Source organism: Heptranchias perlo, chromosome 5 (genome assembly GCF_035084215.1).
Source record: "Heptranchias perlo isolate sHepPer1 chromosome 5, sHepPer1.hap1, whole genome shotgun sequence".
NCBI classification, from domain to species: Eukaryota; Metazoa; Chordata; class Chondrichthyes; order Hexanchiformes; family Hexanchidae; genus Heptranchias; species Heptranchias perlo.
This window is the reverse complement of record NC_090329.1, coordinates 102,646,049-102,767,944: the sequence shown is the minus strand read 5'-3', so window position 1 is coordinate 102,767,944 and position 121,896 is coordinate 102,646,049. Positions and strand designations below refer to the sequence as shown.

The 121,896-nt window shown below is 44.9% G+C and overlaps 1 protein-coding gene across 1 annotated transcript; it reads right to left on the bottom strand.

The window, feature by feature from the left end:
- Positions 1-1,252: 1,252 nt before the first annotated feature.
- LOC137321983 (hormonally up-regulated neu tumor-associated kinase homolog A) lies at positions 1,253-54,994 on the bottom strand. Its single transcript, XM_067984941.1, has 10 exons — positions 54,689-54,994; positions 40,361-40,653; positions 36,520-36,575; positions 35,520-35,652; positions 23,867-23,994; positions 22,168-22,303; positions 13,991-14,168; positions 13,766-13,858; positions 10,557-10,791; positions 1,253-6,582 (listed from the first exon to the last, which is right to left on the bottom strand). Exons 1-10 carry the CDS (start codon positions 54,938-54,940, stop codon positions 5,828-5,830), a joined length of 2,259 nt encoding a protein of 752 aa, XP_067841042.1. The 5' UTR covers positions 54,941-54,994; the 3' UTR covers positions 1,253-5,827.
- Between the last annotated feature and the right edge of the window lie 66,902 nt (positions 54,995-121,896).

The following is a 121,896-nucleotide window of genomic DNA, read 5'->3' as shown; positions in this document are numbered from 1 at the left end:
GATTTTATTTTGAGTTACTAAATGTCCTGCTACTACTTCCTTAATAATCGATTCTAGCACTTTCCCAATGACAGATGTTAAGCTAATTGGTCTATAGTTACCTGTTTTCTGTCTCCCTCCTTTCTTGAATAGGGGTGTTACATTTGCAGTTTTCCAATCCACTGGGACCTTTCCAGAATCTAGTGAATTTTGGAAGATTACAACCAATGCATCCACTATCTCTGTAGCCACTTTTTCTAAGACCCTCGGATGCAACCCATCGGGTCCAGGGGACTTGTCAGCCTACAGACCCATTAGTTTGCCTCGTACATTTTCTCTAGTGATAGTGATTGTTTTTAGATCCTCCCTCCCCTTTGCCCCTTGATTACAATTATTGGTGTGCTTTTAGCATCTTCTACTGTGAAGACAGATACTAAATATCTGTTCAATGCCTTTGCCATTTCCTCATTTTCCATTATTATTTCCCCAGTCTTATCCTCTAAGGGACCTATACTTACTTTAGCTACTTTTCTTCCTTTTTATATACTTGTAAAAGCTCTTACTGTCAGTTTTTATATTTCTTGCTAGTTTACTCTCAATTTATTTTCTCCCTCTTTATTTTTTTTTCCTTTGCTGGTTTCTAAAGTTTTCCCAATCTTCGGGCTTACCACTAATCTTTGCCACATTGTATGCCTTTTCTTTTAACTTGATACCATCTTTAACATCCTTAGTGAGCCATGGTTGCTACAATCTTCTCGTGGAGTCTTTCCTCCTTACTGGGATATATTTTTGTTGAAAGTCATAAAATATTTTTTTGAATGTCTGCCACTGCTTATCCACTGTCATACCTTCTAATCTGTTTTCTCAGTCCACTTTATCAAACTCTGTCCTCATGCCATTGTAATTGCCCTTATTTAGGTTTAATACATTAGTTTCAGATCCAAGATCCTCACTCTCAAACTGGATGTGAAATTCTATCATTTTATGATCACTCTTTCCTAAGGGATCCTTTACTTTGAGGTCATTAATTAATTCTGTCTCATTACCCATTACCAGATGTAAAATGGTCTGTTCCCTGGTTAGTTCCACAACGTATTGTTCTAAGAAACAGTACCGAATACACTCTATGAACTCATCCTCAGGGTTACTTTTGCCAATTTGATTTGTCCAATCTATATGAAAGTTAAAATCGCCCATGATTATTGCATTACCTTCAAAAATGTATTACTAGGATCAGAAAATGGAACATAAATTGGGACAGGAAGGCTCAGCATTTTCTTTCTATATTTATTATAAAATGAATAAAGATATATAGTAGAGGCATGTAAGCAATAGAATAGCAGTAAATACATAAATACTGTATGTATATATATCTACTACAATGCACATAATGTAGCAAGTATACTTTCTTAAATAGCTTTTTTTTAACCTGTGAGTAACACCACAGGAGACCGGCCATTTTAAATTACAAAATTCTGAATCATGCCACAGGAACAGGAAATGTGCAGATTTGTACCAAATATTCCATTATTCAGTTTGTCATTAAAGAAAAGATGGAATCTAACATGGAATCATATCCTCAATTCTGAGCAAACTGGAAAGGAACTACATTAAGAACATGGAAAATTCCACTCGCAGGTGTAAAGTACTTTAACACTGTTTACAGATTACAAATTGTTCTTTTAGCTAAAATATATACAGTTAGATTTATTAAAAAAATGATATTGATTTTACTTGTAAAAGGCCTGAAATAGGCCCAAACTGCCTTGGCACTCTCATTGAGTGATTAAATCAAAGTAGAATATAGACTACAATAAATATTCAAGACTATAAAAAGTGCTTAAGTATTATAACTGTCATGTCACAGTGAAAAGGTAATCTAAAAGTTCAACAGAATGACCTTGTCAACAAGGTGATTCTTTTTGTGTGGTTGTTGTGAGCCTTTCACGTGCAAACATTTTAGTAATCTTTGGTAATCTCCGTCACTTTATGCAAGCTCTTGTTCTAGTAATGGTACCACTGCCATTTAGTTAAATGTATTTTGTAAACTATCTGAGTACTCAACATTCGAAATGTACTCCCAGAACACTTTTCAGCCTGATTACTACTACAGCTTCCTGCATGGCTCGGTGGGTAAATACACCCTGTGGGGTGGTACTGAGCGACACAGACCAAGAAGGCCCCTGTCTGTACTGAATTCAGTTGTGATGGCCCCTATGATTGAAAAGCCCTCAAATATTCACTGACCAGGCTTGCATATGAAGAATGCCCATTTGGGTGATGTACTGGAAGGCCAATGGTACCTGCAGGACTGTCACTAGTGAATGTTTTGAACACAGCTGGGGAAGGGGGGAGAAATAGTGCTTTATATCTGTGGATTATTTTGTATGTAGTAAGCTAATGTTTGCCCTGCAGCTGTCTTTTTATAAATATCTCAACAACAACAACTTGTATTTATGTAGTGCCTTTAACGTAGTAAATCATCCCAAGGCACTTCACAGGAGTGTTATCAAACAAAATTTGGCACTGAGCCACATAGGGAGATATTAGGACCGGTGACCAAAAGCTTGGTCAAAGAGGTAGGTTTTAAAGAGCATCTTAAAGAAGGAGGGAGAGGTAGAGAGGTGGAGAGGTTTAGGGAGGGAATTCCAGAGCTTAGGACCTAGGCAGCTGAAGGCTGAAGGCTGAAGGCTACCTAGGTCAATGGTGAAGCGATGAAAATTGGTGATGCTCAAGAGGCCAGAATCGGATCTCAAATCATTTTTCTTCACAGTGCTAAGTACTGATAAAGTTTCTGGGGCAACTGACTGAACCCAATGTAAAACAGCAAAAGAGCAGTAGAGGCTATAAGTTATTGTTGGTGACAAGAGTGGACAAACACTTAAACATTTGGATGACAGTCCTTAGTCTGTTATTTTAAAACACATAGAATCATAGAATCATAGAAGTTTTACAACATGGAAACAGGCCCTTCGGCCCAACATGTCCATGTTGCCCAGTTTATACCACTAAGCTAGTCCCAGTTGCCTGCACTTGGCCCATATCCCTCTATACCCATCTTACCCATGTAACTGTCCAAATGCTTTTTAAAAGACAAAGTTGTACCCGCCTCTACTACTGCCTCTGGCAGCTCGTTCCAGACACTCACCATCCTTTGAGTGAAAAAATTTCCCCTCTGGACTCTTTTGTATCTCTCCCCTCTCACCTTAAATCTATGCCCCCTCGTTATAGACTCCCCTACCTTTGGGAAAAGATTTTGACTATCGACCTTATCTATGCCCCTCATTATTTTATAGACTTCTATAAGATCACCCCTAAACCTCCTACTCTCCAGGGGAAAAAGTCTCAGTCTATCCAACCTCTCCCTATAAGTCAAACCATCAAGTCCCGGTAGCATCCTAGTAAATCTTTTCTGCACTCTTTCTAGTTTAATAATATCCTTTCTATAATAGGGTGACCAGAACTGTACACAGTATTCCAAGTGTGGCCTTACTAATGTCTTGTACAACTTCAACAAGACATCCCAACTCCTGTATTCAATGTTCTGACCAATGAAACCAAGCATGCTGAATGCCTTCTTCACCACCCTATCCACCTGTGACTCCACTTTCAAGGAGCTATGAGCCTGTACTCCGAGATCTCTTTGTTCTATAACTCTCCCCAACGCCCTACCATTAACGGAGTAGGTCCTGGCCCGATTCGATCTACCAAAATGCATCACCTCACATTTATCTAAATTAAACTCCATCTGCCATTCATCGGCCCACTGGCCCAATTTATCAAGATCCTGTTGCAATCCTAGATAACCTTCTTCACTGTCCACAATGCCACCAATCTTGGTGTCATCTGCAAACTTACTAACCGTGCCTCCTAAATTCTCATCCAAATCATTAATATAAATAACAAATAACAGCGGACCCAGCACCGATCCCTGAGGCACACCGCTGGTCACAGGCCTCCAGTTTGAAAAACAACCCTCTACAACCACCCTCTGTCTTCTGTCGTCAAGCCAATTTTGTATCCAATTGGCTACCTCACCTTGGATCCCGTGAGATTTAACCTTATGTAACAACCTACCATGCGGTACCTTGTCAATGGCTTTGCTAAAGTCCATGTAGACCACGTCTACTGCACAGCCCTCATCTATCTTCTTGGTTACCCCTTCAAAAAACTCAATCAAATTTGTGAGACATGATTTTCCTCTCACAAAACCATGCTGACTGTTCCTAATCAGTCTCTGCCTCTCCAAATGCCTGTAGATCCTGTCTTTCAGAATTCCCTCTAACAACTTACCCACTACAGATGTCAGGCTCACCGGTCTGTAGTTCCCAGGCTTTTCCCTGCCACCCTTCTTAAACAACAGAGGACTGTCATATAAATATGTTATTTGTTCCCCAACTATTATCGCCAACAATCATTAAAAGCTACATCTAACTCTTGTCCAATTAATTTATGGGGATTCTGTCTTCTGTGTATACTAATGATTTGGATATAGGCCTAGAGGGAGTGGTGTTGAAATTTGTAGATATCAAAATGAAAGGTATAGTTAATTCTTTAGAAGACTAAAGGAAGCTGCAAATGGATATTTCTAAGATGGAGAAATTGGCTAAATGGTGGCAGATGGAATTTAAATTCAGTAAGTGTGAGGTGATACATTTTGGTAAAAAAGTAACAGCAGTAACTATACTCTGAATGGAAATAGATGTGATGCTGTTGTAGGGAAGAGGGTTTGAGGGGATTGGTTCAAAGAACATTAAAGGCAGCATCTCAAGTTAATAAAAAACAACTAATGGCATTCTAGCATTTATCACAAATGGTAGAGAATATTAAAGCCAGGAGATAATGATAAGCCTATGTAAAACCTTAATAAGACCTCAGTAATGGACTGTAAACAGTATTGGGCTCTATATTCTAGGAAGGATATAGAAGCTTTAGCGAGGATGCAATACAGATTCACAGGATACTGCCTGGTATGAAGAAATACAAATATGAAGAAAGATTTGAAAAACTGGGTCTTTTTTCATCAGAACTACACAGATTCAAGGGCAATATTAACTGTTTAAATTATGAATGGTTGGGACAGGGTAGATAGAAGCAGACTGTGTTCCAGTAGTTGAGGAGTCTAGAATGAGGGGCCATAGATGCAGGATCAAATGTAAATGATTTATAGCAAAGAGTATGAGAAACTTCTTTCCATAGATAATTGTTAGGCTGTGGAATTCATTTCCAGGGTTAATGTTTGTGGCAGAAACTATGCTGACAATGGCAGCACGTGCATGGGAACACCATCCTGACTTGAAAATATATCACCATTTCTTCACTGTCACTGGATCAAAATCTTGGAACTCCCTACCTAACAGCATTGTGGAAGCACCTTCACCACATGAACTGCAGCAGTTCAAGAAGGAGGCCCACTGCCACCTTCTCAAGGGCAAGAAAGGATGGCCAATAAATGCTGGCCTTGCCAGAGATGCATACATCCAAAGAATGAATAAAAAAAACATCCAGATTAGATTGTGTAGGTGGATGAAGGGAAGGAGAACAGTGCAAGTAAAGGTGATTAGGACTATTTGCTCAAGTGGAGTGTAAACGCTGAGATGGACTTTTTGGGCCGAATGACCTATTTGCATGTTGTAACATTTTTGTATTTCTCTGTATTATGTTTAGTGATTCATTAGTCAGGTCACTTTTTTTGTGGATCTTCTTCAAGAAACTGGGGAAGAATTGCCCTATTTGATATTTATAGTGAAATAGTAAACTTATGTACATTTATGATTTCACGGCAAAGAGCCAACAATGGAAATCTTCCCCCACATATCTACCCATTGATCCTTATGTGTCACATTACTTAAACAAAGTCTAGCCTTAATATTTCACCTTTTTTGTCTGACTTTGACTGAAATGCTGGTGACAAAACTGGTAGATTTAAATCTGTTGGTTTCTGAGCTGCCTTAAGCTGAATGCAATTCTTTCTGAATATGTTGCTGGTGAGAGAAGTTTGCGTTTTCTCCTTGGACTGACGCAAGCTCTTGACTATCAGAGTTTGCTGGCGAGAAGGTGGAAAAAGTGGATGTCTCGCACCATTGACCAAAAAAGGCGATGACCCATTCGTTCCATGGCGAGGTGTTCCAACCCACGTGATTTTCTTACTGAGGTTGTCTTTGAAAATACTTTGCTTGAGTTTTGGCAATGGGGAAAGCTGAGGTGTGTCAATTACCACAAAATTGCGTCCGTCTTTCTCCTGATACCTCCAATTTGCTGTAGCTGATTGGTCTTCCATAGCTTGGAGAAGATCTTTAAACTTGGTCTCATGATGGGCTGTTGGGTTTTTGCAGTGTCCTTTGCTCTCCAGCAAAGATCTAGGTGTTCCTTTACCAGGACTGCCTGTTGTTGATTTGAGATTCCATTCAGTCCCTCGTTGACTCATTGGATGCATACGAGCATCTTGTTTTTGTTCTTGATAGTCTTGTTTTTTAGCACCAACAGTCCCATGGGTGACCTCTGATTTACCTTGAAATTCTGAACTAGCCTGGTCAGATATCCCTCTGGATGAAGACTTGGGAGGTCCCAGGTGCACCAGTTCCCTATTTGCAAATTTAGAAACTGCAAATGATACAAAATTATGTTTATACTTTGTCAGTAATTAACTAAGTCAATTTGGAGCTTTTAAATTTCATCTCAATAACATGGTTTGTCGTACATACAGAATTTAGCAGTTTAATTCAAGATCTAAAATAATGACTGAACTATTTCTGGGAATGGATCAGGAATAGATTATCCTTAGGATCAGAGAATGTTTCTTGTTCTATGCCCTGACTGATTGATAATTGCAGGCGCTATAAAGTGAAGTTAATATTGTCTTACAGAAGCAAAATAACTAATCATAATTTAATAAAGTAAATTCTTTAGATCCTTAGTAACAGCCTTTAAAAGTACTAAAAACAATTAACTAAAATTTGTTTGAATACAATTTGGTTTGTGATACGATTAAAAAAGTAATCATGATTAATCTATTGATTAAACATTTTTAAATCTCAGTTCATCTTGGTTTTAATCGGATATTTAACTGATACAATTACTGCATCCATCTCATTCAAGTTTGTTTTATTACTGTTAATATTATTACTATTAGACCTCATAAACTGAGCTATTTATTGTGAGGAGTACTTCTGTGATACTGGAACTCAGTTTGACAGTAGACACAAGTAACTGTTTTCTATCCAATGAACCGTTAGTTTTTTTAAAATAAACTTCCCAGTCACATGTCCTTCACTTTTACTGCTTTGCTCCATAATGCTTTAGTTTACCTTTACCTTTTTTTCTTTCAATTGCTTTCTGTTGAATATTGGTTCACATTAACCATCATTACATTTTTTCACTTGACAGCCCTATTTTCTACTTTTGCCTCATTTGTCCATCAATCAGGCACAAAACAAGAGAAAAACTTACCAAAATCGGGCCGGGATCTCCCACGCCCGATCTGCACCCAAAGTTCGCCGGCTGCCATATTGGATTGTGCGACTGGTAGTTTCCCAGGGCGCCTGCCTGAAACAGACGTTGGGCTGATTGTTTATGCACCAGTTGTAAGACCCTGATTGCAAAATCGGAGTACAAATGGGCAGAACTTGTGCCACACAAGCTCTGCCCATTTTTTGCCGGGTCTCAAGTGGCCTTACAAGTGGTCCTTAATGGGGTTGCTGAAGGCTGATGGGAAAAGGCTCAAAAACATTGAAAATGTTTGTATTTTGTGGAGTCAGAATGAACAAGAGTGCCCCTCCTGACTCCACAGAAGAACTGCAGTCCGCTGTTGGCCCAAGCTCACCTCTTCTTGTGATTGCCTCCCCTCCCCCCACCAAGACCTACCCGAGGGTCACTGTGGGCATCGCAACAGTCCCAAATTGATGCACTTGGTACCCGCAAGCTGGTTCCCGATGCCCGATTGGCGTCCATTGCTTGCTGGTTCTATGAGATGGGGCCAATTTCTAACCCATACATTTATGATGTCATATTTAATATGTCTGTCTGCACCATTACTTCATGTCAATACAAGTTCTGTGTATCACATAATGCAAACAGTTCTACACTGTAACTACATACTATAAAATTCAGTATAGTTACTGGCTGTTAATTGTGACATCCTTGTGGAAATGTAATTATCCAGTTCATTAGATCAGTCTCACTTAGCAAGACTCATTGCACTAATTTTAAACACACTGAGAGATAATTCATACCTAAGAAAATATCCACTCTGAAGATATGCTCCCACTAATTATATACTCCTAACTTGCATCATCAGTAATTAATTGAAATAATGCAGACAGTCAATACCTGTGTACCTGTGTATCTAATGCCTCTCCTGACAGGAGATTGATGGAGGACAGAAACAAGATCGCAAGATAGGTTTGACTGAAGAAAACCCTCAATCCAATGGTCGCATCCTTCAAAGAGTACCAACCTACTATTTTCCAATTACAGCATCGAGCTGTTTCTCAATCTAGTGAAGTGTCCTAACTTAAACAATGTTAACCCTTTGCCCCTAACAGTTCCAGTGTGCATTATTCTGCAGCAATGAACTCTTTACTATGTAACATTGGTTGTTGCAAACAACCTGCACTTAATTGCAGCAATGAACATCCAGTTAAAACTTTCTAGAATTGCCTTTGTCCATTTAATTGGGCCCAACCTTCCGTTTCTGCCAGTGTGCAATATTTGGTTATACTGTGCCAGTGTGCAATATTTGGTTATACTGTGCCAGTATGCAATATTTAGTTATACAATGCCAGTATGCAATATTTAGTTATACAATGCCAGTATGCAATATTTAGTTATACTGTGCCAGTATGCAATATTTAGTTATACCATGCCAGTATACAATATTTACTTATAATGTTCAAGTGTGCAATATTTAGTTATACTGTGTCAGCGTGCAATATTTAGTTATACTGTGCCAGTATGCAATATTTAGTTATAATGTTCAAGTGTGCAATATTTAGTTATACTGTGCCAGTGTGCAATATTTAGTTATACTGTGCCAGTGTGCAATATTTAGTTATATTGTGCCAGTGTGCAATATTTAGTTATACTGTGTCAGCGTGCAATATTTAGTTATACTGAGCCAGTATGCAATATTTAGTTATACTGTGCCAGCATGCAATATTTAGTTATACTGTGCCAGCGTGCAATATTTAGTTATATTGTGCCAGCGTGCAATATTTAGTTATACTGTGCCAGCGTGCAATATTTAGTTATACTGTGCCAGCGTGCAATATTTAGTTATACTGTGCCAGCGTGCAATATTTAGTTATACTGTGCCAGCATGCAATATTTAGTTATACTGTGCCAGCATGCAATATTTAGTTATACTGAGCCAGTGTGTAATATTTAGTTATGAAAATGTATTACAACAATTAAAAATATGCAGAAGCAGAAGAAAACAGTAAGAAAGTGGTAGCACTAAGATTTATAAAAACAACAAAATATTAGATCACTGCCCAAGAATTTGAATGCCTCTTTTCCAGAATATTTCTTACATTGTCTAATAAACTACAAGACTTCCCGATATGATGTTTGTATGTAGGAGAAGCGGTATATCTACTTTCTGCACAGAGCTCTATTTAGCCTTCGGCACAATCTGAAACTGAACTGAAGAAATGGTCAACAGCCTTCAGAATATACGCCAAGAAGCCTTTGACCAGAGAGCTATCAATCAAACCAGACTTTCAACAGTTGACCTGTCCTTTGAAAAATCTCTGGTTCTTTCTCAACAGGCTTCTAATTATACAACATCTTTTCTATCACCCGAAGGGATAGGGATATGGCTAGCAAGCCTCAGCTCAGGAGACGTTTACTGAGTCTGGCCTGAAAAAATCTTTTGGAATTTCCATCTGGCATGTCAACCCCCTTAAATGGTTGTCACAATCACAGACAACACAGTTCCATTTCACCACACAGTGGCAAACTTGCATACATTGTCTTTCCACAGACATGAGCTGGTAGCCTGAAAACCATAACCTGACTAGTTTTTTTTAGGTAATATTATGAATTGAGGTGGGTTGCCTACCCTTGAAACAAATTGCTAACTCCAGGCAATATTGTGCTTTTCTTGAGCTCAGGACCTTCAGTGGCAGAAGGGTCAGTAACCAGAGGACACAGGTTTAAGGTGATAGGCAAAAGAGCCAGAGGCGACATGAGGAAACATTTCCTTCGCAGCGAGTTGTAATGATCTGGAATGCACTGCCTGAAAGGGTGGTGGAAGCAGATTCAATAGTAACTTTCAAAAGGGAATTAGATAAATACTTGAAGGGAAAGAATTTACAGGGTTATAGGGAAAAAGCGGGGGAGTGGGACTAATTGGATAGCTCTTTCGAAGAGCCAGCACAGGCACAATGGGCCGAATGGCCTCCACCTGTGCTGTACCTAGTATGATACTATGAATATTTAGTTATACTGTGCCAGTGTGCAATACTCAACTCTACTGTCTTTGGTTAAGTAGAACACCTCAAACTCTAACGTTATTAATATTTCTATTCCCTTTGGTAACAAACCAATGCTCATTGTAAAAAAAATTGCAGGTGTACCTTCTGGGAAGCAGTTGTCCTGATTTTCTAGAGAAATTGCAATCTCTTCTTCTTTAATAACCTCTTTCATTGTAGGGGTGTACATGTACTGCTGTTCCCTTGCCTCTGAATTCCTCCGATTCTCCTGATGTGCCTGTTCAGCAGTTTGATTACTGACATGTAATTCGGATGGGAGATTTTGGTCTGGAGTTCTTGCTTCTGCCTGTTTGCTTTGCTTTGCTATTGCATTTTCTCTCTATGAATGTTTAAAAATTCATATGACATTTGTATGAAACAATCTGCGGATTCTTACTGGAAAGAACTTTTAAATAACTAAAAGTTCAAAAGCATTAGTTCGACTAAGACCATGACTATGCTCTTTGGTACTGCCTGGGTGCCTTCACCTGTTCCGTAAGCACCCCTCGCTGTGTCTGAAAATTGAGGTGCTCTTGTCTGTGGCATGTTGTTCTACAGGAACCGTCCAGTAGCAGCACAGATTTACACAGAGTTCAATGACACCTCACTTTAAGAGGTGCCTCCATTCCTTAAATCGGCAGAAGGGCCCGCCAGAAGTCTCACCCTCCAATTGGGTGGACACCAGTCACCGTTGGAAACACGTGGACAGTCCGCCAACTAAATGTAAATGAGGCCCGACCACGGGATTTAGACTGATGACAACGGGCAGGCAGCGCAATTGCCCCGCCCACCCGCCCACTTGAAAATTGACCCTCATATCTCAGCCACCTCCTTTCTAGGCTAAAAAGCCAAAATTTCTCCAGTCTTTCCTCATAAGTCGGATCTCTGTAACTTGGGGATCAACCTTGTAGCTCTTCTCTGCACTGCCTCCAGCGCTCGAATGTCTTTCTTGTTTCTTGGCGACCAGAACTGGATGCAATATTCAAGATGTGGTCCGACCAGAGCACAGTACAGTTTGGTCATTACCTCCACTGACATAGTCTACTGTTTTGGCTATGTGGTTCAACATCCCATTAGCTTTGATGATTGCTGCACTGAGTTGGTTGGACATATTTAGTGTTGAGTCTGCTAAGATTCCTAGGTCTCTTTCAGTTTCATCTTTAGCTATGTATACCATTCATGGAGTATATGAGTCATCTATTTTTCTTTCCTATGTGTAGCAATTTACCCTTTTCTGCCTTTGCCATTGTTCTGTCCACTTGAATATTTTGTCCAACTCAAATTATGTTATTTCTGTTCTGCCTCCTCCAATTCCACCACCCCTCCTAGTTTGGGATTATCTGCAAATTTGACCACTTTGCATCGAGTATTTGAATTTCATGTAATTTATGTAAATTAGGATCATTATTGGTCTCAATACTGAGCTCTGAGGTACTCCACTCTGTACTTCGCCCTACTCCATCAAAACACCTAGAACAGTCACTCTGTTTCTTCACCTTCAACCATTTTCTAATTCATTCCCGGATTTAGTCTGAATCACTACAGCTTTGAGTTTAATTAATAGCCTTTCATGTGGAACTTTATCAAAAGCCTTTTGATAGTTGAGTACACCAAGTCATAGAGCTTACCGCAGTCCACTTGGGTTGTCAACACCTCAAAGAAGTCAATGAGGTTGGTCAGGCAGGATCTTACCCTTCTGAATCCATGCTGGCTACTGTTAACTAGGTTATTGTTGTACAAATAATGCTGAAGTTTATTGGTAATTATTGATTCCATTATTTTACATGGAATGGAAGCCAGATTGATGGGTCTGAAGTTGTATGTTTCTGTTTGTCACCTTTTTTGAATATGGGCACCATATTAGCCTGTTTCCAATCGACAGCTGCTTCCTCAATGTCCATTAACTCAGAATGATTGTCAGTGCCTCACAAACCTCCTCCCTAGTCTCTCTCGGCACTCTGGGGTAAATACCATCTTTCCCTGGGGATTTATTTATTTTGGGCCTATTTAACACGTCTAGGACTTTGCTCTCATTTATAGTGAAGTTATTGATTATACCTGGAGGATGGGGAGAATTTCCATGGGGGTTCTCTTACTTGTCTGCCGTAACTTCTGAGGAAGAGCAGTGAAAACCCCAGAAAAACAGCATAAGCTAAAGGATGTGCAGTTTCAGTTTAAGGAGTCTCAGACAAGAAGCAGAAAAAGTAGACAGAAAGGATAAGTATACATCCACATTATTAGGCCTGTTAGGGTTATCGTTATTATATTCTTTGGGTATCTTAATTGATAAATTTACCTTTTAGCCATTTACTCAGGTCTTACTGGATATCATAGCCTAAAGATTATAGTTATCTCAATGAGTCAACAAATAGTAGTGCCAACTTTCATAGCATGTGACATATCATTGACTTTATAGACAATAACATTAGAGAGTCTTGACTGTAAAGGATCCAAATTGAGCTCAAGCACCATCTTCGTAATTCTTAGTTGACATCCATCCACAGCACAAAACAGCTCATAATTCAACTTTAGTTGGCTGGCTTATTCTGAAAGGACACAAGGACAGTTGTCTTGGGAATTGGAAGATCTGTGCTGCATCAGTAGGGGTGCTTTTCAGAGGTCAAGATTAAGGAAGATTCAGAGAATTTTACTTCAGGGGGCGATTTTAAACTTTACTGCCTGGTTCCGCCAGGCAGGTGGGCAGTTAAAATCGCTGAGATTACTTACCCATCCTGGAAATGCCAGGAGATGATAGCTCCCAATTTTAACCTGCTGAACTGAGCAGGTGACAAGGACACCCGCCCAAAGCTGCGGGGGGGGTACTTTTATCATATGCATGTTGGGCACCAATGACGTCATTGGGACGTGACTGCAGCTTTAACTCGGCAGCCTGATTGGGAAGCTGCAGTGAGTGTCTGCCAGGCCCACCCAGCGGCAAAAAGATTGGGGCCAGAAGAGACCCAAAAAAGTGTTTTTTTTAACCATTTTAAAACTTTCCTTGTTGTGCCAGGAGGTGCTCCCTGCCCCGCTTCCTGATCCTGCCACCTACCTGGTCTCGGCAGGCGGCCTTCGGGTCGTCCAATTTTCCGCCACCTCCCATCGACTTCCCAAGCCTCGTTTCTGGAGCAGCGGCTGAGTTTCTAGCTCACTCCACTACTCACCCATCCCAAAACAGGCCCAGAGTTAAAATTGGGCTGTATGTGTTTGGTGCTAACACCGAGTGGGACAGCATTCATTCGCCAGCACTGGCTTTCCTCTACCATAATAAGCACAAAAACCCCAGTAAATTTAAAAGGTGGCTAATATCAATGTACCTGTTGAGTTGGCCTTTTGTTAGGGGTGTTGTTTTCTGCTTGATCAATCCACAGAGTCCTAGATGATAAATTCCACTCACTTGACTCAATTTTCTATGCAATAAAGCAAAGCATGAAGCAATATGTTTAATAAATTACAACCAGATTGGAAAAAACAAATACTTTAAAGGTCCAACAGATCAAAAGAACCCTAAAATATTTTATAGATGAACCAATATTTTGTACCTTCTTGTTTTTTGTTCCTTTTTGGTAACGAGCCAGTTTTTTCAGTAACAAATAGTAAGTTGCCATGCTGGAGGATGGCTTGTTATTGATCAATGTGTTAATAATCTCTGTAAGCCCAAAGCCCGTTTTTTCAGTCATAAAGTTTAAAACCACTGAGTTCAGCTCATCAGGACGAAGTCTACAAAATAAAGAAGTTATTACACAGGTTATTAACACAATTTCATGGGCCTATAAATTGCTCCGAACATGAAAGCAACAGTGCTCGCCGCTCATGAGATTTAAATTCACCCGCTATGTCACTGTGTTCTTTTTGGGGGCAACTTCCTTGAAATCCGAGTTCAAAAAACAGGAGCGTTCTTTCCAGGGCTGTGGGAGCAGGGAAAGGACCTCTATGTCCCCTCAACCAATCGGCTTGAAGCAAGCCACCCTGCGAGAACCAGGAAGTGAAACTTAATTGACAAATTAAAATCCAGGAAGTGGCCGATAAGATTAGTAAATGTAAAAATAAATGAGATAGAGAAAGCAAAATAAAGAGAGGGTAAGATTTAAAGACTAAGATAAAAGAGACAGAAAGAAAAAGTAAAAAAAGAATTTTTAAACATTTTTTAATTAAAAAAATTGTATTTTTTAAAATCAGGAGTAATGAGACTCCACATGTTTAAAAGTTAATTTTCAATGCCAGAGTTTGTTTGGCAGTTATTAATACTTAACCACGCTGTTAAAAGTTAGGTTAGACCTAAAAAACTCAGCGTACCTTTTTCGTGGCGAGATTAGTCAGTTTCCAGCTGGACAGGAGATCAAGTTGGCACTGGTCCATTGATTGCAGCTGGCGAGGTCCCTTTAACGCGAAGCTTTCACATCACCAGTGAATCAGGCAGAGCAAGTTCCGGATTTCCGCGTTTGACTGCGCATGTGCGGTTGCTGGAACTTGCTCTTCAATTTGCCTATTAATAACGGTGAGCGCTGTCAGACTCATCGTTACCTTACGAGCAATTTCCGGCTCATTAAATTTTGCTTTTATATATCAAAGGCAGCATTATAAGGAACAGAAAACCATATACATATTTGCACTACTGCAGGCTGAATAAAATGAAATCCTGAAAGTACTTCCTTTGCTTTTTAACAGTTTTGATCTATTTGCCTATGATTAAACTGCTGTATTCACGATTAGAAAAAATGCATTTAAAATTTTAATTCCTTAGAAAGGACTACGATACAGAAGTTGGATACTTATAACAGGTGCTTTGTTGGGCCAATATAAGTTCAGAGGTCAAAGAACAACGTCTTAGGGAAAGAAGTATTGGGGTCTGCTTGTGATGGGCCAAAGGCACAAGGATTTAAAGATTTTAAAAGGTATTTTAAGAGGTTTTTTTTGAGTTTCCTTGTTTTTAAAATATCTTAAGATATTTAAGATTTTGTTTAAAGTAAAAGTATTCTTGAAGTTTTACTTACAGTTTTTTAAAAGTTTATTTTTGTAGACTGGGCCTTGGGTTTCCCTTAGCCCTTCTCCTGTTTCCTTGCTTTGAGGAAGAAGAAGAGTGGATCAGGAGAACCACCACAGAAATTTTAGGCTGAATAGGCAACATTGGTGGCCTCCAGCAACTAGCTATTCGTATTCTGTCACCCTGTTTGCAGATCCAGGAGGTGCTACTTCACCATGATCCCACAGCAATGCTTGAAAGGGCTGCACTTCCCAAATGAAGCAATAACTGAATTGTGTCAGCTGCCCGACATCTGTAGGCACAGCTCATAAGGGAGACCTTCAGTTGACTAAGATCCAAGTACACTGCCAAAAGAGTACCCCATTGACAAAAATTGCAACGCATTTGCATGCAAGCATGTGACTCTATTCCAAGCAACTAAAGCTCCCACTTGTAAATCATTCTGCCACTCCTTTCTGCACACTTTTAGCTTCCCTAAATCATTCTGCACATATTCTATCAGTGACTAAAAGATCTCACTCAATGCAAATTTGACAACCTTCCTATTGTTTAAAACCACTGTGCCTCCCCTTGCTGCCTATTATTGTGTGCCCTTTCAGCCTTGGCTCCTTATTTCTTCTAAGGTGGCAGGAGGTTCTGAGATGGATGGCTGATTGGCAGCGGTAGACTTGGTGTATTGAGGTGTTACTTATTTGTCTTTGGTTGTGGGCTGTTTTCCCTTTAAGAAAAGTGAAGGTAACCTGGAGGAGAAATTGAACCTTTTTTGCCCGTTTTTCGAGTGTAAAATAGGTGTGAAACATACCAATATCGCGTGGCAATCACACCGTTTGATATGTTCCAGAAGTGCGTCAACCTTCATTTTGGTTCGGACGCCCTTGGTCGTCCTGGGTGCCTGCCTGAAATATTTATATTAGGGTCCTTTGCCTGTTTCAGAGCTCTATTATGAAACTGATCTGTTCGAACAACTTATTCGCTAATTCTAAAGCCCACCCAGCAATACAGGAACAGTTGGGAAACAAGCTGCAGAAGTGCATTTAAAGGGATCTACACCTCCTTTAAGGTAAGTCTCTGGTTAATTGCTTTAGGCTGCTAGGTTGGTTGAAGCGTTGGCAGGGGAGCAAGTGTGCTGTCATCCCGAGAGAGGACAGCATGTGCCACTTCCACTTCCATTTGCATAGGGCTGCGCCTGAGTGTTTGCACTGATCGATGGGATAGCAGACCACAGGAGGGCTGCGACAGCACTGAAGACCCTATCCATGATTTCATGTGGAAATGGTGGAACCCGGAAACTGAATGGCAGCAATCTGAGCTTCCATAAGAACGACCAAAGCAGTCACCATTGCCCTATTACCAAGGGCCCCGCTGCAGTGTGCACAGAGCAGATAATATGCTTCATGGTTGATTGCATTACATTGGTGCCATTTTTTTTATTCGTTAATGGGATGTGGGCGTCGCTGGCGAGGCCAGCATTTATTGCCCATCCCTAATTGCCCTTGAGAAGGTGGTGGTGAGCCGCCTTCTTGAACCGCTGCAGTCCGTGTGGTGAAGGTTCTCCCACAGTGCTGTTAGGAAGGGAGTTCCAGGATTTTGACCCAGTGACGATGAAGGAACGGCGATATATTTCCAAGTCGGGATGGTGTGTGACTTGGAGGGGAACGTGCAGGTGGTGTTGTTCCCATGTGCCTGTTGCCCTTGTCCTTCTAGGTGGTAGAGGTCGTGACTTTGGGAGGTACTGTCGAAGAAGCCTTGGCGAGTTGCTGCAGTGCATCCTGTGGATGGTACACACTGCAGCCACTGTGTGCCGGTGGTGAAGGGAGTGAATGTTTAGGGTGCCAATCAAGCGGGCTGCTTTGTCCTGGATGGTGTCAAGCTTCTTGAGTGTTGTTGGAGCTGCACTCATCCAGGCAAGTGGAGACTATTCCATCACACTGCTGACTTGTGCCTTGTAGATGGTGGAAAGGCTTTGGGGAGTCAGAAGGTGAGTCACTCACTGCAGAATACCCAGCCTCTGACCTGCTCTTGTAGCCACAGTATTTATATGGCTGGTCCAGTTAAGTTTCTGGTCAATGGTGACCCCCCAGGATGTTGATGGTGGAGGATTCAGCGATGGTAATGCTGTTGAATGTCAAGTGGAGGTGGTTAGACTCTCTCTTGTTGGAGATGGTCATTGCCTGGCACTTGTCTGGCGCGAATGTTACTTGCCACTTATCAGCCCAAGCCTGGATGTTGTCCAGGTCTTGCTGCATGCGGGCACGGACTGCTTCATAATTTGAGGGGTTGCAAATGGAACTGAACACTGTGCAATCATCAGCGAACATCCCCATTTCTGGCCTTATGATGGAGGGAAGGTCATTGACGAAGCAGCTGAAGATGGTTGGGCCTAGGACACTGCCCTGAGGAACTCCTGCAACAATATCCTGGGGCTGAGATGATTGGCCTCCAACAACCACTACCATCTTCCTTTGTGCTAGGTATGACTCCAGCCACTGGAGAGTTTTCCCCCTGATTCCCATTGACTTCAATTTTACTAGGGCTCTTTGGTGCCACACTCGGTCAAATTCTGCCTTGATGTCAAGGGCAGTCACTTTCACCTCACCTCTGGAATTCAGCTCTTTTGTCCATGTTTGGACCAAGGCTGTAATGAGGTCTGGAGCCAAGTGGTCCTGGCGGAACCCAAACTGAGCATCGGTGAGCAGGTTATTGATGAGTAAGTGCCGCTTGATAACACTGTCGACAACATCTTCCATCACTTTGCTGATGATTGAGAGTAGACTGATGGGGCAGCAATTGGCCGGATTGGATTTGTCCTGTTTTTTGTGGACAGGACATACCTGGGCAATTTTCCACATTGTTGGGTAGATGCCAGTGTTGTAGCTGTACTGGAACAGCTTGGCTAGAGGCGCGGCTAGTTCTGGAGCACAAGTCTTCAGCACTACAGCCGGGATGTTGTCGGGGCCCATAGCCTTTGCTGTATCCAGTGCACTCAGCCGTTTCTTGATATCACGTGGAGTGAATCGAATTGGCTGAAGACTGGCTTCTGTGATGATGGGAATATTGGGAGGAGGCCGAGATGGATTATCCACTCAGCACTGCTGGCTGAAAATGGTTGCAAATGCTTCAGCCTTGTCCTTTGCACTCACGTGCTGGACTCCGCCATCATTGAGGATGTGGATGTTTACAGAGCCTCCTCCTCCCATTAGTTGTTTAATTGTCCACCACCATTCACTACTGGATGTGGCAGGACTGCAGAGCTTTGATCTGATCCGTTGGTTGTGGAATCGCTTAGCTCTGTCTATAGCATGTTGCTTCCGCTGTTCAGCATTCATGTAGTCCTGAGTTGTAGCTTCACCAGGTTGGCACCTCATTTTTAGGTACGCCTGGTGCTGCTCCTGGCATGCTCTTCTACACTCCTCTTTGAACCAGGGTTGATCGCCTGGCTTGTTGGTAATGGTGGAGTGAGGAATATGCCAGGCCATGAGGTTACAGATTGTGCTGGAATACAATTCTGCTGCTGATGGCCCACGGCGCCTCATGAATGCCCAGTTTTGAGCTGCTAGATCTGTTCTGAATCTATCCTATTTAGCACGATGGTGGTGCCACACAACACGTTGGATGGTGTCCTCGGTGCAAAGATGGGACTTTGTCTTCACAAGGACTGTGTGGTGGTCACTCCTACCAATGCTGTCATGGACAGATGCATCTGTGACAGGTAGATTGGTGAGGATGAAGTCAAGTAGGTTTTTCCCTCGTGTCGGTTCGCTCACCACCTGCCTCAGGCTTGGTCTGGCAGCTATGTCCTTCAGGACTCGGCCAGCTCGGTCAGTAGTTGTGCTACCGAGCCACTCGTGGTGTTGGACATTGAAGTCCCCCACCCAGAGTACATTCTGTGCCCTTGCTACCCTCAGTGCTTCCTCCAAGTGGTGCTCAACATGGAGGAGGACTGATTCATCAGCTGAGGGAGGGCGGTAGGTGGTAATCAGCAGGAGGTTTCCTTGCTCATGTTTGACCTGATGCCATGAGATTTCATGGGGTCCGGAGTCAATGTTGAGGCCTCCCCGGACTGCTCACTCCTGACTGTATATTACTGTACCGCCACTTCTGGTGGGTCTGCCCTGCCAGTGGGACAGGATATACCCAGGGATGGTGATGGAAGAGTCTGCGATGTTGGCTGACAGGTATGATTCTGTGAGTATGGCTATGTCAGGCTGTTGCTCGACTAGCCTTTGGGAGAGCTCTCCCAATTTTGGCACAACTCCCCAGAAGTTAGTGAGGATGACTTTGCAGGGTCGATTGGGCTTGGTTTGCCTTCGTCGTTTCCGGTGCCTAGTGGTCCAATGCCGGGTGGTCCATCCGGTTTTATTCTCATTATGACTTTTTGTAGCGAGATTGTATAACTGAGTTGGTTGCTAGGCCATTTCCGAGGGCAATTAAGAATCAACCACATTGCTGTGGGTCTGGAGTCACATATAGCCCAGAGCGGGTAAGGACGGCAGGTTTCCTTCCCTAAAGCACGATGACCCCACACAAATTGGAAATGGACTCTTGCACACTGTCCAACATGGTGTGGAAGCACCGAGCAATTGCTGGTGCACATCTATCAGTCATCTTTTATAGGCTGCGACTTGGAAATTCTCATCTGTGCCCTCAATAGATGAGCTTCCGACCACATAGCCACTCTCTCACCAAGACCACCTACTTCCACATCCATAACATCGCCCGTCTCTGCCCCAGCCTCAGTTCATCTGCTGCTGAAACCCTCATCCATGCCTTTGTTACCTCTAGACTTGACTATTCCAATGCTCTCCTGGCCGGCCTCCCATCTTCCACCCTCAATAAATTTTAGCTCATTCAAAATTCTGCTGCCCTTATCCTAACTCGCACCAAGTCCCGTTCACCCATCACCCCTGTGCTCACTGAACTGCATTGGCTCCCATCCTCATTTTCAAATCCCTCCATGGCTTCGCCCCTCCCTATCTCTGTAACCTCCTCCCGCCCTACAACACTCTGAGATTTCTGCGCTCCTCAAAATCTGGCCTCTTGCGCATCCCCGATTTTAATTGCTCCACCATTGGCGGCTGTGCCTTCAGCTGCCTTGGCTCTAAACCCTGGAATTCCCTCCCTAAACTTTTCCGCTTCTCTACCTCTCTCTTGTCCTTTAAGTCGCTCCTTAAAACCTACCTCCTTGACCAAGCTTTTGGTCACCTGTCTTAATTCCTGATGTGGCTCGGTGTCAAACTTTCTTTGATAATGCTCCTGTGAAACGCCTTGGAACGTTTTACTCCATTAAAGGCACTATATAAATGCAAGTTGTTGTTGTCGTCGTCGTCGTCTTTTATAGGCTGGGACTTGGAAGTTCTCGTCTGTGCTCTCTTTAACAGAGCCAGGTTGCATGTTTGCCCTCCAGAGAGCTATGTCATCTGCTATCCTTTCCCCTGCCCTTGCTCCTGCTCATTTGTGCTCGATGAATCAGTTAGTGCAAATCGCTCATGTCCTGCAGTATGCGGGCTATCAATTTCTGAGCTGGTGCTTGCAAAGGTTAGAGAGAGTGACGGTACATCTTCTAGATGGCTGATCTTTGCCACTTCTGGTGCAGCTGGTCCTGGGACTTGTGAAGGACCTAGAAAGAGGGGAGATAGGTAAGAGTTAGCACTTACTGGCAATGGAAAGCAGTAGCAGATGAATGGCAGCTCTATGCACCACCAGGTTGTCATGCAAAGTGTGTAAGGGAGAGAATTAAGTCTCAAGAGAAAAGGAAAGTGGGGGAGGGAAGGCTTGTTAATGCTGGGGCTACAAATAGAGTGGTGCAGGGCTGTGCAGATTATAAGAAAGCTGTGACTGGAAGTCTTACCGCAGCAGCTCAGCTCAAGTCATTGAATTTCTTCTGGCATTGCTGCCACGTCCTTGATGTGATGCTTCTGGCATTCATGTGCTCAGCAACCTCTGCCACTATTTCCAGGCTAATTAGTGTGCCACTCTGTGCCCGTCCCTGAGGAAGAGTACCTCCTCCCTCCTGGTTATGTTCTCCATCATGACCTCCATGCTACCATCTGGGGGACACTGGCAATAATTATTTTAATAACAGCAACAGGTACAGAAGGCATCATTATCCAAAGATGCCTCCCCTTTAAATTGCAGGAGCCCGGCCAAATTTCATGCAGTCCCAATGGGCGAGCTGCTAATCATAAGCACAGTTCGTGCTGACTGCTCACCTTCCTATGGAATTGGGGCACGCATCTCAAAACGGAGTATGTCTCATGTCATCGGCTTCGGGCGGACGCAGCGCATAGCCCCGCCCCTTTTCGCACCCATTTTATGGGGAAGTTGAAGATTCTCCCCCAATGTCTTTAAACAGGTCAAGAAACACCCCATGTTTGGATAAGTTAAAGGTTCCTACAATTGATCATATTTATCATGCTGCTTTCCTTCAATATAGAAACTGGTACGAAACTAAATAACACATAGAACTTGCATTAAAGTGTATGAAAAGGCTCGCCAGGAGTTTGGGAAGTTCAGTTCGGCAGTTGGTTCAGTTAACTAGCGTTCGATGCCCCACTGTATCTCAATGCACATTCCATGCTTAGTGCAATAATCCGTGGAATTTGGGAACAAAATCCGATTTGCAGCAAAATGACTTCTTCCAAATTTATTTTTAACACATTTCTTTCACAAAAATGATTGCAGTGTTTCATGTAACAGTCAGAAAAAAAATTCCACAGTTCACTTTTAATAAAATACCTGTTCTTGTAAACAACTGAATGCAACGGTCTTCGAACAAACCCTTCATTTAACCATTTCTCTTCCATTGCTTCTCTCACAGTGGGCCGTTTGCTTGGATCGGGCTCAAGCAAGGAAAGCATGAAGTGTACAGCTCCTGAGAGAAAAGCACAGCTGTGTGAGTTACATTAACCGGGTGATTCACAAGCTATTTAAGTGGACATTACGCATCACATATGTGGGGTAAAGTGTGATGAGTTTAGCCAGGTCTCAGCTAAGTCACTGATAGAGGCGTCTCCACCAAAAAACGATTAGAATTCCACTTGCCGCCAGGCTGCATTTATACTCCAGGCCCACGTTGGAAAAGAAATCCTGTTTATTTGTAGTTTTGTTGGTAAAATTACCCTGCTTGTAACATTAGCTCAAAAACAAGAAAGCAAAAGCCCTGAAGCCCACTTGCTCCTCCCCAGAGCATAACTGAAGCTGTTTGGAACCAGTAAATTGTGCTATGCATCCTCTCTAGAACTGTTTAAATCTGTGGCAAAATAATATTTAAATGTCAGCTTGGCTCAGTAGTAGCACTCTTGCTTCTGACTGGGAAGGCTGTGGGCTCGAGCTTCATGATGGGGTTGAGCACATAGTCTCGGCTGACACTACAGTGTTATATTGTTGGAGGAGGCCTCTTTCAGATAAGATGTTAAATTGCCTACCTGTTCATATTAAAAGGTACAGGGAGTGAGCAGGAGAGTTGGATTAGACTAGGTGGCTCATGTGGAGAAAAGCCCCAGCATGAACTTCATGGGCCAAGTGGCCTGTTTCTATGCTGTACCATTCCAGGGGGTGAATTTCCTGTGTTTACAACACTATTCCGGGGTTTCTGTAGCTCTTCCGCTGAAGTTACGAGGGATGAGGTGAAGAAAACCCTCACGGAAATTCACCCCCAGTGATTTCCGCCAACTCGGTCTGTTGATTCGAGTTCATGCAATCGTGGAGCGAACCTGGAACTGGGAGCACCTCATATGGAAGCGAGCAGATGGGATAAAATGTAGCAGTGTGGCTTCTTTCAACACTGACTGCATTCCGACCTGATTGGAACATTATTTATGGATGCTCTTTATACAATTTACGCTCTTTCTTTATAGTGGACCTTGAGGGGATGGCCAAGAATTCTGTACTACTCAGGCTCAGCTTAAACAGATGGAGCAAACAGCTCACAGAGCACTCAGCCCCCACGGTACTGATCAATCAGTGAGATAGAATCATAGAATCATAGAAAGGTTACAACATGGAAGGAGGCCATTCGGCCCATCAAGTCCATGCCAGCTCTATGCAAGAGCAATCCAGCTAGTCTCACTCCCCCGCCCTATCACTGTAGCCCTGCAAATTTTTTCCTTTCAAATACTTATCCAGTTCCCTTTTGAAGGCCATGATTGAATCTGCCTCCACCACCCGCTCTGATAAAGAAAACTATCACAGCAAAATATTTCACTATGAAATTTTCTTATTAACAAAATGTCCTAAGGCCTTCAGAGATGATGCTCAATGAGAATCAGGAGCACACACGAGGGAGATGGCACAAAAGAGAAAAAAATGGAACTCACACTCCACGAAAGTAGGTCAAACCATGTTAGAAACCATAATCCACCATTTATGCACCTCCGCTATAACATCCAAGTACCATGTGTCATTATTTCTGTTAGGTGTTCAATATGTCTGATACCTGAGGAGATTTCTGATGGGATGGAACTAATGTCTCCGTTTACCATCTTCTGATGCAGCTGCTTAATGTTAAATGGTTCCACGGTAAACGGTAATGTGCCGGTGAGCATCGCAAACATACTGACCCCACTGTGAAGACAAGACCATACGGACTGTGAGGAGCATTGTCCATTCAATCACCACAGACATAGCTGTGACATATTTCTTACTTCGAACATAAAGAACGGTCAACAAAATATTCTTTATCAAACACCACCAAAGAAATAGCCTATATAAACTGCCAATGGCTAGAAAGGAATAAAGCAGCAGACTTTACTGACAATGTTTACAGTTCAAATGGAACCCTAGGAGATTAGGTACAAGAAATTTATTGTACTATGAAATAAATGCTAAAACCTGAAACAGAAACAGAAAATCTCAGAATGTCAGGCAGTGTGTGTGAAGCAAACAGACTAGTTAATGTTTCAGATGTGGTCCCTTCATCAGAACTAGAAAATATTACAGCTCAACAGCATTTAAAAAAATAACAGAATAAGAAGAAAGGGGAAACATATATATATATAGAATGATCTGTAAAGTGCTTAAGTGGAAAACAGGATGGCTAAATGGTGGAAATGATACTAACATGAGATGACGGGAGGCATTATGAGAAAAATAAAAGACATAGCGAGTGTGTGAATAGGAGTGGGGGATAGGCAGGCAGAAGGGGAAGATTAAAAAAGTGCCAAAACAGAAGGGAAAAGAACAGGTCGAAACTGAAGGTGCATACCACCCTGGCAGTATGGTGTTCCGATGGTCTCATCCCAAGCACCAATCCACTCCTCCCCCGCCACCCCACTCCCCATCACAAGCTGATGTGAGCACCATCAGTATGAAGCTTTCTTTATATTGGATATCTGGTTGTTGTTATTTTTGGATTGTCACAATCTTTTCTTGGAGAATGATAACTTGGAGTGTGAAGTAATGGAAAGATTCACAGACTACCTTTTTATACCAGCCAATAGGGTGGTTAGTCCTATACGGCAAAAGGGTTTTATGGGCTCCCACAACCCACATAATGGGGAGAGGGGGGGTGATGGGGGAGGACTTTCACTCACCAAACATGAGTATCCTGCTGAATATCAACCTGGAATTCAGATGTAAGGAATCTTACAACACCAGGTTATAGTCCAACAGTTTTATTTGAAAATCACAAGCTTCCGAAAGCTTGTGATTTTCAAATAAAACTGTTGGACAATAACCTGGTGTTGTAAGATTCCTTACATTTGTCCACCCCAGTCCATCACCGGCATCTCCACATCATGGAATTCAGAGCCAGAGCTCTCTGGTCTCTGCTCATTGGGACTGTCTGGAGCGGGGTTCGAACTTTCTAACTCAGAGACGGCAATGTTGCCGTCATTGGATATCTGGTGTGATACTTGTCCAAACTCGCAAGACACACATTACGGAGAAGGGAGGGAGTTAAGGAGGGAACATGCAAAATAACAGTAAATTTAAACCTTTGAATGAATTAAAGACTTTTTAGATAAAAGTTGAAGAAACTTGAGGCTTTTTGCACTGCCCAACATCTCAGGCCAACTATTTTCATCAGTCCTCCCTTTCTTTCCCTGTAAGGCTTTCAGGAGGACAAACAGGTTAACTGACTGCTAATTATTAATATCTTACCATATCATTCTTGCTCCATGATTATCTAGCAGAAAGTTAACAAGTGCTTCTACATAGTAAACATACAAAGACATCAAACATGGCAAAATGCTAAGCTGTACTGGGTTAGGCCCATGCCACACTATCAGTTTTACCCAATACACCGTTGCTTCCTAATTTGCTCCATTCTTAGACAATTGTTGTCCACCTACATTTGTCTTCCACAGAACTCATTACAAAGTAGATATTACTTCTGCAATGTAATTACCCTCAGAAGATTTGACAAAAATATTTTGTCGAACCCATAATCAAAATCAGTCTTTTCAGTTAAAGGTGCACAGGAAAGTATTCTCTAGTTTTCATTGGTTGTATTATGCTTCTGATTACATAGAATTACATAGAACGTACAGCACAGAAACAGGCCATTCGGCCCAACGGGTCTATGCCGGTGTTTATGCTCCACACGAGACTCTTCCCTCCCTATGTCATCTAACCCTATCAGCATATCCTTCTATTCTTTTCTCCCTCATATGTTTATCTAACTTCCCCTTAAATGTATCTAAGTTAGTCGCCTCAACTACTCCTTGTGGTAGCGAGTTCCACATTCTCACCACTCGCTGGGTAAAGAAGTTTCTCCTGAATTCCCTATTGGATTTATTAGTGGCCGTCTTATATTTATGGCCCCTAGTTCTGGTCTCCCCCACAAGTGGAAACATCTTCTCTTCATCTACTCTATCAAACCCTTTCATAATCTTAAAGACCTGGTGACTCAATTTACAGAAGAGCTTCACAAGCAGTTTTACGACCATATTACTTTGCAAGTATAGAAACAATAAGATGTTTCTCTCTGACACTTACAAGAGTTTATTTCTTTTTCATGTCATTTGCTGAAACTTTTGTCACATTTTTGTTTATAGCTGGCACCAATGACTTTAAAAAAGTACCATAGAGCCCTCACAGCTCCAGACGATTTTTCCAACCTCCACACCAGAGTATTACAATAAAACTTCATACGTACTCACATGGACTGGCAAAGCAGCTCATCACGCCACATTTTAAGCTCCTCATTAAACAAAATGGAATTTCTGTTAGGGAAAAGTATAAACATAGAAACATCGAAACATAGAAAATAGGAGCAAGAGTAGGCCATTCGGCCCTTCTCCGCCATTCAAAATGATCATGGTTGATCATCTAACTCAGTACTCTGTTCCCACTTTTTCCCCATATCCCTTGATCCCTTTAGCATTAAGAAACATATCTATCTCCTTCTTGAATACATAAGAACATAAGAAATAGGAGCAGGAGTAGGCCTTATGGCCCCTCGAGCCTGCTTCGCCATTCAATAAGATCATGGCTGATCTTCGACCTCAACTCCACTTTCCTGCCCAATTCCCATATCCTTTGATTCCCTTAGAGTCCAAAAATCTATCGCTCTCAGTCTTGAATATACTCAATGACTCAGCATCCACAGCCCTCTGGGGTGGAGAATTCCAAAGATTCACAACCCTCTGAATGAAGAAATTTCCCCTCATCTCAGTCCTAAATGACTAGCCCCTTATCCTGAGACTATTACCCCCAGTTCTAGACTCTCCAGCCAGAGGAAACAGTCTCTCAGTATCTACCCTTTCAAGCCCCCTCAGAATCTTATATGTTTCAATGAGATCACTTCTCATTCTTCTAAACTCCAGAGAATATAGGCCCATTCTACTCAATCTCTCCTCATAAGACAACCCTCTCATCCCAGGAATCAATCTAATGAACCTTTGTTGCACCGCCTCTAAGGCAAGTATATCCTTCCTTAGGTAAGGAGACCAAAACTGTACTCAGTACTCTAGGTGCACTCTCACCAGAGCCCTGTACAATTGCAGCAAGACTTCTTTACTCTTGAACTCCAACCCCCTTGTAATAAAGGCCAACATACCATTTGCCTTCCTAATTGCTTTCTGTACCTGCATGTTGACTATCTGTGTTTCGTGTACAAGGACACTCAAATCCCTCTGAACACCAATATTTAATAGTTTCTCAACATTTAAAAAATATTCTGTTTTTCTATTCTTCCTACCAAAGTGAATAACCTCTCATTTCTCCACATTATACTCTCTCTGCCACCTTCGGTATTTCGGTAGGAAGAATGAGGAAAGGAAATATAAACTAAAGGGCACAATTCTAAAAGGGGTACAGGAACAGAGAGATCTGGGGTATATGTACACAAATCGTTGAAGGTGGCAGGGCAGGTTGAGAAAGCAGTTTAAAAAGCGTACGGGATCCTGGGCTTTATAAATAGAGGCATTGAGTGCAAAAGCAAGGAAGTCATGATTAACCTTTATAAAACACTGGTTCGGCCACAGCTGGAGTTTGTATCCAGTATAAGGTGTGAAGGCCTTATAGAGGGTGCAGAAGAGATTTACTAGAATGATTCCAGGGATGAGGGACTTTAGTTACGTGGATAGACTGGAGAAGATGGGGTTGTTCTTCTTGGAACAGAACTGGTTGGGAGGAGATTTGATAGAGGTATTCAAAATCATGAAGGGTCTAGACAGAGTAGATAGAGAGAAACTATTCCCACTGGCGGAAGGGTCAAGAAACAAAGGACATAGATTTAAGGTGATTGACAAAAGAACCAAAGGTGACATGAGGAAAAACTTTTTCACACAGCGAATGGTTAGGATCTGGAATGCACTGCCTGAGGGGGTGGTGGAGGCAGATTCAATCATGGCCTTCAAAAGTGAACTGGATAAGTACATGAAAGGAAAATATTTGCAGGGCTACAGGGAAAGGGCGGGGGAATGGAACTAACTGGATTGCTGTTGCATGGAACTGGCAAAGACTCGATGGGCGAAGTGGCCTCCTTCCGTGTTGTAGCCTTTCTATGATTCTATGATTCTTGCCCACTCACTTAACCTGTCTATATCCCTTTGCAGACTCTTTTTTGTGTCCTCCTCACAGCTTACTTTCCCACCTAGCTTTGTATCGTCAGTAAACTTGGATACATTACACTCGGTCCGTTCATCTAAATCATCAATATAGATTGTAAATAGCTGAGGCCCCAGCACCGAATCCTTGCAGCACCCCTCTAATTACAATGTGCCAACCTGAAAATGACACGTTTATTCCTACTCTCTGTTTTCTGTCCGATAACCAATCCTAACAATCTATGATAATATATTACCCCCAACCCCATGAGCCCTTACCTTGTGTGGCACCTTATCGAATACCTTTTGAAAATCCAAATATACTACATCCACTGGTTCTCCTTTATCTACTCTGCTAGTTACATCTTCAAAAACTCTAATAGGTTTGTCAAACACGCTTTCCCTTTCATAAAACCATGTTGACTCTGCCGAATCATACTATGATTTTCTAAGTGCCCTGCGACCACTTCCTTAATAATGGATTCCAGCATTTTCCCGACGACTGATGTCAGGCTAACTGACCTGTAGTTCCCTGTTTTCTCTCTCCCTCTTTTCTTGAATAGAGCAGAATCTTAAAGCAGAAGGGTTATTATCGTGAACTTTGTTATAATAGCATGTTTTATTTTCTGAGAACGGGTTTGTCACTTAAAGTTCAACTAACAGATAGGTATTGAATAATGTATATATATATATATACTAGTATGTATTGATTTATAAATACAGGCATTCAACTTTTCCAACAGATTAGGAAACACTGCGAAACTGTTAACAGATGCTAGGCGACATTAATGATTTACTAGATTTAGGGAAATATTGGTCACTGTGACCTCCACTAATCCATCACTGTGATCCTCAACAATTACAAAATGTAGCTTCGACATTTTTATTAAAGGGGCAGTGTTGTCATATTAGGGAGTTTTTTAACGCATTCAATTAGGGACAGCGTATGCAGAACTCTCTAGGACTCGCAGAACCTCAATAGTTTGTCCTACCATGGGGTAAAGTTTATGAGTTTGCACTCTCAGTGGGAAACCTTGCTGAAAGCGAGGTCAGATCACAGAATTGAGCTTGGATGTCAATGTATATGATTCATGTTTCTCGTCATTTTCCGGTTGTTAATTTTAATGAAAATTGTGAGAGCTGTGAAATGGACACAGTGACTTTCATGGCTGATTCTGTGCTCTGCCCTCCTGTTGAGCTAGGCTCCTCGCTGGGAGTGCAAACTCATAAATTTTATCTGTACATCTGTTGCAAACTTTTTCAATGCTGTTATTTTAGTTTCAGGTCGGGCAGTGGTGTACCAGCACACTCTATGCCAAGCAGCGGTGTGAGTTTGCAACAACAATCCTGCACATACCGAGCTCCTGTACTCGGATATGCCACTGAAGGGAAGCACCAGGTGAAAGGAAAGAAAATTGGAGGGACTTTTCACTCTAGCCACCCCCCTGATCCTCACCTCCTAGTGGCCATTTTTTTTACATAGAATGTACAGTACAGAAACAGGCCATTCAGCCCAACAGGTCTATGCTGGTGTTTATGCTCCATACGAGCCTCCTCCTACCCCTCTTCATCTAACCATATCAGTATAACCTTCAGAACGGAATTGCCAGAGTGGGTTATCTATCAGCTATCTCAATTGTGATAGCACAGGGAGATCCAGGAAGGGGAAGGAAAAAAATACATATTCCAACAAAGGTTAAACGGGAAGCGCCTCTGCTAAAATAGCGAAAGGAGGAATTTCATACGAATGTGTTAAGCATTTGTACACCAGTATCCCAGGGTGTAATTTTAACGATCAAGATAATTTTAACGTAAGGCTCTCTTTGTAAAATATTAACGAGTGTTAAGCGTTTATACGCTTGTATCTCCGAGCATAAGGATTGAATTTCTGTATGGGTTGTCTTTCTCATCTGCCGTAACTTCGGTGGAAGAGCTGCGGAAACCACGGAAAAACAGCGTAAACGTTTTTGCCGCTTTCCAGTGTTTCCCGTGGCTTTTCTGCCAAAGTTACGGCAGATGAGAGAGAAAACCCCTCGGAAATTCAACCGCGTTGTCTCTCTTAAAACTAAAGTTAAAAATAATATATTTGTAATACGAAATGCAGTGCTGTTATTGTGTTGCAGATTGCACCACCGAGCTCACTGTGTTTAAACACGTTAAGACACTTTGCCATTCTAACACAACCCTTCAATATAATCTCACCTCCTCCCAGCATAATATCCCATAGCAAACAAACCTTAAATGCGCTTTCCTACATTTTATCTTATCAATCCTGTGGAGATTTGTTTTGTTTATTTTTAAAGTAAGCGTCAGTACAATGATTCTTGTTAAAATGCATATTAATAATCCAAAATGTAATGTTGCAGTTGGTGGGCAGAATTTAAGATATCAGTAGGAAAAGAAATATAGCATTATTCACACTGGGGATATGATGACACATGAGGGTTGACGCCTCAGCTGTGTATCCCGGTGAGGGGCATTATTCACAGGAAGTGGTGATCAGGAGGTTAGAACCATAGCATCATAGAAAATTACGCACAGAAGGAGGCCATTCGACCCATTGTGTCCCTGCCAGCTGAAAAAGAGCTATCCATCTTAATCCCAATTTCCAGACTTGGTCCATAGCCCCGTAAGTTACGGCACTTCAAGTGCACATCCAAGTACTTTTTAAATGAATTGAGGGTTTCTGCTTCTACCGCCCTCTCAGGCAGTGAGTTCCAGACCCCCACCACCCTCTGGTTGCTGGCCCGCAGCATCTAATTTTCATCCATTTACTGATGGAAAATCAGGGGCTTCAGTGCTGTAATTTCTCGACCATCATTTACCACAAGCACCAGTCATCGCCGGGAATGCCAGATCAGGCAGTTAACCCTATGAAGTGGCTGGTGAAGGAGAGAAGGGCAGACCCCTTGACAGACGTGTGAGAATAGAAATTAATGTCAACGGTAATAGTGGATGAAAATGTAACGTAACATTCCTCTGTGTTATTTTAATTATTCCATTCGAATAGGAGTGTCATGGGAACACATTCAGGCAGATTTTCACCGTGACCCTTTGGGTGGTAATCAGGCAGAGTGGATCACCCACCCGTTATAGGATACACCTGATTGCTATTCCATTAGATGGATTTTATAATGGACGGACGATCTGCTCTGCCAGGTTACCGCCCAGGTAGTGAAGATGATAATCTACAGCCTTTCATCCACTATTATCTCCACTATTATCTTGCCTCCGTTGTTTAGAGTTGGAACAAAGCAAGATTGTTAGGAAAAATTGCTGCTGAGTAGGGAAAGAAAATAAAAGTGATTTTCTCAAAGCAAGATGACATTCCACAGAATTATAAAACTGTATAATGTTATTCTACCATCCATCTTTACTTTTGCTGTACCCTTCGTAATTGCTAGTAACAGACAACCTAGTAGGGACATGCATTTTTGTTCAACTTCTGCCTAATGTGAGATCATAAGGGGTAATTATCTGACTTTGTGCTCCTGGCAGGGAGCTTCACCTGGCGGCAGTGAACGTTGGAAATTTGGGGGCACATTATGGTTGGAAAATCACGTGCAACTCACGCCTGTATTTTCAGTATATATTACTGGCAGATAAGACTCCCTGCCGGGAATGCAGGTCAAAAGATTATCCTGGTGGGTTTTCTGACCAATGATTATGAATGAGTGGTAAATGTAGCCCATGGAGCTGTGTTTATTTTTAAGCGTGGCAAACATCAAGATATTTTACATTTTAAAAGGAGTCTCGATCCGAATGACAGGCCTAGCTGCTGAAGCAGAACTGTACAATATCAGAAGAGGAGTTCTGCAGGAAAATGTCTACTCCCAGCCTGACTCTAACTAGCTTTAAAATGGGGAGCAACTGGTAAATATAACAAATTTCACAGTATAATGTCTAGGATTCTGAGATACTGTAGAGGGCACTTTTCCTTTCAGGCAGCAGCAAGTTTGCAGTCACTGTGCTTTTACAAATAAAATACATGAGTCATTTTTGTTTCTTTGTAGGGGGGCAAAGCAGTTGAGTGATCAGGAAAAGCAAATGAACTTCAAAGTCTCATCTTACCCTACAGCATTCACATGTTTATCATCCTTTAAATCTCCAATAATATGATTCATTGCCATAAATTATAACTGAAAATTTGAGAAAAATGTAAATATTATCAGCATATTTTGTATAAACTCAAGAATGCCGTTTATTCTTGGGTTTAAAAACAAGGCACGTCAGCCTGCGATAGACGTAGCTTGCTAGGGTAGGTTTGTTCGGAGGTTGTCCCAGGGAAGGCTGTCAATCCTATCCTTTCTCGGGTAAGTTTGGCCATTTCTCGTTTCACTCTGGAAGTGAAATACTTTTCCACTTTGCTCACCCATGTAAGATTCTCAAAATTCACAGATTCCCCCAAAAACTGAGAGAAAAACCCTAAAGAAATTCACCTTTACCCTGAGTATGGGAAAACTTTGGCCATTGACTATAATCCTAAAATGGAAGGATAGTTGAGAGGTCACCAGACAAAATCTACAACCCACACGTGGAAGGTGGGAGAATTACTGCTTCAGACATGTCTCTGTTTTAATGCAAAACGGACAGCAGGGGGTCGATAAGCACTCCCATTGAAAGAGATAACTGTTTCCAGACTGGTGGGGTCATGCTTTTGTTTTAATGCAAAACCTATCAACACCTAGGACGTTGGATACAAAAGGAAGCCTTATGTGACAAGCTCTAAATCAGAATTAAAAACAATGACACATTGGGAGAAGCAATTTGCAATATGATTGGGACCATCAAAAGGCCATCAAAGAACTTTGTAAGAACTGTTTAAACAGACCATTGTAGAAGAGACAGCCACAAGGCGAAAGCTCTCTCTCTCTCTCTCTGGCTTGCTGGCTCTGGTGGGCTGCTTGTGTTGGTTCTGCCTGTGTCTGGAAAGAAGAGCAGTTTGTAGTTTCCAGCAAACAACAAGGCGAGGGGAAGGCAGTTTGACAAGGAAGATCAGCAGCTCTAGAAGCAGGCCGACACACAAGAAGAAACTGTCTTGGTTCTGCCTGTGTCTGGAAAGAAAAGCAGTTTCCAGCAGACAACAAGGAAAGCAGTTCGGCAGGGAAGGTCAGCAGCTCTAGAAGCAGGCCGACACACAAGAAGAAACCAGAGCAACAGTCCCAGTGACCATCAGACACCTCGCGGCAACAAGGGCCTTACGAAACAACCAACCGAATATTACCACCAACCAACCGGGTAATATTGAGCCACCGCGACCAAAGAAAACCAACTCGGGAGAAAACCGAAGATCCGCAAAGTTTCCACTCTACAATCTATTTCTGACCTACCTCTGGGTGAATTACTGTCAAGGTTTCGTTTGGTGAGCATTATCCCTGGTCCCTTAGAGTCCAACCTAACTCATACAGTGGGATTTGGGAGGGGTGAGGTATCCTTCTACTGTATTTTCCCTCGCGTGTACTGTAGTGTTCCCCATTTTATTAGAGTGTTAAGATTGTTGTGTTGTATTTCCTCTCTTGAATAAAGGTCAAAGTTTCTTGCACCAAAACCAGTTGTCTGCTGCACTTTGTCACAACCCCCAAATAAGTCCAAGGTCTAGAACCCAGGGAGTGGGAGCGATTCGAACCGCTCAGTAGTCAGAGGTGAAGCTGACACACACCACCACCCCCTACACCCATGCAATGTATTTCTCAGAGACAATTGGTAAAAATTTGATGTACAGTGTCAGCTGTGACATGAAGGAGCTGTGAAATCAGCAGAGATTTCACAGCAACTGTTCCAGGCTGTCTGAATCCTCTAAAACATCGACAATACCCCTCTAATAAAAATACCAGAGCTGCATTTCTAACAGTAACCAGGCTTGTAATTTTGTGATGGAACAAAAGCAAAATACTGCGGATATTGAAAATCTGAAATAAAAACAGAAAATGCGAGAAACACTCAGCAGGTCAGGCAGCATCTGTGGAGATAGAAACAGAGTTAACAGGAGCAATTTTAACCTAACCCACCCTTCAGGAAACTGACGGGATTGGGTGGAACGCTGGTTTTACACCCGGCCCGATTTTACACCCCGCCCGATTTTAAACCCCGCTCGATTTTACACACCGCCCGATTTTACACCCCGCCCGATTTTACACCCCGCTCGATTTTACACCCCGCCCGATTTTACACCCCGCCCGATTTTACACACCGCCCGATTTTACACCCTGCCCGATTTTACACCCCGCTCGATTTTACACACCGCCCGATTTTACACCCGGCCCGATTTTACACCCCGCCCGATTTTACACCCCGCCCGATTTTACACCCAGCCCGATTTTACACCCTGCTCGATTTTACACCCCGCTCGATTTTACACCCAGCCCGATTTTACACCCCGCCCAATTTTACACCCCGCTAGATTTTACACACCGCCCGATTTTACACACCGCCCGATTTTACACCCCGCCCGATTTTACACCCCGCTCGATTATACACCCTGCTTGATTTTACTCTCCAATGAAGTCAGTGGAGAGTAATATTGAGCTGGGAGGAAAACCTGCATTCCAACCGATCCCGTGGGTTTCCCACCTGGTGAGTTAGGTTAAAATTACCCCCAACATTGCAGGTCGATGTCCTTTCATCAGATGATTGTCTGATGAAAGGTCATCAGGCCATTCCTCTAATGAAAGCTCTGTTTCTCTGTTTCTCTCTCCACAGATGCTGCCTGACCCGCTGAGTGTTTCCGGCATTTTCTGTTTTTATTTGTAATTTTGCGCGCCATTTTTTTAATGCGGGATTAGTCCATTCGTGTTAAATTTCTTGGTGCATAATTTTAACACACATTGTTTATTTTAAGTGAGTTAGAAAATGTGTTAGAATAGTGCCTGCAGGAGCTTAAAGCAAAGACAAGATTTTGCAAAAGCAAAACCTGCAAATTCTGGAAATACACACCTGTAAAGATAAGAAATCTGACATCCGAACAAGATTTATAGTATTTGGACAGCGAGATATGTTAAATTGCATCAGTTTGCATCAGTGGGGATATATATATATATAGACATCAAAATCCAAGAGGTAGATTTAATTCTCATCTGTTGTTCCTAAACCAGTACCTACATTGACCAGACATCCACCTTGGGACCGTATTTCTTATGGGCCAGGAGCTCTGGAGCAGCATAGGCCGGACTCCCACACTGTGTATTCAACAACTCCTGGCTGTCATTCTTCAGGGTGTTACTCAATCCAAAATCTACATCGAGGAGAAAGCACAACAGGGAATGAATACAAAATAAATGACCAAAGAGTTCAAAAGATGCACACGGGAGCACCCTTTTTTATTCATTAACTTCTGCCAATCTTGTTCCCTCTCCTATCTTGATGGTTTTAATTTCTTACTGAGGATCGGTTCCACAGGTACCAGGCACCCTCCACATTGGACAGTTCCAAGCAATGTGCTCCGATTTCTGATTTGCAGCAGGCAAGGCCTTATTTTAGGTGGGAGATTGAAAAGAGTGAACCAGCATGTGTAAAGTCTTCCAAATGTTTTTTAGTAAGCACAGTTAACTCTTGAATATCACATGAACAGTAATACCTAGGCCATGACTTCCATTAATTTAATTATTATAAAGAAAATGTCCTCATTAGAACCCCGTTTGAACAAACTCTGACTAATTTTAGCATCCCGCTCTTCTTGTTAATCTTTTGAATAAATTTGTATGAAGCATCTTATTGAGCATGCTCAGATCCTGGATCAGACTATTCCAAACATTGAGAAGCCTTGACATTAGACTCTGAATTTTAGCATAAGAATACACAATGGGGATCATTTTAACTTTAGGCGATAATGTAAAATGGGCGATATAGGCTCGGTCGCCCATAAAACACCCTTCGCGATTTTCGTTTCTATTGAAGTCAATCGGGAGAGTGATTAATGGGCGGAGCTGATATTGTGCTTTTTACACTTTCGTCTAAAGTTAATATTACCCGCAATGAGTTTGAATTGAATTCCTTTCCTGTAACCGGTTTATTTTAAGTGGGTAGCAACTCAGCACCAACTCCAGTAGCACATTGGGTACCACTAGTTTCTAATGACTAGTTTATATTGTGTTACACTTACCAACAATTTTGATGTTATTATTTTCATCAAGGAGGAAGTTTTCTATTTTCAGGTCCCTTGGGAAAATAACAGAAAACGTGATTTCTTTAAATGCAATCGTTCAACCTGAATATTTGTTTTAAATTTAAACTGTGTTTGATTGAACTGCTGTTCACTGCTCCTCTGAATTTTCCTCTCTCGATCCTTCTGAGTTGCAAATATGGAGCCCAAACATCTAAGGGTCTACAATCCTGGTGGAAGCTCAGGACGTGCCCACTCGGAGCCTTCACTGCTGACCCTGTTGAATTTTCCAACCTCAGGCAAGGGTTCACTTATCTGAATTTTTTTGACAGATGCCTGAGACGCTATGGGAACATCTCAGGCAACCTCCCCCCACTCCCCCTCCCAATCCCACCCCCCACATTGTGGAGGAGCCAGAACAGGTGATACTGGAAAGCTGCTCTTGAGGGTAACGGTGCCCTGGTACAGAAGAGTAAAATTGTCTCCTTTCATAAGGGAACCAGGAAAGAGTATCCGAGCTGAGTCCCCTGGCTCAGATGGGCTCCATTTGCTGACCGGTGAAACCCAGGCCCGGACCAAGGAAACACTCAGCCTAGAAGCCCCATCCCTTGGCTACACCCTTTCTGATGGGTAACTGTGGGCCTAAATATTTGTGGGTAATCAGTCCCAGCTTGTGTTGGGATCTGCACACCGGGAAGTTCCACTACTGACCCTCCCGTTGTATCTGAGGTCAGGAAGACGTTCCTTTATTTATATATAAGGCTGCAGGGAGCCTGTGCCACTACAGACAAACCCTGGACACCTGCCAGAGCAGGAGTGCAGGAGAAGTGGGGGGTAGGTGGGAGGCTTGGCTGTGGCAGTTACAGCCAAAGTTGTAATTTTGAAAGGCTTACCTGTTCACTTGTGAAGGGGCTGTTCAGGCCTGAAGCCAAGTCTTCTAGGGTCTGACCAAGGCCTGAAATCCCAGGTGGACCACACATGCACCGGCCACAAGGTCAGTATGCCTCCTTTCACACAAAATAGAGGCCCCATTTATTGCCACCTGTAGTTGCCCTGAGAAGTTGGTGGTGAGTCTTCTTCTTGAAGAGATTGTTTGTATGTACAACTGAATGGCTTTCTAAGCCACCTCAAAATGCATCAAGAGTCAACTACATCATGTGGACAAGAGTCGTGTGTATTCCAGACTGAGTACGAGTGGCAAGTTCCCTCACCTGAAGGACATTAGTGAACCAGTTGTTTTTTTGTACAACATCCATCAGTTTTCAAGGTCATTTTTCTGGTACTGGCCACAAATTACTGAATTTATTCAATTCAATTTCACAACTTGCTATGGTGGGATTTAAACTCTCAATCCCTGGGTTTCTGTCCAGCACTCGAACCACTATACTACCTACACAATCCTGAATACAACAGAAATTCAAGATGAAACCATGTATTGAAATTATACTAATCAATGTGATTATAAGTAAAAGCTATAGAAGCCTACTGATGAGAAAAAAAGGTTTCCCCCTGATGCCATTTGTTGGGAGGATGTTTAAGGTTTTGTACTGGAAGTCAAGTGCAGGTTGATTGTGGACTTGAACTGACCTTCTTCAGATGAAGTCAGTTTTTATAGTGTCTTTGTAGACCAGTTTGCCTTAAGTCAGCTTGCTGTTCCAGCCTGTTTTAGCAGATGACATTTTGTTGAATAGTTTTTGTGGGGTTCCAGGATTTAGTTGTCATTTGCCAAGAGATGTAATTCTGGAATTTCTTGACGTCTGGTGTGTATTTGGAATCAGAAAATGTAATGATTGATTTCCACCATAAGTAAAATTTGATGATTGGTTTAGTCTCTGCCTTCAATGATTGGTCAACATTACGACTGTCATCTGTTGAAAAACATGGGGCTCAATTTTCAAACGGAGCCGGGAAGGGGGCAGGGGGGTCAAATTGAGGTCGGGAAACCCATTAGTACGGATTTCCCGGACGTCTTTTATTTATTTTTGTCGGTTTCTCGTCCGACTGATTGAGAGGCTGGTCTCAGTCGGACGGGAGACCAGCAAGGGAGAGGACATCTGTAGGTAAGTCTGCAGGTAAGTCTTTGTTTGAATGGATAGGGGGGAGAAAGGGGGGAGATGGGTGGGCACAGGGGGCATGGGTGGGCACAGGGGCATGGGTGGGCAGAGGGCATTGGTGGGTAAGGAGTTTGGGTGGGCATAGTTTGGCATAGGTGGGCATACATTGGCATGGGGTCGCGAATCATGGGGGATGGGATCAGGGGTCAGTTACGGGAGGGGGGTGTCAGGATCGGGGGTCATCGAGGCGGTCTGTGATCTTGAGGGGGAGGGTCGGGTGTCGGAGGATCGGAGTGGGAGGGAGGATCAGGGTTGGGGGGAAGGGTCGGAGTGGGGGGGAGAATCGGGGTCGGGGGTCGGAAGGGGAGGATCGGGGTCGAGGATCGGGGTCAGGTGTCCACGATCAGGGGGGGTCCATGATTGGGGGTCGGGGGTCCATGATCGTTGGGGGGTCCGTGCAGGTAGGCTTGTTTGGCCTGGGGGAAGCACTCCTGCTCCTCCAGGCCCACAAGCTGTGCCTTTCTAGGCACCTACCTGTTGGTCTCGGGCATTCTCACCTCCTTTCACGGGAATTGGAGAAAAATGGAGGCCTGAAGCCTCCTTGAAAGGTTTTAAGGCCCGACCGGTCTCCTGGGAGCAGGTTGGTTGCCTGCCCCTTGTCCCGCCCCGGTGAAAATGGGTGGGTTGGAGGCGGGTTGGGGGCGGGTCTGAAATGGTGGCAATTTTCAATGCCCCCCCCCGCCCCAAACCCACCCGTTTTTCTCTTTGAAAATTGAGCCCATGAACTCGTTTATCGGTTTGTTTCAGAACCTGTCAGCAAGCTCTGCCATTGTATCTCAACATAGTGAATGATGCATTAAAATATCAAAGCTATTCAAACGGTAACATTTGCAACGTAGCAAAGTAATGGTAATTGGATAATTATTGATCTCCAGACCTGCTCCATTAAGCATGCTGTCAATCATGGAGGCTAGACCAAAGGGCAAAGGGCAAAGGTCAATGGCATGAGTGTACGAAGAACCATCCCTTTAACTGGCATCATGGAGTGGGGTGGGTGGGGAGTTGAATGTGGGAGAGTCACTGCTGAGGTAGCTTTTGGGGAAGTGATGGTCTGGTTGATCTGTTAAAAACCCAAATGTCACTTTGTTTTTCCTTTTTTTTTCAGATTATAAATCTATCAATGAAGTATAAAAGTGTTTAAAATGAACCAGAATGCATAATTTTCATGTAAAAAATTAAAATGACGTATTTCCACATGACAAGGGCTTATTATCAATGAGGAAAAGGTTTAGAATTTCGTTGCACAAATTACAGAAAGGAAATCTTCCCCTTATTGTTGGGAAGGAGTAGAAAGCAGTTTTACTTTACAGCTGGCCTGTGCTACATAAGGTTGGTGTCATTTATACCAAAACTCAATGCCTGAAATAAGTGCATCTTTCATTCCAACCACTAATGTGTCCCATGTTGATTGGCACAGAAAAAAAACCCATCAAAAACTTACTACAAGTGTCTTAAATTGAACACGTTAAGGATTATTTTCCAATTCTGCACTGGTGGCAGTGCGTATCAGAAATTCAGGGGAGTGCTGTGCGTGATTTTCCGACTATTTAAGTTACTTACGCACAGCACACTCCAAATTTCCCTTGGGCAGCATGGGTTTGGCAAACTCCCCCTGTTGTCTCAAGTTTGACGTGATAAATAGCTCCACAACTGAGGCTGACTGGATAACCCTGACATGAAGAGCAGTACTGACTCTGGAGATGGACGGGAAACGATTCCCTTTCTACCTGTGTACTATCGCGTGACGATGGAGGTGTTCCACTGCTGATAAGATCTGCCTGCTGTATTTTCTCACTTCTCTTTCTTCTAACTTCTTCTTCTCACAGATTCTGTCCATCAGGTCACCTCCCTGGCACAGCTCCATCACCATGTAGTAGGAGTTCTCTGTCTCCAACGTTTCAAACAGTTGCACAATGTTTGGGTGCTTAATCATTTGGTGGATGCGGGGCTCCCTCTTCATGTTCTTCTGTACATAGGTGTCCTGCTTTGCTTTTTTCTTGTCAATCACTTTGATGGCTACCTGGTAAATAAATCAACCGAATCAAATTAGTGAACGTTTAGAGATATTAGCCTAGAAATTCGATCGCGGTGCACCTGTTTTACGGGCAGAAAACGGACGCCTAATGGTCCAATATGGCAGGCGGTGTGCATATGCTCATTCCATGCTGGAAGTGTGCCACCTGCCATATTGGATCGAGCTGCTCAGAAGACGTCCAGGGCACACGCGGAAGCATTTAAAAGCCTCATTATAATATTTAAATAAGCTTGTTGTAGGAACCCTTTTGTTAAATTGGTCTGCTCCAGTGCCTGACTCGTCACATCATAAACCTGCTCAGCAAGTCATGGCGCTAACAGTCGGCAAGGACCCTGCAGGAGCACTATTTAAAGGGCTCATCCCACTCCATACACGTTAGTTACTGGTTTGTCCTCTGGTTAAATTCTGGGCCTTTTTCTTGGGCAATTTCCTACATTCCATGAATTAATTCTGATTTCTGGAAACAGCTTTATGCTGGTGCTGGACTGCTTTGGTCTGCTTTGCCAACAGTTATATTGCAGTCATGAGGGGTGTGGTAGACCTGTGGAGGGGGGAGCAGCGAAGAAGGCAGGAGGGAGAAGGGGCAGCTGGGAGAAGTGGGAGGAGGAGAAGGTCATTGTGCAGGAGGCCGTGCCCACAGTGGGTCTTCAGGGAGCACTTCTCACACCTCAACTTCACCGAGGAGCAATGGGGTAAATTTTGAACGCAAGAAGGGTTGGGTTGGCGGCAAGTGGGAAGGTAAAAATTGTAAAGACGTAAAACCCGACCCCAACTCGCCTGCCTCCGATTTTAACGGAGACGGGTCGAGAGGCAGGTGACCAAGCCGCTCTCAGGAGGCTGGTCGGTCAGTAAAATCTTTTAAGGAGGCTGTGGGCCTCCATTTTAACTGCATTTTTATTTTTAACTCCTGGGGGCCGGGATTCCCGGGCTTCCTGCTTTACACCACGTAAGAGGAGGCGAGAAGGCCCGGATCAGCAGGAAAGTGCCTTTATTGCACTGCTTGTGGGCCAGGAGGAGCAGCAGTGTTTCCTCCAGGCCCCCCCCCACCCCCGCCGATCTAAGATTTACCTGCTGGCATCCACTTCCTGGCTGCTCTCCCGTCTGACTGACAGCCAACCTGTCAATCTGGCTGGCTGTCGGGCGGGAAACCATTAAAAAAAATGAAAGGTGTCCTTATGTCAAAATTGTAAGGATGTCCGGGAAACCCATATTTCCAGGTTTCCTATTCCCTCGGCCCCCGCCGCTCTCTTCCCCGCTCCCCACTAAAATTCACCCCCACGTGTGAGGGGCCTGTGCTTCAGCAAAAAGGCTGTCACAGAGCTGTGTCGCCTGCTGCAGCCACAACTGGAGCCCCAAACCAGGGCATGGACAGCACTGTCTGTGGCCCTGTGGCTGTAAAGGTCACCGTGGCCCTTAACTATTTCGTCACGGGCTTGTTCCAGGCTGCAGCAGGTGACATCAGTGACGTAATGCAGTTTTCTGTGTACTGCCGTATCAGGGCGGTCATTGAGTCTCTCTACCCCAGGAAGAACACGTCCATTACATTCCCCATGGACAGAGTGAAGAACACCATTCTTCACCAGCATTACAGGCTTCCCCAGGATCCAAGGTGCCTGAGACTGCACCCACATTGCTTTGCATGCTCCCCATCACTAGTTTGGCATCTTTCTCAATAGAACAGAGTGCGGGAGTGATGTGATGCTCAGGAAGCCCCTGTCTTCGCTGCCCTCTAGGTCCAAGATGACAGCTGTCTGAGCTTCAATGGCAGCAATGTAAGCTGTCAGAGCTGTCAGCAGAGGCTCCATTGTGGTGGGCATCTCTGTCGTGGTCATGGAGCTGACCACTCATTCAGCATTCGACAGAATGGTCTCCATGCTCTGCGTGAAGCTCCGACACGAGTTGGAGCTGGACTCCTCCACGCTCTGAATCATTGTGCGCTAAGTATCTGGAAGTCCTTCTCTTACTTTATTGTTTCATAATTAGTTGCTATTCTGCTAATCTATACTAACAACTGATTAAAACATACGGTTAGATTCAGAAATAGGGTGAGGCAAGCTGGGAACCATTAATAGTTTTGATTTTACTTTGTCATCAATCTTCGATACCTGACTGCATGTCTTAACCCGATATTAGGTAATGTAAATTATCACTGTATAATAAATCAGTACATCTGGAACACCTGCAGACCATATTTATTCATTACTGGTCATGTTGTTGCCAGGCTGCTGACGAGATGTGTGCCTGATGGGGTCAGGTGTGGCGTAAATTGGGCCTCGGGTGCAGGCAGGCCCTGTGCTGAGGTGTAAAGTGTACACGTATGTGCCAACCATCCATTTTTAGACCCAGCATTAATTTGTCCATGTTCACACTGCCTTCAAAGTCAGCACGAAGCTGGATCCAATCCGCCCTCATTCAAACTTCTGGGTTCCTGTGCTCCACAGAACGGCCTCCGTGAATGACTGATGCTCAATTTTAATGCAAGTACACTGCCGTGTGATACGGCTCTCACACTCAGCAAGAAAGGAGGTTTAGTGGCTCATGGTGGGAAGGGAGAGAGCTCGCGCAGCAGCAAACCAGAAAGAACTGATCGATCTCCCAAGAGATAAGTATCATGAGTGGCAATTTTAAATCTGAGGAAGGACAGTAATAAGAAAGTGAATTACAAAATTATGTCTGCTCCTGTGCTGATAATCTGAAAGACCAGCATGCAGCCAAATGTAGACCAAGGAAACTATTGAGGCACGATTTTAACATTGAAAAACGGGTGGGTCGGGGAGGGGGGGCATTGAAAATTGCAATCATTTCAGACCCGCCCCCAACCCACCCTTAATCCACCTCCAACCCGCCAATTTCAGGTTTTCAACAGGGCGGGACGAGGGGCGGGCGACCAACCTGCTCCCAGGAGGCGGGTTGGTGACTAAAACCTTTCAAGGAGGCTGCTGGCCTCCGTTTTTGCAGATTTTGCAATTTCAACCCCTGGGGGCCGGGATTCCCGGTCCTTCTCCTTCAGGCCACGTTAGAGGAGGCGAGGAGGCCTGAAACTGCAGGTAAGTGCCTTTATAGCACTGCTTGTGGGCCCAGAGGAACAGGAGTGCTTCCCCCAGGCCCAACAAGCTTACCTGCAATGACCCCCCCCAATGATCGCAGAATCCCCCCCACCCCGATCTCCGACCCCGCCCCCAACGATCGCGGACCCCCTACTGATCTCTGACCCCACCCCTCATGATTGCAGACAACCCCGATCTCCGACCCCACCAACAATCGCAGACCCCGCAATGACCCCCATTGCCCACCCCCCACCATGACTGACCCCTGATTCCTCCCCCCATGACTGATTCCCCCTGTGGCCCACATGCCCACCCATGCCCACTAGTGCCCCATGCCTACCAATACCCCATGCCCCCATGCCGTCTGTGCCCACCCATGCCCCCCATGCACCCCCTCCATCCATACAATCAAAGACTTATCTGAAGATGTCCTCTCCCTGGCTGCTCTCCCGTCCGTCTGAGACCAGCCTGCCAATCAGGCCGGTCAGTCAGACGGCAAACCGACAAAAAAAATAAAAGATGTCCTCACGTCAAAAAGGTAAGGATGTCCGGGAGTCCCATACTAATGGGTTTCCCGTCTGCAATTTGACCCCCCTGCCCTCCTTCCGGCACGGGGTCAAAATTATGTCCTTGAAGATTTGAGCTTCTTGCCTTTTTTGCAGTAACGTCCCATGTAAGGGTCACATAAAGATAATTCATTACAGTCAGGAGATGGGGAGGTAAGTAATGTATTGTGAAGATATTGAATTGCTTAAAATGACTAGGTGTAATTATGTAATACAATGTTGATGTTTTATCACCAGCAGGATTGCTGTCTTGTGACTATACATATTCTGCAATAAGAACATAAAAAAAATCATGTGCACGGTTTTAAAATGCCAGCGGATGGCAGCGGGCAGGTCAATGGGCCCGCGGGTAACCCGAATATTAAAACCTTACCGTTCCCCACGCGATCGCGACTTAATTGGTGGCCATTAATCTTGTCTCCAGGTTTGCCGTCCGAAAGCTGCGCAATGGGTGGACTGCAAACCCGCATGACAGGCTGTCAGCTGGAGCATCTGGATTTAAAGGGCCAGTCCTCCAATGGATTTTGCTGAAGCAAAGAGCAAGGAGACAGAATGGAGCAGCAGAGGGGCAAGCCAGCTCCAAGATTCAGTGACACCTCACTTGAGGTGCTGCTGGCCGGGATGAGGAGGAGGAGGGAATTATTTTACCCGGCCGACCGGAGGAAGTGCCCTGCCTCTGGCACCAAGAAGGCCTGGCTCGAGGTGGCAGAGGAGGTCACCAGCAGCAGCAATATCTCCCGCAGTTGGGTCCAGTGCAGGAAGCGATTCAATGACTTAACTAGGTCAGCAAAAGTGAGTACACTTACTGATTCTCCTACATTCCATGTTGCACATCACCCCCAATCCCCCTCACATCATTCTGCACTGCCAAGACTACTCCATCACATCACTCCTCACACCCACTTAAGGCTCACCCTCAACTTACCTTCACTTCCTGAGCATTTCCTCACCTCCCCATTTGTGACCCCATCACTACCACTCACCCCAATCCTCATCCAATGTGATGTCTCTGTCTGATACCCTCTGATACATCTCTTTCACTGTCAGCCTCTCCCAAACCAATGCATTCATTGGCTGACCACTTGACCCTCACTCACTCACATGTCTGTACTTTCTTCCCTTGTAGAAGAAGAGAGGGCAAAATGCACAGGAGAGGGCGAGGACTGGAGGGGGGGCCACAACAAATAGTGGTCCTCACAGAGGTGGAGTAGGAGGCCCTGGTGATCAGCCGCACCCTCGAGTGCCTGTCCGTCGGGAACGCCAATACTGGCACCCCACAAACGTCTGGTGACACAACTTTAACATTCATCACACACAACATGAACACCTCAGTATGCTCATTGCAACATGACACATCAGTGATCATGCTTAATATTGCCTTCTGTTCTCTTCCAGGCCCTTCAACGACTGCAGTGACGAGAGAGGGCGATTCTTCCCAGCATCTGAGAGCGCACCGTCACACCTTAGCGAGCCATCCACCAGCGCAGATACTCACACCTCGGTGGGTCCTAGTAGTCAGTTAGTTGAGTTGGCACCTGGTGAATCACCGCACACAAGTGAGCACGAGCAGACACTGGTGTCGGGGCAGCTGTGGAGAGTCCACATTGGTGGGCACACTCCTCTTTAGGATCTGCTCAGCTGGACCCAGATGCTGAACTCCGGTGGCCATCCTTTAAAAGGAGAATGATCGAGGGACAGCAGCACCTTTGCGAGGTACTGGAACAGGTGCCACACACACTCTCCACAATAGTGCAGAGGATGGAGAAGTCCACCTCCTGCATTAGGGGAATGGTGGCACAGGTACGGGAGGGAATGTCTGAGATAGTGGCGCAGGTAAGTGCGGGAATGTTTGCGATGGAGAGAAGGCTAACCTTCATCGAGCTTCCGACACGCTCACAAATGAGTCCATTCAGGCCCTGACAATGGCTGTTCGGACTCACGGTGAACAACATTCTGCCGCCTTAAACAGGCAGACAGAAACTTTACAACAAGCTTTCTAAGGCATCACACGTTTCTGCCAAACTGTTCTCCAGCAGAGTGGTAGGAGTGATGTGGGCCTGGCCCAAGAGAGGGATGATGGCGAAAGGGGACATGGAAGCGGGGATGCCACTCAAAGCGCTCCCATGTCTCTACCCCTTGCCCCCCTCTCAACTAGTACCCGCAATGCTGCCTCCTCTCCAGGTGGCCGAGTCAGCCCCTGCACAGGTGCAAGTGGAGCAGTCTTTGGGCGGTGCCCTCACGGGCTCCAAAACCCAGAGGGCATAGGCTGAAAGCATCTAACCAGTCAGGGTATGAACACGAGCAACCTGCCACTACCTCTGCTGCAGCCACAGGGGATGGACCATGTAGAAGTAGGTAGAGAATGGCTAAGGTTTTGTGATCACGAAGGGTATGCACAAGGGTGTCTGACAGACTGTCATATTTTTCATTTATATTTGGTTTTTGTTAAAGTCACATTAAATGTTATCATTCTCACCACTACTGCCACGTCTTGCCCATTCTTGACTGCCTTTTGTGATAGCGCCCTTTCATGTGATTCATCATGAACAGTGAGACTTGATGCCACCCAGTGGGTGTGTTCAGAGTGGGTGCATGTGTAGTTGTAGGACTGTTTTGTGCAGGGGGCGGTGGTGGGAGCTGGTATTGGTGCTGCTCTTTCCAGGTGGTCTGATGACTGGACTATCCTCACTTTGTGATCTCCTTATGAGAATCGTTCAAATATTAGTGACTCCCTGGTCTCACAAGCAGCCAGGTGAGCCACTGCTCTGCTGATGGGTTCCTCCCCCTCCTCCTCCTCCTTCTCCTGCTCCTGCTCCTGCTCCTCCTCCTCCTGCTCCTCTTCCTCCTCCTCCTTATCCATCTCCTCCTCAATGTTGATGGCAGATTTGGATGACTATAATTCGATCCACTCTCGCTGGTGTATAATGAAGCGCTCCCCCAGAACGATCCAGGCACTGAAATCGCATCTTCAGCAGCCCTATCACATGTTCAGTGACAGACCTGGTGGCGTCGTGGCTGTTGTTGTATAGACGCTGTTCCTCGCTGATGGGGTTCCTCAGAGGTGTCATGAGCCACGTGTGCAGGGGGTATCCCTTGTCCTCGAGGAGCCAGCCCTTAAGGCTGTTTGGTGTGTGGAAGAGGGCCAGGATGATGGATTCCCTCAGAATGAATGAATCATGTCAGCTTCCAGGGAATCTGGCGCACACGTGAAGGAATCTTTTCCTGTGGTCACAAACGAGCTGAGCGTGGATGGTGTGATATCCCTTTCTGTTGATGAACAGTCCTGGCTTATGTGGAGTTGCTCAGATTGCTATATGAGTGCAATCGATTGTATTCTGTACCTGTGGGAAGCCAGCCGCAGAGTGGAATCCCACTGCCCTCCCCGTCTGGCTGAGGTCGTCCATGGGGAAGTTGACATATGGCGGGGCCCTACAAAACAAGCTGTCAGTGACCTGTCTTATGCACTTGTGTGCAGACGGCTGAGAGATCTTGGCGATGTCACCGTTGGCACCCTAGAATGATCCAGAGGCAAAGAAGTTGAGGGCAGTGGTGACTTTAACTGCAACGGGCAATGCGATGCCACCAGGTCCAGCTATGAGCAGCTCGGCATGAAGAAGGCTGCAGATGTCTGAGACCACCTGGCGACTCACTCTCAGCCTACGTTAGCACTGCTTCTCAGAGAGGTCCAGGAAGCTCAGCCTCGGTCTGTAGACCCTCTCACCCTAGGGTAGTGCCTCCTGCGACGTAGCTCTCTCTGTTGCTGCCCTCTGTGATAGACATACACTCGAACTAATTGTAACATGGGGCATGATTTTAAAAACAAAGTGCTGGTGCGTTGGGGGCAGGGGGGCAAAGAAAATCAGGATTTTCTAGAGCGGGAAGGAATCCCACGGGTTGGAGTCGGGATTCCACAGTGCGGGTGCTCGTGGCGCAGCACTGTGTTGTGGAGCTCCATGTGGCAGAAGTGTACGCTGTGCCTGGCGAGGATGGTGATGTTCCTCGTCCTCGGATGTAGTGGTGAAAGCAGCCATCGTGCCCCCCCATCCTAACGGTGTCAGTTTGAGGGGGTCCAAAAAGTTGGTAAATATGCGTAAACAGAACAATTCTGAGTGGATACACTGCTAAGAATTTTCAGTGTAAACACAAAGATCTCCCAGCCAAAAGTTTGTCTGAGAGAACTGAGTTCCCTGCTGCAATAACTCACCTTTTATCCCCATCTGTCAAACAGGCATTTAAATGTCCAAATGGCTGCCGGCTGAAACACAACTCGTTCACCATGGCATGTTTCACACAGCACAGGAAACACGCTGAGGCAGTGTTGAAATCGCTTGCCATCATTGTTAATTACATTTATGCACATTTCAAGTACTTTAAGTGCTTGAATTGCTGGTTTAAATATTGTCCCGCCGGCTTTAATTGCCGGCAGGACTTCCGGGTTCGGAAATGGTGTGCGCACCCAGATGGCTCTGGGTCGTGCGTGTTTTTTGGCGGGTTGGAGTCAGGATTCCTTCCCGCTCTAGAAAATCCTGATTTTCTTTGCCCCCCCTGCCCCCAACGCACACTCGCACTTTGCTTTTAAAATCATGCCCCATGTTACCATTCGTTCGAGTGTGGGTTATAATGTCTATCAGGAGATAAAAAACATGAGCTTTTCTTAAACCTACAATTACCATGGGGATTATTCTTAACTTAAAACAAAATCATAATCAGAGGGAGGTTATTCAGCCCATCACGTCTGTGTGAGTTCTCTGAAAGAGCTATCCTTTGAATTCTGTGCGCCTGCACATTCTCTATAGCATTTTTTTCTCTTTTAAAAGCAATTATAAATTTTGCTTCCACCACTTTTTCTTATAGCACACTCCTTCCATGTCCTAACAACTGTCTATCAAAAAAAACTCCTAACCTCTCCCTTTGTTCTTTTGGTGATGATCTTAAAACGCCCCCTAGTTACTGACTCACAAACCAGTGGGAATAATTATTCCCTATTTACCTCATCAAAACCCTTTATAATTCTGAACAAGTCTGTCAGTTCTCCTCCTAACCTTCTTTGTTCTAGTGAAAAAGGCCCAGTTTCTTAAATCTCTCCTCACGACTTACAGCCTTTCTCCTCTGGTAACATCTTAGTGAATCTCTCCTGCATCCTCTCCATGGACTTGACACCTTTCCTCAAGTAAGGCTCTCAAACTGGACACAATGGGGGTGAACTTCCATGGGGGGGGGTGGGGTTCTCCCACTCATGCATTGTAACTTCTGCGGAAAAGCTGCTGAATCCCCGGAGAAACACCGTCAACAGCATTTATGCCATTTTTCCAGGGTTTCTGCATCTCTTCTGCTGAAGTTATGGACCTGCACTTTGTTTTATTTCTAACTGTTGTCTGTTTCTAGAACATTGCAATTTTCCCCCAGAGTTTGAGCTCATAATCTAGGCTGACACTCCAAAGCAACATAGTTCTGAGGGAGTGTTGTATTGTTGGAGGTGCCATCTTTTGGATGATATAAACTGAGATGCCTATTCAAGCAGACATTCACAAACTCATGGCATGATCCAAAGAAGAGCAATGAGCTCTCCTGGTCAGCATTTCTCCTTTGCTTAATATTGCCTAAAAGCAGATACATTGGTCATTCATCTCAACGTAATATTGTCACTGCACTGCAAAAGTAATTAATTATGTGAAGTGAAGATGTTTTGAAGCAATAAAGCACTAGTTAAGCAGCAGTATTGTATTAGTCTTATGATTAAAACTACCTTGCCATGCTACCTTTCTGTTTGCTTTCAAAAATCTCATAAAAAGCCAGGTCTTCAACAGTGCCTCTAGTCCCCCCGCCCCTCTCCCCCATTTCCTCATTTTCCTGCTGAGTGTTCACCTCTCCAGCTTGTGAAGTGCTTTTATTTGAGGATCATTATATAAATTGCTGCACCAATTTAACCAGTTCCGGGGTCAGTGTAACTGCCCTCTCTCTTCATTTCACTCAACAAATTAAAAGCTTGTATAGAGTTGAGAAACAGTTCTTTTTTAAAAGAAAGCACTTAGCATGCTTATACTATAAAATGAAAAGTATAAGTACTTTAAGCACTTTAAAACAGAAAAGGGCTAAGCAGAAGAGGAGTAAGATGTCTTCTGGAGTGGATTCAGGTGAGTGGCCGGAGGCCCAATGACAGAAGCCTGTGACAGCACCAGCATTAGTGCCGTTTCCTCTGGGAGCTGATCTGAAGATTTACAAGGGAAGGGAAAGGAAGGCGGTTCGATGACCTGAGGCCAAGTGTTTGAAGTCCAACAAAGTGCCAGCACCAGGTGCTGCTTCTTTCTGAGAATTGGCATGAAGATTTGAAAGGGTAGAGTTGGAGAGGCCAGAAGGCAAGTGATTAAACAGGGGAGATTGGTAGGTTGCCCAAAACAGTGCCAGCACAAGAGTCAGTTCCATCTGGGAACTATTTGAAAGGGGAGGCCAGAGACCAGCTGGGAAATAGAAGAAGTGGGAGAGGAAGGGAGATGGGCAGGTGGCCAGAGGCCAGGCACCCAAGTCATGAAATAATGGCAGCAAAAGGGTATGAGCACAGACTCCCTGCAGTGGAAAAAGGAAGCAGCGTACAATTCATAGGGCTGATTTTAACTACTGGTGGAGAGCAGGTGGGCAGTGGACGGTGGGCGGAGCCTCCCCATTCTTCCCTATGGGAGGCCCGGGCCTCGTTTCTATTCCGCCGGTAAGCTGCAGATGCCAAGCGAATGCCACCCTGCAGCACGCTGGTTCTGGGAGGGGGGGATTAGCCGGCTCCCATGGTGAGCCAGCCAAAAGTTGGAGCCAGGAGGGGAATAGGAACTTAGGAACATAGGAACAGGAGTAGGCCATTCAGCCCCTCGTGCCTGCTCCGCCATTTGATAAGATCATGGCTGATCTGTGATCTAACTCCATATACCTGCCTTTGGCCCATATCCCTTAATACCTTTGGTTGCCAAAAAGCTATCTATCTCAGATTTAAATTTAGCAATTGAGCTAGTATCAATTGCCGTTTGCGGAAGAGAGTTCCAAACTTCTACCACCCTTTGTATGTAGAAATGTTTTTTAATCTCATTCCTGAAAGGTCTGGCTCTAATTTTTAGACTGTGCCCCCTACTCCTAGAATCCCCAACCAGCGGAAATAGTTTCTCTCTATCCACCCTATCCGTTCCCCTTAATATCTTATAAACTTCGATCAGATCACCCCTTAACCCGCGACGTGGGGGTGGGGGAGGGCCTTGGGTGGGCCGGCAGAGGTCCAGATTTTTATAGTGGGCTCAGGAGGAGCACCTCTGCACTTCTGGGATCCGGATGAGGACTTTGAATTCAATGTGGGTCGACAAGGGCATGGATGATGGACAAGTGGGACTTTGTGTGGGATCGGATGCAGATAGCCAAGTTCTGGATGAGTTGAAGTTTGTGTAGGGTGAAGCTAAGGTGGCCAGCAAGGAGGATTTTGGAAAAGTTGAGCCTGGAGGTGACAAAGGTGTGGTTGAAGGTTTTAGTGACAGAGGGAGTGAGGTACTGATGGAAGCGGGTGATGTTGCTTAGGTGGAAATACTTGGTGATGGATTTATGGGGTTTAAAGCTCAACTTGATTCAAACAGGATACCAAGGATGCATCCTAAGCAAGCAGTTGTGCAAGGCGGTGGAATCAAGTGATGGAGCACTGCTGGTTGTCAAACAGGATGGTAGCAGTGGGAGAAAGTTTTGGCTCATCAAAAACTTGGGCACGGAATTTCCGCGGGGTTCTCCCGATTGTCAGCAGAAACTGGTGTAAGTGGTTCTTTCTCCAGGATTTCCGGTATTCTTCTGCCGAAGATACGGTGGGAAATCAAGGAACCCCCATGGGACTCCTACCCCTCAAATTCAGACAAGCAGTCGCACAACAAGGTGATAATCTTGGAGTCAAGGTTGGTGGCACAGAGGTAGAACTGGGTTTCATCAGCTTACATATAGAAGCTGACCCCGTGCACATGAATAATATTGAAGTGTGGTAGGATGTAGATAAGGAATGAGACAGCGCCAAGGATGGTACCTTTAATTTTTGGAATTTTGTAAGCAGACCTGCTATCGTGGCTAAGTCAAAAATACGTGGCAGGCTGAATGAACACATCATGTAAGCCAGGTTAGGTGCACAGGTCTTATGATGCACAACATTTAACACAGAGCAACCCTTTTTGCAATGGAACTCTAAGTAGAGTCATAGAGTCATAGAGTTATACAGCACGGATAGAGGCCCTTCGGCCCATCGTGTCCGCGCCGGCCATCAGCCCTGTCTACTCTAATCCCATATTCCAGCATTTGGTCCGTAGCCTTGTATGCTATATATATGCTATAAGTAGAAATGATTCTTATCAGAATGGTGTGCTGCAAAGTGGAAGAGATCAAGCCTAGAAATTTGTTTGCGCCTGTTTTCAGGCACGAACAGAGTGGAGGTAACGACTGCCGCGCCTAAACTGATGGACGAGAGGACCATGCGATATTGGTCCTCTTGCGTCTTCAGAAGGCAAGCAACGTACTGCGGGCACTAATTGCACCCCAAGAAGCAGTTCACAGTCACTAGGAGGAGCAAAGCTGTCCGGCTGGGACTGCGTTATGTTGGGGAGGGGGAGGAGATCGGGAGGGGGACGGGCGGTGGCTGTTCGTGGCCCGCATTTTTAATGTGGATTTAGGAGGAGCACACCTGCTCCTTCAACTCCATATTCAGGTAGGTTTTAAAAACTTACCTTTGAGTTTCTTATTTTTTTCGTTCATGGGATGTGGGCGTCGCTGGCAAGGCCAGCTTTTATTGCCCATCCCTAATTGCCCTTGAGAAGGTGATGGTGAGCCGCCTTCTTGAACCACTGCAGTCCGTGTGGTGAAGGTTCTCCCACAGTGCTGTTCAGTAGGGAGTTCCAGGATTTTGACCCAGCGACGATATATTTCCAAGTAGGGATGGTGTGTGACTTGGAGGGGAAGGTGCAGGTGGTGGTGTTCCTATGTGCCTGCTGCACTTGACCTTCTAGGTTATTAGAAGTCGCGGGTTTGAGAGGTGCTGCCGAAGAAGCCTTGGCGAGTTGCTTCAGTGCATCTTGTAAATGGTACACACTGCAGCCACGGTGTGCCAATGATGAAGGGAATGAATGTTTAGGATGGTGATTGGTATGCCAATCAAGCCGGCTGCTTTATCCTGGATGGTGTCGAGCTTCTTGAGTGTTGTTGGAGCTGCATTCATCCAGGCAAGTGGAGAGTATTCCATCACACTCCTGACTTGTGCTTTGTAGATGGTGGAAAGGCTTTGGGAGTCAGAAGGTGAGTCACTCGCCGCAGAATACCCAGCTTCTGACCTGCTTTTCCTCGGCCTCCAGTGATCCCTTTAAGGAGCACTGGTTAGAATGCTGTAGAAATTAATATGGCAACAGGTGCAAGACCCTACTTTACAAATTTAAAACATGCCTGCGTTACTTTTAGGCACTGCATATTGGGTGCAGGACCTCGCACCCAGATACTTTGCTCTTGTTTAATGCCTGAAGTCCCGTGCTGATTTCTACCCCGCTGTCCATTAAAAAAGAAATAATGTGAGAAGCAAGAAAAAGAGGGGATTGAGTGAAGAGCAACAACAACAGAAAAAAGAGTAGCAATACATTCCAAAAATTGACCACCACTAATCTACGAAGGAAACACTCACAGAAAATAGGAAGGAATATAAGAACAGGAGTAGACCATTGTGTCCCTGGAGCCTGTTCTGCCATTCACTGTGTCTTAATGATCTGTATCTTAACTCCATCTACCCGCCTTGGTTCCGTATGCGATCCTTCTGTTCATTTAAACATGGAGACCACGGTGGTGTCACTTTTTATCCAGGAAGAAAGGCATGGTGGAAAAATGCAAAATAAGAGTGAACCTGAAAAGGGAGCAGTCTGAATCGTCCCTTGTAATATCAAACAGTAAACAGTCTGGCTCCGCAGACTGGCTCCGAATGAAGCAGTCTGGATTTTCATAGAGCTACAATCATTGACAACCCGCAAATCTCATTGGAGTTGGATCTGGGACGAAACTACTGTATATATGGAACATAAGAAAGTGGAAATAACATGAGAAAAGCGAGTGTGGGTGTGCGCACATGAATTTTAGCACATAGGAGTGAAAATATTAAATATTGATAAGCTCGAGCAGACTCTACTTTAGTCTCACTCAAGAACTCACATTCTGTTTTCTGGTAATAATACATTTTCATAAAGTTCATTAATTTTACTCTTCCATGTTGGACCTGGTCTGTATTCATCCTGTTTCCTATAATTTTTGTTGCCTCAATCAATCATATTTTGTAAATATTAATCAATATAAGCCTCTGGGATTCCTCCAGTTCTTTAGTGTACTGCCATCTATTAATCATGAACCAAGCACACCTTATGGATCTGCCTTTACCTTTTCCCCTGTTGGAACGTGCAGCCCTTCCATCACCTTGGCAAAGGAGCCTTTGTTGATCATCTTACCCACCAGGTAATTCCCAACCCGCTTTGTGTGAGAGAAACTTTTCACCAGATCCTGAGGTAATGTAATAAAACACTCCGGCACTTCAGAGTCCTTGTTCGCTTCATCCCATACTGGCAGCACACGCTGTATGTCGCCGGTTTCCGCCAGGATGTCTTCCAGCACTGATCTAACCTCTGCAGGCATTGCTGGGCAGGGAGATTGAACAGAGCAGCTCCCAAAAAGCTTGAGTTAACTATGCTTTGTGCACATCACCGGGAGAATGAAAACAGAGCCCATTATCACTGGAGTCCTCCCTGAAGGATTACCTTCCAGTTAATGATTTGCCTCTAGGCATACTGGTCCGCTCAGGCACAACGATGGCATAGATAATTAACCAAGCTGATATCCACCGTTGTCACTCATCCTCCTGGGCCATCAACAAAGGATATTCAATCCCAGCATGGAGCTTACATGCAACACTTTTGACACAGACAGATTTAGGAACTGAGTGTCGCGTGGTCCAAACCGATTGTCTAGTTTGTAGTGGAGCTGTTGTGCAGAGGTTGGGACTGAATCAACCATTTATTATAATAATGAGTACTCTTAAAGAAATACCAGTAGATCAGGGAGAGAGGAATTTAGAAGGAAAGAGAATGGGATGATCGCATTTTATTTCCAAATATTTATTTCCAAAGAGTACAACACATGTGAAAGAGATGTTGAGCCAGGCTCACTCTAATTTTTTTTTGAGACTTGACAAGGCCTGCAGCATTATTCAGTGAAACCTGAGGCTCTTTATAATTATACATGTAATACAGCAGGGGTCTTGGCTTAAATCAACATAGTGTGTTGGACTTTACAGCTTTTCTCTTCAAAAAAAAAACCCACAGCGAAATGTAAGAAAATCAGCAGTATTTTGTTGTAACTTCAGTGGGGTCAATGTGCAGAATCTGTGTGTGTTTAGTTTTAAGTTTCACAGCAATCAAGTACATCAGCGAAATAATCTGGTCACTGTTTTATTATGTAACTCAATGATAGACTGCAGTACAGTAAAAGTGTAAATATATATTGACCAAAGGCAAGGAGGGATAACAGAAGCTGTGGAGTATAATCTCCGTCCAGGTTTAACTCTAAAGACGGTTACATTTAACCAAAAGCAAAACGCTGCGGATGCTGGAAATCTGAAATAAAAACAGTAAATGCTGGAAACACTGAGCAGGTCAGGCAGTATCTGTGGAGATAGAAACAAAGTTGATGTTTCAGGTCGGTGTCCATCGATTCTCTCTTCACATATGCTGCCTGACCTGTTGAGTATTTCCAGCATTTTCTGTTTTTATTTTATGATTAATTTTTTGATGTATGGTCCAAACTGATCAAATCATCAGAATATATAATATGAATATTTTTTACTGATGTAAAGCTAGTATAAAATACAACAACAACAATTTGCATTTAACCTAGTAAAACGTCCCAAGGTGCTTCACAGGAGTGTTATCAAACAAAATTTGACACAGAGTTGCATAAGTAGGTATTAGGACAGGAGCTTGGTCAAAGAGGTAGTTTTTAAGGAGCTTCTTAAAGGAGAAGAGAGAGTTAGAGAGGCGGAGAGGTTTAGGGAGGGAATTCCAGAGCTTAGGGCCTAGGCAGCTGAAGGCACGGCCGCCAATGGTGGAGCGATTAAAATCGGGAATGCGCAAGAGGCAAGAACTGGGGGAGCGCAGAGATCTCGGAGGGCTGTAGGGCTAGAGGAGGTTACAGAGATAGGGAGGGGTGAGGCCATGGAGGGATTTGAAAGCAAGGATGAGAATTTTAAAATTGAGGCGTTCCCGGACCAGGAGCTGATGTAGGTCAGCGAGTCAGAGGTGATGGGTGAACGGGACTTGGTGCGAGTTAGGATATGGGCAGCAGTCTTGGATGAGCTGAAGTTTAAGGAGGGTGGAAGATGGGAGGCCGGCCAGGAGAACAATTAAGAGACTCTAGTCAAGTCTAGAGGTAACAAGGGCATGGATGAGGGTTTCAGCAGCAGATCAGCTGAGGCAGGGGCGGAGACGAGTGATGTTATGGGGGTGGAAGTAGGCGGTCTTGGTGATGGAGCAGATATGTGGTCGGAAACTCATCTCAGGGTCAAATAGGATGCCAAGGTTGCAAACGGTCTGGTTCAGCCTCAGACAGTGGCCAGGGAGAGGGATAGAGTCGGTGGCTAGGGAACGGAGTTTGTGGCAGGGACTGAAGACAGAATTTTCGAAAAGGGCAGAATGAATTTAGGATTCTGATCCTACGCAAAAATAGGTTCATAATAACAGAAGCAAAAGCTTTAAAGTGGGATCACCCCTAGTAAGGGAAAGAGCTTAGAAAGAGTGCATCATTTTCATTGTGGCAAGATTATATGTTATAGAAAATGTAATTACTCTGCATGTTTACTACAGTTCCATTAAATGTCATTGATACATTTCCTTGGATAATGAAGTCCCTAACCTTGTGTGGTGAAGAATCATTCCTTCAAGATGTCCTGAATTTAATAGGTCAAAAACTCTGAGTGACATCTTACAGATCATCATGGGCCGGGGCAGGGTGGTGGGGGGGCGAAGGAGACGGGGCAGGCGGGGCTGAAGGAGATGGGGAGGGGGAGGGGGCAGGCGATGAGCGTGGGTGCGGAGGTGTCCTGTGAGCTGTTGGAGTGTCTGTGAATAGGAGAATTATTTTAGTTACTGAAAGTTTGGAGACTTTAACCAAGTAAATGAGTCCTACAACCAGAGGTGATTATAGAATTCACAATATTAATAAAAAGGATGTATCCTTACCTTAGATATATATGGATAAAATTAAAGCCACTAAAATAAGGTGAAAACTCCGAACGATTTCACAAAATTCTCTTGATGAGAATAAAATGTATTCTTATTGTGTCAGAAATAAAAACAATTTAAAGCTTAAGTCTGCATCAAAATCATCAGAGAATGCTTAATCAATTTATTTCAAAATAATCAAAACTCTACAGGACAATCTGTGGAAATAATAATCTTTTAATTTCCTCCTGCTTGTTGTCTGTCCTCTCGTCTGTGAAGTGAAGGGGAGTGGGACTAATTAGATAGCTCTTTCAAAGAGCCGGCACAGACATGATGGGCTGAATGGCCTCCTTCAGTGCTGTATGAAAAGTGGCTTGGGATGTTTTGTTATGTTAAATGTACTACCTAAATGCAGTGTTGTTAGCTTTCAAACATATTCATAGTCAGTTCTCAGCAAGTAACAACTTACATTAATATGATATGTTTAACATAAAAAATGTTCCAAGACACATCACAAATGCAAATAGGTAGGGAACTGGGCCACGGAGTGGGCATTAGGAGGGGTGACCAACGACTTGGTCAAAAAAGATGGGTTTTACGCAGGTTTTAAAGGATGGAGAGAGAAGTGGAGAGGCAGAGGATTTAGAGAGGACTGCAGTTATACAGGAGCCAACACCATCTGACTGTGATGCACAGTTACCACACTGACATTATACTGCAAACTGACCTGAGTCTGTTGAGTGGAGCATTTGCTTTCTCCTAATATTAAAACCATTCCATTCAAAGTTTTAAAAGTTCCCAATGGATTGCCTGGATACTTTTGAAATATGGCTTCACTCTGGACCAAAGTTATACTGGAAGTGGTGAGAAGTTGAAGTGATGTGAGATGGCCTTCCGGTGGGGATTTTACATGACTTGGCTTTAGTGTGCTTTGGTAACACTGCTACTTTTTGCTCGGCTACTCATAAAAAACCACTTTGAATAGGCTTGAAAGTAGCAGCATAACCTACACGCTGATATTTTCAAAAGTTACAGCACCAGATAACAAGATAGATACACTACATATCTGTGTGAGATGTTTTATTGTCTCATTTGATGTGTTGCTGAAGAGTAGCGGTAAGATAATAAGGTGTTCTGGAATGCTGTCTTATCTTAAGCCTGTAGATTCTCCGCATTAGCTCCATTTGATACAATATTTGCTGAGTCTAAGATTATGGATAATATAGTATTTGCCATTAGTGCATGTACTTTTGTTTTATAATTAATTTACTGTTGTTTCCATTTTGCACCGCGGCAAAAAAAATGTGAATGCTGGAGATTTTTTTTTATTCGTTCATGGGATCTGGGCCTCGCTGGCAAGGCCAGCATTTATTGCGTATCCTTAATTGCCCTCGAGAAGGTGGTGGTGAGCCGCCTCCTAGAACCGCTGCATTCCGTGTGGTGAAGGTTCTCCACAGTGCTGTTGGGAACGGAGTTCCAGGATTTTGACCCAGCGACGATGAAGGAACGACGATATATTTCCAAGTCGGGATGGTGTGTGACTTGGAGGGGAACGTGCAGGTGGTGTTGTTCCCATGCGCCTGCTGCCCTTGTCCTTGTAGGCGGTAGAGGTCACAGGTTTGGGAGGTGCGCCGGTGGTGAAGGGAGTGAATGTTTAGGGTGGTGGGTGGGGTGCCAATCAAGCGGGCTGCTTTGCCCTGGATGGTTTCGAGTTTCTTGAGTGTTGTTGGAGCTGCACTCATCCAGGCAAGTGGAGAGTATTCCATCACACTCCTGACTTGTGCCTTGTAGATGGTGGAAAGGCTTTGGGGAGTCAAGAGGTGAGTCACTCGCTGCAGAATACCCAGCCTCTGACCTGCTCTTGTAGCCACAGTATTTATGTGGCTGGTCCAGTTAAGTTTCTGGTCAATGGTGATCCCCAGGATGTTGATGGTGGGGGATTTGGTGATGCTAATGCCGTTGAATGTCAAGGGGAGGTGGTTAGACTCTCTCTTGTTGGAGATGGTCATTGCCTGGCACTTGTCTGGCGCAAATGTTACTAGCCACTTTTGAGCCCAAGCCTGGATGTTGTCCAGGTCTTGCCACATGCGGGCACGGACTGCTTCATTATCTGAGGGGTTGCAAATGGAACTGAACACTATGTAATCATCAGTGAACATCCCCATTTCTGACCTTATAATGGATGGAAAGTCATTGATGAAGCAGCTGAAGATGGTTGGGCCTAGGACACTGCCCTGAGGAACTCCTGCAGCAATGTCCTGGGGCTGAGATGATTGGCCTCCAACAACCACTACCTTTGTGCTGGGTATGACTCCAGCCACTGGAGAGTTTTCCCCCTGATTCCCATTGACTTCAATTTTACTAGGGCTCCTTGGTGCCACACTAGGTCAAATGCTGCCTTGGTGTCAAGGGCAGTCACTCTCACCTCACCCCCTGGAATTCGGCTCTTTTGTCCATATTTGGACCAAGGCTGTAATGAGGTCTGGAGCCGAGTGGTCCTGGCGGAACCCAAACTGAGCATTGGTGAGCAGGTTATTGGTGAGTAAGTGCTGCTTGATAGCACTGTTGACGACACCTTCCATCAATTTGCAGATGACTGATGGGGTGGTAATTAGCTGGATTGGATTTGTTCTGCTTTTTGTGGATAGGACATTCCTGGGCAATTTTCCACAATGTCGGGTAGATCTGATATAAAAAACAAACATCCTGGAAATGTACAGCAGTTGATCAACTTCTGAAAAATAAATGTAGGCTAATGTTTTTCAGGTGCAAACCTGCAACAGGACAGGTTACCGTTATTCAGATTAAATTAGAGATTTAACAATTGATAGAATTGCACTGTAAATGGCATTCCACAGAGTTACTACAACCCGCTTGTATCTAAACCCGGATTTCCTCAATATCTAACAGATTTTTAAAAATTAATTTCAACAGGAAACAGCTCTCTAGTGCAGTGGATTGAATTACCTCAATGGATTACTCTTAGGGCACTGGTAACAGGTTTGTGTAAGTCCCTGTCTGCATTGTCTTAACACTGTCAGTCATTAACCCATTAGAAATAAACAGATTAACAACCGTGTTAAGATAGTGCAGATCGGGATTTACAAGAACATTAACTCGTGCACTAAAATAGCGGAGAGTGGTAATTAAACCCACTATTGTGCAGAGCTGCCAGTCTAACTGCAGACCTATTTTGCCATTGAACATGTGCTTTAATATTTGATGTTTTGAAAAAAAAATCCAAAAAACACTTCCTATTTTATCTGAATTTGCAAGTTAATTTTTGACTAGGTTTTCAATGCGCTCTTTTAATTCTCATTTACTGCTTTGATCTCATTCCCTATTTTTGCACTCTGAAAGGGTTGAATTATTTACTATTACCCAGGAGATAGGTAAGTGGGTTTCGGTACTGATCAAAGGAGCTTTCAGAGGCTGGAAATGTTTACACTGGGAAGTAAATGCCATTCACTGAAATATGAGCAGTGTCCTCACACCACTTGAGATCTTGGAAGTTCGAGCCAAAAGGCAGAACAAGCGATCATTCCTAACTCACTTGCTGCTGACTGGATCAGTATTATCTAATACTGCATTTCAAAAGTAGCATTTCTTCATGTTATATTATCCATTATCAATAACAACTACAGCAGCAACAACCAACAGCAACTTCAAAGTAATAAAAAGTCCCAAAATCTTTCACAGAGGTGAAACAATAATGAGAACCGAGCAGTGGTGGGAGAAGGGCTAGCAATGGGGATCGAAGGCAAGATCAAAGAGGTAAGTTTTAAGGAGAAAGGTAGCAAGGGTTAGGGAGAGGTTTTCAGAGTACGGGGCTGAAACTAGTGAAGGCTCTGCCACTGACGTTGCAACAGATGGAGGGGGTGGGAATCCAATGGAAGCTAACAATGGAAAGCAGAAAGTGTGTGCTGGAACATAGAACTGAATGAGGTTACAGAGGTAAGAAGGGGCGAGACCACAGAGGGATTTGTAAATAAGGGTTATGTAAACAGGGCAGGCACATGGGATTAGGACTACTGCTTGTGTGGAGGATACATACCATCATGGACTGGCTGGGCCGAACGGCCTGTTTCCGTGTTGTAATTTCTATGTAATCCTATGTAATAAAGACAAGAATTTTGAAATCAATGTTTTTGGAAGTGAATGAAGATGGAAAGCACAGGGAAAATTGGGGAGCAGGATTTAGTGTAGGATAGGATGCAAGTGGCAGAGATTTAGACCCGTTGTAATTTGTGAAGGGCAGAACACGGGAGACCAAAAAGGAGTGTTGAAGTAATTTAGTCTGGAAGTGACAAAGGCATGGATAAAATATATACATATCTTTTGTTATTAATCCATCATAATTAGAGAACAATGGATGCTTAGGAGTGATTACAGAGGAGAAGCTACTGGTGTTGAATTTCTGAGGAGGTTGTTCTGATCTCCCACTGTAAGTTCAGCGGGAGATTGGCAGAACCGCTGGAGAAAAGGCGTAAATCGTCATTTATAGGTGATTACATCATTTCTCCATGGGTTCCATTGATTTCCCACTCAAGTTACGGAGGGAGATCAGGGCAACATCCCATGTCAATTCAAGGCCACTAGGCCATGGCAGTGGATTATGAGACAGTAATTCAATCAAGGTATTCAGATAACAACATAAAATGTGATGGCAAAGCTCCAGCTATGAGCCCTGAGATCCTCTAACAGACATCAAGCATTGTTTTTTTCATATAGCGGTCAGTAATAAGGCATAGGTGACAAATATTAGCATGGAGGCCTGAGGCCTGCTGTTTATTTATTGCACATAGTGCACTGAGGACCTATGCACCAGGTGTGTACTCGGATAAAGCCTCAAAAAAATGTGAATGAGGTTGTAGCTTTCTAATGTGGTCTCAATACCTGAATCTCTCTGCTGGCTTTAGTGATCTGTGATTGAGCTCTGCCTATGGGTATCCCACTGGCCATCCCTCTTTATCTGCAGGTTCTGGAAAAATTAATAAAAGCTTTTAAAAGGGAAGCGGATAAATATTTGAAAGAGAAAAATTTAAAGGGGTACGGGGAGAGGTCAGAGGTATGGGGCTAAGTGGACAGCTCTTTCAGAGAGTTGGTACAGGTGCGATGGGATCGAATGGGGGAATTCTCTGATACTTGGAATGAAGCCGTACAGTGCGGTCATGGACGGTCAATGCTACGGATCGCTGCTGTCTACACACAATTGTTTGATTGCTGGGTTCAGTGTTTCTGATGCGGTATGTTCCCTGCAGTAACTCAGGCTTTCCAGCACATTTCCTTATAAATCAGCAGTTTATCAGTTATCTTGTTGTTAACGGCGTTGCAAGCTGGAGGAAATTGTGGTTCATCCAAAATTGGCTGTTGGGAGTAGTTTGATAGCACAGACATGACGTGATAGCTACCAACACGGTCAGAAAGTTTCAGGCGCGATTGTAAACATGCCTGTCTCGCGGAAATCGGGCGGGCGGGCAGTTAAAGTTGCCTCTGGAATTCACCTACCCATATCCCACTCTCTTCCTGCGGGCTTCAATTTGAACCTGCTCTTCTGAGCAGGTGAGATGGATAGACAGTGGTTTCCAGCAGGATTCTGATTTAAATATGCACGTACGGCTTTGATGACTTAATGCGATCTGACTGCTATTTTAACCAGGGGCCTGAGTGGGTGAGCGGTTGTGGCTTTTCCACCATGTTAACCTAGCAGGGAAAGGAGGCAGGCCATAAAAAAAGTTTAGGCCTCCCCTGCTCCTGGCTCCTTCCCTCCGCTCCCCGATTGACTTACCTGATTGCCGGGGACTATTCCTTCGGTCCTCGACGGCAGCTCTCGCCCTCCGACTAGCTGCCGCTTCCCATTGGTTTTGGGCGGGAAATGGGGGATCATGCAGATGAGGCCCAGGAGTTAAAATCATTCCAGCCCTCATGGAAGGATAGGAAAAAAGGTAAAGGTGGCGGGGTAGCTCTGTTAATAAAGGATGAAATTGGTATAATGGTGAGAAATGATCTTGGCTCAGAAGATCAAGATGTCAAATCAATTTGGGTGGAGGTAAGAAATAGCAAGGGAAAGAAATCACTGATGGGAGTTGTATATCGGCCCCCTTAACAGTAGCTATGCTGTAGGGCAAAATATTAATCAGGAAATAAGGGGGGCTTGTAAAAAAAGGTAATGCAATAATCATGGGCGATTTTAACTTTCACATAGATTGGACAAATCAAATTGGCAAAAATATCCCTGACGAGGAATACATAGAGTGTATTAGGGACTGTTTCTTAGACCAATACGTCTGGGAGCCAATCAGGGAACAGGCCATTTTGAATCTGGCAATGGTTAATGAAACAGGATTAATTAATGTTCGCAAAGTAAAGGATCCCTTAGGAAGGAGTGATCATAACATGATAGAATTGCACATCCAGTTTGAGAGCGAGGATCTTGAGTCTGAAACTACTGTATTAAACTTAAATAAGGGCAATTATAAAGGAATGAGGGCGGAATTGGCTGAAGTGGACTGGTAAACAGATTAGATGGTATGATGGTGGATAAGCAGTGGCAAACATTTAAAAAGATATTTTATGACTCGCAACAAAAATATATCCCTGTGAGGAGGAAAGACTCCACAGAATGGGTGAACCAACCATGGCCAACTAAGGAAGCCAAGGATGGTATCAGGTTAAAAGAAAAAGCATACAACATGGCAAAGATTACTGGTAAGCCCAACGATTGGGAAAACTTTAAAAACCAGCAAAGAATGACTAAAAGAATAATAAAGACGGAGAAAATAAATTGAGAGTAAACTAGCAAGAAATATAGAAACTGACATTAAAAGCTTCTACAAGGACATAAAAAGGAAGAGGGTAGCTAAAGTAAACATTGGTCCCTTAGAGGATGAAACTGGGAAATAATAATGGAAAACAAGGAAATGGCAGAGGAATTAAACAGATTTTTTTTTTCTGTCTTCACAGTAGAAGACACTAATAACATACCAATAATAGTAGATAATCAAGGGGCAAAGGGGAAGGAGGAACTAAAAACAATCACTATCACTAGCGAAAAAGTACGAGGTAAACTAATGGGTCTAAAGGCTGACAAGTCCCCTGGACCTGATGGCTTACATCCGAGGGTCTTAAAGGAAATGGCTATGGAGATAGTGGATGCATTGGTTGTAATCTTCCAAAATTCACTAGATTCTGGAAAGGTCCCAGCGGATTGGAAAACCGCAAACATAACACCCCTATTCAAGAAGGGAGTGAGACAGAAAGCAGGTAACTATAGACCAGTTGGCCAAACATCTGTCATTGGGAAAATGCTAGAATCCATTATTAAGGAAGTAGTAGCAGGACATTTGGAGACTCATAATACAATCACGGAGAGTCAACATGGTTTTATGAAGGGGAAATCGTGTCTGACAAATTTGTTAGAGTTCTTTGAGGAAGTAACGGGCAGGGTAGATAAAGGGGAACCAATGGATGCAGTATATTTGGATTTCCAAAAGGCATTCGATAAGGTGCCACATAAAAGATTACTGCACAAGATAAGAGCTCATGGTGTTGGGGGTAATATACTGGCAGGATAGAGGATTGGCTAATTAACAGAAAACAAAGAGTCGGGATAAAAGGGTCATTTTCAAAATGGCAATCTGTAACTAGTGGGGTGCCGCAGGGATCAGTGCTGGGGCCTCAACTATTTACAATATATATCATTGACTTGGATGAAGGAACAGAGTGTCTTGTGGCCAAATTTGCTGATGTTACATAGATAGGTGGAAAAGCAAGTTGCGATGAGGACACAAAGGGCCCGATTTTAGCACCCGCTCTCGGGTGCGTTCTCGGCGGGGGAGCCTTGAAAATCGCGAAATGGAGGACCCTGACCGGATCCCGCCTCGATCCCGCCCACTTCCGGGTTCCACGCTGACGCGCCGGCGTGTGCGCGCAGACCCCGCAGGTGGGAATCCCGCAGGCAATTAAAGCCAGCGGGGTTCCACTTGAGAGTATTTATGTAGCTATTTCAGGTCATTAACTGACCTGATTGAGATTTTTATTTAGGAAGTGTGGGATTTTACCTTGAACTAAGACTGTTTCCCATACTGGGGGAAACACTCTCACTCCAAACGGACGTGTTGCAGCCAGCAGCCTGTGGCAGCTGCCAAGGTGCATTCCACAGGTTGGGGGGGAGAGCCTTCACCAACGCAGGAGGACACTCCGTCACATAGGGCAACGCTTGCCCTCCACCACCCTCCTCCAAGCAAGAAGATTCACCGACGTGGAACCGCAACCCCGGTGCGAGGACACACTTACCTACCGTGCACAACCCCTCAGACCTACACCTGCCAGATGGGGGCTGCCTTGACATCCTCGGAGGACGAACAGCCTCAGCAGCCTCGCAGTCCACGCCGTCCGCCTCAGAGACGTGCATCCCCACAACACGGTGCTGTGGTACATCCACCTGCACAGCAGGATGGAGGGCAACCGCAGAGAGAGATGCGTCGCAGGAGGCACTACCCTCCGCAGAGGGTCTACAGACCGAGGCTCAGCTTCATGGACCTCTCCAAGGAGCAGTGCATACGTCGGCTCAGAGTCAATCGCCAGGTAGTCGCCGACATCTGCAGCCTCCTTAATGACGAGCTGCTCCCTGATGGACCAAGCAGCATCTTCTTACCCGTCGCCGTCAAAGTCACCACTGCCCTCAACTTCTTCGCCTCCAGATCCTTCCAGGGTGCCACGGGGGACATCACCGGGGTCTCTCAGTCATCTGCACACAAGTGCATAAGGCAGGTCACCGATGGATTGTTCCACAGGGCCTCGACCTACATCAACTTCACCATGGATGAGCGCAGCCAGACGGAGAGGGCGGTTGGATTCCATGCCATGGCCGGCTTCCCACGGGTGCAGGGTGTAATCGATTGCACCCACATAGCAATACGGGCACCTCCACATGAGCCAGGGCTGTTCATCAACAGGAAGGGGTATCACTCAATGAACGCCCAGCTCATTTGTGACCACCGCCAGAGATTCCTACACGTGTGCGCCAGATACCCTGGCAGCTGCCACGATGCCTTCGTCCTCAGGGAGTCCACCGTCCCGCCCCTCTTCCACGCACCCAACACCGGCAACGGCTGGCTCCTCGGCGACAAGGGATATCCCCTGCACACGTGGCTCATGACACCTTTGAGGAACCCCATCACCGAGCCGCAGCGTCGATATAATGACAGCCACATTGCTACCAGGTCTACAATTGAGCAGGCTATAGGGCTGCTTCAGTTGCCTTGATCATTCTGGGGGAGCGCTCCAATACACGCCACTCAGAGTGGGACGAATTATAGTTGTCTGCTGTGCCCTGCACAGCATGGCACAACAGAGAGGGGTGCCGCTGGAGGAGGCCCCATGCACACCCGCCACCCACATTGAGGACGACGATGAGGAGGAGGAGGAGGAGGAGGAGGACGAGGACGAGGAGGAGTACGAACGACAGGAGGAGGAACGACCCATGGGCTGAACACCGGCTCACCTGCGTGCTCGTCAGGCCAGGGAGGCACTCATATGCCAACATCACACTGTGTGAGGCATTCACATATCATCACGTGCACAGACGAGGGTCCATACAAGCCCCCTCCACATAAGAGTGGTGCCTGTACTCCTGCACCCACTGTATTATGCCCAATGGGTGGGACCAGGTGTTCGTCGTCATGATGAGGCGCACGGAAGGGACCTATTGCACAAGCCGCTGAAGAATGGACAAGAGGTGGCAGCAGTTGTGATAAAAATTGTGTTTATTGTGTATGTCCATTCAAGGACTAGAAATAAAAAGATAACAAATCGTCAGACACCCTGGTGCATTCCCTGTGTGTTCACAAAACCTTGGATTTACGTTTTCGGGAACCCCTACGTGGTGCTACCCCTGTGGCTCCAGCAGAGGTGGTGGTAGGTTGCTCCTGTTCATGCCCTGACCCGGTGGATGCTTTAGGCCGACGCCCCCTGGGTTTCGGTGCCCGTGAGGGCACCTCCACAGACTGCTCCTCCTGCACCTGTGCAGGGGCAGACTCGGCAACCTGGAGAGGACGCACCATTGCGGGCACTGGTTGAGAGGGGGGCAATGGGTGAGACGTGCGGGCACCTTGAGTAGCGTCCCCACTTCCATGTCCCCGTTCACCATCTTCCCTCTCATGGCCTAGGCCCACATCACCCCTTCCACCCTGCTGGACGGCAGTTTGGATGACGTGTGTGAGACCTTGCAAGGCCACCACCAATGTATCTGTCAACCTGTTTATGGCAGCAGAATGTTGCTCACCCTGAATCCGAACAGCCGTTGTGAGGGCCTGCATGGACTCAATGTTGAGCAGTGCGTGACGCTCGAGGGAGGCTAGCCCGTCCTCCACCGCAGACATTCCCGCACCTACCCGAGACACTATCTCAGAGATGCCTTCACGTCCCTGCGACACTATCTCGGTGATACCCTCCTGCACCTGTGCCACCATTCCCCTCATGCAGGAGTTGGACTCCTCCATCCTCTGTGCGATTGTGGAGTGTGCGCGTGGCACCTCTCCCAGCACCTCGGCAATGTGCTGGTGCCCCTCGATGACTCTCCTTTTGACTGGTGGCCCCCTGGGTTCAGCATCTGGGTCCGGCTGAGCAGAGCCTGGAGAAGAGTGCTCCCACCGACGCGGACCCTCCGCGGCTGACCCTGCCACCAGGGTCTGCTCATGCTCACATGTGCGCGGTGACTCACCATGTGCAATCCCAGCTAATTGAGGGGGGGGACCCACCGAGGTGTGTGTATCTGCGCTGGTGGATGGTTGGCTCATATGTGACGATGCACCCTCAGAGACCGGCATGTCGTCTGAGGAATCGCCCTTAACGGACACGGCGCTCGCAGACGGCCCTGTAAGACAACAGAGGGAAATATCAGGCATGTGGACAAATGTGGCGGTGCGGCAGATGCCATGTGATGCTAAGATCATTCGCGATCATGAGTGCTGAGTTTCAGCGTTTCTGCAGACCCAGCCTCGCCATCCGCCACGGACAGGCAATGTACCGTGTGGCTAATCTCCAACGCCTCCACCTCGGCGTCCGTCAGAGCCACCTCGTGTGGCGGGCCCCCTCCGGTGCGTGCCCTTTCCCAGGCGTTCTTGCATCTCTTCTCCTGTGATGGCAAAACACAAAAGCGTAATTGAGTGATGATTGCATTGTGAGACGCTTCAAGCATTGGTGTGGGTGGGTTGAGCGTGTCGCAGATGGATGGGAGGATGTGTGTGCCACATGGCCATCCCATTGTATGGGGATTGGGGTGTGTGGTAGTGGTCGAGTGGGGACAGGGACGGTGGGTACGTGCAGGCACAGTGAGGATGATAGTTGAGTGGCTGTGAGGATGGATGCGGGAGCGCTGTGGTGTCAGTGCAGATGGGGTTGTGAGGTGTTTGAGATGATGTGGAAGACGGAGTGTGGCAGAGTGCGTTAGTGTACTCACTTTCCCGGACCTGGTGAGGTCATTGAATTTCTTGCGACACTGTATCCAAGTTCGGGTGGTGTTGCTCTTGCTGCTGACCTCCGACGCCACCTCCTCCCATGCCTTCTTGGTGGCGGAGCCAGGGCACCTCCTTCCGTCAGTCGGGAACAGCGTCTCCCTCCTCATCCTGACCCCGTCCAGCAGCACCTGGAGGGCGTGGTCTGTGAAGCGAGGAGCAGCCTTACCGCTGGGTTGATCCATATTGCGAAACCTCTTGGTTGTGGCTGGAGGGGCTTTGGTGGACTGCCCCTTTAAATAGAGCTCCACCAACGCTCATACGTCACTGCGCATGCGCAGCCCGCCGGCGCGCAGCTGAGAAGCGGAGAACCCGTAACTGCCGGCTAATTACATCAATCATCCTGCGATCGCGCGCGGGACGCTCTCAATTCGCACGCCGCGTTTTTCACGCGCCCGAAGGACCACCCGCCGAGAACCCCTGGTAAAATCGGGCCCAAAGTATCTGCAAAGGGATATTGACAGGTTAAGCGAATGGGCAAAAATTTGGCAGATGGAATGTAATGTGGGAAAATGTGAAGTCATCCACTTTGGGAGGAAAAATAAAAAAGCAAAATATTATTTGAATGGAGAAATACTACAAAATGGACAGAGGGATCTGGGTGTCCTCGTACATGAAACACAAAAATTCAACATACAGGTGTAGCAGGTAATCCGGAAGGCAAACGGAATATTGGCCTTTATTTCTAGGGGGATGGAATATAAAAGCAGGGAAGTTATGCTACAACTGTACAGGGTGCTGGTGAGACCACACCTGGAGTACTGCTTACAGTTCTGGTGCCCTTATTTAAGGAAGGACATACTTGCATTGGAGGCAGTTCAGAGAAGGTTCACTAGGTTGATTCCGGGTATGGAAGGGTTGTCTTTTGAGGAAAGATTGAACAGGTTGGGTCTATACTCATTGGAGTTTAGAAGAATGAGAGGAGATCTTATTGAAACTTACAAGATTCTGAGGGGACTCGATAGGGTAGATGCTGAGAGGATGTTACCCCTCATGGGGGAATCTAGAACTAGGGGGCATAGTCTTAGAATGAGGGGTCGCCTGTTTAAGACTGAAATGAGGAGGAATTTCTTCTCCCAGAGGGTTGTGAATCTTTGGAATTCTTTACCCCAAAAAGCTGTGGAGGCTGAGTCATTGAATACATTCAAGGCTGAGTTAGAAAAATTTTTGATCAGCAAGGGAGTCAAAGGATATGAGGAAAGTGCGGGAAAGTGGAGTTGAGGTAAAAATCAGATCAGCCATGATCTCATTGAATGGCAAAGCCGGCTCGAGGGGCCGAATGGCCTACTCCTGCTCCTATCTCTCATGGTCTCTTATGGTCTTATGGAGTGATAGTCAATAGTTGATCAACAGAAAATCATGTGGAGAGCATATAATTAAATAAGACAGTTCTGCAAGGGATGGTATGGCTGGTATATATATTAGAATGCTGTTATACCCTCTGTTAGTGTATATAGATTATAGAAAGTACCAGTTCTACACTAGTGTGATCATCCCTGCTGTATTTTTTTCTCTTAATGCCTGTTAACTTCATTCCCACTGTTGTCAACCAGTGTTCTAACTTGCTGAGAAATGGGTGTACTGTACAGTTTCAAATGATAGCATAGAGTAAAGATTGTGGAAGAAAGTACATGTAACTATAAGTCAAACACAAGAACAAAAGAACATAAGAAATAGGACCAGGAGTAGGCCATATGGCGCCTCAAGCCTGCTGCGCCTTTCAATAAGATCATGGCTGATCTTCAACCTCAATTCCACTTTCCCATCCGATCCCCATATCTCTTGATTCCCCTAGAGTCCAAAAATTTATCTATCTCAGCCTTGAATATACTCAATGACTCAACATCCACAGCCCTCTGGAGTAGAGAATTCCAAAGAATCACAACCATCTGAGTGAAGAAATTCCTCCTCATCTCAGTCTTAAATGGCTGACCCCTTATCCTGAGACTATGTCCCTAGTTCTAGACTCTCCAACCAGGGGAAACAACCTCTCAGCATTTACCCTGTCAAGCCCCTTCAGAATCTTATATGTTTCAATGAGATCACCTCTCATCCTTCTAAACTCCAGAGAATATAAGGCCATTGTACTCAAACGAGCAGCCAGGACTAGTTCAACCCAGCAGGGTAGATATTCAGTCCAGTTACGCTGCATTGGTGGTGTTTAAGCAGGGTGGGGTTTTTGGAAATATGGGCTTAGACCGCTGCTGCTGGATCTGAGGCCATTCAATGTACTCCGACCACTCCCAATTGCATGGGACATTGGCCCTTCACTTAAATATTAAAACTGCCTGCTGATGTACACAAGTGAGCACACACACAAACCCCCAGCATTTACGTCAGAATTCTGACATGTGCTTTGCCCACCCGTATAAAATGTCGTTGCAGGTTGCTAGGTTACCGTCTGCCAACAGGAAATCAGAATTTAAAGGGGAGATGATATTTGACAAATTTTGGAGGAATCTGAAATGTTATGTTATAGCTGATATTTTGGCCAATCTACTTATTTCACAAATTGTTGTGACTTTGTATCAACAGTATTGGCACTGTCATTTTCAGTTGGTGCTGTTTACATTGGCACTATGGATTTCCTTATGGGAATCCTGTTATACTTATGTTATTTGGAGGAAGAAGAGGAAGATCAATGGAGGATTGCCAGGAAGTTCGGATTGCAGCAGATGAGATTACAGCAGATATGAACAGATGGCATCCGTCATTACCCTCCAATCCAGGGGAAAGCACACTTACATGGACTAGTACGAGGAATTATGTCATCATAGACTGTGATTCATGAGAGAGGCAGTAGCAGAGTTATGCCATATGTTGGAACCTGACCTCCAGCCAAATTATCCACACCCACTGTGCTGCCAAGGGGCTATCAAGGTCACCACAGCACTAAACCTCAGGCTCATTCCAAGCTGCAGTAGGGAACATCAATCAATCTGCAGTTCACCGATGTATCAAGCAAGTGACTGATGCTTTGCTTGCCAGAGCAAGTAATTACATCAGTTTCCCATGGATAATGTACAGCTTTATGAAAGGGCACTGCAATTTTTGGAAATGGCAGGATTCCCCAAATTTTAGGGTGCTACCCACATTACCTAACAGTTCCACCACAAAAATTAACACCCCCAATTTTCAGCTGTTTGTGACCATTAGACTAGAATCCTGTAGGTCGATGCAGAGCTTCCCAGGTAGCAGTCATGACATCTTTTAAGATAATACACCCTGGCCCCATTATTTAACCCAGAAAGAAATGTGCAAGGTTGGCTTCTCAGAGACCAAGCATACCCCCTGGAGCCCTGGATAGTAACACTGTATGGCACCTATGCTGAGTGGATACAATGAGATGGACAATGCGATGTAGCTACCAAAATTTTTATTGAGCACACAAGCAGTACATTAGATGCCTTCGCAAAGCAGTGAATATCATTTGGCCCGGCCAAAGGCTTCAGGATTATCATGGTATGCTACATGCTGCACAATTTTGCAATCTTAAGAGGCATAGGACTATGGAGCAACTAGAGGAATCATAGAATTTTACAGAACAGGAGACCATTTGGCCCATTGCACCTGTGCCAGCTCTGTGAAAGAGCTTTTCACTTATCTCCATTCCTCATGTCCTTTTACATTTTTCTTTTTCAAATAAATATCCATTTCTCTTTTAAAATCTATTCCGGATTCTACTTCCACCATTGTTTCTGGTAGGGCCATGTCCTAACAACCCTCTGCATCAAAACATTTCCTCCAACCTCTCCCTACAATCTTTTAGTAATAATCTTAAATTTCTGCATACTAATTAGCAACTCACCAACCAGTGGAAATAGTTTCCCCTAATTACCTTATCAAAACTCCTGATAATTTTGAACACCTCTGTCAGATCTCCTCTGTTCTGATGAGAAATGTTCCTGTTCTCTAGTCTCTCCTCATAAGTAAAGCTTGTCATCCCTGGCACCATCTTACTTTAAGTGATTCACTAAGATGGTACCAGAGATGAAAGGCTTTAGTTCTGAGGCGAGTCAAAAGAGATTGCAGCTCTTTTCATTGGAGCAGAGAAGGTTAAGAGGAGGTCTGATAGAAGTGCTCATGATTGTCTGCACCCTCTCCCATGGGTTTAACATTTTTTCTAAAGTAAGGTGCCCAAAACTGGAAATGGTACTCTAACTGTGGCACAAACAATAATTTGTGTTTGAATTTTACGTGCCATTTATATATCTGCAATCTGATATGTCTTTTTGACAGCCCTCCCATTTTTAAAGCTTCCTCCCAAATGTATCACGTAGCATTTCTCTGAATCTATTTGCCCTATTTGCTAACCTGTCCATGTTCTCTTCGAGTCACATCCAGTTCTCATTACAGTTAACCTCATTCCCCATTTTTGTGTCACCTGCAAATTTTGAGATTATGCTCACTATACCAGATCATTTATACACATTGAGAAGAGCACTGACCCCTAGGGGATACCTTGTTTACATACCTCCAGTCTGAAAAACATTTATTTAACCATTACTCTCTGTTATTCTGTCCTTTAACTAACTTCCTATCCATGCTGCCACATTCTTTTAAATACTGCCTGCCTTAATTTTATCAACAAGCCTCCTATATGGTACCTTGTTAAACACCTTTTGAAAATCCATACACACATTCAATCCATTTCCTTTATCAATACATCCCATTATTTCCTCAAAGAACTCTATTAAAATTGTTAGACATGACTTGCCTTTTACAAATCTATGCCAGTTGTCCTTAATTAACTCATGTCTTTCTATGTGAGTATAATTTTACCCTGTATCATGACTGATTTTAGACTGGCTGGATTATCCCTTTTCCCTTTTCGAAGAGAGGTTTTTACATTGGCAACTCTCCAGTCTTTGAGCACAACTTCCATATCAAAGGATGCTTGGAAGATTGTGGTCTGTGTTTCTACTATTTTCTCTCTGTCTTCCCTCAGCATTCTAGGATGTATGCCATCAGGACCTGGTGCCTTTTTTTTACTTTGAGTTCCATCAATATTTTCAGCACTACTTTCTTATCTGTAAACAATTTTACAACACCAAGTTATAGTCCAGCAATTTTATTTTAAATTCACAAGCTTTCGGAGGCTTCCTCCTTCGTCAGGTGAACGATGTGAAAATGAAATCCTCGAAATGAAATCGCATTTATAATTCACAGAACAATGCTTGGTGAGTACAGACAGTTTTTTCAACTGCCCGTTGCCAAGGCAATCAGTGTGCAGACAGACAGGTGTTACCTGCCAGGTCTCACAGAATATACAAATCACCAAAAAAAAACAACAAACAAAAAAAAACAGAGATAGAGAGGTAGAAACATAGAAAAGACAGCAACTGACCCGTTATATTAAAAACAGATAACATTTGTTCGCTGGTGGGGTAACGTGTAGCGTGACATGAACCCAAGATCCCGGTTGAGGCCGTCCTCATGGGTGCGGAACTTGGCTATCAATTTCTGCTCGACGATTTTGCGTTGTCGTGTGTCTCGAAGGCCGCCTTGGAGTACGCTTACCCGAAGGTCGGTGGATGAATGTCCATGACTGCTGAAGTGTTCCCCGACTGGGAGGGAACCCTCCTGTTTGGCGATTGTTGCGCGGTGTCCGTTCATCCGTTGTCGCAGCGTCTGCATGGTCTCGCCAATGTACCATGCTCTGGGGCATCCTTTCCTGCAACGTATGAGGTAGACAACGTTGGCCGAGTCACAGGAGTATGAACCATGCACCTGGTGGGTGGTGTCCTCTCGTGTGATGGTGGTATCTGTGTCGATGATCTGGCATGTCTTGCAGAGGTTACCGTGGCAGGGTTGTGTGGTGTCGTGGACGCTGTTCTCTTGAAAGCTAGGTAATTTGCTGCGAACGATGGTCTGTTTGAGGTTGGGTGGCTGTTTAAAGGCGAGTAGTGGAGGTGTGGGGATGGCCATAGCGAGGTGTTTGTCCTCATTGATGACATGTTGAAGGCTGCGGAGAACATGGCGTAGTTTCTCCGCTCCGGGGAAGTACTGGACGACAAAGGGTACTCTGTTGGTTGCGTCCCGTGTTAGTCTCCTGAGGAGGTCTATGCGATTTTTTGCTGTGGCCCGTCGGAACTGTCGATCGATGAGTCGAGCGTCATATCCCGTTCTTACTAGGGCGTCTTTCAGCGTCTGTAGGTGTCCATCGCGTTCCTCCTCGTCTGAGCAGACCCTGTGTATTCGCAGGGCCTGTCCATAGGGGATGGCCTCTTTGACGTGGTTAGGGTGGAAGCTGGAAAAGTGGAGCATCGTGAGGTTGTCCGTGGGCTTGCGGTAGAGTGAGGTGCTGAGGTGCCCGTCTTTGATGGAGATTCGTGTGTCCAAGAAAGAAACTGATTCTGAGGAGTAGTCCATGGTGAGCTTGATGGTGGGATGGAACTTGTTGATGTTATCGTGTAGTCTCTTTAGTGATTCCTTGCCGTGGGTCCATAGAAAGAAAATGTCGTCGATGTATCTGGTGTATAGTGTTGGTTGGAGGTCTTGTGCAGTGAAGAAGTCCTGCTCGAACTTGTGCATGAAAATGTTGGCGTATTGGGGTGCGAATTTGGTCCCCATGGCTGTTCCGTGTGTTTGGGTAAAGAACTGGTTATCGAAGGTGAAGACATTGTGATCCAGGATGAAGCGGATAAGTTGTAGGATGGCGTCCGGAGATTGGCTGTTGTTGGTGTTGAGTATTGATGCTGTCGCAGCGATGCCGTCATCGTGGGGGATACTGGTGTATAGTGCCGAGACGTCCATCGTGGTGAGAAGTGTTCCTGGTTCAACTGGTCCGTGGGTACTGAGTTTTTGTAGGAAGTCTGTAGTGTCGCGACAGAAGCTGGGGGTTCCCTGTACGATGGGTTTCAGGATGCCCTCGATGTATCCAGAGAGGTTCTCACACAGGGTTCCGTTGCCTGATACGATAGGACGTCCGGGTGTGTTGGCTTTGTGTATCTTTGGGAGGCAGTAGAAGTCTCCCACGCGGGGAGTACATGGGATGAGAGTGCATAGGATGTTTTGAAGTTCTGGATCGAAGGTCTTGATCAGTTTGTTGAGCTGGTGGGTGTGTTCTTTGGTCGGATCTGCGGGTAACCGTCTGTAGTGTTCCTGGTTGTCCAGTTGTCGGTATGCTTCTTTGCAATAGTCCGTTCTGTTCTGTATGACTATGGCTCCTCCTTTGTCCGCTGGTTTGATGACGATGTTGCGGTTGGTCTTGAGAGCGTTGATGGCATTGCGTTGTGCTCGGGTGACATTCTGGACGGTCTTCTGAGTGCGGCTGATTAATCTGGCATTGACGCATTTCCTGACAGCTTGAGCATACATGTCCAGCTGAGGGCAGCTGGACATGTATGCTCAAGCTGTCAGGAAATGCGTCAATGCCAGATTAATCAGCCGCACTCAGAAGACCGTCCAGAATGTCACCCGAGCACAACGCAATGCCATCAACGCTCTCAAGACCAACCGCAACATCGTCATCAAACCAGCGGACAAAGGAGGAGCCATAGTCATACAGAACAGAACGGACTATTGCAAAGAAGCATACCGACAACTGGACAACCAGGAACACTACAGACGGTTACCCGCAGATCCGACCAAAGAACACACCCACCAGCTCAACAAACTGATCAAGACCTTCGATCCAGAACTTCAAAACATCCTATGCACTCTCATCCCACGTACTCCCCGCGTGGGAGACTTCTACTGCCTCCCAAAGATACACAAAGCCAACACACCCGGACGTCCTATCGTATCAGGCAACAGAACCCTGTGTGAGAACCTCTCTGGATACATCGAGGGCATCCTGAAACCCATCGTACAGGGAACCCCCAGCTTCTGTCGCGACACTACAGACTTCCTACAAAAACTCAGTACCCACGGACCAGTTGAACCAGGAACACTTCTCACCACGATGGACGTCTCGGCACTATACACCAGTATCCCCCACGATGACGGCATCGCTGCGACAGCATCAATACTCAAAACCAACAACAGCCAATCTCCGGACGCCATCCTACAACTTATCCGCTTCATCCTGGATCACAATGTCTTCACCTTCGATAACCAGTTCTTTACCCAAACACACGGAACAGCCATGGGGACCAAATTCGCACCCCAATACGCCAACATTTTCATGCACAAGTTCGAGCAGGACTTCTTCACTGCACAAGACCTCCAACCAACACTATACACCAGATACATCGACGACATTTTCTTTCTATGGACCCACGGCAAGGAATCACTAAAGAGACTACACGATAACATCAACAAGTTCCATCCCACCATCAAGCTCACCATGGACTGCTCCTCAGAATCAGTTTCTTTCTTGGACACACGAATCTCCATCAAAGACGGGCACCTCAGCACCTCACTCTACCGCAAGCCCACGGACAACCTCACGATGCTCCACTTTTCCAGCTTCCACCCTAACCACGTCAAAGAGGCCATCCCCTATGGACAGGCCCTGCGAATACACAGGGTCTGCTCAGACGAGGAGGAACGCGATGGACACCTACAGACGCTGAAAGACGCCCTAGTAAGAACGGGATATGACGCTCGACTCATCGATCGACAGTTCCGACGGGCCACAGCAAAAAATCGCATAGACCTCCTCAGGAGACTAACACGGGACGCAACCAACAGAGTACCCTTTGTCGTCCAGTACTTCCCCGGAGCGGAGAAACTACGCCATGTTCTCCGCAGCCTTCAACATGTCATCAATGAGGACAAACACCTCGCTATGGCCATCCCCACACCTCCACTACTCGCCTTTAAACAGCCACCCAACCTCAAACAGACCATCGTTCGCAGCAAATTACCTAGCTTTCAAGAGAACAGCGTCCACGACACCACACAACCCTGCCACGGTAACCTCTGCAAGACATGCCAGATCATCGACACAGATACCACCATCACACGAGAGGACACCACCCACCAGGTGCATGGTTCATACTCCTGTGACTCGGCCAACGTTGTCTACCTCATACGTTGCAGGAAAGGATGCCCCAGAGCATGGTACATTGGCGAGACCATGCAGACGCTGCGACAACGGATGAACAGACACCGCGCAACAATCGCCAAACAGGAGGGTTCCCTCCCAGTCGGGGAACACTTCAGCAGTCATGGACATTCATCCACCGACCTTCGGGTAAGCGTACTCCAAGGCGGCCTTCGAGAAACACGACAACGCAAAATCGTCGAGCAGAAATTGATAGCCAAGTTCCGCACCCATGAGGACGGCCTCAACCGGGATCTTGGGTTCATGTCACGCTACACGTTACCCCACCAGCGAACAAATGTTATCTGTTTTTAATATAACGGGTCAGTTGCTGTCTTTTCTATGTTTCTACCTCTCTATCTCTGTTTTTTTTTGTTTGTTGTTTTTTTTTGGTGATTTGTATATTCTGTGAGACCTGGCAGGTAACACCTGTCTGTCTGCACACTGATTGCCTTGGCAACGGGCAGTTGAAAAAACTGTCTGTACTCACCAAGCATTGTTCTGTGAATTATAAATGCGATTTCATTTCGAGGATTTCATTTTCACATCGTTCACCTGACGAAGGAGGAAGCCTCCGAAAGCTTGTGAATTTAAAATAAAATTGCTGGACTATAACTTGGTGTTGTAAAATTGTTTACAATTGTCAACCCCAGTCCATCACCGGCATCTCCACATCATTCTTATCTGTAGTTATCCTACCTAATTGTACTAACTCTTCCTCCCTTATTTCTCTTCATACTACCTGTCAGTCTTTTTCATTACCTCTCATAGCTTTTGTAATCTTTATTGTTTCCATATTGTAATTTCTATACTTGATTTTCTTTTGTTTTATTGGGCCTAGAGTTGGACAGCCACTGTCATAGGGCATATGATCAGGAGTAGTCAGAAGCTCCTGTTTCAGCCAAACACTAAACTCTCATATAGATGACACATTCATCCAAGTCTCCAGTGTACGCTTTATTACAACATCTTGACATCCTCTCACCAAAAACACTTTCACTGATATTTCATTTAGCTGTAAATAAAGCACTAAGGATTTAATTCCTGCGGATACATAATCCAACATCATCTAGGTGTTGAGAAGTTTGGGGGGGTGAAGTTATATGACTACCCAAAACTACCACCATCAGCGATATGAAGCAACTCAACAAAGCAGCTTACTATAAGTCCCAGAATGCATCTGTGCCTACACCTCTCAGATCTTTTTTTATAATTGGCCATTCACAGACCATGACAGCACTTGCTGTTTGTAAGACCTGCCTCCTCTTTTCCCTACCCGGTGATGGATAAATGCTTTCTGCACAAAGCCAGGAAGCCATTATTAAGCTTTTGAAGGTAAATATGATTGTTTTTACTGTATAAACACATTAAAGTAATATATAGCATGAACTTTCACAGATGGAACTTTTCACAGGGAAAATTACCTAAATAACTATATATGAAGAATTCTTCATAGATGTAATTTACATGTCTTAAAGCAGCCACATATTTATTTACATTTTCAGTGTCAGAATTCTCCCACTCCCCAGTCACTCTCCTCTCCCTTTCTCAGGAATGCCACCCTAATTTGGTATGTGTATTCCTGAAGTGTGCTGGACTTTTGCTAACCCCCACATTCTTACTAAACCTGATCAGAAATTGAATGGCACCTCGACCCCATCCACTCTACCACTTTATTTCTACATGTTGTAAGTGAAGGGAACATATTTCTTTCTTTATTTATCCACTTGCAATGTGTAAGGAAAATATCAGGGGACCAATCAAAACACATTTACCTCACGATCTCTGAACAATATCTCTCATCGACCCCTTTCGAAATTCTTTCAGTGGCTTACGGACCAAATTCATGGGCAGTTTGCCCACGATTCCCTGTGTGGGTGAGACGCCGTGTCAGCAGTGTGCATTTGTAAAATCAGCCCTTATAATGTACATTAATATAGAGCCAGGATGAGTAACATGTTACTGGCCACAGCAGGTTTTGGCACGGCATGTACATAAACAAGGAAAAGGCTCAAACAGAAGTGCCAAACCAGCAAGGAGCTTCATACGGATTTGTAAGTCAACCCCTGGATATCATTTATTTGGTTTTCATTTTCCCTGATTCTGTTTTTTGGACGATGGCCAACATCACTCTGCTTGATGGTGTATTCTCATTCTGCCTTTTTGGTATGGTACTTTTGGGGTTTGCTCAAAGAAATAACCCAGACTGGGAGCTGAACATTTCATTACGCTGGACATCCATTCCCAGTGACAAGCCTGCTAGGGTGACACCAGATGGCTTTTATGTGTTAATAATGGTTAAATGGAAAGGATGCTATCACTTGATAGCTGCTGGCTTTGTTCTGTGGATGGTTCATTAAGACCAAAGGAATTTGAAGTCAGGAGATAAATGGCCTTGAGTCTGATACTTAACTATATAACTAATTAGTAACAAATGCAATACAGAAAAAAGATCAACGTGGGCAACAAGAGAAGTACTGGGACAAGGACAACAAAAAAGAGCTTTCCTCAGATATAAAGCCACCTGGAGACCAGAGGGCAGTAATGAATGTAAAAATAAGATTAGAGAGGCTAAGAAACTGGCCAGGAGAGCCAAAACAGATAAGATCAGGATTGCTGGGAATATGGAAATATTTGTATCAAACAGGCTTAAATGAGAAAAGGTGGGGGGCGAGGGCTGGTGAAAAGGCAGTTTAGATTTAACTAGTTGATGCAGAGGGTGGTGAGTATATAGCTGGAGTTAAAATTGCAGTCAAGGCCTAATCTGCATATTTAAAGAAGGACCCCGCTGGCTTTGATTGAACAGCTTTACCACCCATCCAGAAGTGCCGGTAAAATTTGGAAATGGTGGGACATCGGCAGTAAGTCATCCGCAATTTAGCTGCTAACCCACCTAGTTTCTGCCGGGCGAGTAGGGTTAAAATCCACTTCATTCATCTTCTCCGTCAATGCTTACTAAGATCAATTGAATCACAGAGCCAACAACCAACAGCACCCTCTGGTGTACATTTATCAGTACTGCAGCAACACGAGATCCATTCAACCAATTCCTGTTCAATGGAGCAGCCAAACAAGTGACAGCAAGTATGGAGTGACAACAACAGGTTTATTATTACTTATAGATTACTCTACTTTGGAGTAATTTCCTCAGAAGAAAAATCAAGGTAAAGATTCCAGTAAAACCACCATAAAATATTTAGCAGCCAGCTCTGGTGCATTATGGTAGAGAATTTGGCGGAATTGTCCGTTCAGAGGGAACTGTGAGGACATTTTGCGTGAAAAAGTGACAATGGAGGAAATTAATAAACCAAAGGGGGTGAAATTGTTTTTTGGCAGTAGCGAGAAACGGGCAACAGTGAATCGGCAGCTCCAGTGGATAGTCCGAAAATTACGCTTTGATATTATCAGAAAAAAATTGTTCCTGTCACATCCTCTGCCATTTTAAAGAGTCACTAATCTGTTTCAAATCCCAGTTAATGCCTGCATTAAAATAGCAGATAGTTGAACTTAATATGAATGGGTTAGCCTTTACAAATTGGAACTGATCGAATCAGGCCAATTTATTTACATTTTTTATTCCCTGTGTTGCCTTATATTCATCGCTTCAGTTTTTAGATGAGACCGCTGGGCATTGCAGACAAATGCAGTGACAGATATTATGTCAGGTATCAAACAAAGTTGCATGCGAATATTGAAATAAAAAATATGAATATAATCAGAGTCAGAGATCTGAAAGCTAATGTAATGAAGTGCACCGCAAATCAGAACTTCAGGCCCGATTTTAATTCCCAGTGAGAGTCTTACGGATGGAGGCTGAGGCGGATGGGAAACGGGAGATTTTAACTATCGGGCCTCATTTGCATGGGCCCCGTCAAATGTTTTATAAAACTGTTCCACCTGGGATAGTTTTCCTTAGAGCAGAGAAGGATAAGGGGAGATTTAATAGAGGTGTACAAAATCATGAAGGGTTTTGATAGAGTAAATAAGGAGAAACTATTTCCGGTGGCAGAAGGGTCGATAACCAGAGGACACAGATTTAACGTAATTGGCAAAAAAACCAGAGGCGAGATGAGGAGAAATTTTTATACGCAGCGATTTGTTATGATCTGGAAACCACTGCCTAAAAGGGTGGTGGAAGCAGATTCAATAATAACTTTTCAAAGGGAATTGGATAAATACTTGAAGGGGAAAAATTTGCAGGGCTACGGGGAAAGGGCAGGGGAATGAGCTAATTGGATATCTCTTTCAAAGAGCCAGCACAGGCACGATGGGCCGAATGGCCTCCCTCTATGCTGTATCGTTCTATGATTCTATATTCCTGGCACATGTTTGCGATACTTTACATATTTTAACGCAAGACTATCTCTTTCTAAATTATTTCCCACCTTTCCTTTTCCTCGGGTCTCTATCTGTCACGTACCAGCCCCAGCTGAGAGGATGGGAAACTGATACACTCCTAGCTCTTTGGTAGTGCAGCTCTGAAATAAGCTCTTTGCTGGCGTGCCTGTGGTATAACCGCTATGCACCATCAGGTGTTTAAAAGTGCCTGGGTTGTATTTCACGTGTCCTAGAAATAGTGAGGTTGCCTCATGGCGAGCTAAGAAACAATGGATAAAATTAACCCTTTTATTCTGGTTTGTTGTTGTTCTTTGTTTACATTCAAGCAAATAATCAAAATATATCGCCTAGAATTTCTGGGGTGGGGTTTCTCTGGTGGGAGATCAGCAGAACCCCTAGAGAAATGACTCAAATGGTTAAAAACGACCGTTTATGTAACTTCTCCAGGGTGTCCACCCACCTTCTGCCGAAGTTATGACAGGAGATTGAGAGAACACCGTAGAAATTCTCCACCATATATCCTATTACATTAATGAAGGAACGCCTCGATTTTAAAATTCTCATCTTTTTTTCAAATCCCTCCGTGGCCTCGCCCCATCCTATCTCTGTAACCTCCTCCAGCCCCACATCCCTCCGAGATCTCTGTGCTCCTTCAATTCTGGCCTCTTGCGCATCCCCGATTTTAATCGCTCCACCATTGGCGGCTGCGCCTTAATTGCCCAGGCCCGAAGCTCTGGAAATCCCCCAGTAAACCACTCCGCCTCTCTGCCTCTCTCTCCTCCTTTAAGATGCTCCTGAAAACCTACCTCTTTGACTAAGCTTTTGGTCACCTGTCCTAATATCTCCTTATGTGGTTTGGTGTCAAATTTTGTTTGATAACGCTCCTGTGAAGCGCCTTGGAACGTTTTACTACATTAAAGGCACTGTATAAATGCAAGTTGTTGTTGAAGAGCAAAATAAAAGCCTCTTAGCGACATTTTGGCCAGTCCTGGTCACAATGCCACAAAAAGTGGTGGACCTAGATTACTTTTATGTGAGCGACCTGATGCCAGAGCCTGTGGCGTAAGGCAGGATTGTTTGGAAGGGTTCGAATATGAGCTTGCCGGACCAAACAAAACTACTTCAAAAGGTCTACTTTAGAAATAGGAATTTCACAATAAGTTTCAAATAAAAACATTATTACTTCCATTAATCTAACAATTCAAATAAAACAAATGAAAAGAAAAAACAATCTTGTCCGACAAAAGCTCTAAGGCATGAATTCCAAATGTCGGTTTTGTGTTGCTGGTCTGCAATGTCCCAGGAAACGTTTAGAAGTGCAAGCCCCTGCCCAATGTCCCTGTCCATAACATGTTTCTAATGTGAGGACATTCTACTTTCAAAAGTGGGTATTAATTTATTCGTAGATTATTGTTTTTAAATTATATTATTAACTTAGTACTACAAACTGGGGCCAATTTTCATCTTCAAGCATAAGTCATTTTAATTCGGTTAGCACTTCTTCAACATCCATCTGTAACATTGGGGAGCCACATTTGCTCACAGTAAGATTCCACAAACAACAAAAGAGATGAATGAACAGTTACTCTGTTTTGATGTCATTGGTTGAGGTTGGACACCGGGAGAACTCCCTGATCTTCTTTGGTGCCATGAGATCTTTTCCATTCGCTCTTTCTGTACTGTAAACACCTCTGGGTCTATGGGTTGTAGATTGCCCCCACAGGGCCTCTATGTGCTTTCTTGCACAATGCCATTACCTACATGAAGAGGAAAGGATTCCACTCACTGGCGTCCCAGGATACCACAGAGGCGTCATGCAGTTTATGGCCCATGACACCTCTGTGGTACCCCAAGACACCAGTTGAGCATTGGTTTAATGGGGAACATGCATCCATCCAAGTAATCACCAAGTACACTACTGGCATGTTGACACAGTAATTCAAGTGCCTGTGTAGATCTGGGAGTGTCCTATTCTACAGCCAGGCTAAGGTTTCAAGGACTAAGGTTTCATGATAGTATGCTGTATGTTGCTCAACTTTGCCCTGCGAAGAGGCATAATCATGGAAACCCCACAGGACAGAGGCCACCGGGTAAAAGGGAGGCCCCCAGGCACATCAAGGAGACCACAAGGAGGATCAGAGGAGCGTGAAGAGGTTGCAAAACACAACCCAACGCCAACTGCGAGAGCCATATGGCAAGCTCCCATACAGGATACCTTGTAACTTGCCAACGTGGCCACTGCATCAATACTCCTGTCCACATCTTCCTCATGCCTTCCACGAATATGCTTTCACTACAGTGCCTTAAGTCTTGCAGGCAATTCACAAATATCATATTCCTGGCACAGGGAGGAGAATCCCACCTACAAAGTCAGCACACTATATGGGTCAAGTGAGTACTATTCTTGCACTGTCCCATTTTTGGACAGGCTTAACCCCCCCACCCCTGCCCAACTCCCAATCAGAAAATCTAGGCAATTACCTCCAAACAGCCTTTCCACTTTTATCAATGAATCTTAAAGATAGTGCATATACGCTTATCTCACAGCATGAAAATCTGTGGTGATTTATCTCCTGTGGCATCACTTTGAAAGCAGTTTGAATTTGTTTGCATGCATTTTTCTGGTGTGTATCTGAATCTGGCATTGATGAAGGTGACCGAGAGTGAGAGGGGTCCAATCTTTGCTACTTTACTGTCAGAATACATTTTCCATGTAGCTGGTGTTGACAGTTGTAGTGAGTTATGTGTGCGGGGAGCACGTTTGAATCTTATTCCTGCTTGTGCAAATTTGAATATGATACTAGTAAAGGTAGTGGGGGAGGGGTAATGGTTGAGAATGGAACGAATGTGTTGCGATTCCTGGCTGTTTGTGAAGACTGATATCTTGGCTTTACAAATTACCAAATTTAGGACCGTTAAGACCAAAATTGAAGCTAGTCTCAAAGAAGTCTGAATCTATACTCCGACAGACATTTTATAACAAATATAATGGAGATCTCTGGGGAATGAGTAAGTTCCATGTGCCTCTCAGTATGGATAAACACTCAGTAAAACTGAGTATGGTTGAAATGTGTTCATGCCTTGTGAACACTCAAGAGATTCAGCATAGGGCCTGTGAGTTAAGGATCAGTGCAGGTTTCCTGCGGCAAACAGTGCAACCATACATACCACGCTGAGAATCCTCTTCCAAAGCATCAGCTCAATCCCTTTTCCATCTGATGGATCTTTCCAGTATTAATTAGGCTTAGAAGGACAAGGTACCGAGTCATTCTCGCAAATGGTGTTCCACTGTGTAATTACAGAGTGAGAAACCCTTTTTCAATAAATGATCAGTAAACTATACAGCTTTTTCCACTGAAAGGAATCCATTAGCCAATTCTCATGATGCTTCCATGTGGGAATGATTACCACTTCATTACAGGGCTGGCTGGAGTCCATACGTTCAGGATGTGCTTTCTCCCATGTTTCTGAAGGAGAAATTAATTAAATATAATGTTATGTTGGATGCAAATGATGCGTAAAGATTGCGCTTGCGTTAAGCGATAAGAGATGACAATTAGCTTTCGCTATTTATACAGCAATTTTAAAAAAGTGCGAATAAGATGTTGGACAGCTGGCAATTTCCTGCTTTAATGCTTTAGGCTGTAACCGCCACAGGAAGGATCTGAAGCAGCTGTGTAATACTTACTTTCATTAAATACTGAGAGTCGAGGCCCAACAATGAAATCGGAATACCTGGCTGCATGGTCCCAGCATCTTTATAGCAGAATGGTCGGAAATGCAGTGGGACGGCTTTTTAAGGACCGATGCTTTGGCTGCTGTGCGCCTGGCCGCAGCTCGCACGGTGCATGCTGCGGTCAATCGGGAACCAACTTCACAAAGAGGACTGACACAGGCGTTTGGCTCCCGATTTGCATAAACGATGGGCCCTTACGCCAGTTTCAGGCGGGCGCCCTGGACGACTACAGGGCACCATGACCATATTTGGCCCTGCAGCTCCCGTTTTTCACCCGATTTGCGCAATTGAATTTCTAGGCTACTATTTTCAAGGGGTAAGGTGGTATTGCAAAGTCACCTGGAATGACTATCATCTTTCTTCAGAGGCCTTTGACCGTCGTAATTGAAATCTAAATGCATTTGGACCTGGTTTCAAATTTAAATCAGCTCAATCTGTATTTTGAATTTAAGGACAATGCACAGGGCAACACATTTCCTTGATAGGACTTAGAGCCACATCTGATTGCCTAATTGGTGATAATTTTTACCAGTGCGTCAAAGCATAGATCAAACCTTATTATAGGGCAATATTCTGACCTTTGAACTCTAAGACACGTCGATGGTTTCCTTGCTTTCACTCCTTGCTATTTAAGATTAAATTAAATTTGAAATTCCTCAACTTACAACTGGCAAATGAGGCTAAGGCATCGGGTTGGGTCTTTGGCTGTGTGCGCCTTCCATCAGGGAATAGATTGATGGAATATTATAAAATGCCTTTCAGGGCAAGGAAACCTCTTCCCCATTCCCAGTCTGGCCTATCCAAGACTCTAGCCTCACGCCATGTGGTTGACTCTTAATGCCCTCTGGGATACTTGGGATCGGCAATAGATACTTCATTTACCAGTACCACCTACATCCCAAGAACAAATGATAAAAAGTGGAAGTAGGTGGGCTTTGTGATAGAGAAGATATGAGGTCGGAACTCAACTTGAGGTTCCATAGGAGGGGGATGGAATTGGTGGCAAGGGTATGCAATTTGTGAGAGGGCCCAAATTAATTTGGTCTTCCCAATGTTGAACTGGAAGAAATTATGGTTCATCCAAGACTAGGGGTAAAATTTTCATAGGGTTTCTCCCGATCTCCTGCCATAATCCAAATTTACGGCAGGAGATCAGAAGAACCACCGTGGAAATTCTCCCTAGATGTCGGACAAGCTCAACATCCTGGGGGTCACCATTGACCAGAAACTTAACTGGACCAGCCACATAAATACTGTGGCTACAAGAGCAGGTCAGAGGCTGGGTATTCTACAGCGAGTGACTCACCTCCTGATTCCCAAAAGCCTTTCCACCATCTACAAGGCACAAGTCAGGAGTGTGATGGAATACTCTCCACTTGCCTGGATGAGTGCAGCTCCAACAACACTCAAGAAGCTCGACACCATCCAGGACAAAGCAGCCCGCTTGATTGGCACCCCATCCACCACCTTAAACATTCACTCCCTTCACCACCGGCGCACTGTGGCTGCAGTGTGTACCATCCACAGGATGCACTGCAGCAACTCGCCAAGGCTTCTTCGACAGCACCTCCCAAACCCGCGACCTCTACCACCTGGAAGGACAAGGGCAGCAGGCGCATGGGAACAACACCACCTGCACGTTCCCCTCCAAGTCACACACCATCCTGACTTGGAAATATATCGCCGTTCCTTCATCGTCGCTGGGTCAAAATCCTGGAACTCCCTTCCTAACAGCACTGTGGGAGAACGTTCACCACACGGACTGCAGAGGTTCAAGAAGGCGGCTCACCACCACCTTCTCAAGGGCAATTAGGGATGGGCAATAAATGCTGGCCTCGCCAGCGACGCCCACATCCCATGAACGAATAAAAAAAAGAGGCAGTGGGGGAGTTGAGCAGCTGGGAGTCTATGGATGATGTCTCCAAGGGGCGGCGTGTAGATGAGCAAGAGGAGGGGGGTCAAGGAAAGATCCTTGGGAGACTCGGAGGTAATGGTCCAGGGCGGGAACGGAAGCCATAATATTCTCCATTTCAACCAGGCTGTCTGGTGATATGCCAGGTGGTGGCCAGCTGTTTGCCCTATGAGGGGGAGACAAGGCCATGAACATGTGTAACCCTTCCAGTATATTCTCACTGTTATGTCAGTGGGGATTGACTGGAACGATCAGAACCTACACTAGACCCAGATATATTGGGTCCCGGCCTTTTGTTAAACTTTCCTCTACGGCCTGATAAGAGCAGAGTCTCCACACACAAGGCCATCGAGGTAGGAAGGGGCAGTTCCAACAGCAGCGTCTCCCAATGTCGAGGGTTCCCATCTACTGGGCCCTCAATGTGAACCTGGCATATGGTTGGAGGCAGTGGGCCAGATCAAAAGTGGGGCCCACCTGGGGTTCTAGGCTGGGACTGTGGCCCGGACCCCTGAAGACTAAATCTTTCTACAGCGGCCCCGGTCTTTCCAGTCTCTTCACGGGGCAGGCACACTAGATACACCCTATGGGCGGCATTGGGTGCCCGCCATTGGCATGCAATCTCCCTCCGATCCTGGAAAGTCCTCCAGGGTCCGCTGCGGAGTTATCCATCAGGTATTTTGGTACTTATTCCACGAAGTGCTCGAAGGCAGAATTTTGGGGTGAAGATATTGCACCAATGTTACCTTTACAAAGCAGCTGGTTTTAAAAGCAAGATAGGCACAGACAAGTGGTCACAAATAATGCTGTCAAATAATTTTTAAAATATCACAAACATTGGATCTTTTAGGCAATATTTTTATAATCGATTTCCTTGTATGATGTAAACATGTTTATGATTTACTACACTGAGTGCACAGGCCACCCTTTTCCCCACGGAAGCTATAACTGAGATCCAAAACTAAGCATTTAAACATTACAAAGACCGTCTTTAAAAATACTTTATATTTGTAGCTGTAAAAGCAGAGAGTTTTTAATGTAAATTTCCACTTAGGGATTAGCACTATGGCAACCAACCAATTGCTATAGGGAGAAGAGGTGAATATAGTTTTCAGTATGGAGCTTAATCAATGGAAGTTATTCGGGTCAAATAATTGCTCAGAATAATTCTTTTTGGAACGGTTTCAAAGACGTGATCTTCACGGCAAAGCATTTACGCAACATTTTGCTGTGAATTTTGGGATGGAGGTGATGGAGGTGGTGAGCTGGGCAGGGTCACCACTAGGAATTGTGCAAACCTGTGCAGTTGCGCTGGGCCCCAAGCCAGTTAGGGGTCCCGGGAAGATGCAGTGAATGGACACCTACGCTCCATGGGACACGCTGACGGCCAATATAGCACCAAGCACATTCGGGAGGGTTATTTAATTTTTCTGCCGCTTTGTTGTCATATATTAAATAAGCAACCTGCCTTTATATTGTTTTTAAAAAAAAATTTTTGCTTCTGGGAAAGCAAAGGGAATTTCAGGCACTCGGTCCCAACGGCAGAAATGATTGGGAGTGTGTCCCGGGCGGGAGCCTTGGGTCATGGCCGAACTTTAGGCGCTGATTCCAGGGATAGATGTTCACTCACTTTAGGGCTGCTGGTGAGTGTAGGGGGTCTGTCACTGGAGTCCCATAGAACGAAAGGATAAGGGGGGAGTGGAATCAAGTCAGTGAGAGAGATCAGGTCAGAAAGAGAGAGAGAAAATGAAATGGAGTACAATCCACTCACACCCTGAGTTCGGGGTTACAATGCTCTCTCTCTCATTCTGTCTTCAGGGTATTTATCGAGTAAAGGGGCAATTACTGAGTGAGAGTGTGAGCGAGAGAGAGAATGCAAGAGAATGAGTGCGTGAGCTTCAATGTGTTTGAGTGAATATGAGAGTGTGAGAGAGAATGAGTGAGTGTGAGCCTGAGTGAGAGTGAATGAATGAGTGTGAGAGAGTAAGTGAATATGAGAGTAGGAACATAGGAACATAGGAACAGGAGTAGGCCATTCAGCCCCTCGTGCCTGCTCCGCCATTTGATAAGATCATGGCTGATCTGTGATCTAACTCCATATACCTGCCTTTGGCCCATATCCCTTAATACCTTTGGTTGCCAAAAAGCTATCTATCTCACATTTAAATTTAACAATTGAGCTAGTATCAATTGCCATTTGCGGAAGAGAGTTCCAAACTTCTACCACCCTTTGTGTGTAGAAATGTTTTCTAATCTCGCTCCTGAAAGGTCTGGCTCTAATTTTTAGACTGTGCCCCCTACTCCTAAAATCCCCAACCAGCGGAAATAGTTTCTCTCTATCCACCCTATCTGTTCCCCTTAATATCTTATAAACTTCGATCAGATCACCCCTTAACCTTCTAAACTCTAGAGAATACAACCCCAATTTGTGTAATCTCTCCTCGTAACTTAACCCTTGAAGTCCAGGTATCATTCTAGTAAACCTACACTGCACTCCCTCCAAGGCCAATATGTCCTTCCAAAGGTGCAGTGCCCAGAACTGCTCACAGTACTCCAGGTGAAGTCTAACCAGGGTTTTGTATAGCTATAGAGTATAGCTATAGAGTAAAAGGTTCTTTATCTGAATGTGGCAGCATTCGTAATAAGATAGATGAATTGACGGCACAAATAGAAACAAATGGGTATGATCTCATGGCCATTACAGAGACGTGGTTGCAAGGTGACCAAGGTTGGGAGCTAAATATTCAGGGTTATTTAACATTTTGGAAGGATAGGAAAAAAGATAAAGGTGGCGGGGTAGCTCTGTTAATAAAGGATGAAATTGGTATAATAGTGAGAAATGATCTTTGCTCAGAAGGTCAAGATGTCGAATCAATTTGGGTGGAGGTAAGAAATAGCAAGGGAAAGAAATCACTGGTGGGAGTTGTATATAGACCCCCTAACAGTAGCTACACTGTAGGGCAAAATATAAATCAGGAATTAAGGCTGGCTTGTAAAAAAGGTAATGCAATAATCATGAGTGATTTTAACTTTCACATAGATTGGACAAATCAAATTGGCAAAAATATCCATGACGAGGAGTTCATACAGTGTATTAAGGACTGTTTCTTAGACCAATATGTGGGGGAACCAACCAGGGAACAGGTCATTTTGAATCTGGCAATGGGTAACGAAACAGGATTAATTAATGATCTCAAAGTAAAGGATCCCTTGGGAAGCAGTGATCATAACATGATAGAATTTCACATCCAGTTTGAGAGCGAGGATCTTGGGTCTGAAACTATTGTATTAAACTTAAATAAGAGCAAATATAAAGGAATGAAGGCGGAATTGGCTAATTGGGTAAACAGATTAGATGGTATGATGGTGGATAAGCAGTGGCAAACATTTAAAAAGATATTTTATGACTCGCAACAAAAATATATCCCTGTGAGGAGGAAAGACTCCACAGAACGGGTGAACCAACCATGGCTAACTAAGGAAGTAAAGGATGGTATCAGGTTAAAAGAAAAAGCATACAACATGGCAAAGATTACTGGTAAGCCCAAAGATTGGGAAAACTTTAAAAACCAGCAAAGAATGACTAGAAGAATAATGAAGACGGAGAAAATAAATTGAGAGTAAACTAGCAAGAAATATAAAAAACTGACAGTAAAAGCTTCTACAAGTATATAAAAATGAATAGGGTAGCTAAAGTAAACATTGGTCCCGTAGAGGATGAGACTGGGGAAATAATAATGGAAAACAAAGAAATGGCAGAGGAATTGAACAGATTTTTTTTTCTGTCTTCACAGTAGAAGACACTAATAACATACCAATAATAGTCGATAATCAAGGGGCAAAGGGGAGGGAGGAACTAAAAACAATCACTATCACTAGAGAAAAAGTACGAGGTAAACTAATGGGTCTAAAGGCTGACAAGTCCCCTGGACCTGATAGCTTGCATCCGCGGGTCTTAAAGGAAGCGGCTACAGAGATAGTGGATGCATTGGTTGTAATCTTCCAGAATTCAATAGATTCTGGAAAGGTCCCAGCGGATTGGAAAACTGCAAACGTAACACCCCTATTCAAGAAGGGAGTGAGACAGAAAGCAGGTAACTATAGACCAGTTAGCCTAACATCTGTCATTGGAAAAAGGCTCAAATCCATTATGAAGGAAGCAGTAGCAGGACATTTGGAGACTCAAAATACAATCAAGGAGAGTCAACATGATTTTATGAAGGGGAAATCATGTCTGACAAATTTATTAGAGTTCTTTGAGGAAGTAACGGACAGGGTAGATAAAGGGGAACCAATGGATGCAGTATATTTGGATTTCCAAAAGGCATTCGATAAGGTGCCACATAAAAGATTACTGCACAAGATAAGAGCTCATGGTGTTGGGGGTAATATACTGGCATGGATAGAGGATTGGCTAATTAACAGAAAACAAAGAGTCGGGATAAAAGGGTCATTTTCAAAATAGCAATCTCTAACTAGTGGGGTGCCGCAGGGATCAGTGCTGGGGCCTCAACTATTTACAATATATATCAATGACTTGGATGAAGGAACAGAATGTCTTGTGGCCAAGTTTGGTGATGATACAAAGATAGGTGGAAAAGCAAGTTGCGATGAGGACACAAAGTGTCTGCAAAGGGATATTGACAGGTTAAGCGAATGGGCAAAAATTTGGCAGATGGAATATAATGTGGGAAAATGTGAAGTCATCCACTTTGGGAGGAAAAATAAAAAAGCAAAATATTATTTGAATGGAGAAATACTACAAAATGCTACGGTACAGAGGGATCTGGGTGTCCTCGTACATGAAACACAAAAAGTCCGCGTACCAGGTGCAGCAGGTAATCCGGAAGGCAAACGGAATATTGGCCTTTATTTCTAGGGGGATGGAGTATAAAAGCAGGGAAGTCATGCTCCAACTGTACAGGGTGCTGGTGAGACCACACCTGGAGTACTGTGTACATTTCTGGTGCCCTTATTTAAGGAAGGACATACTTGCATTGGAGGCAGTTCAGAGAAGGTTCACTAGGTTGATTCCGGGTATGGAAGGGTTGTCGTATGAGGAAAGATTGAACAGGTTGGGTCTATACTCATTGTAGTTTAGAAGAATGAGAGGAGATCGTATCGAAACATACAAGATTCTGAGGGGACTCGATAGGGTAGATGCTGAGAGGATGTTACCCCTCATGGGGGAATCTAAAACTAGGGAGCATAGTCTCAGAATAAGGGGTCGCCCGTTTAAGACGGAAATGAGGAGGAATTTCTTCTCCCAGAGGGTCGTGAATCTTTGGAATTCTTTACCCCAAAAAGCTGTGGAGGCTGAGTCATTGAATACATTCAAGGCTGAGTTAGACAAATTTTTGATCAGCAAGGGAGTCAAAGGATATGGGGAAAAGGCGGGAAAGTGGAGTTGAGGTAAAAATCAGATCAGCCATGATCTCATTAAATGACGGAGCAGGCTCGAGGGGCTGAATGGCCTACTCCTGCTCCTATCTCTTATGGTCTTATGGTCTTATAAGGTGTGAGTTACTGAGTGTGAGAGGGAGCGAGCAAATCAGTGAGAATGAGTGAGAGTGCGAATGAGTAAGAGAGTGAGAGACATTATACAAGACTTAACTGCAGCTAAAGCACGAGAAGCTAGTTTCTGAGGTCATATGGATCATATACTGAAATGACGTTGATGTTTCATGACCTTTACAAAGATTCTATGTCATTTACTCTTGTGTTATCTATGGCTTATCATTTTGTCAACTATTTTTATATTACCTATTGCAAACATGCTTTTTCACGATCGTAGGTGTGAATTTGCCTAGTAAAATGTAACGGCCTCAAACTGACCCTTTGCATGGGGCTCCCGCAAAGCAAATGCCACCCCCTGAACAGGGGATGCATGAGAATTGCCCAGGGTGATGTGACCTACCTTCAGGTTTTACTCCTTCTATGTGAAGTCACCCCTGGCATTTTCTCTCCAGCAGCACTGATTAAGGTAAAGACTCGCTGTGTGGGGAATCACGGGCACAAGTACACATCACACCCTATCATAGCTGTACATTTGATGCTGCACTTTCTACCTCTTACCTCAACTTGATGAATAGGTTTTAACATTCAGTGGCAATTCTTTAGTGAATAGTTAATCAGTGGAAGTTATTTTGGTCAAGTAATTGCTCAGAATAATTCTTTTTGGAACAGTTTCAAAGACGTGATCTTTATGGCTAAGCATTTACACTGCATTTAAATATTTTACTGTGAATTTTGTACTGGATGTGATGCAGGTGATGCGATGGGTTAGCACACTATCCTTTCACCTCTGGGATATGAGCTTGAATCGAGACCAGACCAATGGGATGAAAATTTCCTCTATCTGCCAGCTGTAAGGGTCTTACATCAAGTGTCAGCTTGGCTTAGTGGTAACACTCTCATCTCTGAGTCAGATGATAATAGATTCAAGCCCTACTGCAGGACTTGAGCACACAATCTATGCCAACACTTCAGTACAGTACTGAGGGAGTGCTGCGCTGTCAGAAGTGTCATCTCTTGGAGGCCCCATCTGCTTCTTTAGGATCCTATGGCACTATCTGAAGAAGAAGAGAAGAATATTGGAGAGGAGACGAATCCTGAAGTGGCCCAGAGAAAGATGAGAGAGGTTGTGACGATTAAAAGGAAGATTTCAGATAAGTTGTTAAGCTAAAAGGAAACAAAGAACCAGGGTCTGATGGGGTATATTCTAGGATCCTGATGGAGTTGATGAAAGCAATTGCAGCGGCTCTATTGAGTGTGTCAGTGGACTGAAGAGTGGCCAATGCAGTATCCATTTGTAAAAAGGGAAATAGAGCTAATCCAATTAATTACAGGCCAGTTAGCTTAACATCTGTGGCGGACAAAATCCCGATTTTAACCTGGGGCGCGAGGCGAGAGTGGGGCAAGTGGCAAGTTTGCCCTGAGTCGCCGGCATGAGGCCCGGATCATTGTAACTCCCAGGCCCCATTACCATAGTGCAAGCCTGACTCTCGCTCAAATCAGATTTGAGCGAGAGTCAGGCTTGCACTGTTGTAATGGGGCCTGGGAGCATGGCGAACGCAGCAGGTGGTCACCGCCGGGAATTCATGGGAGTGGTCCCTGGTAATCAGATGAGTGGATCGGGGGGTGCCGGACACGATAGCATCAGGAGAGGTGGGGGGAAGCCCGGGGCAGGAGAGGCTCAAGATTTCCTTGTTGGGCCTTTGTGGGGCCCGGAGAAACCATTAAACAACAAAATTAACTTACCTTCTCAGCCATTTTCTGCACCTGCTGCTCCTGACATGACGTAAAAATCACATTGGGGTCTGAATGATGTCATCAGTCCCCGACTTTTGCATGTCAACAAGGCCCTTGCCCGCTTAGGGCATGGGTCCTGCACGCTGCCCAAAACGCAGCCATTAAAATGGCGTGAGTGTGTGGAATAGGCGAGTATCACGCTGTCGATGTTTTAACCCTCAACGCATTTAAAAAATGACTGGATGTGCACCTGAAGAGCCGTGACCTGCAGGGCTACGGACCAAATGCGGGAAAGTGGGATTAGGCTGGATGGTTTCTTTCTCAGCCGGCGCGGACACGATGGGCCGAATGGCCTCCTTCTGTGCCGTAAATTTTCTACGATTCTATGATTCTAACCCCACATGCCCTATTCTCGCGGCCACATGTTGTTAAAATCGAACCTTTAGAGTCTTCGATTAAGGATGAAATTGTTCAAGATTAGATTGAATAGATGGTGAAGGAAAAGAGTTGAAGGGATATGGGAACAGTGTGGGTATCAAATGAAATAAATTACTTTTGGTTTTTGGTGATGTTGTTTGAGGGATAAATGTTGGCCAAGACACCTTCCCTGATCTTAGAAATTACCACATGGAAACAGGTCATTCAGCCCAACCAGTCCGTGTTAGCATTTACCCTCCACCCTGTTCCCATATCCTTAGTTAAGGCAAAATTTAGCACTAAATTAGCTGTCTCGCAGAGAAATGCTAAAGATTGGACTTCTCATATCTGGTCACTCCAGAGACTTGAGTACATAATCTAGGATGTCACTCTAGTGCAGTACTGAGTGCTTCACTGTTGGAGGTGCCGTCTTTCAGATGAGCTGTTAAACCAAGGTCCCACCAACCCTATCAGTTGGATGTAAAAGATCCCATGGCAGTATTCAAAGAAGACAATGGAGTTCTCCCAGTGTCTTGGCCAAAATTTATCCCTCAACCATTATGACTAAAGCACTTTAATTGGTCATTTAACTCATTGCTGTTTATGGGACCTTGTTGTGCGCAATGTGGCTGCCATGTTTCTCTACATTACAACAATGTCTACACTTCAAAAGTACTTCATTGGCTGTGAAGCATTTTGGGGCATCCTGAGGCCATGAGAGATGCTATATAAATACAAGTTCTTTCTTTCTTTTACTGCTCCCAAGTGACTATTATTCATGTTTGAGTCCTGACAGTGAATGTTGGCAAACCGTTTGACCATAGGAGTCATCACAGCTGATCCAATCCTGTCGTTGTCCAATAGCCACACAATTACACTTCCAGCAAGAACCCCGGCCATTTTTCTCTTCCTTTATCAAGGGCATTGAGACGAGTATTTGATGCTTCATCACCGCCCTGGCTGAGATCATCTGATACAATTCAGACCAGAGGTCGAACCTGGGACTCTCTTGATCTCTATGGATCGGCTACTTATTAGATAAACTCAAGGATTTGTCACCTGTTTTTTATTCCTTTCTCCCACTGCATACATACTCAGAACTTAACACCCCTGTGAAAGCCATGTTTGGGGCTATAAAATTTAAGTGATTACTTAAAATTTTAAAGAGGGCATTTTCATTTGCAAAAATCCTGGGTGTGTTTAAACAGGAGGCCAAGTGGGAAATTTAAAATAACCACAGGTATGCAATCCAAAGGTCACACAGAACGTTGCAAACACTCACATGTGCAGAAGAATCTGTGACCTCTTGTTAGTTGATTTTTTTCAACCCTTTATGAGTTTTCAAATATTCATAACATTGCAAACAACTCTCAAGAAACCACGAGTTAGAACATTACAAGGAAGCATGGAGATTAAATTAGTCCCAATGACATTTGTAATGAATGTTTTATTGACATTGTGTGAAATACCTCTGTGCACTATGTTAATGAATTTCTCTATTTACTTTAAGTTGACTAACAAACGTGTTAAAATAACACAAGGAGAAAATTCACCTGGGCACAGTAACATGTCTTTCACCAATATCACTGAGAGAAAATTTTTGCTGATATGACCAAGAACATCAAAGTGAAAACACAGGCTCAGAACTTCCTCGGAGGTTCTATAGCAGTAACTTTGTTGGAAATCCCATTTACAAATGTAAAAAATGGTTTCCACACCACGACCGACAAAGTTCCGGCAGTGCAACAGTAGGAATTCGGAGCCACAATGCTATGCGTGTAGCAGTATTCCTAGGGCTATGTAGAGGTTACCAACCCTCCTGGATTGCCCTGGAGTCTCCAGGAATTGAAGATTAATCTCCTGGACACTGCTGTGAGCAATCCAGGAGAAAAATCATAGGACTACAGGGGAGGGGCACTGAGCCTTAGCAATCTGGCTGTAGAAGCCCACGCAACTCAGCTTTATTTGTGTTTATATCTGCTGCTTTGTTCTGTTTGAATTTTGTGCACCTGGAGCTTTGGAACGGGCTGTTCTTTGCACTGCTGCTCATTGGTGTTTAAATCCTAAATCACAACACCAAGGCCTGTTGGTCTCAGCAACTCGAGATATATGCAAATTAATGGAAGCATAGATTTAAACTTTATATGTGGTTGCCAAGGTACTCAGCCCATGAAGGCTAAAGATTGGACACCCCTACTCAAGGTACTGAGACAAGTGAACTAACCTCAGCCTGGATTTCCAAATCAGCTTAACCTGAACTGACCTCTATCTGTTTAATTGGATCAGTTCTGAACCTGGTTAATAATTGTGGAGGTAAAGTCTATAGGATGGGTGAATACTTTCAGCTGCACTCCAGATATTTTACAGGTGTGGATTTCAAGTTCTTGGCAAACAGAACAATTTCTTTAAAAGATATCTGACTGGAGCTTGGACTGAGGGCACAACACACTTTGTAACTTTTTCGCCCAGTGCTGTGCTGAACTCTAATGGCTACTGTTTGTTAGGGAAGCTGCCTTTATGATTTTCTTTTTATCACCAATTTTCACCCCTCTTGCCCTGAAGGTGCTGACTTATAGTGAGTACGATTCCATGACTAACCCCCAGGTAAGTAGCTATTCCTCATGTCTGATTCAAGGCAGTGAATGTTCAACCATAGGAGCATTTTAGCTGAGCCTAAATGTGTCGTCACTCGATATCCACTTTGGCGCACTTTCCAGCATGGAACACTGACTAGCAAGGAATACTGAGGCCAATTCTGGTACAGGCTGCAAACAACCTGCAACCTACTTGCTCAGTATGATTTAGAAGCTAAAGAAAGAAGGACCTTGTATTTATATATAGCATCTTTCACATCATCAGAGTATCAGAAAGCATTTCATAGTCAACATTGTCACTATTGTTTTGTAGGTAAATCCGCAGTCAATTTGCGTACAGCAAGGTCCCACAAAAAACAATAAGATAAATGATCTGGTTTTTTGGTGGCGGTGATTCCCTTGCTTTTCTTCAAATAGTGCAGTGGGATCTTTTGCATCCACCTGAACAGGCAGATGGGGCCTTTGTTCAATGTCCCATCTGAAAGATAACATTGTTGACAGTACAGTACTGATACATAGGGGTTGATGTGTGAGAATAGTGTGAGGAAAGGGTTAAGATCAAGCCGAATCCACTGAGGCCTCACTGTTCCCGCACGGTTACATTTTATCTTCACCAACTTTGAAGTTGGCCGAGGATCCCGCTGCAGGCAAATGAGGGCCTCATTTAAATGTAAAAGTCACGGCCCGATGACACGTCAGTGCCGTGATGTGATTTTTATGAAGACTCGGGGGGGATGGCTGTCCGGTGTCAAAGTCGCCAGAGAAATCTGGCAGGATGCAGCAGAATGGCCATAAGAGGCCAAAATAAGCAAGAATTTTGAATCTTTGGAGAAGCAGGAAGAAACCCTGGGCCATCCCTCTCCCTCCCCACACTGGCATCTGTTTGGGAACCTCCCCCCACCCCCCGCCAACACTTACCTTATTCCGATGCTCGTTCCCATAGGTTCCCCGAGGCGGCCAGCTCCCGACTCAATTCCCGCTCCCGCCCGCTGGCCTTGGCATCATTCCCACCGCCTTCGAGCAGGACACCGAACTCAATTATTCAAATGTGGCCCTTAAGTTAAAATGAGCTGGACCTTGCTTCTTTCATAACTGCCGGGTGCACCGTCCGCTTCGGTCCTCCCATCCACCGTACCCCCCCCACTTTAAAATTGGTGCCTTAGTGTCAGCTTAATTTATGCACTTAGCCCTTGGAGTGGAGCCTGAACCCATAGTCCTCAGACAGAGAGTTAAGAGTGCTACCACTGGGCCAAACTGACTCACTGAAGGGGTGTTACTCTGGAGATGGTGGATCCTGTCGGTTGGTTCCCGAGCAGACTGTCAATGTCATTTGGCAGAACGCCTCATCGCCAGAGCTTTCAAACAAGCACCAAGACCTAGCTTGGCTGGTGGTGAGAAGGGCCCTTCCCGTCAGATCCTTCATGCACTCCCGGACTCTCAGCGCCACCGCGCGCTGTCCCAGAGGAGGCTGCGGTGGAGACGAGACCGTCAGCCATCTCCTTCTGGAATGTGCCTTTGCAAAGAAGGTCTGGAGAGAGATGCAGTGGTATCTGTCCAGGTTCATCCCGAGCAGTTCCGTAACACAGGATTCTGTGCTCTACGGGCTGTTCCAGGGGATGCACACTGAGACGGACATCAACTGCTGCTGGAAGACCATCAACTCGGTGAAAGACGCCCTTTGGTCTGCCCGAAACTTGCTGGTCTTCCAGTGCAAGGAGCTGTCCTCGACCGAGTGTTGCAGACTGGCACATTCCAAGGTCCAGGACTACGTGCTCAGGGACGTACTGAGAATGGGTGCAGCCGCCGCAAAGGCTCTGTGGGGAAAGGCAACCATTTAGAGCCTTCCCGCCATTGTATACCGAGGGGCTGCAATCAGGGAAAAACCCTCAGGCAGAATGTAAAATTCAAATTGGTGTAATGTAACTGTAATGAATCTGCAATGAATCTGTAATGAATCACCTGTATTGATTGTGATGCAATGAGGCACCCTAGAGTGTCATGAACTGTAAATTATGTCCAATGTGTTTCATTGAACTGTACTTGATGTAACCTGCAAATTGTATAATCGATATTGTGTACGTTTGGAATGTGATATGACAACTGTATTGTATGTACTGCTGCAAATTTTATGAATAAAGTATATTTTTTGAAAAAAATGTTACTCTGAGCTTTACTGCTATACACTGAAGTGGTGTTACTCTGAGCTTTACTGCAATACACTGAAGTGGTGTTACTCTGAGCTTTACAGCTATACACTGAAGTGGTGTTACTCTGAGCTTTACTGCTACACAGAAGTGGTGTTACTTTGTGCTTTACTGCTACACACTGAAGTGGTGTTACTCTGAGCTTTACTGCTACACAATGAAGTGGTGTTACTCTATAAAGTACTGCTATACAATGGAGTGGTGTTACTCTCTGTGCTTTACTGCTATACGCTGAAGTGATGTTACTCTGAGCTTTACTGCCACATAATGAAATGGTGTTACTCTATAAAGTACTGCTACATATTGAAGTGGTGTTACTCTCTGTGTATCACTGCTATAGATTAAAAGGATGCTACTCTTTTTAGAACTACTTCAACTAGAGAGCCAATAGTGAACCAGGAAACTGACATTTTTATTGACCAGTTTGGAAGTCATTGCTAAGTTTAAAGAACACATTGCAAACTGCTGAATGACATCAGACTTCTGGGAGTGCAGTAGATGGATGAAACAGAGAAATTAGCTTTACAGCTCATTCCTGTTAAGGCAATAACCTGCTTACCATAAAAGTGAAAGAGCCACTCACCGTAACAGGAATGCAACATGAAATATTAGAACATGCGTCCTGTGGTAGAAAGTCCTGGCACACTTTAAACTGTGGCAATAGTCATAACACTTGAAGCCATTGGGAATCCATTTGCAAAACTGCTGTCTCCCACAAATACCAATTTAACAATTTGGGATACTCACTCATTTAACTTTAGTTTGCCGAGTCTTGCTATTTTCCGCAGCTAATATCTTCTTTTTCAGTATTTCCATATCTTGAAGAGACCTTTCCTGGAGACCACATTTCTTCTCTTTATTTTTCCTTTTTTTTCTTTCTGCTTGTGACATTTTCTGCATGCACACAAGAAAAAATAAACAAATATGCTTAGAAATTACTGTCTGCCACATTAATGTGTGAATGCTCAATTTGTTCATGTTAAATTTCTTTTTCTACTATTTTAATTGTGTCTTTAAACCATTAGCACCTGTGTTAGGACAGGAAACAAAGAAATGTCTTCGAATCTTGTTACCCATTCATCTGCTAATATCCCCAGCAGTAATTTCTAGATTAACTAAAATGCCTTTCTTTATCTGGGGTAAATTTTTGTCTTCAGTGCGCCCACGTAGGGCTTCATATACCGTGAATGCATATTGAGAGTTCAAGAGCGTGCCCCCTCCCACCCATCTCATTGAAACATATAAAATTCTAACAGGACCAGACAGACTAGATGCAGGGAGGATGTTCCCGATGGCTGGGGAGTCCAGAACCAGGGGTCACAGTCTCAGGATACGGCGTATGCCATTTAGAACCGAGATGAGGAGAAATTTCTTCACTCAGAGGGTGGTGAACCTGTGGAATTCTCTACCACAGAAGGCAGTGGAGGCCAAGTCATTCGATGTATTCAAGAAAGAGATAGATATATTTCTTAATGCTAAAGGGATCAAGGGATATGGGGAAAAAGCAGGAAACAGAGTACTGAGTTAGATGATCCGCCATGATCATTTCGAATGGTGGAGCAGGCCCAAAGGGCCGAATGACCTACTCTTACTCCTATTTTCTATGTTTCTATGATTCTCTGCCCAATAAAATGAATGGATAGAAAACTGTAGGTGCATGTGCTTGAATTCCTGACAGATAATCCTGTCAGGTGAAGCTCGATCCCAGTGATGTTGAAGACAAAAATGTCTGTGTACCCTGGATTTTTTTTTAAAAGGCTGCACTATGATATTTATCATTTCCTGTTTAGTCAGACATTGTAGGGAGATTTTCCACTGTAGTTTCATTGGTTCCCCACCTAACTCCAACAAGCAGAATGGAAGGTTATTCCATCGCTGTTACGATCCGGAATGCACTGTCTGAAAGGGTGGTCAAAGCAGTTTACGGGGCTACGGGTAAAGAGCAGGGGAGTGGGACTAATTGGATAGCTCTTTCAAAGACCTAGCACAAGCACAATGGGCTGAATGGCCTCCTTCTGTGCTGTATGATTCTATGGGGGGAATTTTAACCCTCCACGATGGGTGCAAATGCTTCTACTTCCGGTTTAACCACGGCGGGTTGGTGGGCGGCCAAGTAACCCACTCTTGAGAGGTGGGTCAGTGATTATAATATTTAAATGAGGCTGCGTTCCTCAGATATTGGCAGCCATTTTAATTTAACGCTGGCCATCCAGGTTTCCCAGAACTCGAGAAACGCGGCAGCTGAGGCGAGAACTGCCGGCTCCACCAGGTAAGTGCTTTTCTAGCACTGCTTGGGGGCCACAAGGAGCAGGAGTGTTCCCCCCATGATGTCTCCCCCCACAATCTCTCCCCCCCCCACAATCTCTTCCCCCCCCCCCTACAATCTCTCTCCCCCACAATGTCACCATCCCCCATGATCTCTCCCTCCCTCCCGCCCTTCTAGCTTCCGCCCTGAGAACACCCCCCACCTCCACCAATCCACAATCTTCGCCATCCCCACACCTCCACTACTCGCCTTTAAACAGCCACCCAACCTCAAACAGACCATCGTTCGCAGCAAATTACCCAGCTTTCAAGAGAACAGCGTCCACGACACCACACAACCCTGCCACGGTAACCTCTGCAAGACATGCCAGATCATCGACACAGATACCACCATCACACGAGAGGACACCGCCCACCAGGTGCATGGTTCATACTCCTGTGACTCGGCCAACGTTGTCTACCTTATATGTTGCAGGAAAGGATGCCCCAGAGCATGGTACATTGGCGAGACCATGCAGACGCTGCGACAACGGATGAACGGACACCGTGCAACAATCGCCAGACAGGAGGGTTCCCTCCCAGTCGGGGAACACTTCAGCAGTCAAGGACATTCAGCCACCGACCTTCGGGTAAGCGTACTCCAAGGCGGCCTTCGAGACACACGACAACGCAAAATTGTCGAGCAGAAATTGATAGCAGAGTTCCGCACCCATGAGGACGGCCTCAACCGGGATCTTGGGTTCATGTCACGCTACACGTAACCCCACCAGTGAACAAAAGTTATCTGTTTTTAATATAACGGGTCATTTGCTGTCTTTCTCTTCCTTCCGGATATTTCTATGTTTCTGCCTCTCTCTCTCTGTTTTTTTTTTGGTTGTTTGTATATTCGGTGGCCCTGTAGGTAACACCTCTCTGTCTGCACACTGTGATTGCCTTGGCAACGGGCAGTTGGAAAGACTATCTGTAATCACCAGGTATTGTTCTGTGATTTATAAACGCGAAGGGTTCGAGGATTTCATTTCCACATTCACCTGAGGAAGGAGGAAGCCTCCGAAAGCTTGTGAATTTCAAATAAAATTGTTGGACTATAACTTGGTGTTGTAAAATTGTTCTCAATTGCTGGTGACCATCCCCAGCGGTCCCTGACTGTGGTGCTCTACAGCAGGCTTTCCCACCTGGCAGCCAGCCCGCCTCTCGATCTGGCCGCTGCCAGGCAGAAAACGGAATAAAACATTGACTGCCTTCCTGGTTTTTCCAGGATTCCCAGCTGCTGACACATGCCTCTGCTCCCTTCCCGCCTTCCCTGAAATATCAGGGCATATGATTCTATAATCAGCTCCCTGTCGCCCGCTGCAACCCCTGGGATTTTCTTTTGGAAGTGTAGTGGATTACTGAATGTATTCACTCTAATATGGGCCGGTGTACAAAAAGGACATTTTAAAAAAAAATCTTCAGCTGTCCCGAAGGTGATCCATTACATTACCTCTGGCTGGAATTTTTTTTAAAGTATAACAAAATGTCTCTAGCTGCCCTGGAGGCAGCCAGCCACGAGATGGCTGAGACCGACAGTAGCAATTTTCCTCCATCTCCCTGATGCAGGTGGGAATCCAAAATTCTTCAAATGAGGCTGGCTCCCGGAAAATTCGATCAACCATAATAGCTATAAATATTCCCTGAGGCTCTTGGAGAAAATATTCTCTAACTTGCAGGGATGCTTACCTTCCCTAATCATTTCTCTAAATAGCAATTGGTCAAGAACCATAAGGCGATAAGGCTTCTGAGAAATGGCTTTATTAAGACTTCACAAGCAACAACAACCACTTGCATTTATATAGTGTCTTTGACGTAGAAAGACATCCGAAGGTGCTTCCAGACCTCTATTCAGACAAAAATGGACATCCAGAAAAAGAAGGAGATATTGGGCTCGATTTTTGGATGTCCAAGCGGGTGGTTCGTGGTGGGGGGGCTGCGAAAATCAGGGATTCCCGGGGCAGGTCCGGAGCCCGGCTCCAACCCGCCCACTTCTGGGTTCCCCAGTGATGAGCTTAGATGGGCGCGCAGCCCCCGCATGTGGGACTCCCGCCGGCAATTAAAGCCAACGGGATCCCACTTAAGGCAATTAATGTGATAGTTCAGGTCGATAGCAGACCTGATTTGTAGGCTATTTTAGGAGGGGTGGGATTTTCAACTAAACGGAGAGTGTTTCTCCTACTGGGGGAAACACTCCCAGTTGAAATGGACGTGTTGCAGCCATCAGCCTGTGGCAACTGCAAAGGTCCATTTGACAGGTGGGGGGGTGGGGGAGACCCTCACTCATTGCAGGAGGGCACTCTGTCACTTTGGACAAAGTTTGGCCTCCACCACCCTCCTCCTAACAATAAAATTCACAAACTTGCAACCTCAACTCCGGTTGTGCAGACACATTTACCTACCTTGCGGACCCCCTCAAATGCACATCTTCCGGATGGGGGCCGCCATAGCTGCAGTCAAGACCTCCTCGGAGGATGAACAGCATCACCAGCCTCGCCGGCCACGCCATCCACCTCAGACATGTGGAGCTCCACAACACAGTGCTGTGACACATCCGCCTGCACAGCAGGAGGGAGGGCAACCGCAGAGAGAGATGCATCGCAGAAGGCACTACCCTCGCCATAGGGTCTACAGACTGAGGCTCAGCTTCCTGGACCTCTCTGAGCAGCAGTGCACACGGAGGCTCAGAGTCACTCGACATGTAGTCGTGGACATCTGCAGCCTCCTTCATGCTGAGCTGCTCCCGGCTGGCCCGAGCACCATCTTCTTACCTGTCGCTGTCAAAGTTACCACTGCCCTCAACAACTTCTCCTCCACATCCTTCCAGGGTGCCACCGAGGACATCGCCGACGTCTCTCAGTCGTCTGCACAAAAGAGCCCTGAAAATACACCTACACCCACTCTGCAGTGACACAATGGGTGTCATCAGTTGTGGGTCTTCATAGTGATCCTCAGGAAAGGGCATTATTGCACAAACCAGACAAGATTTGCAAAGACGTGGCAGTAGTGGTGACAATATAATATGTACTGTGAGTTGATCAGAAATCAAATATAAGTAAAAACCATGACAAACCCTCAAACACCCTTGTACATCCCCTTCATGCTCACGACACGTTTGCCTTACGCTTCCTACTACACATATGTGATGCATGCTCTGTGGCTGCAGCACAGGTAGTGGCAGGTTGAGTGAGGCTGACCGTGAAAGAGATGCATGAGAGGGTGAGTATGAGATAGAGCCATGAGATTGTATGAGGATTGGGTTGAGTGGTAGTGGTGGGATGAGTACTGGCGAGGTGAGTAAGTGCAGGTAAGATGAGGATGAGCTTTGAGTGGGTGTGAGGAGTGATGTGATAGAGTAATGTTGGCAGTGCAGAAGGAGATGTGGGGTGGGGGCAGTGATGTGGCAGACGGAGTGTAGGGGAATGAGTAAGTGTACTCACTTCGGCTGACCTACTTAGGTCATTGAAGCACCTCCTGCACTGTATGCAGGTGCATGATATGTTGGTGGTGCTGGTGACCTCCTGTGCCACCTCGAGCCAGGCCTTCATGGTGGCAGAGGCAGGCCACTTCCTCCTGTTCTCCGGGTGGAAGATCTTTCTCCTCCTCCTCACCCCATCCAGTAAGACCTTGAGTGAGGCATCATTAAACCCGGGAGCAGCCTTCCTCCTGGGATGCTCCATGCTGTAATTTTGCCTATTTTCTGCAGCATCAGTCAGTGGAGGACTGCCCCTTTAAATAGGGCTCCTCCAGGATTCAGCCTATGGTGCGGGTGCGCAGTCTGCCCGCTGCACAGCTTTCCAGCGCGAAACCCGAAAGCCAAGGTAAGTGCCTTCAATTAGGCTGCGATCGCGTCTGGAGCATCCCAAATTCACTGGGCGCGTTACCCACGCGCCCGGTCGACCCCCGCTGCCAACCCGCCTCCCTCCTAATAACGAGCCCATTAAGAGGGGCGACCAAAAGCAGGCTGGATTACCTTGCTGCACGTGCCAGGCAGAGCTCTTGTCATTCTAGAATACAGTTTACTTTTGAAGCATGACATATATCATCAAAATGTACTTTACAAGGTTACACACAGTCCAATAATCCTGTTCATAAGAGCCTAGTTCTGCACCTGGACTACCTCGCCCCTTCCATACCTGCAGATCTGAAGTAACACAGATTGTCCCTACTGTCCAATGTCTGGGTCCAGTAGATATTTCTTGGAGAAACTTACACACTAGTTTCCCTGGCACAGCAAAACCTCCAGATCATTCTTGGGAATTCCTAGTCTGCATGCATGTTGCTGCCAGAAATCTTTTGAAATATAAATCATACCAAGAGATAGCACTGATTCTTGGGGTTTTTATTATAGATGCACCAGAAATGTTTTCCAACCAAATTATATTGTGTGGGTTAGGGTGATTGGTGATTTGCCAACATCATTACTATATTCAGCTGCTACCTTCAAATAGGGAGAAACAGGTAATGACCAAAGTGTGGCAATCAGGGTCAGCACCTAACCTCGACTTCCTTGTTTCTTTTTCAGGCAAATAAGGGGACATTTTTCAAAACGTTTGCGGTTTCTTTTTGGCAATTTTAGTCCATTTGCGAAAAATGTGCATCACATCCCTGGCATTGCACACTTCACTGGAACTAACCGTCTTGTCTCTTTGACAAAAGAAAGGATGAACTTACATTTATATATTTTTTTATTCATTCATGGAATGTGGGCATCGCTGGCGAGGCCGGTATTTATTGCCCATCACTAATTGCCCTTGAGAAGGTGGTGGTGAGCCGCCTTCTTGAACCGCTGCAGTCCATGTGGTGACGGTTCTCCCACAGTGCTGTTAGGGAGGGAGTTCCAGGATTTGGACCCAGCGACAATGAAGGAACGGCGATATATTTCCAAGTCAGGACGGTGTGTGACTTGGAGGGGAATGTGCAGGTTGCCCTTGTCCTTCTAGGTGGTAGAGGTCGCGGGTTTGGGAGGTGCTGTCGAAGAGGCCTTGGTGAGTTGCTGCAGTGCATCCTGTGGATGGTGCACACTGCAGCCACAGTGCACCGGTGGTGAAGGGAGTGAATGTTTAGGGTGGTGGATGGGGTGCCAATCAAGCGGGCTGCTTTGTCTTGGATGGTGTCGAGCTTCTTCAGTGTAGTTGGAGCTGCACTCATCCAGGCAAGTGGAGAGTATTCCATCACACTCCTGACTTGTGCCTTGTGGATGGTGGAAAGGTTTTGGGGAGTCACTCGCCGCAGAATACCCAACCTCTGACCTGCTCTTGTAGCCACAATATTTATATGGCTGGTCCAGTTAAGTTTCTGGTCAATGGTGATCCCCAGGGTGTTGATGGTGGGGGATTCGGCGATGGTAATGCCGTTGAATGTCAAGGGGAGGTGGTTAGACTCTCTCTTGTTGGAGATGGTCATTGCCTGGCACTTGTCTGGCGCGAATGATACTTGCCACTTATGAGCTCAAACCTGGATGTTGTCCAGGTCTTGCTGCATGCGGGCACGGACAGCTTCATTATCTGAGGGATTGCAAATGGAACTGAACACTGTGCAATCATCAGCGAACATCCCCATTTCTGACCTTATGATAGAGGGAAGGTCATTGATGAAGCAGCTGAAGATGGTTGAGCCTATGACACTGCCCTGAGGAACTCCTGCAGCAATGTCGTGGGGCTGAGATGATTGGCCTCCAACAACCACTACCATCTTCCTTTGTGCTATGTATGACTCCAGCCACTGGAGAGTTTTCCCCCTGATTCCCATTGACTTCAATTTTACTAGGGCTCCTTGGTGCCACACTCGGTCAAATGCTGCCTTGATGTCAAGGGCAGTCACTCTCACCTCACCTCTGGAATTCAGCTCTTTTGTCCATGTTTGCACCAAGGCTGTGTTGAGGTCTGGAGCCGAGTGGTCCTGGCGGAACCCAAACTGAGCATTGGTGAGCAGGTTATTGGTGAGTAAGTGCTGCTTGATAGCACTGTCGACGACACCTTCCATCACTTTGCTGATGATTGAGAGTAGACTGATGGGGTGGTAATTGGCCGGATTGGATTTGTCCTGCTTTTTGTGGACAGGACATACCTGAGCAATTTTCCACATTGTCGGATAGATGCCAGTGTTGTAGCTGTATTGGAACAGTTTGGCTGGAGGTGCGGCTAGTTCTGGAGCACAAGTCTTCAGCACTACAGCCGGGATGTTTTAGGGGCCCATAGCCTTTGCTGTATTCAGTGCACTCAGCTGTTTCTTGATATCACGTGGAGTGAATTGAATTGGCTGAAGACTGGCTTCTGTGATGGTGGGGATACCGGGACGAGGCTGAGATGGATTATATAATGCCTTTCATGACCTCAGAACATCCCTAAGCGCTTTATAGCCAAGTACATTCTTGAAGTGTAGTCACTGTTAAGAACATAAGAAATTGGAGCAGGAGTAGGCCAATCGGCCCCTCGAGCCTGCTCCGCCATTCAATAAGATCATGGCTGATCTGATCCCAACCACAAATCTAAAGAACACAAGAAGTCGGAGCAGGACCCGGCCACATAGCCCCTGGGCCCTCTCCGCCACCCACAGGGCATTGACCGATCCGAACTCAGCTTCATGTCCAATTTCCTGCCCGCTCCCCATAACCCCTAATTCCCTTTACTTCTAGGAAACTGTCTATTTCTGTTTTAAATTTATCTAATGATGTAGCTTCCACAGCTTCCTGGGGCAGCAAATTCCACAGACCTACCACCCTCTGAGTGAAGAAGTTGCTCCTCATCTCAGTTTTGAAAGAGCAGCCCCTTATTCTAAGATTATGCCCCCTAGTTCTAGTTTCACCCATCTTTGGGAACATCCTTACTGCATCCACCCGATCAAGACCCTTCACAATCTTATATGTTTCAATAAGATCGCCTCTCATTCTTCTGAACTCCAATGAGTAGAGTCCCAATCTACTCAACCTCTCCTCATATGTCCGCCCCCTCATCCCCGGGATTAACCGAGTGAACCTTCTTTGTACTGCCTCGAGAGCAAGTATGTCCCTTCTTAAGTATGGAGACCAAAACTGTATGCAGTATTCCAGGTGCGGTCTCACCAATACCTTATATAACTGCAGCAATACCTCCTTGTTTTTATATTCTATCCCCCGAGCAATAAAAGCCAACATTCCGTTGGCTTTCTTGATCACCTGCTGCACCTGCATACCAACTTTTTGATTTTCTTGCACTAGGACCCCCAGATCCCTTTGTACTGCAGTACTTTCCAGTCTCTCGCCATTAAGAAAATAACTTGCTCTCTGATTTTTCCTGCCAAAGTGCATAACCTCACATTTTCCAATATTATATTGCATCTGCCAAATCTCCGCCCACTCACCCAGCCTGTCTATATCCCCTTGCAGGTTTTTTATGTCCTCCTCACTCTCTACTTTCCCTCCCATCTTTGTATCATCTGCAAATTTTGATATGTTGCACTCGGTCCCCTTCTCCAAATCGTTAATATAGATTGTAAAGAGTTGGGGACCCAGCACCGACCCCTGTGGAACACCACTGGTTACTGGTTGCCAGTCCGAAAATGAACCATTTATCCCAACTCTCTGCTTCCTGTTTGATAACCAATCCTCCACCCATGCCAGAATATTACCCCCAATCCCGTGATTTTTTATCTTAAGTAATAATCTTTTATGTGGCACCTTGTCGAATGCCTTCTGGAAGTCTAAATACACTACGTCCACTGGTTCCCCTTTATCCACCCTATACGTTATATCCTCGAAGAACTCAAGCAAATTTGTCAGACATGACTTCCCCTTCATAAAGCCATGCTGACTTTGTCCTATTAAATTATGCTTATCTAAATGTTCCGTTACTGTCTCCTTAATAATAGACTCCAAAATTTTACCCACCACAGATGTTAAGCTAACTGGCCTATAATTTCCAGCCTTCTGCCTACTACCCTTTTTAAATAACGGTGTTACATTAGCAGTTTTCCAATCTGCCGGGACCTCTCCTGAGTCCAGGGAATTTTGGAAAACTATCACCAAAGCATCCACAATCCCTACTGCCACTTCCCTCAAGACCCTAGGATGGAAGCCATCAGGTCCAGGGGATTTATCCGCCTTGAGTCCCATTATTTTACTGAGTACCATCTCCTGAGTGATTTTAATCGTATTTAGCTCCTCCCCCCCGAGAGTCCCCTGTTTGTCCAGTGTTGGGATATTCTTAGTGTCCTCTACTGTAAAGACTGAAACAAAATATTTGTTCAGCATTTTTGCCATCTCCATGTTTCCCACCATTAATTTCCCGGTCTCATCCTCTAAGGGACCTATGTTTGCCTTAGCCACCCTTTTTCTTTTTATATAACTATAGAAACTCTTGCTATCTGTTTTTATATTTTTTGCTAATTTCGTTTCATAATCTAACTTTCCTTTCTTAATCAATCCTTTAGTTACTTTTTGCTGTCTTTTGAAGAATTCCCAATCTTCTATCCTCCCACTAAGTTTGGCTACCTTATATGTCCTTGTTTTTAGTCGGATACTATCCTTGATTTCTTTACTTAGCCACGGATGGCTGTCATTTCTTTTACACCCTTTTTTCCTCAGTGGAATATATTTATTTTGAAAGTTGTAAAATAACTCCCTAAATGAACACCACTGCTCATGTACCGTCTTACCCTTTAATCTATTTTCCCAGTCCACTTTAATCAATTCCGCTCTCATACCATCATAGTCTCCTTTATTCAAGCTCAGTCCGCTTGTTTGAGAATCAACCTTCTCACCCTCTAATTGGATATGGAATTCAACCATGTTGTGGTCGCTCGTTCCAAGGGGATCCTTAACTAGGACATTATTAATTAATCCTGACTCATTACACAGGACCAGGTCCAAGGTTGCCTGCCCCCTTGTAGGATCAGTTACATACTGCTCAAGAAATCCATCCCTGATGCACTCAATGAACTCGTCCTCAAGGCTGCTCTGCCCAATTTGATTTGTCCAGTTAATATGATAATTAAAATCCCCCATAATTATGGCTGTTCCCTTATTACATGCCCCGACTATTTCCTGATTAATACTTCTTCCAGCAGAGTTGCAACTATTAGGAGGCCTATATACTACGCCCACTAATGTTTTTTTTCCCTTATTATTCCTTATCTCCACCCAAACTGTTTCATTATCTTGATGCTTTGTCCCAATATCATTTCTCTGTATTACAGTGATTCCTTCCTTTATTAACATAGCCACCCCACCTCCCCTTCCTTCCTGCCTGTCCTTCCTGATTGTTAAATACCCTGGCATATTTAATTCCCAGTCGTTGTCACCCTGCAGCCATGTTTCTGTAATGGCCACAAGATCATACCCATACGTAGTTATTTGTGCCGTTAACTCGTCCATTTTATTACGAATGCTACGTGCATTCAGATAAAGAACTTTCAAATCTGTTTTGTGACGCTTAGTTCCTGCTTTTTCCTTTTTTAACACTTTACCTATTACTCCATACCTTCTGTCCCTTCCTGTTACGCTTTCCTCTCTCTCCCTGCTCAGGTTCCCAACCCCCTGCCACTTTAGTTTAAACCCTCCCCAACAGCACTAGCAAACACTCCTCCTAGGACAGCGGTCCCGGCCCTGCCCAGGTGCAGACCGTCCGGTTTGTACTGGTCCCACCTCCCCCAGAACCGTTTCCAGTGTCCCAGGAATTTGAATCCCTCCCCCTTGCACCATTCCTCTAGCCACGTATTCATTTGAAATATCCTCCTATTTCTACTCTGACTAGCACGTGGCACTGGCAGCAATCCTGAGATTACTACCTTTGAGGTCCTATTTTTTAATTTACCTCCTAACTCCCTATATTCTGCTTTTAGGACCTCATCCCCTTTTTTACCTATATCGTTGGTGCCTATGTGCACCACGACAGCTGGCTGTTCGCCCTCCCCCTCCAAAATGTTCTGTAGCCGCTCCGAGACATCCTTGATCCTTGCACCAGGGAGGCAACACACCATCCTGGAGTCTCGGTTGCGGCCGCAGAAACGCCTGTCTATTCCCCTTACAATTGAGTCCCCTATCACTATAGCTCTGCCACTCTTTTTCCTCCCAGCCTGTGCAGCAGAGCTACCCGTGGTGCCAGGAAGTTGGCTGCTGCTGCCTTCCCCTGATAAGTCATCCCCCCCAACAGCATCCAAAGTGGCATATCTGTTTGAGAGGGGGATGGACACAGGGGACCCCTGCACTACCTGCCTGCATTTCTTACTCTTCCTGGTGGTCACCCATTCACTTCCTGCCTGTATACCCTTTACCTGCGGTGTGACCAACTCGCTAAACGTGCTATCCACGAGTTTCTCTGCATCGCGGATGCTCCACAGTGAGTCCACCCGCAGCTCCAGCTCCGAGATACGATCGGTCAGTAGCTGCAGGTGGACACACTTCCCGCACACATGGTCGGCAGGGACACTGGTAGTGTCCATGACTTCCCACATCTTGCAGGAGGAGCATATCACGGGTGCGAGGTCTGCTGCCATGACTTGCCTTAGCTGAGTTACCCCTTTTAAATTACGTTGAAATTAGAAAATGTTAACTATACTAGGGACCTAGGTTCACTAAAAAAAAAACACTATCTGCTATAAAACCTGCAGATCTTCCCTTTCTTATTACTTTACTTACAGTAAAATGGTAGAAATACTCACCTGAACCTACTCACCAATCAGCTGCCTCCCCTGTTGTTGACTACTATGATGTTGTTTTAACATTGGATGCATTTTTCAAATATCCAGAAAGTGACTGTTTGTCTTGTTCATTTGCCACATGTGCTATAAAATTGGCACAAATTGAGTTCAGTGCCAAACCAGATTTTGCATGTTGTTCAGGGTCACAGAAGAAAATGAGCTGCTGGCAGCTTGACTGCAGATTCACTGCTCAATCTATCGTAAAGGCTTGTTCTGGCACTCAGATGCTCAGAATGACAGATGGACATGATCTTTGAACAGACGCATGGGCTGAAGTGTTTTTCATCCATCTGGATTCAGTTGCACTCCAGACAATTGGGGTCAAGGTCTCTTTTGGAAAGTGCAAAGTTCAGAAATGGCTCTGGTGCAGGTGCTTAAATGATCCAAGAACTCACCTTTATTTGTGATGTTACTCAGCACTAATCCAGCAGCGAGGGTACAAAGGTAGAATGTGGTAAACGGAAGGAGCATGGGAACAACACCACCTGCACGTTCCCCTCAAGTCACACACCATTCCTACTTGGAAATATATCGCCGTTCCTTCATCGTCACTGGGTCAAAATCCTGGAACTCCCTACCTAACAGCACTGTGGGAGAACCGTCACCACACGGACTACAGCGGTTCAAGAAGGCGGCTCACCACCACCTTCTCAACGGCAATTAGGGATGGGCAATAAATGCTGGTCTTGCCAGCAATACCCACATCCTACGAATGAATAAAAATGTCAACTAGAGTAGTAGCAGTTGCTCCTGGTTCTCTCTGTAACACTTGGAGAGTTCTGCAATGTATCTGACCTGGGAGCGCTGGTCCCAATGCTGGGCAGACAGTGGAGAAATTCCCCTTTTCCCTGTCATCTCACCACTGATAAATAAGTGGTGTTAAAACAGAATAATGATCAGCATGGAGTGATCACAATGTTGCAACCCAATCAAGATGTAAAATAGTGTGGATTTTTACCTACTGTCTGAACCATAAAATCAGATTACAGCCATGAAAATTACTTTCTTTTTGGGGAAGGGAAAGGGAATTTCCCACCTTCACTGTTCCTTCTGAGCCATAGAATTCTGCCACCAAGAGGCCAATCATTGCCTGAATTTACTTACAGAGAAGTAATTTGCAAATTGGGCTAATTGTCTAAGTGAATCCAGTGAAGCTAAACATCCAGAATTATTATAGTACAGCATTATATATCATCCCACACAGCATGAGCAGGTCTTTTTTTTTAGCAGTGGTAATGGTGAGTCTTTCACCTCCTAGGACAGGAGGTGAAAGACTCTCCAATACTCACACAAATACAGCAGACAGTGTATTCTTGACAGAAAAAGAAAAGAAGCCCCTAATTATCTGTTTACAGATTTATAAAAGTCATTACAGACTGTGCCGTCATGCTCCATTAACGTCTGGGTTATATACTTCCTCTAATTAAACAGAATGGCCATTAAGTAGCGATAAAATTATAAAAATGTAATATTGCTTCGCATGGACATTTAGCCCCGTCTGCCCTGAACTCTGACTTTTACTGAAGATAAACAAAATGGCAAGAGGGCAGAAATAACACTGGGTTTTTACAGTTATTGCCCTTGAGCCATGCAAAGAGCTGGTTTTTTTATGAGGTACGTGAAGCACTAAAGTCTTGCAAAATCTTGCATCCGGTTTTGATTAAACAATGTCTAGCCTTAGCAAACATTGTTAATATGTATTATGTTTTAAAGATTGATTGTTTTTAGTTTATTTCCCCTTTCCTGCCAGCACCCTACAGGCACAGACGCAGCTGCTGTTCAGCACACAAGGAATCTAATTTTCAAACTCGTTTTCTTTCCTTCTTTTTAGTCACCAAGTGGCTAAGGTTTATTTATTCTTCACCCATCTGCTGAAAAAAATAAAATAAATGCAGTTAATTTACAAAATGTTATGTTTCCACATTCCTTCGAATTTTTCGAGTGTTACTAAAATGAAAATTGGGAGAACAGAAAAATGCTTCTCACATATCCTTCATCAAAGATAGATTCAGTCCAGCTTTCACAGATACTGATTCATAGACACAGACAGCTTCAGAGGAGTATAGACCCATCTAATCGTAATGTTGTTTACGTCTGTCTTTTGGATTATCCCCCTCTCCCATACATCCACTCTTCAACAAAGACGGCGGGCAGTTGATTTGCCAGGATTGCCTTAAGTCTGGGTTTTGGTTGAGAAAATCAGTGCATAAGAACATAAGGAGGCATGGAATCCTTGTCCTCACCTTCAAATCTCTCCACAGCCTTGTATCTCCCTGCATCTGCAACCTTCTCCAGCCATACATCCCCTCCCACACCCTTTGCAGTCCTCCAGAACCTATCTCATGTGCATCTCCTTCCTTGCCCTACCATCAATGGCAGGGTTTTCAGTTACTCCCTAAATCCTTCCAGTTCTCTACTTCTCATTTAAAAAACCTTCTCAACCAAAATTTCAGCCATCTCTCCTAACTTCTTTCCCATGGCTCAGTATCTATTTCCCCTATTATTTGTAAAGCACCTTGGATTGTCGTGTATATTAAAAGTGCTACATAAATGCTTCTTCATCTTCTTGTAATATTGAGATGCTGGTGATGGACTGGGGTGGACAAATGTACGGAGTCATACAACACCAGGTTATAGTTCAACAGCTTTATTTGAAATCACAAGCTTTCGGAACTTTGTTCCTTCGTCAGGTGAGTGAAGGGTTCCATAAAGGCACCGCATATATAGTCAGAGAACAATGCCTGGTGATTACAGATAATCTTTCCAACTGCCCGTTATCACACCTCGGCAGAGAGATAATCACAGCAATTAAAGGAGTGGATGGTGTTCAGACAGGTTAGTCAGGGACACATTACATCCAAGAATACTGAATACACAAGGGGTCAGATAACAAAGGCAGAGAGAGAGAGAACTGAAAGGCAGACAGAGAGAGAGAGAGAATGACCAGTTGTATTAAAAACAAATAACTTTTTTTCGCTGGTGGGGTTACATGTAGCGTGACATGAACCCAAGATCCCGGTTGAGGCCATCCTCATGGGTGCGGAACTTGGCTATCAATTTCTGCTCGACGATTTTGCGTTGTCGCGTGTCTCAAAGGCCGCCTTGGAGAACGCTTACCCAAAGATCGGAGGCTGAATGTCCATGACTGCTGAAGTGTTCCCCGACTGGGAGGGAACCCTCCTGTTTGGCGATTGTTGCACGGTGTCCGTTCATCCGTTGTCGCAGTGTTTGCATGGTCTCGCCAATGTACCATGCTCCGGGGCATCCTTTCCTGCAACGTATGAGGTAGACAACGTTGGCCAAGTCACAGGAGTATGAACCATGTACCTGGTGGGTGGTGTCCTCTCGTGTGATGGTGGTATCTGTGTCGATGATCTGGCATGTCTTGCAGAGGTTGCCGTGGCAGGGTTGTGTGGTGTCGTGGACGCTGTTCTCCTGAAAGCTGGGTAATTTGCTGCGAACGATGGTCTGTTTGAGGTTAGGTGGCTGTTCGAAGGTGAGTAGTGGAGGCGTGGGGATGGCCTTAGCGAGGTGTTCGTCGTCATCGATGACATGTTGAAGGCTGCAAAGAACATGGCGTAGTTTCTCCGCTCCGGGGAAGTACTGGACGACGAAGGGTACTCTGTTGGTTGTGTCCCGTGTTTGTCTTCTGAGGAGGTCTATGCGATTTTTCGCTGTGGCCCGTTGGAACTGTCGATCGACGAGTCGAGCGTCATATCCTGTTCTTACGAGGGCGTCTTTCAGCTTCTGTGGGTGTCCATCGCGTTCCTTCTCCTCTGAGCAGATCCTGTGTATTCGCAGGGCCTGTACATAGGGGATAGCCTCTTTGACATGGTTAGGGTGGAAGCTGGAAAAGTGGAGCATCGTGAGATTGTCTGTGGGCTTGCGGTAGAGTGAGGTGCTGAGGTGCTGAGGTCATAGAGTCATAGATTCATAGAGTTATACAGCACGGATAGAAGCCCTTCGGCCCATCGTGTCCGCGCCGGCCATCAGCCCTGTCTACTCTAATCCCATATTCCAGCATTTGGTCCGTAGCCTTGTATGCTATGGCATTTCAAGTGCTCATCCAAATGCTTCTTGAATGTTGTGAGGGTTCCTGCCTCCACAACCCTTTCAGACAGTGAGTTCCAGACTCCAACCACCCTCTGGGTGAAAAAGTTCTTTCTCAAATCCCCTCTAAACCTCCCGCCTTTTACCTTGAATCTATGCCCCCTTGTTATAGAACCCTCAACGAAGGGAAAAATCTCCTTAGTATCCATCCTATCTGTGCCCCTCATAATTTTGTACACCTCAATCATGTCCCCCCTCAGCCTCCTCTGCTCCAAGGAAAACAAACCCAATCTTCCCAGTCTCTCTTCATAGCTGAAGCACTCCAGCCCTGGTAACATCCTGGTGAATCTCCTCTGCACCCTCTCCAAAGCGATCACATCCTTCCTGTAGTGTGGCGACCAGAACTGCACGCAGTACTCCAGCTGTGGCCTAACCAGTGTTTTATACAGCTCCATCATAACCTCCTTGCTCTTATATTCTATGCCTCGGCTAATAAAGGCAAGTATCCCATATGCCTTCTTTACCACCTTATCTACAAGTTCCGCCGCCTTCAGGGATCTGTGAACTTGCACACCAAGATCCCTCTGACCCTCTGTCTTGCCTAGGGTCCTCCCATTCATTGTGTATTCCCTTGCCTTGTTAGTCCCTCCAAAGTGCATCACCTCGCACTTTTCCGGGTTAAATTCCATTTGCCACTGTTCCGCCCATCTGACCAACCCATCTATATCGTCCTGCAGACTGAGGCTATCCTCCTCACTATTTACCACCCTACCAATCTTTGTATCATCAGCGAACTTACTGATCATACCTTTTACATTCATATCCAAGTCATTAATGTAGACCACAAACAGCAAGGGACCCAGCACCGATCCCTGTGGTACCCCACTGGCCACAGGCTTCCAGTCACAAAAACAACCTTCGACCATCACCCTCTGCCTTCTGCCACTAAGCCAGTTTTGTATCCAAAGTGCCAAGGCACCCTGGATTCCATGGGCTTGTACCTTCTTGACCAGTCTCCTGTGGGGGACTTTATCGAAGGCCTTACTGAAATCCATGTATACCACATCCACTGCGTTACCCTCATCCACACGCCTAGTCACCCCCTCAAAAAATTCAATCAAATTAGTCAGACATGATCTTCCCTTGACAAAGCCATGTTGACTATCCCTGATTAATCCTTGCTTCTCCAAGTGGAGACTAATTTTGTCCTTCAGAATTTTTTCCAATAATTTTCCTACCACTGATGTTAGGCTCACTGGCCTGTAGTTCCCCGGTTTTTCCCTACTCCCCTTCTTGAATAATGGTATTACATTAGCGGTTCTCCAGTCCTCTGGCACATCCCCTGTGGCCAGAGAGGTTCTGAATATATGTGTCAGAGCCCCCGCAATCTCCTCCTTTGCCTCACACAGTAGCCTGGGATACATTTCGTCCGGGCCTGGGGATTTATCCATTTTTAGGCCTGCTAAAACCGCCAATACCTCCTCCCGCTCGATGTTAATATGTTCGAGTATATCACAGTCCCCCTGCCGTATTTCTATGTCTACATCGTCCTTCTCCATAGTGAAAACAGATGCAAAAAATTCATTTAGAACCCCTCCTACATCTGCCGGCTCCACACACAGATTGCCATTTTTGTCCCTAATGGGCCCTATTTTTTCCCTAGTCATCCTCTTACCCTTAATATACTTATAAAACATCTTAGGATTTTCCTTTATTTTGCTCGCCAGTGTTATTTCATGGCCCCTCCTTGATCTCCTAATTTCTTTTTTAAGTATCCCCCTGCACTTTTTGTACTCCTCTAGGGCTTCCTCCGTCTTTAGCCTTTTGTATCTGCCAAAAGCCCTCCTTTTTTTCCTAATCCATTCTCGTATATCCCCTGACATCCAAGGTTCCCTGGAGTTCTTGGAACCACCCTTGACCTTTACGGGAACATGTTGCCATTGTATGGTCTCAATCTCCCTTCTGAAAGACTCCCATTGCTCCGATGCGGATTTTCCTACAAGCAGCTGATCCCAGTCCATTTTGGCCAGATCCTGCCTTATCCTATTAAAATCGGCCTTCCCCCAATTTAGAACCTTTATTTCCGGCCCCTCCCTGTCCTTTTCCATGACCACCTTAAATCTCACCGAATTATGGTCACTGTCACCAAAGTGCTCACCTACTAGCACTTCTTCCACTTGGCCGGCCACATTCCCTAGAATTAGGTCCAGTACCGCCCCCTCTCTTGTAGGACTTTCTACATGCTGGCTCAAAAAGCTCTCCTGGATGCACGTTAAGAATTTTGTACCCTCTAAGCCTTTTACACTCTGAGTATCCCAGTTAATATTGGGGAAGTTGAAATCCCCCACTATTATTACCCTATTATTTGCACAATTTTCTGAGATTTGCCTACATATCTGTTCCTCTATCTCCCCCTGACTGTTTGGGGGCCTATAGTACACTCCCATCAAAGTGCTTGCCCCCTTTTTGTTTTTAAGCTCTACCCATATGGCCTCATTAGAGGAACCTGCTAATATATCATCCCTCCTTATGGCAGTAATTGATTCTTTAATTAATATTGCGACCCCCCCTCCTCTTATACCTCCCCCCCTGTCTCGCCTGAAGATTCTGTACCCCGGAATATTGAGCTGCCAGTCTTGCCCCTCCCTCAACCATGTCTCTGTGACAGCAACAATATCATACTCCCATGTGTTTATCAACACCTTCAGTTCATCCACCTTATTCGCAAGACTCCTTGCATTAAAATAGATGCCATCCAGCCTTGCCCTCACATATTTGCCCTGTCTTCCAAGCTGACTTGTTTTTTTCTCTATATTTGGCTGCACATCACCCCCTATTGTAGCTCCACTCTGTATCCCATCCCCCTGCCAAGGTGCCTGTCTTTGATGGAGATTCGTGTGTCCAAGAATGAAACCGATTCTGAGGTGTAGTCCATGGTGAGCTTGATGGTGGGATGGAACTTGTTGATGTTATCGTGTAGTCTCTTCAGTGATTCTTCGCAGTGGGTCCATAGGAAGAAAATGTCGTCGATGTATCTGGTGTATAGCGTTGGTTGGAGGTCCTGTGCAGTGAAGAAGTCGTGCTCGAACTTGTGCATGAAAATGTTGGTGTATTGGGGTGCAAATTTGGTCCCCATGGCTGTTCTGTGTGTTTGGGTAAAGAACTGGTTGTCGAAGGTGAAGACATTGTGATCCAGGATGAAGCGGATGAGTTGTAGGATGGCGTCTGGAGATTGGCTGTTGTTGGTGTTGAGTATTGATGCTGTCGCAGCGATGCCGTCATCGTGGGGGATACTGGTGTAGAGTGCTGAGAAGTCCATCGTGGTGAGAAGTGTTCCTGGTTCAACTGGTCCGTGGGTGCTGAGTTTTTGTAGGAAGTCTGTAGTGTCACGACAGAAGCTGGGGGATCCCTGTACGATGGGTTTCAGGATGCCCTCGATGTATCCAGAGAGGTTCTCACACAGGGTTCCGTTGCCTGATACGATAGGACATCCAGGTGTGTTGGCTTTGTGTGTCTTTGGGAGGCAGTAGAAGTCTCCCACGCGGGGAGTACGTGGGATGAGAGTGCGTAGGATGCTTTGAAGGTCTGGATTGAAGGTCTTGATCAGTTTGTTGAGCTGGTGGGTGTGTTCTTTGGTCGGATCTGCGGGTAACCGTCTGTAGTGGTCTAACTGAAAACTGTCAGCTACTAAATGCTGACACAATGGGCAAGCTTTGCAGTGCACAATGGCTGTTCCCAATCCCTCAAATCAGTCTCCAGGATCACCTATAACACAAACCACTGTGTAAAGAAATAAGAAAGGAAGAACTTGCATTTATATATCGCGCCTTTCATGATCTCAGGATGTCCCAAAGCACTTACAGCCAATGAAGTACTTTTGAAGTGCAGTCATTGTTGTATTATAGGAAAAGCTCACTTATTACTCTATTACAACAATGTACCATGTATAATTTAATGCAGTATACCCTGAACACGTGGATTGTGATATAATTGCTAGCATCTTTTCTCTTTCAGATACTGACAAGTCTCCTGTGTATTACCAACATTTCATGTTTTTATTATTAGTATCAGCTGCATTCAATTAAAATCTATTCACGTAACAACTCTAGGAGAAAATGTCTTTGACTCTCTAGTCTAAACTATCATCTGCGGTCTGAAATATCACCACCTCAAATTTTGAGTTTGTGTGATAGTGTAAAACGAGCGATATCAATTCAGCCACACATTATACATCTCTCCCAATTTTCGTTTCCAATGACTTCAGTCGGGAGAGATGTAAAATGGGCTGATTCAATACTACCCGTTTTACACTATCACCCAAAGTCAAAATTACCCCCAAAGAGTTTAATCTCCAGATCCATTTAGCTAAACATTTATTTGTACTTAGTCATGCATTTT

Excerpts from the sequence above, each read along its gene's own strand:
- LOC137321983 (XM_067984941.1), bottom strand. The coding sequence starts at position 54,940 with ATGCCTGCAGAGGTTAGATCAGTGCTGGAAGACATCCTGGCGGAAACC. Across the intron at positions 35,653-36,519 it reads TAATAACATCAAAATTGTTG|ATTTTGGATTGAGTAACACC; the intron begins GTAAGTGTAACA and ends TCCTCGATGTAG. Across the intron at positions 23,995-35,519 it reads AAGGTGGATGTCTGGTCAAT|TGGGGTCAGTATGTTTGCGA; the intron begins GTAGGTACTGGT and ends TTGTCTTCACAG.